The sequence below is a fragment of the Melitaea cinxia genome, chromosome 2 (genome assembly GCF_905220565.1).
Source record: "Melitaea cinxia chromosome 2, ilMelCinx1.1, whole genome shotgun sequence".
Classification (NCBI taxonomy): domain Eukaryota; kingdom Metazoa; phylum Arthropoda; class Insecta; order Lepidoptera; family Nymphalidae; genus Melitaea; species Melitaea cinxia.
In genome coordinates, this window is record NC_059395.1 from 3423366 (window position 1) to 3545261 (window position 121896).

General features: G+C 34.7%; 3 protein-coding genes and 2 long non-coding RNA genes across 5 annotated transcripts; 2 read left to right on the top strand and 3 right to left on the bottom strand.

Annotated features, from left to right (window-relative positions):
• Positions 1-37036: 37036 nt before the first annotated feature.
• Positions 37037-39253, bottom strand: LOC123663012. The gene is made up of 5 exons (XR_006744601.1): positions 39133-39253; positions 38839-39047; positions 37882-38351; positions 37398-37660; positions 37037-37256 (listed from the first exon to the last, which is right to left on the bottom strand). It is a non-coding gene; the product is annotated as an uncharacterized LOC123663012 (long non-coding RNA).
• An 8769-nt stretch (positions 39254-48022) lies between these two features.
• On the bottom strand, positions 48023-49492 carry LOC123662972. The gene is made up of 3 exons (XM_045597739.1): positions 48881-49492; positions 48543-48739; positions 48023-48151 (listed from the first exon to the last, which is right to left on the bottom strand). The coding sequence occupies exons 1-3, from the start codon at positions 49233-49235 to the stop codon at positions 48137-48139; spliced, it is 567 nt and encodes a 188-aa protein (XP_045453695.1). The 5' UTR covers positions 49236-49492; the 3' UTR covers positions 48023-48136.
• A 6504-nt stretch (positions 49493-55996) lies between these two features.
• On the top strand, positions 55997-118611 carry LOC123667084 (glypican-6). Its single transcript, XM_045601076.1, has 11 exons — positions 55997-56037; positions 96189-96312; positions 96965-97075; positions 112185-112341; positions 114550-114712; positions 115066-115650; positions 115722-115750; positions 116218-116390; positions 116869-117035; positions 117444-117569; positions 118186-118611. Exons 2-11 carry the CDS (start codon positions 96236-96238, stop codon positions 118557-118559), a joined length of 1962 nt encoding a protein of 653 aa, XP_045457032.1. The 5' UTR covers positions 55997-56037; positions 96189-96235; the 3' UTR covers positions 118560-118611.
• LOC123662962 lies at positions 80648-85305 on the bottom strand. Its single transcript, XM_045597731.1, has 2 exons — positions 84538-85305; positions 80648-80690 (listed from the first exon to the last, which is right to left on the bottom strand). Exons 1-2 carry the CDS (start codon positions 85212-85214, stop codon positions 80687-80689), a joined length of 681 nt encoding a protein of 226 aa, XP_045453687.1. The 5' UTR covers positions 85215-85305; the 3' UTR covers positions 80648-80686.
• LOC123663020 lies at positions 117540-118328 on the top strand. Its single transcript, XR_006744606.1, has 2 exons — positions 117540-117569; positions 118186-118328. It is a non-coding gene; the product is annotated as an uncharacterized LOC123663020 (long non-coding RNA).
• Positions 118612-121896: the final 3285 nt, after the last annotated feature.

A 121896-nucleotide genomic window follows, 5' to 3' on the forward strand; every position in this document is an offset into this window, starting at 1 on the left:
AGACATGGGAAAGAGCAGTCCTAATTTTTTAAACTTTCTTATTGTATTTTTTATTAGTATTACGGTAATAATAATCATAATATACTTTTTTGAAAACCTTGTCTTGAGCCCTTTTGATACCAAAAACGAACAACACAGTTATTTACCATAATTATCATTGTTATTTGTTAGCGAAACCCTTCGTTAGCCCAGGTTTGCACAGTGTTACAATAAAAACCGCATATACAAATACGGTTTTATTGTAGTTATGAAAAGAGAAATTATTTAATTTTGTTAATACGAATTTTAGAAAATATCGACTAAAAATAACATCACTAGTGTATCGATATAATTGTCGACTATGAGGCATCACTTCGCTGGCGTATATACGTATTGCTTTGACCCTTCCCTCCCCCAGACCTATCCCCCAAAAAGCAAGAAAGGGACAACTGCAGCTCAGACCGTTTTAGGTATATAATTTTTGACCAAAACAGTGTTTCGTAGTCGACTGTTTTCTCCTCAAAACATGGAAATTTTTTAAAAAATTTTTTTTTAGAAAATAAAAGAAGACTTCGGCTATGCCCCTATGTTTTCATTTTTTTGAAAATATGCATATATTTTTTTTAATGAGTGTCTGAAAATGTACAAAAAATTATGCAATATTTCGAGTTTTTGAAGTCTCCTAATTCCTATGATAATAAGAATATGAAAAAAATCAAAACATAGGGGCATGGTCATGGCAGCAAAGAGTTCTATGTCACAAAAATATTTGATCTAGTGTCATTATCCAGGGAGAAAACAGTCGACTACGTTTGTATGGAGAAAGACCCGGTACCCTTTCCTCTTAACACTGTAACGTATATTGCGTGGTAAACGCTAATAATTGTAACTAATTGTATTTTTTTAAATCTTGAATCAACTGATAATCAACTGATAATCAAAATGCGGAAAAGCTACATTCTTGTTTAATATTAAATATATGGTAAACAAGTTATAACTATAAATAGATTTTTTATATAATTATACGACATTATATTTTCTACATTTATTTTAAAGAGCTATTCATATTGCATTTCATTTCTATGTACTTTTGAACTTTTATTAAATAACTTTTTACTCTTTAATAAATTAAAATAATTTTTCCTCAATGAATCAAAAGTAAAGCTGGATCGAGGATCTATGTAAGATTGCTGGTGGTGGCTGGATGAGGATTACGGCAAATCGGGATGTCTGGTGCGAACTTGGGGAGACCTATGTCCAGCATTGGACTGCGATAGGCTGAAGTGATGATGATAATGATGAATCAAATTAAAATGAATGAATCCAAATCACATTCATATAAATGTGGTTTACCTCGTGAAGTAAGGAAATGTTTTTATGACACGTACTCAGCACATCTCCGGGAAGGATGGCTCATCGTTTGTTTTCGTTATTCTTCTCATAAATCGAGCGAGCTTCGACGAATGCATAATGTAAACAAAACTTTACTCGCAGACGTACCGGCCTGTTTTAGTAAACTAAGATTATTCGCGTTAAGAAAATTGTGGGTCATCGCTAATTAATCGTATACTAATTAAATCTTAATAAATTAGAACATTCAAATTGACCAATTGAAGTAAGTCATTTAGTCCAAGAGTCAGATGCGACAGTGATGAGTTCGTATTTTCTTAACGCGAATAGACGAGTGGCGAATTAATTTATTTTAAATTTGAAAGAGATATTTTTTCCCTCAACAAAAGAAAGGCTAAGTAGTGTAGTAAAGTATCAGTTGAATTTATAATGTTATAATGAGTGAGTAGCACTGAAAAATCGCGAACCCAGAATGACCTGAAAAACATGACAAATATCTCGTTTCACATGTAAATCATAGTTCATTTATGACTTAAAATGTCAATATAATAAGACCATCCTTATTGTAGTTGTATAATATAACTAGCTGTGCCCGCGGCTTCGCCCGCGTTGTAATCAGTGTGTCACAAAGTTTTCCCGGCAAACTTCCAGTGAAACTCTCATCAAAATCGGCTTAGCCGTTCCGTAAACCTTCCTCTTAAAGGCCTCTCTCCATTGGTGAAACCGCATGAAAATCCGTTCGGTAGATTTTGAGGGAATCGATCACACACACTTTTGGGGACTTTATTTTATAATACACTAACAGTTGCCCGCGACTACGTCCTGGTAGTTATGAAGATATGCATTACTATTAAACTGTTTAACGCAAATTATTTTTTTATTTCAGTCACTTGAAATGCTTATCACTCTTTTCCAAACGCACAATTTAGTATAATTTAATAGTTATTTTTATAAAACCTCTCTATACACCACATTTTTAGTTTTATTTTCAGGCTGCAGTATAAATAGCCTTTTAGGCGAACTTATAGCTGCTGTATATGTTTCATACAAACTATCAACTCCAATTAAAAATAAGCGGTGGAATATCGCAAAATCTGTTCTTAGCGGACGTCTACTAACTATAATCTACCTCCCTGCCAAATAATGGATGGACCATCCAGCGGTTTTTGAGTTCTCGTGATGAGTAGTGAATGAGTAGTCAGTGAACTTTCTCTTATATATATATATATATATATATATAGATTACAATGCATTATTTGGACACCTTCTCACCATCTATAGAGCATATATTTTAAATTTCAAGTTTCTTACTTCAAAAACATAGGACTTTCATACAAACTTCGAACGCCCGTTTTATCCCCTTAGAGGTCGAGTTTCGTAAAATTCGTTCTTAAGAGATTTCTACACTCTATAAGGAACCTACCTGCTAAATTTCAAGTTTGTAGCTGTTATAGTTTTGGAGATTTCGAGATAAGTGAGTCAACCTACCATACCCCGTTTTAACCCCAAAAGGGGATTAATTTCTAAAGGTACATTATTTGGACATCTTCTCACCATCTATAGAGCATACATTTTAAATTTCAAGTCTCTTACTTCTAAAACATAGGACTTTCATACAAACTTCCAACCCCCGTTTTACCCCCTTAGGGGTTGAATTTCATAAAGTCCATTCTTAATGGTAGTTTACGCCCTATAAGGAGCCTACCTGCTAAATTTCAAGTTTGTTGGTGTTATAGTTTAGCAGATTTCGTGATGAGTGTGTCAACCTACGATCCCCGTTTTAACCCCAAAAAGGAGTTGATTTCTAAAGATACATTATTTGGATACCTTTTTACCATCTATAGAGCTTATATTTTAAATTTCAAGTCTCTTACTTCAAAAACATAGGACTTTTATACAAACTTCCAACCCCCGTTTTACCCTCTTAGGGGTCGAATTTCATAAAGTCCATTCTTAACGGTAGTTTACGCTCTATAAGGAGCCTACCTGCTAAATTTCAAGTTTGTTGGTGTTATAGTTTAGCAGATTTCGTGATCAGTGTGTCAACCTATGATCCCCCGTTTTAACCCCAAAAAGGAGTTGATTTCTAAAGATACATTATTTGGATACCTTTTTACCATCTATAGAGCTTATATTTTAAATTTCAAGTCTCTTACTTCAAAAACATAGGACTTTCATACAAACTTCCAACCCCCGTTTTACCCCCTTAGGGGTCGAGTTTCGTAAAATCCGTTCTTAGCGGATGTCTACGTCCTATAAGGAGCCTACTTGCCAAATTTCAAGTTTGTAGGTGTTATAGTTTCGGAGATTTCGTGATGAGTGAGTGACCTTTCGCTTTTATATATATTATAGATAACACATTATATTTTTATCGTTTCATAATCTTCGTTTAGAATCGATAAGACATCGATTAGTTTCTCGGTAATTTCAACGGTAGGCACTCGAAGAGTTATTATTAGCGAGTGTTTACAAGCAAGTTAATGCCGTGAGCATAAGCGTAAGTAATTCCGCGATAAAAACATAACAGCTGCGCAGCGAAGCGTCGGAATATGACGGTGTCTGTGTGTATAACGCGATTTTGTATTGATGTATCACTTGTAAATAAATAAAACGAGTGTGCTTTAGACCACACGACTGAAGTAAAACTTACGAAACGTAACTCTCTTACTATCTTCGCTAATTTATATCTCCCTCTCAACCTCCGTTCTCCTCGCCCAATCACACTTTTCTTAACGCTCTCGTCACGCATTCACCAGCTTACTGCCCAAGTCAAGCAGTTTACTTCAATAAATATGTTATAGCATACACACAATATAATATAATGTCTGCGACTTCGTCCGCTTTTTGGAAGGAAAGTAAAAATGTTCTTGAAATAAAATTTGTTTTGATGATTTTCATACAGTGTGTAACATTCAATTGCTTGCCATAGACCTCTTCCTCCGTGCAGGAGAAGGGTCGAAGATTGTTTTGCTCCACTGCGGTTTGTGATGTATTCTAATTTTTATAACAATTATTTGTACACTTCCTAACCGCTTTCTATGCGCTATCCTATACCCAAAGTTTGTCTGGAAGAAATCGCTCTTTTAGCGATAAGACCGCCTTTGTACATCTTCCTCTAATTATACTACTTTTGTTTGTATCTTTTAATGGTGTGCAATAATGTTTTTTTTTAACTTACTACATCTATTTTTAATTATACTCATCTGTATTTCAATTTGTAGATATAATATTTTAATAATACTAGTGTTTCATTTTTTTTTTGTGCATGTTGTGACAATTTAAAATGTTGCGCATTTAAGCTTAATTGTAGTACCTATAGTTTTAATGTGAAAATTGTAATGTAGCAACTACTGTTTGTCCAAAGAAATAAATAATTAAACACTATATCTGTAGTTTTTTTTTTTTTTTTTTAATAAAAAAATATTTTTTTAATTAAACGTATAAGTATATTTATTTTTCTTTCAATTTTCTTGTATTAGAACAAAAGCTTATCTTATCAATAACGTATATTGTGATGATTTGGATTCATCATTTTATTACTTCTGATTAATCATTATCATCATCACATCAGCCTATCGCAGTCCACAGCTGGACATAGGCCTCCCCAAGCTCGCGTCAGACATCCCGGCTTTCCGCAATCCTCATTCAGCTGCCACCGACAATCTTACGTACATCGTCGGTTCAGCGGCAGCGGGCTGGATTATGTCCCACACTGCGTTTGCCAGCACGCGGTGTGAAACTTATATCTTTTATAAAATATACGATAAAGTAATTTTACTTATTACATTATAATGTCTGATGCTACGTGAATGTAATTAAAACATAATGACATTGATTTTCTCACAATTATTTGTGATAATCGACGAATAATTGGCGTGTGACTTTAATGACAGTATAATCGTTCTTTGTATAATTCTAGATTGTACACGCGTTAAAGACATAGGGTTATATTAAATTAGTAATTGATTTTTCTTTGATGTGATTATACCTGGTCTCATCTTTGAATCAAAGCCGTGTATAAATGTTCAACTATTGGATAAAGACCTCTTCTCATGGACGAATAAAATTGCAATAATATGAATAAGTGGATAACCTTAAGTATTATCTGTAATGACATGATAGTCTGTTTAAACGTACTAATCACAGTTTGTTTTTAATGATACTTTTAGACTACATAATATAGTAGAGTAGTCGGCTAAAACACCGACGTTTTGCGGATTCTAATTCCGCTCGGGATGTATATTTGTATTTGTATTAATATTGTCTTCTGGTTTGGATGTCTGTCTTGTAGGTCACCCTCCTACAAGGACAGACCTCGCCTCGGAGAGCACGTTTAAGCCATCGATCCCGGTTGTTATCATAAATACCTGATAACGATAAATAATAGTCAGCTACCGGTTCAAGACGAAACATTAAAACAAACGATTTGTTCCTAACACTAAGAAATGAAACGTGACTCAAAGCCACACACTGTCGTAATTCGTTCCAAAGTCGATACGACTCGAATTGCAATTGTAAATAATTTAGAATTGTTTAGCATACTGAAATTGATACTGTTGAGTAAACCGTACGATTGTTTTTAAAAATTTGCCGAAGACAGATAATTACAAGACATACACTAACACATATCACATTATACTGTCGTTGACAATTTTTTTCGATATACAAACTCTACTTAAGTAAACTTTTTCGTGTATTTGTTTTTACTTCTATGTAGAGTATTTCTGCATTAAAATACAAAGAAAATAATTACCATTCTTAATTTAATCAAATAATTTTTTTGTTACCTACTGTCCATATATGGTTTACTTAACGGTTTTATATTTTTCAATTTCAAATGTCAATAAAAAATAAAGAATAAATAAATATAACATAAACACCCGGTCATCTGTTCCTAAAGTAAGCAACTTAACGCTTGCGTCTGTTGTAATTGTTGTTATAATGTTAATGTAATGGTAACAGCCGACTGGTACAGCTACATATTGTTTTTTTCAAAAACAATACATATAAATAATACATATAGATAAATATGTATATTACACCCAGATTTGGGGCGGGAATCAAACCCACAATCCCCGGAGCAGAAAGCAGTGTCACTACAAACTGCGCCAACGAGAATAACTATATAAAGCTGGCTAGACTTCATCGCGCTCAATAATCAGTATAACTAAAAGGTTTAAAATTACCCAATTAAGAACTGCGATCATCGTTAAAATATTAACGTCCTTCATAGAATTGTTTTACCGATGACTTAGCGATGTAACAAAAACGATCCAAAAAGGTGGTATATCTGCTGTTCTCGTGTTAACGGTGTGCGCGCAGGTAGTGATTCATGCATCGATACTTCATCATTTGACACGTTATATGCATCTCTTTCTTATTTTAAATCTATTTTCGACTTTAATCAAACCGGCAAACCGAATATCATGTGTAAGGACTGATTTATTAGTCAAACCAAGGGCAGACTTATTCTGATTTATTGCGAGTCCAGCGGCGCCGCTTCGGGCGTCCGTTGGATATTTATTTGTTTCTAAAATTAATGTTTATTTTATTTTTCAATTTGCAACACCGCGACGCATCGTTTGTCGTAATTAGCTTTGTGTGTCAGGAGTTGTTTATAAAGTATTATCTTCAGGATAAGTTACTGACAGACTTTATTTGTAGAGGGTGAATTAGGCCTCTGGCTATTTTACTTCAACTAAATAACTTACAACTTGTCGATTTAAAAGTTGAAAAAATATTTTATTTTTGTAGATAAATTGTAGTTTGACGATGAAGTGATGATATAGTAGTTAAATACAATTATATGTCAGATAATTTAATCAGCAAACGCTAAAGCAGGCTTTGAATGTGTGATATGTGTAAATAACTGTTTTATATAAATCTTTTCTGAGTGGTGTCCAATAAAGTATATTCCATCTAATATATAAAATTCTCGTGTCGCGGTGTTTGTAGTTAAACGCCTCCAAAACGGCTTGACCAATTCTCGTGAAATTTTGTGTGCATATTGGGTAGGTCTGAGAATCGAACAACATCTATTTTTCATACCCCTAAGCTATAAGGGTGGAGGGGGATTAAGGAGCTTTATAACATATATGGTAAAACAACGTTTGCGGGGTTAGCTAGTTTATCTATATATATCTATCTATCTAAGACTCGCTGATCGAAAGATCGATAGCGAGTTATATCATGACTTCCATTTATCTTTAGTTGTAATGGAATGATTTTTGTTGTATGAGTTGTGAATATTAATTTAATATTCACAAAGAAAAATAATTTTAATAAATTGAAGGGTTTTTAATAGCTGCATGTTAATACTTATCTTTTTATAGATAAATCAAAGTAGATAAAGTTTGTAAGTATACTTGGTAACTGATAACGACTTCCAAGGGTAATAGGATAGGTGTCAGAAGTAGTCGTATGTGTTTCAAGGAAGCCTTTTACCAAAATTGAATTACTGTGCTTATGGAAAAGTCTATATATTGACAATCTCTGGCGTGTGTTGAAAGATCTTGGTATTTGTATGGGATTTTGTAGTAATAAAGGTAGGTTTCTCGTTTATGGCTCGCTCGTTGGCGCAGTTTGTAGTGGCCTTGCTTTCTGCTCCGCGGGTTGTGAGTACGATTCCCGCCTACTTCTGGGTGTAATATTTGTATTTATATATGTAATATTTCCTATATTTATAAAATAAATATTTAGCTATATTCAATATCCTGCTCAAAATATGGAACAGCCCGACTGAGGAAGATCGTCGACGTTACAGATGATCACAGCTAAATAATACTGCTTTCAAGTATTATTAAAGTGTAATCTTCTGTAAGGTGACACATATGCACTTGTGTTCCTGTGGCGAGTAAAGTGACCAGAGCTTCTGGTAGATTGTGGGTAGAGTCGGTACGCGCTTGCGATGCTTCTGGTGTTGCAGGCGTCTATTAGCTTTGTAACCGCTTACAATCAAGGAAGCCCTACGCTTGTTTGCCGACTTAGTTGTTTAAAAAATAATTCAGTGGCCCACTATTCTTTCAAGATCGAGTCGACTGAAGAATTTACTACGTCTATTTGGATTAATTACATTTATTAGTTTTTGTGTGCAGTTTCTTAAAAAACGAAATGATATTTTCGATCATAGAATCTTCCGAGACATTTGATCTATAACAGTTTTATTATTATTACAGAAACATAATCATTAAAGTCTTCTAAAGTCACCACTTACATAAATACCTGTCCTTAGAACATCTATCATATTTTTACTGTTTGTCCAAGTGTCACATAATATTGGTTCAGCCTGCGTCTGTAAGGGATTTAATTTTAAATACGGATTCTGATTACGACTGTTTCAATTAAGGAATGCATTGAAACGAATTGCGTTCGCTTTGATCACTCGGGTCTCGGGTCAGCGGACTTCTAAAACATTTAATAGAATTTTGTAATGTTTTCCATAGGATTATTTTGTATGTTTTAATTGAAGTAATTACGTGGAAGTTTTTAAAAGTTATTTTCGTTTTTATAATTGAATTAGTTATATATATAGTATGGGTTGTCTGGAAGAAATGGCTAATTAGCCATAAGTCCGCCCATTGTACTTCACTGTCTGTAACTATCTTTATGCTTTGTTTGTAATATATTTGTGGTGTACAATAAAGTATAAAATAATAATAATAATTTTTGTTATGTAATCCTTTTGTTTCAAATATTATGTACATTATGTGATTGATAAATAAAATATTTCGTTGTTTTTGAAGTCTTCATATGGAATTAAAAATAATGTTTTTGTGTAATATCTTTTTGAGGTGGGTATCAAATTTATACGTGTACGTTATAAGTTATATTAAAATATATAAAACCTTTTTCGTTGAAAGCACGACGTTCTGTAAATTTCATCACAAGCTGAGTTTCGTCTCGTGAAAGCGATATCCACGTAAAAGCATTTTCGCCGTTTACCTTTACTAATTTCAACGGTGACACGGTGTCGGAATACATTTACCCTTACGAAACAACACTTAGGGGCCTACTTCACCGGTTACTTATAAGGCTAATAACGGTATCTGACAGATGAAAGTTCACCATCAAACTGCACTTTATCTATAAAATACTTCTATTCACTATCTGTGGCCAAAACTTGAAGTCTATTAGTCAATGTGAAACAAGTTCAAAATACCTGTTTCGCGTCCTGCTGATAAATCCTATCTGTAGCTTATGTGCCAAATAAACTGTTAGCAATCGGCTGTCAACATTTTTATGATGTTATTCATGTCTATACGACTTTGTAATAAAATGTGGGTAGTTGACAAAAGCGTATATTTAGACTTCCGTTGAGAATTTAATGTTGTAGAAAATGCATTTTGTTTTAACTCAGAGTAAGATAAGTAATGTGGTTAAAATGTAATTAAGTCAGTTGTCTATGAGATATCAAAAGGGTAAGAAAAATATATTAGTAAAAAAACAAGTGTGCTTTAGACCACACGACTGAAGTTAAACTTACGAAACGTAACTCTATCTCTCTCTTTCTATCTTCATTAACTTATAGGGATCTCAACTACCGCCTACTACTTGCCTTTTTCCGTTTCGCCCGATCACACTTTACGTAACACTCTCGTCACGCATTAACCAGCTTACTTAAGTTAGAAGTTTTACTTCAATCATAATTTATATAATAAAAGTGTAGTATAAACCGTCGAAACAGGCCCTTACCCGAGGTTGACATCACTGTTGACACAATGTGCTTAGTAGATGAAATCTAATATTTCCCGGCTATTGTTCCAATTCCATTTTGATAACAAAGAAAATTCCTAAACATTTCGTAATCGTAAGATTCATAGCTTCGAAGAGTTCTCCAATATAACTCGAAGCGTAAGTCCTTCACTCAGACCGCCATGGTATTATAGTATTGTTTGCTATGATATAACAATGTGCCGACTTCAAGATGAAGATTAGATAGTTTGAAACGTACCGCTAAACAAATCGTTGCACTGGACAAACAGCTGACGGGTTACGAAGGATTAAAGAACGAAACTACAGTTCGTGGTTAGTCTCAAGGGACCGTGGAACTTATTATAAGTTTAAATCCCGAATGACTGGAATACCACTGGAATAGAGTCCTTCCAGGGCTAAGGAACTTTGACTTCTTGTGAAGTTGACACATAACAGTTGAAGTTAATCGTAGTACGTAATAGTACTGCTTATGAAGCGGGATCTTATTTACATTTATTAAATGTAATTATTATGCATATGTTGGTATGTTTGCAAATCAGCACTCGAGTTGCAGTTCTCAAGTCTCAATTGTAGCATGAAGATACGTTGGTTTTAAGTACTCATTACTCTCCTCAGTACATTTTGTTAAGTGGAGTTACATTGATTATGTAAAATATTGCAAATTGAAATGCTTATATATTCACGTTTAGTGAAATTATATAACGAAATGAATATATTTTAAAATCGGTTAAAGGTCGGTGAACTCCTCTTCTTTTATAAAGGAGTTGATAATGAAAAGTAAAAAAAAAGTGTCGTTTACGGGAGATAAGGTAACGGATAATTTTAAAGCTACTATCATAATATTTATTTTATCGCTTATTTGTATATTTGATTGCTAAACGTAATTTAACGAAGCATTTCCTTTACTTAGGGCCTGTGTCACTAGTTGTGGACAATGTTTATCCTGCAAATAAGTTACGATTAGATTTACTATATACATACTACAGTAGTAGGTGGAACAAATTATAACTCTCAGACAAATTTTTGCGAATAAAAATATCTCATAAATAGAATGAAATTCTATAGTGAAAAACATCGGAAAAAAAACCATCAAAAACTATTATCTGTTGGATATCGTCATCCATCATATATCGTTATCCACAACTGATGAAACAGGCCATTAGTGGTAAAGAGTATTTGTTTAAAATTACCTAATATAATTATATTGGTATTAGTTGTAAGTACGGTCTAGTTGTAGGAAACGGAATGGGATACCCATCGAACTGCTGGCTTTGAAATACACAGGCCGAAGACGGACAGCAGCGTTTTCGGTGCGACAAAGCCAGCCCTGCGGTCACCAACCCGCCTGCCCAGCGTGGTGACTATGGGCAAAACACACGAGTTCACGCCATTTTCGGTGTGAACTTATTGGCCTATGTCCAGCAGTGGACTGTGATCGGCTGAAATGATGATGATGATGAGTTGTAAAAAACGAATTTTAATTTTTCACAATATTAAAGTAGTAAGGTGTCAAAGGACATTTGCCGGTACTCAGATCTGAGTCGGAGTGATCCACATTATGCGTCGCTCTATGTACTCTGAAGGGCGGGTACTTGCAGCCCTACGTCGAGTGCTCTGCGTCTCGTACGAGGGAGGAACGTTGCAAGTATGCAACGCAATGTGCATTTGCATTTTAGTAATATGGGTGCGTTAGAACGGGTTATACGAATTGACGGAATTGAAAGAGGATTTAAGACTAAATAATTTGGCTATTCTTAAAAAAAATATTTTCAATGTGGGTTTGCATTTTGAAAAATACAATAAATGTTGATTGGTTTTTAAGTACGTGATGGTAAAAGAATATAAAGAGTACAGGATTTTTATTGTATAGTAAATACATGTAATTATGCATAAAACATACTACTACTAAGTAATCCGTAATTAATTAACTCATTTAAATTATTTATTTTAAAAATGAACAAGATAGAAATATTTTTTGAACTAAATGTACCTATTGCCCTATAAGAAACTGAACACTACATAGATACACATACCTATTTAACATCTGATTTTGGCGATATGCTCTCTGCTTAAATAAAACAAACACTACTTATATAATGTGATGTAAAATAGAATTATAATTGCACAGCAAAAAAAATTACATTAAAAAATTTAATATCTAAACTGGCACACGATGGACTCACATTGTGGTGCTTCTCTCGAGCCAGCACTCAACTCTTTGAGCGGGGCATGACAAACGCTTCTATTTGCGGTGGGATATTGACCGCGCAGCTCTGTCTTTGTTTACTTAACACCTCCGGAACGCGACGCTAAATATAGAAGAGATTGTATTAACCGTCTAACCTGTACTTTCTCAGCCTTTTAACGTTATTTAAATGTCAATAGAATTGTATTTTGTTTCGTTTGACGGCCGTCGATTGCGCAAAAATGGCGCGATGATTTCGTTAATGTCGCGTAGGATGAATAGTGTACGAAGGAAATCGGTCGAGATTGCAACATTCGTCATATTTTGTGGAAACGCTTACTAATAATTAGGTTTCGTCTTGATTTCACGATTTACTGTAAAAAAAAAGGTTTTATTAAAAATTAAAAGATCTAATTGTTTGAATCGTAAATAAAACTGAAGGTCTGAAGGGTAATTTATTTTTACCATAATATGACTAGTTCATTATCCACAGAGTCTACAGAATATCCATAGAGTGTTTCCCCAAAGTATTGTTTTATTCAAAGGCCGGTTATCCTTTATGACTTACCAATAGGTTAATAAACACTGTTTCTATTCACAGGATCGACCGCGGGTCCCTTCCTGTTTGAACGAGTATTTTGTAACTTTCGTTCAATACCAAATGTTTGTTCCTAAAAAAAAAACTCAAGTATCTCGTCTTTGACGCGTAAACTTTTTAATTAAACATTTCGTTATTTTGTTTCACATTATATCAATTTCACTGTATACCTGCTTTAGGATAACTTTATACAAAGTTAGACGTAATACTTAATGAATGATGATTAAAACTTTCTTCTGGCAAATATAAAATCGATTTTTTTATAAGTAAATAAGTTACTTTCTTGTTTTGGAATAATAAGATTAATAAGTCTCTGTTCCCTATAATATCTATATACCAATTCAGTTATTTTATTTGAATATAATATATGTATTTAAATATAATGGAGGAAGACAATAATGGCGTAACTTGAAAAAAATAACACAAATACTTCTTTATATATTGAAAATAGAATACTTGAGATCTCTATTATTATTAGAAAAAAATGTGTCCAACGAAATCGTAACGTAACAATATACAAAAAAGCTTTACATACCTTTGGAAATTCGATCCGGTACAAGTACTGTACATTCATGCTTAAAGGACGCAAGTAGATACCTTACTGAAAAGTAACACAATGTAAAGGTAATAAAAATAGCATTGATCAATTGAGTTTTACAGGGTTTTATGTGGACGTTGGAGTAATCTTAACGTTAATCCCTTCGCCCTTAATACGGTGCTTGTGTACTGTTTGATAATGCTAAGCGATTCTACGTGGATTACACGCTCGGGATCAGCGGAAACAATAACAAAACATACAAACGGATATCAACTTAAAATATGATAAATTTGTTAGTGTTAAGAGCGAATTTCGTGTGTACTTATTTTTAATTTTTTTCTATTACAGGTAAAGCTTCACGGGATTTCGGGAGAAAAGTAAAGTATTTTCGGAATGCGTCTTTGTTGATTTTTTGCTGTCGCTAACGATTATGATCTTTTTGTTGATTTTATGCTGATACAATATATTATATAATGCTACAATTTGTTACTACAAGATGTTTATAAATTGTAGGTAATATGAGGGTACTTGTCACTTTTTACGAATAGAAAAAAAAAGTTAAGATAAGCAAAAAAGTTAAAATAGCTAACGATAAGTTACATGATTTATTGAAATGATTTAAATGAAACAAGGAAATTTATCAATAATTGAAATTTTAAATCTGATAATTTTTTTTAATGAATTTAATTTTTTTAATGAAACGAGATACTCGTATCTACCGCTATGTAGATATAATATTTATTAGCGAAATAAAACCCGTTACGTGGTAAAAATAATATAACAAACAAATGTGTTAATATTAAAAATTATAATTATTGAAATGTATTTAATTATTTTTTTAAACAAATCATAGTTTTTTATCTTATTATTAAAACGCAAATGGGTAAATTAGCAATAATAATTAAAAAAAACGTACCATTAAAAAAAATATATACTTATCAAGGTTAATAATATTATTAAGGGAATCAAAATAATTTAATTAATAATTAATATTTTACGTAAATACGTTACGTACGCTGTAATCATATGCAGAACCAATTATATATTTGATATTAATATAAACATACTTTAGGTACGTAGATTTAATAACTATGTTTGCTCGGAAACGTAAAACAAAACCAACTTCAGTTACATCAAGAAATAGTACAACGTAGGTACAAGAAAAAATAGTCAAGTAAATACGCGCTATCAAAGATTAATCAAAAAGTTATAAAGTTACACACATAGGGTTGGCGGATATATTCCCTACTATGAGTAACAATCGCTATCAGGTGTACATGATAACAATCGCGACCGACAGCTTAGCGTGCTCTCCGAGGTACGGTGGGGAGACCCACAAGGACTAACAACGAGACCGGAAACAAACATTTGTACAAACACAAACATCCACTCCGAGCGGAAACCGAACTCGCGACCGTCGCGTCGTTGTTTAGACGCCGCCGATACGGCATACGCACCATTACACCAGAACGCTGCGGTCGTCACTGCAAAAACTGATCTGTGTCAAAACGATAATTATAATTGGCTTACAGAAAGCAATAATCCTTTGAACCACATACAAAAATTCAGAAACAATTTTAGTATTATAATCACGGAGACCATGCAACTTGAAACGGAACAACAAATTTTGATATCAAAACATATCTTCTATATCATTTATTATCTGTTTAACATTTTTAATCTGTTGGAATAGTTGGCTACTGATTACCTAAATACGCGGCGAACTACTGATATATTTGTAATAATCTAAGGAGATTATACCAAGGAGTAATAAAACTAATGTTAATATGTACGATAAAAAAAAGTTATGATTTTTGTTAGATGTTAGCCAAATTTAAGAAAGGAGGTTTTTAACTCGGTTTTACTTTTTTATGATTCTACTAGCTGACCCGGCAAACGTTGTCTTGCCGCTAAACGCTACCTAAAAATAGGGGTTGATGGTAGAGGGTTGAAAATTTAGGGTTGTATGTATTTTTTAATGTTGTATCATAAAAAAAAATTAAAAATTTTGTCTAAAAAATAAATAAAAAATTAGGGGTGGACTACCCCTAACATTTAGGGGGATGAAAAATAGATGTTGGCTGATTCTCATAGATACCGGATAAGCACAAAAAAATTCATCAAAATCGGTCAAGCCGTTTCGGAGGAGTATGGCAACGAAAACTGTGACACGAGAATTTTATATATTAGAGATTTTTGGCTGAAAACGTTTTTTAAATAATTTTAAAAAGTTGGAGGTTCTTAATTCGTTTATAATTTTTTTTCCCACAGAAGTCTGTTGATTATTAATAAAAAGATTCTGTTGTTTTAACTTTCCACAACACTTTCTATTTAATTGTTCTTAAAATATATAAAAAAGTCATTTGTAAAAATTAATAAGGAATGAAATTTGTATAAGCACGAATATAATTTTAATCAATTTCTTTTCCTCTTGTTTGTAACACTAATCGTCAGTCGATCGGTTTGGTTGGTTAATACTGGTGATATTTATATGGAATCTGACCTCCGCAACCCTAGAAGGCGAGCCGGTAACCCTTTCACCATTAACCTCTGACAATGAGAACCAAAATCAATAAACCGCAATACGAAGTAATTTTTAAAATTTCTTATGTTTAGCTAGTAAGTTTAAACGTAGGTTTAACGATAACTATTACGTAAAATAAACTTTAAAAAAAACTCCTACGCTAATATTGGTAATACTATAGAGATTTCATAAACCGTAATTAATTTTTTATTTTAAATGAGTAACGGATATGAGGTTCTTAGTGAGAGAAAATGTAAGACGAAATAGGCGGTCTTATTGCTAAAGAAATCATCTGAAGGTAGTAACATCTATAGAATACATGTTTAATAATTGTTTTTGCTCGCAACAAAAAAAAAACGACTACAATTTACGACCAGTAATACAAGTGGGTAGTCAATAAAATAATAAATTAAATAGGCATTATTAAGTATTACTCAAAATGTACTCGTGAGATCACGCTCAAATTGTCTCTCCGATTTCCAGTAAAAGTTTATGAAGTGACACATAAACAGTCAAATTGAGAACTTTTTTTTTTTATATAACCCATTTACGGGTGATATCCAGGATGCCCGAGTAAGCATTCCTAGACCGTATGTCGGCTTCAGCACTTGGGGGTGCAATACCGACCAAAACCCCTGCGGGAGCCTTCAGCCGCTTTAATTGGAGGGTCCCGGATCTGCAGGCAGAATTGAGAACTCCGTTTTGAAGTCAGTTAAAAACGAATAAAAACAGGAATTCTAATTCGTAAAGTTTAGTTTGATTATTATCGATATAATCCGCAATGTAAAACTGATTGTACCTAGTAGAACCTAGTAGTAACCTTAAATCTCACCCACAAAGGGTGTACACTTGTACAGCGGCACTTCACCCCAACGCTTCAAGTCAAAGCATCGACCTCATATTTAAAAAGCATGAGCTTGAGAGAGCTTTTATAGGTCAAACGGTTTTCCACAAACTCGGATCTTTAATAAATTTTTTTCTGATAAAAACTACAAAACTAACGAAGGTATAATTTTTCTCACTTTCTTGTTATTTTAATTCTATGAATATTTGATATTGTAGATGCAGATGTTATCAACATTTTAGCGTTATATATTTTTTTCATTTAATTATAATTAAATTGAATTTTACGTGTAAGACTGTTACTCACGTCTGTATGCATATAATATAATATATGTTTTTTTAATGGAAATAACTCCAATTCTGGACGGTGTATAAAGATGAAACGCTACGTTACGCCAGATTTGTTGATTGATTTTTGAGAATTGAAATGTCATTTTCAACGTCATGCTCATAGATTTTTTTTAATGAATCGTGACAATCGTGATGTCCGGAACAGACGAACAAAAATACAGACGGACAGAAATTTTTAAAACTATTTGTTTGGTTTTCTATTGCTTTCGGTGCTATTCGGCGGTAGCTTTACTTCTACAAAAATAATAATTTATTTTTAAAGTTTTAATTTGTAAAATGACGATTCGAAAGTGCTCTTGGAGCCTATTTGAATAAAGCTGTTTTTGATTTTGATTTTGATGTTATCGTAAAGACTTCAAAAATATTTTTTTTTTTTCTAAATATTATGTACAGTCAATTAAATTTTTCTTTCATGTACAAACATCGATTAGTTCCAGTCTTTATATCCATAAATAACAAAAAACTTATTAAAATCATTGACACTATATATAAAAAGTGATCGTTTATTTTAATTACAATATTGAGCAGTTCAAAGTGGGAGGCATGCAGCGTCGTAAATTTAAACCGAAGTTTATAATCTTACTTCACAAACAATTCCAATTTGTATGAAACTTCTTGACGTTGTTTTCACTTAGTTAAACCATTCGAGTTCAACCCTTAATGTCACGTTGACATAATTATGAAATTTTCAAGTCTTAATGAATTTCGGCGTCGCCTTTGATATCTTAAAACGTAATTATTTTGATAGATGAGCCCTGTTTACTAGTGAAATACCTACTAAATACATTTGTTGACTTGATTTAAATGAAAACGAAATATAAAGGGAGAACTGACATGTTTGAATATTATCATTTTAAGTATTATTATAATCACAATTTTACAAATATTTTTTTTTCTAATTCTAATCTCTAATTTTTCTTTTTTTTTGTTTGTTAATTAATTATTTAATTTAATAGGCTCACTTTGATTATTATTGGCATTAATAAATTATTGACATGAATTCTATTTAATCGATTATTAAATATTGTATATTTGTGTGTATTTTGATATAATTATCCTATGTTGTATTATTTTCCTATGTTTTATTTTGGTTTTTTCTCTGTTTCTTAATTATGTTTGTATTCTACTGTTTAATTGTATGGACTTTGTCTGAAATAAAATTATTATTATTATTATTAATGCTATTTATGTTTAAATGTAATTATTTGTGTAATTACTTTATACATCTTTAATAAGTATATCAATACTATTCTTATAAAGCTGAAAAGTTAGTTCCAACGCGCTTGTCTCAGGAACACCTGATCGGAATTGAAAAATGTTTTCCGTGATATTCCATTTACCGAGGAAGGCTAGGGCTAGGATAGGCTATATAATGTTCTAGTACGTTTTTCGTCTAATTAACGCATGTAGAACCGCGGAACACAACTATTTTATTATACGTATAGACACTGCAGACTATAACGCGTCGAAATCCTGTCAAACACACGCCCTAACGATCTTCCGAAGTGACGTTTCCTGCAGAGTGATTAATACGGTCAAGTGCGGGGTAACGCTCTGTACCATTAGGTACACTTTTACTCCTTTGTACATAAATTAAAAGCGACGTTGTCTTAACGCCGAAGTGATGGTTCGATTCTCGTTCAGATTGTTGTATTTACGTAAAAATTCGTTTCTATGTGTATGCCCTTAAAAGTATTCTCAATGTGGAGAGTTAGTATAATGTCATAGTCTTGCGATCGTTACTCGTACTGGTCTGTTATCCGCCAACAGTAGATTAGCGTGGTGAATTAACTTAGATAGTGCACAAGTTGGAAATTTCCTAATCAAAATATGGAGCAGCCCGACTGAGGTAGTACCTCTACCTTACAGAAGACCACAGATAAATAATACTGTTTTCAACTAGTTTCGTGTTCCTGTTGGTGAGTTAGGTGACCAGAGCTCCTGGGTGGGATTGGGGATAGGGTCGGCAACGCGTTTGCGATGCTTCTGGTGTTGCAGGCGTCTATAAGCTACGGTAATCGCTTTCCATCAGGTGAGCCGTATGCTTGTTTGCCGACCTTGTTATATAAATAAAAAAAGCTCTAGCCATTCGCTTATATGAAGAGGGAACTTTTGCCCACCAATGGGACGCTTACAGTTCAGCTAATTAATTTATTATCGATAAGGTTAATATGATTAATTTCTACATTTTAGGTATAATTAATAGTAACCTCCTGTTTTTTAAATAGTTTTATCGAAAATAAGGTTTTAGTTTAATTAATTTAGTTAGTTCACTATTTAAATAATTATTTATTTTATCGATAAAAACAAAACCTCATATAAACACACAAATTTTATACGAAAAATAATATTTTTTATAAAAAAATATAGTGATTAAGTACTTAATAATTAATTTAGACAGTTTAAAAATTTTCTTTGCTCTTAAAATAAAAGTTTTTTAACAAGTTATTGAATGAATAATTTGAGAAGAAAAAAAAATCCTATTTTAACACAGCGGCCTTGTTGTTAATGCTATAATTAAAACATGATCAAAAAAATTACACATATATAATTATCTCCTTAAATATTGAAATATTAATATCTTGGACTGAGCTTACATTTTACTTAATATCTCATGCATGTTAAAAATATGATAAACACATACGTATAAAAGTAAGGGTATATCTAAAAGGCAGGCTTTAATAACCTTAGGAACGATGTATGTTAAGCATATTTATATTTATTTATATTTCCATAGACATTTAGCATCACTTGTAGTTAACGAGTAGTCTAGAACATAAAAACTTTCAAAGCGACCAAAGCTTAAGTCTCAGTCTTCCAGACTTCGAACAATGGTTAATAAAAATGTACATTTCTCTGACGCACGAGTAATAGCTTCGGAGAACGCTTTGAAATCCGCTCCGTAGTTTTACTTGCATAGTCTTTGGACTTTCACGTGTTCAAATAAAACTTTAGTGTCTACTCTGCGTGTCTCTGAGCTGAAACTGGCCGAAGATTTAATGCAGACTAAAATATTATTTTAAAAAACTTAAAAAATATGACAATTAAAGTATGAAAGTAACCGGTAGCTGATAAAGTATTTGATAGATTATAAGTAACTTATCTTAAAGATAAACTCATAACTTATAAATTCACTGGAAGATAAAGTATCTGATAAATAATTTGTAACTTATCTGTGCGATCAACATTTTTGGCCTATTTCACTGGATTTTGAAACAAAAATTAGATGAAACAAGCCCTAAGAGAATGTCTACTGGTTATTAGAATAATTTTAAATTTGACACCTAATTTGGTCGTAATAAAATACATATATGTCATTCTCACTATTGCCCTCAAAAATACAAATTTATGTTACATTACTCTATGACATTAAAAGCCTTCACGCATAAATACAAACTTTGTTGTGTCCGAAAAATAAAACAATAGAGGTTAAAGAACTAATGGCGATTCATAGACTTTTTTTTTATTTCTTTATATTCGTAAAAGCAAAGGAATAAAACCCCAATCTCAACGTAAATCGTACTTAATGTAAAATATAACTAATTTACATTTAGCATGCTTTAGAATATTAAATTTTATTATTTGTTTAAAATATCACAATAACAGTTTTATTTTATCTATGAGTATATCGAACCTTAAACAGCATTCGCGCCTTTTTGTCTGCTCATTGTATTTACATAATATGCTTTGGGTACATTTTTAATTAAGTTTTTTTGATAACTTCTATACAAACCAACTTTAAAATATAAATGTTTGATAATTAACACATCATTATAATATCAAGCGAAAATCAAAAGATTTGCGGTTTTGGGATTGCGAAGGAATTTCATCCATCAAGTCCATCCATCGAGCAAAAGTTTTTATATTATCGTCAATACAGTCAATAGCCTATAGATATGCCGCATGCAATTAAGTATATTTATTATTTTAAAATTGTAAAGGAGTTCTACTAAAACTATACATAGACAAAGAGCATTTTTTTTTCATTATGTATGCTGTCAAGTCTGTAGTACTAAAGAGTCCATAGACAAAAACGTAATCTTCGTTTAATAAAACAAACAATAACGGATAGGCAAGTGCGTTCGAATGAATGCTAAAAGCTTTTACCGTGATTAAAAGGTTGCTCAACTCTGTATCTGGCGTATAGCAGATAGCACGTTTTCTATTTAAAATTTACTATTTACTACCGCAATTGCTGTAACAAGGGTTTAGTTCACGGGCAGGTCTTAAAATATATACTTAGCTAGGAGATTGTAAAATTTTATCGCCAATACTAAGTTGTTCTTGATATACAACTAGCACTTGCTCGCGACTATATTCTGACCCATCTCATAGAATCCGTACATTTCTCAGATATAAAAAGTCAGTCTTCATTCTTTAGCCCTAAATTGATGGTTGAATGATTGAAAAACAAATACAAATCAATTCTATTGAACATTTTTCTGATTTCAAACGTTCCAGATTAGAAATTATTACTCTGTTTTTTAACCCAAATCTATTCAGGTGTTCGGGCATGTTTAAGTAACAAACACCCATTCAAAGCTTTGCAAAAATAATAAATCACTTCAAACGTAAGATACAATTCAACATGAGAATACTAACATACACCCGTATTACCTTATATTTTGTATTTGTGATGAATGGAAGCGAAACAATATAATTAGTCTTAAGAAATACAGTAGTATGTACTGAACATTATAATGATTCATTAATATTTACATATTTATATACGATTGTATGGGTCGTTGTGTTAAAAGTAATTGTTACAAATTTTGGAATCACTTATTTAATACATGTGTAAATAAATAATTTCCAGGCAAGGTGGTGAACGTAATATTTTGACCTTCCGTGACCATCGTTGCTGTGTAATATCCGAAACGTCGGGCATCTAAAAAACTTAACAAACCGCAATAAAATCAGAAAAAGTTGTTTCATTGTAATGAGTGAATTTGCGTAAACATTAAAAAAAACAGTATGTAATATTTTGAGTTCATTTTGTTCGTATTTCAAATAAATAAATCTCGGTACATTTGTAATGTTTGTAACCTTTCTAAAATTATCCTTTGATGACTCAAATCATTGCGAAAGACAAAGCTAGTCTTAATTTTGTATGATGAATTATTAAAGCTGAAAAAATGTACAAATTCAATTCAATAAAAAGACTGAATAATTACGCATTATTTATATTGAAATGAGTATTTGAAATGAATTTATAATTAAAACTTATTGAATGAGGATAACTCCGTGTCAATAATCGAGATATTATATTTTGTTTCATATAATATGACTATCAAACTCTTTAAATATTTAAGACACTTCGTGATATAACCAAAATAAGTGTACATAAAATTTACGCAAAACGTCGCTGCGGACATGAGTTCATTGATCAATAGCCTATGCGGCATTGCAACAAGCACTGACAGGGAGATAGCTGAAATGGCATGTGCATGCCATCATTTAGCGGCAAAATTAACTATCAACAGTTCAAAGTGCTGTCGTAAATCACAACGATACGCCGATAACAACCAATTGCGCCCATTTTGAGGCTATATTAATTTAGAATAATAAAATGTTTAACAAATTACCGTTTAATAAGACGATATATTTGATAATTTTGTTTTTTTTTTTTTTTTTTTTTGTTTAAATCAAAATCATAAGGTATAATTAATTTAATAAAAATGCTAAAGATTTCCTAGAAAAGATAATGTTATATAAAAATAATTGTACAGGAAACTCGAATAGCATGTAAGCAATCCATAATCAAAATTAACTATCACGATTTAATAACAATTTAAAGTCGACGTTAGGACAGACAGAAAGGCATTAAGATTTAAATTATGGTCTTATAACTTAATAAGAAACGGTAGTGAATTCAATATTCCGGAATGTAGCTGACTCTGCATAACAATAACGTCTCCTCCAAACAATAAGAGGGTACGCTGAACCCAATATGACAAAATGGGTCTATTTTATGACCTTTATTGCGATGGATGTAAGAACTACTCTGCCTACTTCAAGTTCACTCCGCCCGCTGTACCTTCTTCGTGGTACGTGAGATGGCTGCCAGATAGGTCTCGATGTGGCTGTAATGTCACATTTCACACCACGTGGAGATATGTTGCCGAGTTCGTGATCTCGGTTAGTTTAGAGATGATCTTTGTAAAATGATAACGGCTGATGCGTTTTGTATTGCGTGTGCGTGTGGAGTACGCATCTTAACTTTAGTTGAGAAAGTTTCACCTTAGGAAACTATAACGCTAGATAAAATTTAAGATGTAGGTAATAAATCTAATATATAAAATTCTCGTGTCGCGGTGTTTGTAGTTAAACTCCTCCGAAACGACTTGACCGATTCTCATGAAATTTTGTGTGCATATTGGGTAGGCCTGAGAATCGAACAACATCTATTTTTCATCCCCCAATATATTAAAGGCAGTCCACCCCAAAAAAATTGATATTTTTTTTTAATTTTTCGATAAATTATTTATTTTTTATTTTATGATTTGGCGTTGAAAAATACATACAACTGTAAATTTTCACCCTTCTACCACCAACCCCTATTTTTAAATAGCGTTTAGCGGCAAGACAACGTTTGCCGAGTCAGCTAATTGTCATATAAAAATGAGTTATAAAACTGAAACTATTGTTATATCTCTACATAAAACTAACCACATATATACGAGTATACTACTAGTAACATGTTAATACCTTAAGCTTAATGTTTCACAACACAATGAAGACGTATTTAAACTTACCACATTAAAATAAAACAAGTTAAGTACTATATTTACAATATTATTATTTGTATTATTCTTAAGTTATCAGTGACCTAACTGTAATCAAAGCTCGAAACCCTTAATTAAACCCTTTCAGAGCACCTAAACGATCAATCTTCGTTTCGCGCGAGAACTTTACCTTTAATCCGGTCCGATGCAGATAATTTCACCAGAACACTTCGACGGTCGGTACTTCTAATTATAAAGGAATCTTCGAATGCGTCATCCCGTATTTATCCGAAGGATCTCGGCCGAACGCTCGCTAAATAAAAAAGGATATCGCTAACGGAGTGCATATCTCTACAGAGCAACATGTTCGTTCGTTCCTGGGTTCCGACTCTTATTATCAATGCTTCAAGAATGTCTGCCATCTAAGTGCGGACTCGTCGAGGGCGTTGAACTCTATATCATTACATTAACGTATTACATATTCAATTACCAATAAGTTTAAATACAATAAAAATAATATTTTAATTATTTTTTCTTAAATTAAAAGGTGCTTTTGAATTGTTATTTTACGAAGTAGTTGTTTACAATTTAACTAAACAATTACAACCGTGTAAACTTACCACCAGATTCGGAAGATTATGCTGAAAGGAAAGAAAGGAAACTCATTGGTTCAAATTATCAATAAATCATTTAATGTTTATATAATTTTGTTTGCTCGCAAACGAAAAAAACCGACTTCAATTACATCGACATGTAATACAACGTAGGTACACGAATAAATAGTCAAATAAATACGCCTTATCAAAGATTACTCAAAAAGTAGTCGTAGATCTCGATCAAATTTAAATGAGACCACAAGACAAGCATCACAATTAAATTAAAATGGAACCATATGAAACGCACCTTTCGATTAATAAAAAATCATCGAAATCGGTCCACCCAGTTAAAAGTTCTGAGATAACATACGTAAAAAAATACAATCGAATGGAGAACCTTCTCCTTTTTTGGAAGTCGGCTAAAGGGTGATATTAGAGCTCTACTAATCCGTTATAAATCCCATACTCATTTGTCATTTATTCATTTTTGTAAAGAGTGCTATGACCAATAAGGAGTTCTTAGACTCTTAAGTCTCACAAGTTGGTAATTACTTTAAAAAAACTCAAACACGTTTTTACTTATCTCTTTTTATCTGAAACGTAATGATCCGTATTCGCTTATCAGATGTAAATCCTTCTTAAGTCAAGTGCAATCTTCCTGATGCTGTATAGTGGCGGATATTAGCCACTTCATAAATCTGCGCTTGTCGGCTCTGCTTTTCGATTAACTGTGTGAAATGCGGGACAATTTATTTGAGATTTCTTACGTTTCGTTGTAGATTTACGACTTTTAAACCTACGTACAATAAATTGTGTATTATACTAGTACTACACTACAATCTTATGTGTTATCAATGTACTTTTTATGTGCAATTACACTCCATATAGAACTTAAAAATTGGATTACAACATAGGCGCATAATTTACGGATTTATTGTTAATATTAATTTAAAGTACTGTGTGGCTACGGTACTAAAGAATATAGCCATCCCCTCTCTTCCCGTGGGTGTCGTAAGAGGCAACTAAGGGATAACACAGTTCCGCTACCGCCTTGGAACTTAAAAAGCCGACCGGTGGCGGGATAGCCATCCAACTGCTGGCTTTGAAATACACAGGCCGAAGACGGGCAGCAGCGTCTTCGGTGCGACAAAGCCAGCCCTGCGGTCACCAACCCGCCTGCCCAGCGTGGTGACTATGGGCAAAACACATGAGTTGACGTTATTTTTGGCGTAAACTTGTGGAGGCCTATGTCCAGCAGTGGACTGTATAGGATGTAATGATAATGATGATGATTAATTTAAAAGATGGTACATAAGAAAAACTCGATAAAATCCACGTCGATAGCCTTTTATACTTTAGATTTATAGCTGCGTAATTATTATTTTTTATAACATCTCTTGTATCCAATTAACGGATTCTCAAGTAATTATTATAAATACCGAGGGGTATATATCAATGCATTACTTCAGCCTTGTGTTGTACTTCCGCAGACGAGTGCATCCGTCTGTGACCAAGCGCGCTTTTGCGTTCCGGACAATTTTAGTTTCCGGAATGCCACGCCTGTGTTGCCATTTCTACTAATTTCACTCGTGTTACATATTCATAGAAATCCATAATATCATATATGTATACGTAAAATATATTTCCCTTTAAGTTTTTTCTTCATCTTTTCTATGCTTATTCGAATGTATTATATGTCGTATAGTGTTCGTGTGTACACTATATAAATATACGTGAATTTATTTTAATTTTGACGACGAACGGTGGCTTGTTGCGTTGGCGGTTGCGGGTTCGATCCCCGCTCACGACAGACATTTGTATCAGCCATGCAGATGTTTTGTCGTAGTCTGGGCGTCTTGGATATTGTGTGTGTCTCAGTACCCCCGACACATGAGTAAAAAAATTGCTGTATAATACAAGGTTTAAGTAACAAAGCCTTATCGTCTTATTAAACTCTTATACATAACATTGAAAGGAGAATGATACGATTCCATACATTCTTGGGCCAAAATGTAATGAAATGAAAATGGTATCAATTAATGCATTTAGGCTTATTGCTTCCTCGCTGAAAATTATCTATATTTTGGCTATCTGAGAGAGGAGTTATTAGACTTTTTGTAAAAGTGAGGTTATGTTACAATGTCTATAAAAAAACCCGATCACTAAGTTCTTGTAGCATTAATATTTGTTATATTTAGTGAAGACTGTTTGAAAACTCACTACGAATATTGATATACACTTGAAACCATAAATAAATATCAGGAATGGACTCAGAATGCATCGGAAAACAGTAAACACGAAACGAGTGACGGACACAGTATTATTGTTAGTCAGCTTTCAAAGCTGTCATTAAAAATATGATTTATTTTAAATCGATATGAAATCGATAATCGTTTTGGTTTATCAGATATTAATTGATATTGTCCATATTAATTTAACTTTATTTAAATGCACTTTATTGTTTACAGCTTTAATTGTGCATCCGAATATCTTGAATTAATTAACTAGTGCAAACCTTTTTTTTTTAAGTCTGTAATCGATTATAGTTGAATCGATACCCAAATAATTTGATGAAAACTATCTTTCTCAATTTTCTCCGCTTCTAGATTCAGAATTGAGCTGATATTTTATATTTTAAAATAAAAAAATATGACCAATTTTTTAAACAATATCTCTACTCATTACATTTTGGCCCAAAAGTCCCATTCTCCTTTCTGATACAACTAAACAAGCGCTTAATTTTAATTAGAATACTGAATAAATAAAGAAGAAAAAAAGGGTGCTTTAGATCACACGGCTGAAGTAAAATTTCTTAAGTTGACTCTACAGTAATATACGAAACGTAACTCTCTCTTTCTATCTTCACTAACTTATATCTCCCTCTCAACTTCCGTTCGCCTCGCCCGATCACGCTTTTCGTAACGCTGTCGTCGCGCATTCACCAGCTTACTCCACAAGTCAAGAAGTTTTACTTTAAAAGCTTAAAACTATCCCAATAAATATACCAAATTTATCGTTGGCCTATTCTTAAATCTACATCTTAGATCAATAGTCACGCTGTCTGGCTAAAAATTCGAGTTCAGTAAACACACTCAAGGTCATATTACACTAGAATCGCTGCAATTGTATTAATGATAAGCACACACTCGCCATCGTTACGTATCATTGCTAATTTAAAAGCAACACCGTTTATTAATACAACAGACAAACAGCAACATGAATTGTACCTTAATATAAATCTTATGATTATAGTTCTAAGATTCAAAATACGAGTAGTTTTCTTTTAAAATCCAATTAAGAACATCAGTATTAAAGTTTTATCCCTTTATTTATAAATATTAACAATGTATTTTTAATCATTCATTGCAGCTTATCCAGTTACGGCCGAACCCAATATTCAATCTATCTCTGGTTATGTCCTACTAGAGACAGAAATATCTATCTATCATTCATTTTACTGACCCAATAAACTTGTCGACGATAGGCAATATTATCCTTCAAAGCTGTCTATCGACGAGATGGAGGATAGCTTACTAGAGATAACAGTTCGTATGACAATGACAGTGTAAGCGTCCCAATAATAATAGTTCTATCTGTCAGTAACGTTGCTTATCTTTAGTAACAACAATATCCGATCTATAGTTTTCGGGGGATAACTAAGATTTATTAATTGAAAAAGTATTTTCTTTGTTTAAAATAAAATTAATTTCGAGTGAAAAATAATGGCAGACTCAAGTTCAAGTAGCAGTTCAAGTGATATTGCTCTTTTGCAACAATTAATTGAATAAAAATAATATGTTTCTTGTGAAATAATACTTACTTTACTCATCTTGTGAATAAAACAAACAATTTGGTGAATGATTGTACCTATAATTTGCAATGATTTGTATAATTTGAATTTTGATTTGTAAAAAAATTATACAAATTCAAACGAAACAACGATTCAATAAAGCGTAATGGCGTCGTAGCGTCTTTTCGTGTCGTGTTAAAACGTTCCGTTACTAGATTTACCATAGATTCCATATTAAAATAATATCATTTATTATAAATTAAAAAGTCTGTGTAAAAATTAACTTGTCCATATTTTTATAAATCAAGATTACTTTAATATGAATAAAATTTGTATGACAAATTTAAATACTACAAAACATCTGTGTAACATAACTGAGGCCGTCTGTGACGCTGCGTATACTGGAATGTAAGGAAGAGCTCAGGTAGCCGGTCTATCTACAGCTAACTGGAGATAGTAGTCCCCTATGCGAATTATTGGGACAACTACAAAGGATAGATAGTTAGTTATTAGCAGTCGATGATAACTACCTATCTCTATCTTTAGATTGAATATTGGGTTCGGCCGTTAGCCATTTGAAAGTTAACGAAGTTATGCTTGACAATTGTTATGCAGTTGTTTAGTTTTGCTGTTCAAATTTAGATAAATTTTAGTTACAAATATGCTTAGATATATTTCGTTTCGTTTGAATTTTTAACCGACCTCAAAAAAGAAGAAGGTTTCTCAATTCGACCGTATATATAATTTTTGACGTATATTCGAGGAAAACTTCGTCGTCTATGACCAATTTTGCTGATTCTTTTTTTTTTTTTTTGTTAGAAAGGAGACATCCGAAGGGTGGTACCATGATGAGGAAACCAGGATCTAATGATGGCATCCCATAGAAATCGAGAAGATTCTTCGAAAATCGTAGTGGCGACTACTGCGTTTGTTAATTTTTTTCATCAACTTACGTTGTATTACTTATCGATGTAATCGAAATCGGTTTTTTTTTTGTTTGCAAGCAAACAATTATTCTTTGGTAACGTTTAATTCTAAATCATGCTATTCACATAATTATGAACGACGTGGGTGCAACTGTCGGTCACGAGTTCAATCCCCGTCATGACAAATATTCCTAAAAGTCATACAGATGTTTATCATTTTCTACGCGTTTTTGTTTGTATTGTATGTGTTTGCAACCTCAGACAAAGGCCTGAATCTTAAGTAAATGCTGTGTAATGTGTGACGCTTATAATGTTTCATTCATTATCAATTTTTCAATCAACTGTTACCACTAATCTCTAGAAATCACCTTACAAACGAACATCACACGTACTGACGCATCGTATTTCACGCTTACGAGTTTCATGACTATTTAGATGGTACGTAATCGAGTTCACGACGCTGCGGGCATTGGCTGCATTACCTTTGATGACTTCATTGTCCACCACCTTAATACCTTATAATGGACCGAGAAATCCCGGGTGGTCTCCGTAATTACCTAACTCTATTCCAATCTTATAGAAACTGTACTTATGTAGCAGTGCTTGCCAAACTTTTTTCTTTCTCGTATCACTGAGTAAAACGTTTCATTTATCAGTACTTCTAATAACTCCGAAACTAAACCTAAAATATTATCTAACGCAACGCTTCATAGTCTAACCTTAGATTGGTTAATATGTTTTAGACATAAAACATTATAATTATTGTACGGAACTGTTTGTACACGTACAATAATATAGGAGGAGTTAAGATGCGAAATGACTTTACTCCACGAGTGCTGTTTTTACACTGGTTTATTCATATTAATACACGTTAATACACAATGTATATGAAACGCTTAGTAGACAAAGAACATAAAAATATATATATTGAAATAAATTGAATGGACAGAGTATATACATACATACTCTGTCCAATAATGTTACTTTTTAAGTCTCAGTATCTTTGACATTCCCAATATAAATTTTCAACTACCCTCAATGGTTAAGTGTACCACAGGTTGAAGAGCGCTGTTACATAGAATTCTGTCACTATTGTATATTTACGACAAGAAGTCGCCTCCAAGTGAATAGTACATCATTTTGACGGTATTTTTACAAATAGCTTTATACTTTATATTCTTATATTGTTATTATATAGTTAATGCATTCTTAAATATAATAAGGAAGTAACAATAATATTGAAACGTTTTCGTTTTCATAGGCAATGAAACTTATGCGATGTTGCGAGTGGGCGCGCTAAGGTCCGTTAGATTGAATGATTTACAATCATTATATTATTATAACTTTATATGTACTGTGTATTTCTTATGCGTTTGCATCAATTATATACGACGTGGATACAAACAAAGACATTAAATATATGTATATAGATCTCGTGGCACGATGTTTGTCCAGGCTAAACTCCGAACTACTGGGCCGATACAATTTTGCACAGATATGTAACTTTGTCCAACTTAAAATATAGGCTTTATTTTATTTCGATATATCTAATTATAATATTCATTAAAAAAAAAAAAAAACTGAGGTAGTACGAAATTCACCAGCTCAGCTAATACATATATTTATATTTTTATTAGCTACATAAAAAAATGTCAAATATAAGCAGTAGTGTAGGCATACTTATAGTTTAGTTTAATTGAATACCTCTTGCTTGTTATTCATTCTATATAGATTTTTTTTAATTCAAATTTCTCCTTGATTCTTAAAAATACCTACATAGTTTCATGATGATAAAAATACTAAGAATTTAAGCCTTTTTTTATTTTGCAGGTAGTCTTTTACATCTATTAAGGAAATGAGCCATTCAATTATTTCCGTTGGTTGTTTTCTAAAAAAAAACTTAAAAAAATTAATTGGTACTTAAGTAGTACTATTTCCTTAGAAATATTTTTTTCGTTTTAATCATAGATCTATAACCCGAGTAGAAATTTTTTCGTCTTCCTTATCAGGACCGGACCGTGCATGCCTGATCAGGACTAGATAAGGCATGTAACGCAGATGATGTATCTGGACCTGATCAGGAAAACCTGATCTGGACCTGATCAGGTTTTCCTGATCTCAGGTCATACCTGATCTGGACCTGATCAGGTTTCCCTGGTCAGGTCCAGATACATCATCTGCGTTACATGCCTTATCTAGTCCTGATCAGGCATGCACGGTCCGGTCCTTGGTTGCTTGATCCAAATCGAGTATGCCCAGTGCGGTCCTTTTACCGCGATGCTCGGCGACGACGAGTCCTGGAAGGCGATGGTCTCCTTCTGCGAGACAGTAATGTCCCAGAAGGAGAACGACGAGCGGATGAGAGAGGGGGCCGCCGACGAGGCCTCCGTCCGCAGGCGACGAACGGGGGTGCGTAGGAGGCGCTACTTAAGAGGAAAGGGTACCAGGTCTTTCTCCATACAAACGTAGTCGACTGTTTTCTTCCTGGATAATGACACTAGATCAAATATTTTTGTGACATAGAACTCTTTGCTGCCATGACCATGCCTCTATGTTTTGATTTTTTTCATATTCTTATTATCATAGGAATTAGGAGACTTCAAAAACTCGAAATATTGCATAATTTTTTGTACATTTTCAGACACTCATTAAAAAAAATATATGCATATTTTCAAAAAAATGAAAACATAGGGGCATAGCCGAAGTCTTCTTTTATTTTCTAAAAAAAAAATTTTTAAAAAATTGCCATGTTTTGAGGAGAAAACAGTCGACTACGAAACACTGTTTTGGTCAAAAATTATATACCTAAAACGGTCTGAGCTGCAGTTGTCCCTTTCTTGCTTTTTGGGGGATAGGTCTGGGGGAGGGAAGGGTCAAAGCAATACGTATATACGCCAGCGAAGTGATGCCTCATAGTCGACAATTATATCGATACACTAGTGATGTTATTTTTAGTCGATATTTTCTAAAATTCGTATTAACAAAATTAAATAATTTCTCTTTTCATAACTACAATAAAACCGTATTTGTATATGCGGTTTTTATTGTAACACTGTGCAAACCTGGGCTAACGAAGGGTTTCACTAACAAATAACAATGATAATTATGGTAAATAACTGTGTTGTTTGTTTTTGGTATCAAAAGGGCTCAATACAAGGATTTTAAAAAAGTATATTATGATTATTATTACCGTAATACTAATAAAAAATACAATAAGAAAGTTTAAAAAATTAGGACTGCTCTTTCCCATGCCTATGCCAAGCAAGCTGCGAGCCGCCCTTCTTCCTCGCCTCCTAGGCGAAAAACAACTTCGGGGTTTACTCTTTCCAATATATTTTTTTATCAATTTCGGAATACTTTGTAAAAAGTTATGCATGGTCAAACATAAATAAATATAGGTATGTAGCGACTTTAGAACCTCCTCTGTTTTTTTCATCGGTAAAAAATTGCTTAGTTGTTTTCTTGACATTACTGAGGAGCAGATTATTAAATTTGGTCGAATCTATGTACCTATGCGATTCGTATTTGGACTTCGCAAATAGAATCATATTTCTGAATTGCATAAAAAACTCAAGTGGCCCCACTAGCGTAGCATTCCTTGGAACCCCGGGAACCTTGGGACCCTGTATCAAAATTAGTGGGGGGGCAGGCAAATGATGGGTAAAGATTTCTCACAAAAAATGTTTGCATTGAATTAAAATAAATGTTTATTGATTATAAGTTATAACTTCCTCCTAGAATAGACAATAGTGAGTGTAGTCTGCTGTAGCTGTTCCTGTTCCATCGAAATCCTTAGGTAATTTTTTATCAGTTTTAGTTTTGAAAAACATCAAGTTAATACCTCGGGAAAATTGGATGCAAGGCTATTGAATTTTATCAGTAATAATTCCATGAGTTCTTTAATGGAATGAATGTTTTGAATTTCGGATTTTAAGCTTATTTAAAGAGCTTGTAGTTCCAAGCTGGAGAGTTATTAGCCTTGACCTGCAGCAATAGATGCGGGGGATCGTTCGCTTCAGCCTGTGAGGCCAATACTATTAGTGAATTCCTATGAATCTTCCGCATCTATATGGGGGATTCACAGGCGCATAACCTGAAGAAGAGATTCAACGCTGCCTCCAGGTCTTACAGGTAGTAAATCGCTAGGGCAAAGTTCAAACACAGCAGAATTGGCGAGAGACTATTGGGCTTTCCAAATGGAACCCATGCCTTTTGTTTCTTACAAAAGCTGTCGAAGGTAACTTTTTTTAGTCTACACTTCCATCATTGCGCGAACCTGAAGGCTCTCTGGCATATTATGCGAAAAAGTAAGCGAAATTCTTTGCACTCTTTTTGCGTCGAATTCAACTCTTGACGATGAGGGAAAAGCACCACCGAGCATTCCACGGTACGAACACGCGATGCGTAATGTGCACTATGAGCAGTGTCGTTTGTCGTGTTCTGCATTATTTCAATGTCAAGAATTCTAGTGGTGCTAATTGTATCCACCAGTGGTTTGCAACCAATGTGCGAGCTTCGTGCGCAATGTTTCCGCGTACATTCAAAGTGTGGAATGACCTTGCTAAAATTTGGGGGTTTTAAAGCGTCTAGTGTCTACATCTTTTCTCTAAAGGCCATGGGCGACGGTAGCCGTTATAAATCAGATGGCTTCGTCTGCTTGTGTGCCCCATTCTTATATAAAAAAGATTAATTCATTGTTCATAATGATTAACTGAATCCCGAAATAAACGATACAGAATGTTATCAACAATTGGGCGCACGCTTGACTCGGATAAAAGGGGACTGCTTTCAGACTTCAGTCATTTCTGAAGTTAAAACTCTATAGGTATGTATGACAGTTTTTTTATTCTTTTTTCCAGGAAGCACAAGATTAAGTGACATTGTGGATAGCATTTTACTAATTTTTGCTTACACACCTTAGGGGCCCTGTAAATAGGGGGCCCCGTATCATTGATACGGCTGATACGGCAGTAGTTACGCCCTGAGTGGCACCCAATTCCCTACTTCGGGAATACGTATATTCTCAACTTACTTTACTCTATTCTTTTTAACCCTGTTGTACCTGCTTATCTAAAACGACGATTTAAGTTTCTTAGTGATTCCAATGAACGCAGTTTTCGTTCTGAGGAAAGCTTACTTCTTGAATTTCCCTCTCACTCCTATTTCGTTTATACTAAATCTTTCACTGTTCAAGCTTGTCGACTTAGGAATTCTATAGACGTGTAAAATCGGTTTCTATTTTTAACCCACTTCCAAAAAAGGAGGAAGCTCTCAATTTAACTGTATTTTTTATGTATGTTACTTCAGAACTTTTGACTGAGTGGACCGATTTCTACAAATTTTTTTTTAATCGAAAGGTGGTGTGTGTCATTTGGTCTCACTTGAGTTTATTTGAGATCTAACAACAACTTTTTGAGTAATATAAATAATACGTTTTTACTTGACTATTTTCGTCGACCTACGTTGTATTATACCGCATAACTTTTTACTAGGTGTACCGATTTTGATGATTTTTAATTTAATCGAAAGCTGATGTTTATCGTGTAGTCATATTTAAATTTCATCGAGATCTGATAACAAATTTTTGAGTAATCTTTAATAACACGTATTTACTTGACTATATTTTCGTCTACCTTTGTTGTATTACATGTCGATGTAATTGAAGTCGGCTTTTTTTCCTTTGCGTACAAGTCGAACTCGGTCCACCCAGTCAAAAGTTCTGAAGTAACATATATACAAAAAAAAAAAGAAAAATACAGTCGAATTAAGAACCTCCTCCTTTTTTGGAAGTCGGTTAAAAATCAATCTGATACGTATTATTATTTTCTGTTGGTGTTCAATAAAGTGTATTGTTATGTTATGTCATGTTAATCAACCACTCTTTAAAAAAATTCAATCGATTACGTAATTTGCCTAACTAAAAAAACATAAATAAAATAATAATTGAAAAAGTCGCCTTCATGATTTTTGTAAGTGTACAGTACATAATGTTTGAAATTGGTGTAATTTATTTAGCTATCTTTGTGTAATTATTGAATTTTTATCTTGTTCCAGCTTTTTCAATTGACTTTCTAATAGTTGTTCTTCACGCAGGTGGCTTTTCTTGTTTTTTTTTATTTATAATATTATTTTTAACCATTGTTATATCGCCGCAATTATATGTTAATTAATATATATAACCTATACCCATGTATTAATAACTGCGACAAACATGAGACATTACAAATTATATAGGTACTAAGGCAAACATTTTATACTGTGTATGTACTACATTACATATATATACTATACTTACACTTATACTATGTACTACATGTATACACTATAATTATGTATGTATTTCATTACCCATTCTTACACACACCTCAACCATGTAATTACATACCTAATTCATAAATAAAGTACCTAAGTATTTCGATAATTACCCACAAAAATATAGACATGTATAAGTCACAAAGAGTATCCAAGTCAAAATAATAAAACATAATAATAAGTAGTTTACGAAATTCAATAATAGTAAGCCGAGTCACAGCAATACGATGCAGAACAAATTCAATAAAACAAGCCAAATTCAGAAAAATAGCACTATGCGCTATATGTACTCGTAGTCAATCACAAACGAAAGATGCGAATACTAAAATATCGTCAACAATTAATAGCTGGATAGCCGGCGCACGCACACTAACAACTCGACAGTCACACATAGAAAAAACGGGGCGGAGATGGCGCGGGGCGCGGTAGCGGCATGCAGCGCGACAGAAACATTTTATTCAAATACCTATTTTTGAAAAGTCTCTTCGGTAACCTTTCCTCTTAATGCGTTTCCAGTAACGCCCCTGTGCCCGTGTCGGGCCGGGATGGGAACCCGGTCCTGCTAGACATGGCGTCGTCAGGATTGTTCAGAGGTGAGCCGGACAGTCCCATGGAGGAGAAGTCTGGTCTTTTCGCCGAGACCAGCCTGTCACTGGAGGGATCCTGTTGCCTGCAGATCCGGGACCCTCCAATTAAAGCGGCTGAAGGCTCCCGCAGGGGTTTTGGTCTGTAGTGCACCCCCAAGTACTAAGCCGACATACGGTCTAGGAATGCCTACCCTGGCATCCTGGATATCACCCGTAAATGGGTTACCCTGCGATATCAAAAAAAAAAAAGTGCGGTCCTTTTAAATAAAACAAGAATGTAAAGTCTTGACAAATTTGTTTATTAAAAAACTTGGTTGTCTGCAAAGTTGGTTTACAGACGATAGTTAAACGTGACAACCGTCATAACAAAACATCTCCTCGGATGCATAGGCCGATCAGATAGATGCGGCACAAGCATACATATGAGCGTAACGAAGCCGGCGTTAATCGATTTATTAGACGTCACGTCAAAAAAAAAAGAAATGATATTATGTTACTTAACATACTATGTATATTTAAAATAACATATTATATATATTTAACTTAACATAACATAACAATACACTTTATTGTGCACTTAAACAGAAATAAAACTTATCCGATTGAAAAAAAAAAACATATTTATTTCCATTTATTTTTCAAATGTATTATTTATTTTTGTTTTTACTTTAAATATCAATTATTTTTATGTTATAGTTAATAATAATAATGATTGTTATTAAATATTATGAATTAATTTTTCTTTTTGTTTGCTTGGCAAAATATTTTACACAGCAAAAAAATAGTTGTTTTTATTTATCTTCATTAGATGGTAGTTTTTGATCCTGGATACCCTGTACCCATCCCAATCTTTATTATTATATTAGCATTATTCAATACTGCAGACAATGCTTGATGGAATTTATTATCGAAAATACTTTCTTGATTCTTTTAGAATCAAAATTTAAATTAATCATGTACATAATTAAATTAGTAATAGTAAAAAATTATTATTATTAGGTATAAAATAATAACATATAATTAAGAAATAATTAATTAGGTATCAATGATAGTAATTCTGCACTATATAATGATTAACATACTTTTTATAGAAGTGAAAAAGTCGTATCTTTGAAAACTTTTTTTTGAAGTTGCATTAACTGCTACATATGACATCTCTTGATATATAAACACGAGTAATATTTCCCATATTACGGGTAAAAGTATTTTTTCCATCAAGAGAAAAGTATATACGTTTATTCTGGAAAAGAAAATTTATTATAATTATTTTTATGATTAGCATTTTATCAAATATGACAATTTCAATATTGTCAGATAGAGCAACTATATTTTAGATCTTTCATATATTTGTATATAAGAATATAGTTTATTAAAAACTTACCATTTTATTTTTATATTTTTGGCCTTTTAATTTTTCATTGAATTTATCAAAATAATATCTTCCATTGTTGATAGCGGAAATTCTAATTTTTGGACCACTGGATTTCCTTCAGGATCTGTTAATAAACTAAAATCTAACAGCTGAGTACTGTTATTTTTTTATTTCAGATAGGATTTGGGAACGTCAGCAGATATGGCCTTTTAAATTTGCTAATTGTTTTGATAGACTGTTATAATTATGTTTGATACATTCCAGCAAAGAATCTGTTGAAATAAATTATATATATATTTTTTTTTTTAACTAACACAATGATTTAAATTTCAAAATTGTGACACTGATGTAAATATAAATATTGATAGATAAATATTATCACGATTACAACACTCAACAATTTCAGAATGGAATCTATATTATGATTTTGTAAATAATTATAATAAGTATAGATATCCTAATAAATTAAAAACAATATTTTTTTTTTTCTTACCACTGGATACAGTATTTTTTGTTGATGATGATCTAGCTGCTAATATATTCATTTCAGCTTCTGTTTCAGATTTATGATGATGATGATGAAAAGGGATTATCAGCAATTGTTGCTAATGTATTGTCTTCATGTGCTATTTCCATACGCATATTTATGTCCTTCAAATTCGAGTTGATTTTTCTTATTTTTCTACGTTTAGTTGATGGTGATGATGAAGATGATCAAGGTAGTATGGTGTAGATTATGAACTAATTTTTTTCCTTTTTTTGAGCCAACTATGTAGTTAGTACTGTCATTAATTCGTTTTTTTTTAGTTTCATTATTTATTTTCATAGGTTTACATAACAATGACGGTGGTGATGAAGATATCGAAGACACTATTGATGTAGATGACCATTCGAGACTATGTTTTTAGGCTTGTTTCTTCACAATTTTTTGGTTACATTTTTATGGCTTTTATTTCTTAGGTTCTAGTGGAATGAAAAAATTTGAAATAAATTTTCAGTATTATAACTTAATTGATAGTATAAAAATTAACGATTAAAAATAAATTTATATCAATTAATATATATCTCTTGTAAAAAAAAAAAACATTAGTAAAAAAATTATTAGAAATTAATCAACAATATTTACATTTTAAATAATAAATATTACCTGCAATTTCAGTGGGTTCATCAGTTAACTCTAAAGCTATTTGGCTAAATATATTATCTATTTTTAATCAATCCTTTGCTAATGCTATAATAGTCGAAAGTTTTTTCAACAGCAGCCGCTTTTGCTTTAGCAGACTACTTATTGTTGGTACAGAAGAATAGGGGTTCTTATTAATCTTATTAATTTTTCCTCTGCCTCTTCCATTGTTTCTGATAATATTAATTGTAATTATGAATTACTTTCTTATTATTATGACAATGAAATAGCAATTCTTAAAAATCTATAATTTAAATAATAATTTACCTGCTGTGCCACTTATTTGAACATAAAACGTTGGCCATGTCGGTCAGACCCTTCACAATGTTTAACTATCGTTTGTAATAATTAGAAATACTTAGAACTTTTTAACAATGATTCAGGCTATTTACATCCGGTACCACGATATTCAATATATCAATTTCTTTATTGGACGAATCATTTAAAAATAAAACTAATGCATACATAAAAGCCATCTGAAAAAAACAGATTATTGAAATATAAAATTATTTTAAAAATAGTAAGGAATTGTAATGTATTTTTTCAATGATTTTTACTAACCTTAAATGTTTTACGTAATTAAACATAAAAACGAAGCTTTACACACAACACAAATTTTTATCTAGCTAAATTAGTCCACAAGTTCGTATTTTGTACACAATACACACCGAGTATACGTCTAGAGAGAAGTTTATAGTACACTTTTTTTTGTATAACAATATTAATATAGTTCAGTTTTTGTATTGAACTTATTTAATCTTGATATTATTTACATTAATATACTAATCGACAAATAACTTTTAAGTTATATAAAAATATAATTATACACTGATATACACTATATTAGATATATTACACTATATTAGACACAAAGATTAATACACTGAAACACTGATGTCATGATGTGAGTGATGTGCGTCTTAACGAAGAACACTGTGAACAAGATTCGACATGTTACTTCGTGACGTCACGCGTTGTCGCTTATTATTTCGTTCCTTAATATGTTGTATTTATATTAATATTTTCGTTAATTTTTATTTATTGTATATAATTCAATACAAGATTATATTATGTTATATTCGTTATTATATTAATGTTATTTAATAGAAATTAAAGGCAGTTTTTTTATATATAATATACTCAATTGACTGGAAGTGAAGTGACCTATGAATAACAAATTAACAAACAACTAAAGACTATCAAATTGTGCTTGTAATACAATAAATGAATAAATCGATCATAATTATGATAAAAATAACTTTACGTCATGTAATTATTGTTTCTATAAATTTAATGAAAAACGGAAATAAAAATAGTATCTAATTAAGTCGAAATCTTGGAATTGAATTTCAAAGTTAAGAAAAATAACACAGAACAAACACACAGTTTTTTCTGTATTCTGAGTTAACAAATTAGGTACGAAATTGGGTATGCAAATGAAACAAGTAAAATTATTGGTTAAAGTAACAAAACAAGTAATAAACGAATAAATAATTAATATTTTTAATCTAAAAATATTTCATTAAATCGATGGAAATTTCTTCTGATTATTATTTAAAATCGAATTTGGTATTATCTAATCTCTGAAACGGCTGGACAGATTTTGACGGGACTTTCACTGGCAGATAGTTGATGTAACAAGGAGTACCTTAGGCTACTTTTATATGACTTCGAACTTAGTGTACATCGATGACGTTTGGTGTTATAAACTCGTGATAATAGGCACATTAAAATGTTATAATCATCAAACTCACAGAACTTGTTATTACAATAGACTAAACGTTAACATGTAAGAATATAGGTTATGATTTAAAAAACTAGGCGCTTTCAAACAGTGAACAGTTTCGAATTATTATAGACTACAGTAAACTGATATAGTTAATAATAGGCATTTAAACAAGGTAAAGGCCACCTACTCATCGGTCGTATCCCTTTTATTGCAAAGGTAAAGGAAACAAAATAAAAAAAAAGAGTAAAAATTAATATTTAGGTCATACTTTACTTAAACGGCCTCAAATTTATGGGGTGAAATGGAGGTGAGGGGGTAAAGGGTGGTGGGGAGGGTGGATTTTTTACCCCCCCGTAGTGTGCTTTTCGCGTAAACCGGGTTAGGGTTATTTTTTTTTTATTTGTAACGAAATTATGTCGATAAACGGTGTCATTTTAAAGTTAGATAGGTTAGGGTTATTTTTAAGTAGACCTGGTCCTGATGCAGTATGCCTTACCATACTTGGTTATATTTTACATCAGGCTACTCTTGTCTGGACCGGACCTGGTCCTGATGAAGTATGCCTTACCATACTTGGTTATATTTTACATCAGTCTATCCTTGTCTGGACCGGACCTGGTCCTGACCCAGTATGCCTTACCATACTTGATTATATTTTACATCAGGCTATCCTTGCCTGGACCGGACCTGGTCCTGATCCAGTATGCCTTACCATACTTGATTATATTTTACATCAGGCTATCTTTGTCTGGACCGGACCCGGTCCTGATAGAGCTTGCCGGATCAGGCGTACCTTATCCTATCCTGATCCGGTCCAGATACATGATCTGGTTGAGCCTGACCTTTTTTCTACTCGGGAATTCGATATTAAATTGTAGAAGAAAGGTTTCTGAACGAAAACTTCCTGGTCACGAGAGCGTTACGAAAAGTGTGATTGGGCGAAACGGAAAAAGGCGAACGGGAGTTGAGAGGGAGATATAAGTTAGTGAAGATAGAAAGAGAGAAAGTTACGTTTCGTAAGTTTTACTTCAGTCGTGTGGTTTAATGCACACGTTTGTTTTTTTATATTTATCTATCGCTGTCTTATTTCTATAAACCATTTATACGATTAAAACCGTATATATTGCATTGTTTATAGAATAAGTCGCATCAGCGATATTCCGGCGATTCCAGCCTTTTAGCTTAGGCATTAATTTTACATACATTTTATTCATATTTTTTATATCAGTGTTAAAACACTTCTATTACGTTTAATCAGCCTATAAGCGGGCCAATGCAGAACAAAGCGAATGTATGTTATAAGAATAAAATAGGTATATGTACGAGAAAGATTGTAACTCAATCCACAGAGGAGCTTCACAGCGGGTTGGTACTATAAGGTGTATGTGATAACGGGGACAGACGGCTTAACATGTTCTACACGGGCATACACCCCACAGCAGGAACAAATATTTGTGCAAGTATAGATATCTACCCTGAGCGAGAATCAAACCGAGAATCACTGATACTAAGACAACTGTTCACACCACCACATAATAACAGATGCAATATATTTAACGTCATTGTAACTATTCGCTTCACTCTGTAATATCCCACTACTGGACATAGGCCTCTTTCCCCATGTACGAGAAGGATCAGAGCTTAATCTACCACGCAGCTCCAATGCGGGTTGGCGGATATATTCCCTACTACGAGTAAAGATCGCTATCAGGTGTACATGATAACAACCGGGACCGACGGCTTAACGTGCTCTCCGAGGCACGGTCGGGAGACCCACAAGGACAGCACAAACACCCAGACCACGGCAAACACCTGTATGACCAATACAAGTGTTTGTCATGTGCGGGGATCGAACCCGCAACCGCCAACGCAACAGGTACAATCCATGAATGTAACCGTTGCGCCAACGCGGCGTCATTGTAACAATATAATCCGTGAATAGACGAAATGACCTGATCATTCCGAACCACTTTGGTGGTCTTTCGGTCTCTATAATCATTACTTTCCCAAATAAATAACTATCAACATCCCTTTGTTATTAGATCACACGATCAACGACTTAATACCACGCTACGGACTGTCCTATTGTTTGCATTTTTATTGTTCCATAGTCAATTTTTTATTATCTTTTGGGACGATAGGTAATTATTTCTTATACCGGTCGTGATAAATGACGTCATAACAGATTAAACCGTTTCGAATGTCCAATTTTCAGTAATAACCTCTTTGGAGAGGTCAGAAGTAAAAAATGGTTTATAACGATTATAATGACAGGGTCTCAAAAGTTACTGTCCAAGTTTACTTAATGGATTCTGCAGATGTGGTCTGGAAAAACTGGATCCTTGTCAAATCTAGGCTACATTAGAAAGTTCAGTTGAAGAAAATATGGGATACAGCTATATGACGGCGCTTTGGTACAATCTCAAGAATTGATTATTGCCTAGCCATCGCCTAGTGGTTTTATGTTCTTCATAACAAAAATTTTGAAGGTCATACATTTATTGTGGTCTGTGTACATATGCCAATTATTTCAATGTAGAGTTATTGGCTACTTGTTTTTTATTTTTTTTCATTTTTTGTTTGGGACTTTTTACAGCTAGGCTAAAAATGTCATTTCCATAATGCCCTATATCACAATCGACAATTCAATTACTTTGTACAGTTGTATTGTGCTTTGTAGTTGGGAAACAGAGAGGACGTTGTAAATAAATCTAAATGATAACACAATTATTGTACAAGATGTAGTAGCAGTTTAGGCGTTTATGTATGAGTTTTTTTTTTGTTTCTGTACTCCAGACGCATATGTACCTCATTGGGAACTGAATTATTGGTCTTCATTTATTTACAACCTTATATAATAATCTGTCCGTTTTACACAATTAAAATGTAATCATAATACTTAATAAATTGAAATGTCGTCCCAAATTACTGATAAAGCTTTACAAAGCGTTAATTTCTTACAAACGAGTGTCACGCCGTGATAAAGGCGGTTATTATTCGACACCTTCAAACATCCCTCATCGGGGTGCTCGTATTAAAATCACAATTCGAACGAGAGAGGGCTCTTAAGGCAACGAATTTATTAAAGTGGGGTTTGAAATATGCAATGAAATTATTGCCCCACTCGCTCCACCCCACCCAGAAACTTGAAAGAAACGTTCGCTTTGTTTATTTATTTTTTTCGTACGCTTTATTAACCACGGAGGCGAGTGTTCACGGTGAATAAGTAGCTACTAAGAAATATTTTTTTTTATATGTTAAATAAAATATTTGCATATGAACCATATTTGTGCGAGCTTCGTACAGCTTATTACGTTTAAATATTTCACATTTATGTGTTATAAGCGTTTTAAATTGCATCTGTTCAGAAGTAATTATAACACGGCAATGATTGTGTTTGACCGATAATGTAAGGCGTGTTATAGAGAGACGTCCTTATGAAATATAGATTAAAAAATCTATTTGTATCAGATCATCTGTTACAAGAAATTGGATTCGATTTTTACAGATGTGGTTCTGATGTGACTAAAATCTAGTGTAGATTTCATATTTTGACACCTTCTAGGATTTACTTAGATAGAGAACAGTAGAAAATTGCCTGACCTTACACAAGTTCACAGCTAAATAATACTGTTTTCAAGCAGTGTTGTGTTCCTGTTGGTGAGCAAGGTGACCAGAGTTTATGGGGGGAATTGAGAATAGAATTTGACAACGCGCTTGCGATGCTTCTGGCGTTGGAGACGTCTATGAGCTACGGTAATCGCCTATCATCAGGTGAGCCGTACGCTTGTTTAGCTACCTAGGTATATAAAAAAAAGTGTAGCGATTACCTACTCTATAAACGATTATAATGAAATCGTAGCTTTAAAATAGCTTTTAAATATTTTACATTCTCGTTCGAATATTTTATAATACATTCTCTGAACAAATATAAGAATGTACTGACTGCAGAATACCATACCGCCCGAGGCAGTCTGTTCTCCCTTCGAAAGAAACATAATCAAAACTGATGGAGGAAGGGGCGTCTGAGACTCGACTACAATTACATGATATGTCTAGCCGGGGAAGAACATTTAACTATCAAACTATACATCTAAGTATAAAGGACAAGGTGCTATGTGGTAATAGGTCCTTATTAAGTTACTTAGAAGATCTGTCAGATGCAAAAGCCTGTAAAATTGTCGTTTTACAGTACAAAGCTTTGAAGTTGTTAATAAGAAAATAATTAACTGAAAAAAAGACAAAGTCGATAGCCTAGGTATATTTTGTTCTTAATACCTGTCGAATAGGTAGTAGCAGTCGGATCTTCTACTACCATTATAAATGAGAAAGTTAAGATGGATATATATTACTTTGAATTGAAGAGTATCGAATTGATTTCAATTAACAAAGTTAAGATGGATGTTACTATTTTGAATTAAAAAGTATTTAATTGATTTCAAGATAACTTGGTACATAGACGACTGTCCCAATATTTACCAAAGTTTATCGGATGAAGCTGCGAGGAACAGCTAGTATAAAAACAATACAACTACAGTACATTTACAACTACTAGCGGTCGTCCGGTGGTCGAAATTCGACCATAATTAATTTAAATTATAAATTTAAATATCAAGGTTCTGTTGTCAATGACTAGATTTCTGTAATAATAAACAAAAGTGTGTCAAATACATAGTAGTGTGCGTAATGTTTTTTTTTTTTTTTTTATTATTGATTTAATGTATATTTATGCTTAATTAAAAAAAATATTAGCATTTTGCACTTTTTCTTTATATAAACTATAAGTGTGCGAATTTTCATACTCCTCTGTCCGCGCAATTTTCGTAAAAAAGTGGTACAAACTTTTTGCTTACGTATTAATATATAGATATTGACAAATTTATGAAATGATACAAATATAATACCCAAAAACCGATACAGTATCATTTTATAAAGTAATCAATACCATGTAAATTATGTATTAAACATTCGATTCAGTTCTTCGATCTAAAATAAAAGATTTGGCCGTCTTTATGAATATTCGAAAAAATCATACGTATTTCATTTTCTACGCCAGTGTTTAACGTCACTATTATTTGGTGTTATTCGGTAGAATATAATAAATATAGTCAATACTTCCGTTTCTTTTGTATAATCAAAGTTAACCCCAAATTGAAACTAACCTCCTTCGTGTGTATTATTTATTTATCCTTTTGTGGAAATTTCGTGGCCAACATTCTTTGAATTTGTTCGTAGCACGTAAAGCAGTCCCGCCATATTTTTATTTGGCTGTTTATTTTTTTTTTCTGTGTCGCATTACAAGTGCCGCTTTTGAAAAAATAATAAAAAGTATCGTTAAGATCGAGATTTTTATCTCACAACTGCATCAGTATCTCCAATATTAACGAGGCATGGAAAAAATTCGTATAATTAATGTGGGATTGAGGATGTCAGAGTACCAGCAATGAAACGAAATATCACCTTAACACGTTTATTTAATAAAGTTATACTTAATTCACCGTGCACCCGCTCGCTCGTTAACCGTCTCTCTTCCAATTCAAATCTATTATGGCCGAACACACTATATCCCTTTTCACTCATTCTTCCTTTCATTCACACTTCACAGATTAACTATATATTTGTATAAATCATTCACATTCAATAATCATTCCACATTCGGCCCTTCCTGACAACATGGCTGTCCTCAGTCATCCAATGTAATAAAAAAAAAAATCTTACAGTTCAAGTAAACAATAATAATAAAAAATATTACAGACACTCTTAAGACACATCTTTAAACATTATATACTAAACCTTTTAAACATTATATACTAAACATTTTAAACATTATATACTAAACTTTTTAAACAATAAATAAAAGGAATACAGAACTACAACTTGCAAGAAAAACTTAATCAATACTTTATTACCTGACAACTTAAATAGCATCTTATATTGAGAAAAACAAAAAAAACATTATAAAGTAAGTAACATCTTACATTACATACTTAATTATTATAAAGTAGGAAACACTTTTATAACAACTTAATTTATACACTCTTTTATAACATCTTAATTTATACACTCATCATACATCCTATAAAATCTTTGAAAATATAATAAATCAAACAACTTATAAAGAAAAAAGTAATTGCTTAATCATAAATCAGGCCATGGCTTCATGAAGTCACATGAAGTAGAGGTTCTACTAGGACCTTCAACATTAGAGTCTACTTTTTCAACATCATACCTATCATTGTTTTTTACATTAGTTACAATATATGGACCTAAAAATTTTGGTTTCAATTTCATACAACTTCCATACTGAGTGCGTTTGATAGCAACCTTATCACCAACATTGTATTTAAAACTTTCTTTCCTATTTTTGTTAAAATTTTTAATATTTTCTTCTTGTGTTTTTAATATTTGTTCCTTTGCTCGTATTCTCAATTCTTCTCTTTGCTGTGTAAAATTATCTGTATCTGCTTGCTTAATTAAATCGTAAATTTCTAAATCTTGTTTATTTTTCATTTTTACTCCTATTAAAAGCTCAAATGGTGTAGAACTTACACTTCTTTGGTATGTACTATTAAGTGCTCTTTGTACCGAGCTAACATGTCGATACCACAGGCCAGGTGATTCTATGCAAATCTTGGTAAGTACTGCTATAATAATGTGATGTATCCTTTCAACTCGACCATTTGCTCGGGGAACTCCTGTTGTAATTTTCACGTGCTCAATACCTTGTTCTGTACAATAATCCTGCTTTATTAACCGCTAGTAGGCAAGGAATACATGCAGCTATGAACTCTTGAACCTTTTTATTTATTTTTTTAATGAAATAATTCTTATTTATCAATTCAGTAGTTTTCTTTATAGAAAAATGGCCATTGGAATGAGCATTCCCAATAACAGCTAATTCCATACTTTTTGGAACAACTAATAATTTTTCATTTCCTTTATAAAGTAATCCATTATCCAAATAATAGTCATCATAGGGTTTATTATCCTTTAATATGGTCGCAATGGCCCTCAGACCTTCATCATCCTTCTGTGCTTGCCGTAAGTTTTCATGCAATGTTGATACCACACCTACATAGGGGTTGCGACTTAATGCATCAACATGTCTCATTAAACTTCCAGACCGATGTTCCACTGTAAAATCAAATTCCTGTAAAAACATTGCCCACCGTGCTACTTTAGGTGTTAAATCTCTTTTCTTAATTGTCATTGTAAATGCTTTGCAATCTGTTACTATTTTAAATTTAACTCCAAATAAATAACATCTAAATTTTTTTACCCCTTCAACAACTGCCATAGCTTCTAATTCATAACTTGAATATTTTTCTTCCTGTGGACTATTTTTACGGCTCATGTAATAAACAGGATGTAGTTCATTATTTTCATCACGTTGCATGAGTATCGCTGCAATAGCAAAACATGATGCATCTGTATGTAATTCAGTTTGTAATTTTGGATTAAAAATCTTTAAAACAGGGCTACTAGTTAATTTTTCCTTTAATGTATAAAATGCTTGCCTTTCTTTTTGATCAAAACTAAACTTTACATCTTTTTTCAAAAGGTTTGTTAAAGGACTTGCTATCTCTGCAAAATTTTGAATATATTTTCTAAAGTATGAGGCTAAGCCAACAAAACTTTGTACTTGTTTAGTTGAGCTCGGTTCTGGGAATTTTGTTATGGCTTCTATTTTATCAACAGAGGGACTCACCTTACCATTACAAATCTCATGTCCTAAGAATGTAATACTTTTTGTTATCAAATTGGCTTTCTTCCAGTTTATTATTAATCCATATTGTGATGCTACTTTTAAAACTTCTTTTAATCTTATTAAAGCTTCTATTTCATCTTTTGCTGGAATTAAAATGTCATCTAAGTATATTAACACCCAACCCCTTAACATCAGGTCACGAAAAATAATAGTTATAAATCTCATAAAGTAATTCGGACATATGCTCATACCAAATGGAGCTCTAAGAAATTCAAATTGTCCAAGGTGACAAACAAAACTTGTGTATTTAACCGACTCTTCTGATATTTTTAAATGAAAGAATCCGTCTTTAAGATCCAAGGTACTGAATATCTGTGCATCATATAATTTATCTATGTAGCCTTCGATTAAGGGAATAGGAAATTCATCTTTAATTATTTTCTGATTTAATCTGCGGTAATCAATGCATATTCTAAGTGATAAGTCTTTCTTTCTTACAAGAACTAAGGGACTCGAATAATCAGAATAACTTACTTGAATAACTCCTCTGTCTAACCATTCTTTTATCTGCTTTTCTACCTCACCTTGCTCTGTTTGTGATATGCGACGTGGACTTGACCTTATGGGGATGTCATCTTTTAATATAATTTTCATTTGAATAGGCGCTTCTTTGATTTGTTGAGGTTGGTAATTGGTTACTAAATTTTGCACTTCATTTTTTACACGTTCATCTATAATATGATTAATGTCAGGGAAATCAAACAACTCATCATAACTACTCATCATACAACTCATAAAATTATCATCTGTTGGGGTAAACCACACTTCACAATCTTTCATACATGTTAATACATTACGCAAAAAAGTGTTACCTAGAATAACTTTCCAAGGAATTGAATCTTTAGGAACAATGTAAAAATTAACATTTTTATATTTATGATTATCTATTACTATATCCAAGGTAGTCGCACCACGGGAATAAACTTTAGCATAACCTATACCAGTTAAAGCAATGTTCATATTTTGATTTATGGGAGCACTCAGTTCGTTGAAAAAATCATTAGATATTAAGCACACGTCACAACCGGAATCTATCAATGCACTTGTCGTTTTATCGCACAAACTTACAGTTTTTAAAGGTTTTTCACGATATGATTTATTACTTAAAATTTCGCTTACGTTTTCGTCATTTACAATGCCAATGTTGCATTCCTGTTCATCTTCCATCTCTTTCGTTAAATTATAACAAGCGTTATTCGTCGTGTGAGTGGCCAATGCTTGTACTTGCCTAAGCGCGGGATCTCCGACGATATCCGAGCGCTTCCGAAACGATGACGCTATGTCTTTCTTCGTTGTATGAGTGGTTGGTCTTTGTACTTGCCTAAGCGCGGGATCTCCGACGATATCCGAGCGCTTCCGAAACGATGACGCCGCACAATTTGATGAAATATGGCCGTACTCATTACAATTGAAACATTTTTTACCTTGAGTTCTATTTGGACATTCTTCTGAAATATGATTTTTCTCCCCACAGCTATAACAATGTACACTACGACGATTTTTATGTGCCTTATGCGAATCAATTATTAAGTTATTTTGAAATGTTGCTTTTTTCTTATAAGTTTCATATACTTTAATTTTTTCTTTAAGTTCAGCGTACGTCGTTGCACCATAAAGCATAATTTTATTAATCTCTAAGTCTTGAATACCTTCAATAATATATTTAATTGCAACATAATCAGCCATTTTACCTCTTTTACCCATTTCTTTCATTGTGAATAAATAATCTAAACAGCTTTCATTTCTTTTTTGTTTGCGGGTAGACATCATTTCATGTATCTTTTTTTGATCGATTATATCGGGAAATTCTTTGATAATAGCTGCTTGAAATTCAGACCATGACTTATGTGTTTTTTCAGCTCGTAACCACAGTGCCGCAGTACCAGCTAATGCACGTTTAGCCACAAGTAATTTTTGAATTTCTGTCCAAGAAAATATTTCACCGTTATCTTCAATTTCTTGAAGCCACTTTGTTATCGGGTAGCAATCGTCTTGACCGGTAAATTTAGGTATAAGCTCCTCCGCCATGTGCAACATAGAATTGTGTTCTCGAGGCATCCTACTTTGCGTTGCCAAGTCCTGTCCATCGTATGGTTTCGACATCTTTAGAAACACTACAGGGCTTCACAATTTCCACGTTTGCAAATAGTTCCTCGCCAACTACAACCAAATACTCGCCGCCGACCACGTTGCCGCTTAACGTCTTTAGATTATAAATTTTGTTTCTTCGTTTGCTGGTAATATCCTCCTTATCCCCCTTATCCTCCTTATCCCGGACGAGCCCCCAAAATGTGGGATTGAGGATGTCAGAGTACCAGCAATGAAACGAAATATCACCTTAACACGTTTATTTAATAAAGTTATACTTAATTCACCGTGCACCCGCTCGCTCGTTAACCGTCTCTCTTCCAATTCAAATCTATTATGGCCGAACACACTATATCCCTTTTCACTCATTCTTCCTTTCATTCACACTTCACAGATTAACTATATATTTGTATAAATCATTCACATTCAATAATCATTCCACATTAATATGTTAATTGATTTGTCGTGTATTATTACGTGTATAGTATTACTATTAAATACTTTATGAAGTAAAACTTCTTTACTTACGCTTGACTTGGGGAGTAAGCTGGTGATACGTGACAAGAGCGTTACGAAAAGTGTACTCAGGTAAGGCGAACGGAGTAAGATAGAGAGGTGCAAACAAACATTTTCTTTTTCTCTTTCTAGCCAGTTACGTTCCGTATATCTAAGACATAGTGTAGGCTTATTGCTAAAGTTTTACTTCAGTCATGTGGTCTAAAACATACGCATTTTTTGTTTTATTTATTCTTGTCAACAGTTTATTATACAGTTTTGTACTTGTTAATAATTACAAAAACAAATAAATTACTTATTAAAATGAACGTTGTTCCAATTGATATTTTTCGTTAACAAAGACATTATTTTTAAATATAGTAACTTAGTAAGTATTTACTTTCCTCTAAAAAAAATATATCCAAATAAACTCCATACAGATTTAGTTAACATTCCATCTTCAAATTTAAAATTCTTAGATTGCTATAATTATAAATTATAAGGACATTGAATCTTACCATGAGTCGATAACCGACTAAACTATAAAACTAAAACTACGACTGTAGTTGACGTGGGAATCGATCGCCAAAATAGTTAATGGATAAGTTGACGAATGGTTGACCGACAGTTGACCGAGAAAGCAAACCAAAATAAATAAAACGATAACTTATCACTACAATAAACATTAAAAACGCTTTAATTAAACAAAATTAAATAATTTCTCGAGAATTATCAGAATAATTTAGTTATCTCCATGTTCAAAATACACGCAAAGTTGCAAGAACAAAGAGAATTAAACTAATTTACTTTTTTAATCTATAAGGTATTTAGATTGTAAAACTTACGCGTTGTTTACAGTAATCCAAATGTTTATTTTGTCGACAAGACGGCGAGGTTAAAGAAATGTAAGAAAGTGGGTGGTATATTGTACGGCGAAAGAAATTTACCTACTAAATCATACAGACACTTTGGATCGGACGTTTGTTTATAACAGATGCGCGATTAAAACTTTTTTCCGGTGCGAGTTCAAACTAGCGCAACTAGATTGGGTCAAACACAATCAAAAGAAATTTGACTAGACACACACACAAACACGTATACACGCACAATAATTATGTATCATAGTCATATAGCTATTGATTTAGAGGAAAAAGTAAGCTAGTAATAAATGTTATTTGAGTGCATAGGTACGTCATTTGCTAAATAAACTATCTTAAAAAGTATCAAAACTGTAGCACAGCCTTATCTATATATAAATATATATTAAAATGAATAGATATTTTTAGATTTGATAATTAACCAAAGTTCTAAATCAACTTAGTAAATGAAAATAACATCACAGATAAAACAATAAAATCGGATATTTTTTTATAAGCCGTTAAATTTAGCCCTTAAAACTGTAATAGCTGTGAACATTTAAAAAGCAATCCGGACGATCGTAAACGTGTGATCGAGCCCTTCGGATTCGTCACGGCCCTTCAAATCCGGCAAATATTAAAATATCAAAAGGCTGTGGCTACGCGTTATAGTATGCAGTCGTTTCAGATCCATCCCCAATTTCTGTGTTTGGTTTAAGATCTAAGATGAAGCGTACACATACAAAAGAAAAGCAGTTTATTCAAATTTTGTCCATTCACTCACAAATTCATTAGATTGAATGATTTTAATAGTGCATTAATGTCCCAATTGTAGGATAGGTTCTTTGATATCACGTACTAGTGGACATTTGCATATATTTTTTTACCAGCGTTGACGTTGATGGTTACTGCTCTGATTACATGTGTCATAAGACGACGTGCGAATAAATAGAAAACTTTATACATCAATTATGGTTTTGTGTGATAATAATACTCGCTAGCTCGCTTCAACCTACCGCAGTACACTGCTGGACACAGGCGTTCCCGAATTTTGCGCCAAAGTTCCCGGTTCTCCGCAGTCCTCATCCAGCCCACACCGGAGATCTTGCGTAGATCATTGGCTCAATGGGCTGGAGGGCATCCCACACTGCGGGCGTCGACACGAATAATAATACTATAATAATATGAAACACTTCCTACAAATATGTTGACGTATAAACGGTTAGAAACTAATGTCATTTTAATAGGGATTATAAAATCAGAAAATATTACTGTAAAATAATATAGCAGTTATATTTCAATCCACACATGATCATTCATTTCGTTTCATCATTCGTCAATCAAAACCATACGCAATCAACATCAATTCAATTATTTAACAAAAACGCTCAGTAATCATAACTTGAACCACCATTTTAATTGAGACTGACCCCATCAACTAATTAAACAACGCATATTCGACCTTATAACTCAGACGTAGCTATTAAAATCGTTTAAAACATCGTAAATTGGATTCAGTTTATCCCGCGTCGTTGACAGTGAGCACGACTCACACAATAACGCTTCCGAAATTCAAATCGATTTACTTTAATCAAGATTGTATTGTTCAAAACAGTATTGTATTGTAAAACTTTTAACACTTATTGACGGATACCGTATTGTGACCGCTGTATCTATAGAATACACAAATATTTTATATAATGTGTAATTATATTTAACGAAATTCATAATTTGTGTTAGTTGAATGAGTTATAGCACAATTTGAATTTTTGAAGTCAAACTTTTTTACTCACGCTTGACTTGGGGATTAATCTGGTAAATGCGTGACGAGAGCGTTACGAAAAGTGTGATCGGGCGAGGCGAACGGAAGTTGAGAGGGAGATATAAGTTAATGAAGATAGAAAGAGAGTTACGTTAAGTTTTACTTCAGTCGTGTAGTCTAAAGCATGCTCGTTTTTTTTTTTTTTTTGACGGTACGTTATTAGTGAATCGTTAAGGAATTGTTTCTATAAAATTAAATCTGTGTTGATATTGTTACATAGCCTTGTTATCAAAAAGTCCAACTACTACTATAAATAAGAAAGTTTGGTTCAATGTTTGTTACACTCTCACGTACAAATTACCAAACCGATTACAATTAAGCTCGGTAGGTAGACAGCAGAAGATTTAAAATAAGTCATAGGCTACATTTTATCTTGACAGTTGATCGGGAAAGTTACGCAGGTAAAACCGTAAGGTTTCGATAGATATTTTAAAGGACTATATGTAACTGACTTTATAATACTTTTTTTGCTTAAGATTTCACTCACGTAAGTACACTGTAATTTTAACCCAATGTACATAAAGAAATAGTCAATCATGGGGTCTACGAGAATCTAACCAAACATAATCTCCAGGGCGTAGAGTAAGGAGTATATTTATAGATGTGTTCGTAGATCGATGGGGCTGATCGTGAGGGTGCGACCTTCAAAGCACAAATAAGTTTAAACATCCGCCCGAGGGGGGTTTATTGCATTACGGTACCGGGGATGAGTAGGAAACGCCAATGTAGTGAATATGGTAGAATTCTAAGAGCCGAATGATTTATTTTGCGATTTTATTTACGCAGCTATTAATAAAATGCTGAAATTACCTTTCAATCGCGAATAAAAACTAGTCTATGTTTAATCATGTGTGTCTGTCTCTCTAATTTTTTTTATGTCACTAGGTCGGCAAACAAGCGTACGGCTCACCTGATGGTAAGCGATTACCGTAGCTTATAGACACCTGCAAAACCAGAAGCATCGCAAGCCCGTTGCCGACCCAATCCCCAATCCCCCCAGGATCCTAAATCTGGATTAAAAAGAAAAACGAAAATAAAATACAAATGGACAAGGAAGACAGTCACATAAAAAAAATATCGAAGTCAATTCGTTATTTTATAGCATTTTAAAACAGTTATGTTTTAAAATAACAAGATAAAACCCAACTTATTTGGTTACTAGAACAATGAGATGAGATTTTCTAAATAATTTTCATAAACAAAACGTTGCAAGAAAATAATTGAAAAAAGCTCATAAACCGATTTGAAGATTACGCATAAAATGTCAAGTTGCCAACTCCATGTAGCCGAATGTATTAAATTACGTGTTTGTTCAACGCAGCACCGAACTTTTGCCAAACAACCGGTCATTATCGGGTCGTTACTACCTATTATTCGAAAATTTACTATCTTTTCGTTTTAACTTAAACTTTGAGATCAACAAAATCACAGCGACAATGGTTGATAGAAATCTAAAGTGTCATGTGTCATGTCATAAGTCGAAAACATGTATTCAAGTCAAGTTGAAAATTCTATTCTTTATTTAATTTGACTTCGAAAGCACATTGGAATGGTCAGTTTTTATTTTATATATTACTAGAATTTTATATATAAAATTAGGTCGGTAAACAAGCGTACGGCTCACCTAAGCGATTGCCGTAGCTTATAGACGCCTGCAACACCAAAAGCATCGCTAACGCGTTGCCTTTAATTATTTAGCTGTGATCTTCTGTAAGGTCGGGATACTACCCCAGTCGGGCTGCTCCATATTTGAGCAAGAAATTTCCTGCTGTGCCCTATCTCATTGACAATACTCCGTTTAAAAATGTGTATTAGTTATTGATAATGTGATTATCCGGTTCGAAATGTATCTTCTGCTATAAAGAACAGGCAAGAAACTACAGTTACTCCTTTAAAAGTCTTCAATTCATTGCTGAGTCATTATAAATATAATCGTATGTCCTGTATGAAACCGAGCCTTCCTAAGACCGCACATCTATAGCTAACCCTTGCGCTTCTTTAAAAAACTTAATAGTAATAAATTTAATTGCATTTATGTCAAATAGCCTGGGTTTTAGGCCATAAAATGTCATTGCACGTTTCACAGAATTATAGCACAAAGCTATAAATGTCAAGTTATCAGACGAGTGTGGTAAAACCGTTAGGATCATTTGGTCCCTAGTTTCAAATGATACAAGTGTGTCAAATAAACAACATGTTTTTATCAATATCCAGCAGTTGAAATATTATATATCTCCAGACATTAATCGCTTCCATACTCGGCGAAGTTGCCATTACAAGATTCTTAAATAGGCCGTGAAAGTACTAGGAAGTTACAGATAAATAAATAAATAAATATTTATAACATATACACACGGTCGTCTGTTCCTACGGTAAGCAACTTAATGCTTGTGTAATAGGTAACAGTCGACTGATATAGCTATTTTTTTAAAGGTACATAGATGATTATTCCATACCCAGTTTTATCCGCGTTGAATTCTAGTACCAATTATATTAATAAATATTTATAAATTTATATATAATTTTTAACACTTAATTTTTTTTTTTGTTCCAGATGTCGATGGACTATGTGTAAACAAGGGTTGCTGCGGCAAGGGGGCGCGCTTGAAACTAATGGAACAAGCGCGCACACAGCTCGAAGGCGCCCTGCGCAGTGAACTTACAAAATTAGCAGACATACTGTCTAATAGGGCGAAGCGTTTTGACGGTAAGTTGAAAAATTCACATTTAAAGTTATGGCAGTTAATTCTGATTCTGTTGTTACAATTGTCACAGCAGATTGGCTGATGCGAAATATGAGTCATGGGCTCAATCACCGCACATGACAAAATATTTGTGTAGGTAATACAAATGTTTATCGTGGTCTGTTATCGATCAGTTCCTTCTTGAATTTTAATATGACTTTTCATTCTCTTACTACCGGATATAGTTACTTAATATAGCTTAGGGCTACTTTTATCGAAAAATAAAATCAGTAAATAAATAAAAGGTTAAAACAGGTTAACTTTTCGTTTATGAACATTTTTAATTATATACAAATTTATTTTCATTAAATTGTTAAGTAAAGTAAAACCGAAATTAGATAGATTAAACAAGATATAGATACGAGATTTAATCTATATTTATTAAATAAATTGTAGTCAGAACATTTTGAAATGCCGTCAAACTACTTCAACTTGTTAGGAAATGTTCTCATTATATTTATTCCGCCTACAGGATACTTTGAATTATCTCAACGAGATCTACTTCTGAAATATTTGTTTGGTTATAATGCTGTGATGTAGACAGTAGTTTGTTTTATTTAACACCGGATTTACTGAACTACTTTACCTACCTATTAATAAATTTATTTATTTATATTTATTTGCAAAAATAAATATAAATAAATAAATTTATAATATATAATAAATATTTATATATTATAATTTGCTTTTTATAAATGAATAAATGTTCATACATCACTTATTACACCGCCAATATATCATCTCCTTTGCCCTAAGGTTGCCTGGGAGAGATTGCTTTTAAGCAATAAGGCCGCCTTTTGTATATTTTATTACTAATAATTGTTAATGTTGCTCGTTTATTTTATTTCTTGTTTGGTGTACAATAAAGTGTAAATAAATAAATAAATAATGCATCATTTAATAAATGCAATTTTTTGTAAATTCAATGAGAAAAAAATGACAATGTCTAAAACTGTCAATATCATTACTGCGTTAATTCGTTAGCTGGTGTCAAATTTAGACTCATTCGCAATACATTACTTCGCCTTATTGCAGACTTAGGACGCAAGTAAAATAGAGTAAGAAACATTGTATACGCTTCAGCCTGTAATATCCCATGACTGGACATAGGCCTCTTTCTCCACGTAGGAGAAGGATCAGAGCTTAATCCACCACGCTGCTCCAATGCATTGTATATTTGCTAATAATTTCTCATATTAATAACAGGTACTTACCTTTTGATTTGTAGTCATTGAATACATACATCGTTTTCTATATTGATTCATATTTCACAAAACACATGTACATTGATTGATTGAAGGAGTAAGCGGTCGCTTATAAATAGACGGGTGACTGCGCTCGGGTTATCGCGAGAAAAGTGTACTTATGCGGACTTTACCACTTCTGGGTTACTATGTGTATAAAAATAAAAGAAAAATCTTTGTACGTGACTTATGGTTCTGCAAATAGTTGTTGTATAATATCGATTGTTTGACTTTTTTATATTTATTTTAAGTGACTAAGAAAATTGTTCACCTATTGTACAATATAAATGCATATCGCTAAAATGCATGAATAATGGAATAAACCTATGAAATAATATATCGAAATTTGTATAATCTATAATATAAAAATGAGTCGCTGAATGTGTTGCTAAGCGCAAAACTCGAGAACGGTTGGACCGATTTCGCTAATTCTTTTTTTAAAATATTCCTTGAAGTACGAGGATGGTTCTTACGGAGAGAAAAATTCTAAAAAAAAAAAAAATTAATAAAATTAAAGAATCGACTGTTAGGCGATACGAAGTTCGCCGGGTCAGCTAGTGGTTTATAAATAATGTCTTTATTGACTTTTGCTTAAGGGTTTTTAACCCAAACTATCTGCTTCGTCGAGAATTGCGCCGTACGACGGTATCTAGCAGATAAAAGCATAGTAGCAACGCGCGCAGGGTACAGCTAGTTTTTTATACGATTGAGATTTTGCAATTGATTTTGTTTCTTAATTACCTTACAGGTTAAACCTAAGTGTTAGCATATACTTTGACCAGAAGTAGGTACATATATGCTACCAATTACTTCACTGTATTTAAATCAAAAATAAACTTTTATTTCTTTTAGATATACATAATTTAAAGCATAAAATTGAGACATTTATGAATCGGGATTCCTTCAAAATGAAAAACCTTACTTTAGTTGGATTCTATCTTAATGTTGGAATAATCTTAGTAGCACTTTAAGTGGGAATCAAAATCAATCGCATTAACGGAACCTTTGTCACTAGTACACCAGAAACATCAATGCATTAGAATTAGTAACATTCCGCACTGACTGATGACGCGACTGTTTCCCATCAGTCAGTGTGAAGTGCTACGTGTACGACGAGAGTAAACAAGCAACAAGTTGCGCGTGAGTTCTTAATCGACGTGAGAGTTCGGAAATGAGTGAGACCCAATGTTTCGAAAGTGGACGAATCAATATTGAATGTTAGAACGGTTCGCTTTTATTTTGTTTCGTTGTCTTGTTATGAAAGCTGTCAACATAATTATATCAAAGTGTTATAATTTGTAGGGCCCATATCTTTTTTAGTATCTCCGGAGGCAATATGGACAAACTTTTTGAGTATTCTTAGTCTAATAACTATAGTTGAGTATTCTTAGTCTAATAAGTATAGTCTAATAACTATAATTAACTATAATTCTACATATAATGTGACAAGAGGTAAGCAAACCCATAATTTTTTTAAATCTTACTATAATCGTGATCATACTTTGTAAAAATGTTATGTATACGAAATTTTGGGAATATGAATGTTTTTAATTCTCTTACGCAAAAACTACTAAAGTGAAGAAACGCCTCCTCAAGGAAAGAGAATGGGAAGTTAGACAAGTAAACCCGCAATGAAGTTATTCTCCATAAAAAAAAGTATGGTTTAAGCCAACGTTCTGCTCATTAAGTCTAAGAAGCATATATATACAAGAATACTTACAAGAAATGATTAGAACAGCCTAAATTTTCTTACAGTCTAATTCAAGCCAATTTAATTACTAAATTCTAGATGGTTAAATTATTTTCAATTATATTTGTATTTGCCAAAAATGGCGGTTACTTTAGCACGACTTTTACAAATACTCTTTATAAAGATGTGGAAATATTTATCTTTGATAAGGCAGGTCGCCTGTAGCGCTTCCTCGATACCGCTCTACCGCTGTATACGGCATGTAAAGGTGCCATTACTTATAACTAGGAACGTTGTTGCATGACTTTATGCCATTTGTTGTTAAGGAATACGTAACGAAGTTAGCCATTTGGTCAAAGAACGAGGTATTCTTGGAATATTATTGTAGTTATTAACCTACCCTCGTCCTTTGACTAGTGTATACTGCCATTCTTCAAAGTGGAGTGTGATGGTAAAACAAAAAATTCATATATTGGTCTTAGCAACTCAGAAACCTATATACGATAAAGGACATACAGACAAACATTCATTTATATATATATATATATATTTATATATATATATAGAAGAGTATCCAGTATCCTAGCCCGTAGTATATATAATCTCATATTTATCCCAGATTCATTAGAATGTAATGCGAAGCTAAATAAATTAAACAGACATCAGACGGACAAAAATAAAGACGATAGTAATAATTTGTATTCAGCATCGACTAGTCTACCCTTGAACGCCTACTATACCCTTAAACTTTTTTTTTATGTTCAATGTATAGAACGAGATCTTATACAGCTTTAATATAAATATAGTTAACAAGCATTTGATAAGATTACTCTAATAAAATTTTAATTGAATGCAATCTTTGCGTATTGTTCAACGTCCCGTGAGTCACATTTTATTCTTAACACGTTGGTTTTTTATTGTAAAACCCGATGAGCTAATCCCTATAAATAGCTACATGACTTGTTCATTAAAAAAAAACATTCATTATTATTATAAATATATCAATGAAATTAACCACATTTATTATTATATATGCAAATGCAATAAAAAATGCTTAGCGTATTTAACAAATTTGATAACAATTTAGAATTTTTTTTGAGTTATTTGTTACTCGTTTTACACGTCTATACAACTTGGTAACAATATATAATTAAAATTTAAAACAATCAGCTCGCATTACCCTCAAGATGCAGTTGTCGGCCTAATCGCTAAACAGCGTTTGCATCCAGGATTTTTTTAATGCGGTATCTAACCATGACAGATGTTACTTTTAAGTCAGAAGCAAAAATTATTTAAATTTTTAGTAGATTGAATTTCTAACTTTCCAGAATATAAAAAGTAACTTTCTGTTGAGAAAGAAACTTCATGAAATTTTAACTATATTAAAACGCCTTTCAGCAATTCGATAACAAACAAATCATTCCAAGTATTACTCGCGAAAAGATTTTTATTTCCATCGTCGTTGTGTACACAGTACAGACTTTGTCTAGACACGAGATTCATACCATCCTTTTTAACCGCTTCAATGAGAAATCCAGACATACATTATTATGATCGTGTCCGGTCAATTAATATAATGGCAAAGTTTTCTCACTGCCGCATAACTTTCGTTCTGCTTGTAAGCAATCAAGCCATATTCGGAGGGTAGTCCCGTACGCCACAATTAGCTCCGTTTAGCGAGACGATACGATGTCGATTGACGACTCGAGATGTGGGGGAAATTTATTTAAAAATTTATTTTAATGATTCATCGGTTATATTAATTTTATTTTTAACAAAAGTGTATAAAAATCATTTTTTAGAATTTTCATTTTGAGGTATATATCATCAATACAGCCTATACAGTCCACTGCTGGACATAGGCCTCCACAAGTTCACGCCAAAAACAACGTGAACTCATGTGTTTTGCCCATAGTCACCACGCTGGGCAGGCGGGTTGGTGACCGTGAAGTGAGGTATATATATATATATTGCCATACATCATACAAAACAGCCCCAGAAGGATTTACTCTTGTATTTGGGATTCTGGAATACACAAAACAAACATCTGTAGACAAACATTAGTTATGGCCAAGGCTTCGAAGCAATCTAAATAAGATTTTAAGTTTTACAACACCATTGAACAAATAACGCTACTTAGGCATTGTTAGTGATGAGCAAAGCAAGACTAAGACCAATTTTGCTCATCACCAGACATTGTTGATACCTTATCCATATTAAATATATTTAATTCTTTTGTAACCATTCAAAATCAAAATAATCAGTAACAATATCCTATCAACAATAGCAGGTAAACGTTCACGATTAAAATCCAACAAAATACCTCGACGTAAGATATAAATGTCAACAAATACAATCGTGTCGTGTCCAGTAAACAGCCGTCCCTTGTTTGGCGAGGCGCCCGGGGCCCGTTCTGTAGCAATTACCAGCGTCGGCCAGCGGGAAGCTGAACTTATGTATTATGTACGAAGTCTGCTACTAGGTGATGTCCTTCTTTTAATACAAGAAATTGTCACCAAAATTAACAATACACATTACTGCAAATAACTAAAGTTGAATAATTTATTGGACAAGTACAGAACATGGTCCTCCCGTGCCCATGTGAGAGTGAGTTGCTGTAAAATATCCGAAACGTTGGACATTTAAAAGACTTAATAAACAAGTTAGTACAGAAAGATGTCCAAAGGCTCTATTATCTCTAGAAGAGCTATCCATACCATATAATTAAGTTCAATAAAAAAGGAGAACAGCCAGACCTCGACAAACGATAATATGGCTTTTACCAACACAAACATTTGTCAGGAGTCCCGCGAGGTTAGTTTAACACAATTCTTGTAACCACTGAGCGAGCCGACGTCGACTAAAAGTGTATAAATTTTTGATATCATAGAAGTTATAATTAAACTACCTTGTAATCTATTTCCTTTTGTCAAAAATGTTATATAAAAACCTACGTAGATGTTAGTTGAGCTTTGCTTTCATGACGAGCTATAACCCGCAGTAAAGCAGCCTGTTATATAAAGCTCTGATCCTTCTCCTACATCGAGAATAAGGCCTATGCTCAGCAGTGGGATGTTACACGCTGAATCGTCTAAAATATCATAACACTTGTATATGATGTTATGTGAAATATGTCGTTCCTTTATAAGAAGGCTTTCTAACTAAAACATAATGAACAGAATGAATCCTCGCAATATATGTAAGCACATAATTTCCGGACCGAAATTACCAAAATATTTACAAAAAATATATATATATAAAGCAGTACGGAGCTTTCTACCTAGCCCTATTACTAGTCTTATATATAAAATTCTCGTGTCACAATGTTAGTTATTATACTCCTAGGTCTGGCAATCGGCCAACATCTATTTATCATACCCCAAATTTATAAAGGGTAGGTTTTTTTTTTTTAAATAAATGTCACTAGGTCGGCAAACAAGCGTACGGCTCACCTGATGGTAAGCGATTACCGTAGCTTATAGACGCCTGCAACACCAGAAGCATCGCAAGCGCGTTGCCGACCCAATCCCCAATCCCCCCAGGAGCTCTGGTCACCTTACTCACCAACAGGAACACAATACTACTTAAAAACAGTATTATTTTGCTGTGATCTTCTGTAAGGTCGAGGTACTACCCCAGTCGGGCTGCTCCATATTTTGAGCAGGAAATTCCTGCTGTGCCCTACCTCAGTTAAAATGGGTGATTAAGGAGGTTAATAACATATATGGCAAAACAACTTTTGTGGGGTCACCTAGTTTTATATAAAAATTAGAAAAACATTGATAAAACTACATCACTAAATGTTATCGAATCCACACACCTTTAGGTTTGATACCACAGTGGTAAACATCGCAAAATATCAAAAAACGCCATCGTAAAGATGCCATTAAGATTTTTAAACGAACTTAAAGCGAAGCAAGCATCTGCTTTTTATCTTTCCATCTCTCATCGGGAATGAAGATGCACGTGTTAATGTATATTTGGAACGCATTACGTTTTAAAATCACCAGACATTGTTTAACCTACTTTAAAATTTTACATTGTACAGAAATATTAATTATCTAGAAATTTTACAACATGTAATTTCTTTGTTGTTAGGTGTTATTTTATTTTTAATGGATATCGAAAGCCGACTAAGACTGTTGCAGCGTTCTGCGGTCATTTTCACCAGTTTCTGAAAAAAAAAATTGAAACAATTTATCTGGTATCTTATGATATCGTACAGGTAAAAAAAAATTATACTTCATTTTGTCTTTAACTTTATTCATCAAAAATTTCTATTTGAAATTTGTGAAACCAAGTTATAGTTGGGTAGTTGAGTTTAAATCGGGTCCAATTTTTTTTCGTTTCAATAAAATTCCGTTCATCAGGTGCATCAACTTTATTATTTATTTTTATTTATTTAAATTATTTATTCAATAAATACACCAATACAAGAGTGTACAAAGGACGGGCTTAACGCTAATGCATTTTCTACCAGCCAACCTTGGTATGTGCAAGAAAGTAAAGCGTGTAGATGTACAATAAAAAAAACACATAATATAATATAATCATTACATATCATAACATAATACTAATAATATAATATACTTTATAAGGTATTCATCACAGCAGCCTTTCGCAGTCCTCTACTGGACATAGGCCTCCACAAGTTCAGCCCAAAAATGACGTGAACTCATGTGTTTTGCCCATAGTCACGACGTATTAAAATACTGTAATTATTGAGTCTTATGTTTAATTCATATTAAGGTGCAATATAACTTGCGTCCATTTGAACTATAGTATAGAACGGTCATCCCGTTAGCAAAGCATCTATGCAGTCGGTATTTGTGTTAAATATTTGCACGGTTTCGATTGACTTCGAGAAGCGTTCAATAAATACCTTTCGAAATATATCTCATTTGTGTTATTTCCTTTTAATATAGTGTATTTTTTTTTTGTTATATAGGTTTTTAGATGACACCTCTGCTGGAACGTTGGTTATATGATATTTTGAGGAAGTAGGCTGATTTTTGTTTTTAGTACCAACAACTATATAATTAATCGGTCACCAACCCGCCTGCCCAGCGTGGTGACTATGGGCAAAACACATGAGTTCACGCTATTTTTGGCGTAAACTTATGGGGGCCAATGTCCAGCAGTGGACTGTGATAGGCTGTAATGAATGAATGAATGAATGAACTATATAATTAAAATGCATCGCTGATTCTGTTGCTGATGCAAAACTCAAGAATCAATTTTAGCCGATTTTTTTAACTGGACGCCAAGTTGTTTGAAAATTCGTTATAAGACGTTTTACATAAATTGGGTGAATTGTTTATAATAAATAAATATCTACACAATACACACGCGGTCGTCTGTTCCTAAAGTAAGCAACTTAATGTTTGTGTTATAGGTAATAGCCGACTGGTATGTGCTGTGTGGCTACGGCACTAAAGAATTTAGCCACCCCCTCTCTTCCCGTGGGTGTCGTAAGAGGCGACTAAGGGAAAACAAGGTTCCACAACCACCTTGGAACTTAAGAAGCCGACCAATGGCGGGATAACCATCCAACCGCTGGCTTTGAAATACACAGGCCAAAGACGGGCAGCAGCGTCTTCGGTGCGACAAAGCCAGTACTGCGGTCACCAACCCGCCTGCCCAGCATGGTGACTATGGGCAAAACACATGAGTTCACGTTAATTTTGGCGTAAACTTGTGAAGGCCTATGTCCAGCAGTGGACTGTATAGGCTGTAATGATGATAGCTACATATTTTTTTTTTCGATAAACATACTTATAAATAATACATATATAAATATATAAATAACAACCCAGACTCGGGGTGGGAATCGAACCCACAACCCTCGAATCAGAAAGCAGTGTCACTACAAACTGCGCCAACGGGCTAGTCAAATGGTAGAGAATGCAGTTATCGTTTTAGATATTGCATCGTTTCATTCTCGAAAACTTGACAAAGCACCTGCAAATTATCTCGCAAACAAGACATTGAATGACGACAGTCGAAAAGCTTGTGAAGTATTTATGTTAAAGTTGCAACTTTTTAATTTCGTTAAACAAAACAAAGATCCATCTCACTCTGTCAATGTCAGAAATGTGCGAGAGACATACTCATTACTCGTTTGTTAAAAAAAAAACAGACTATAGGCGATTAAACATTTTGACCATGTCGTATAAACTGTGTCAGACCGTATTTCATTCTCCCGTATTTCGGATATATTATTATAACATTTAGTAATCAATAGCAAATTCCATGCGCACTGCAGAACGTAATTATAAATAATAATAGTTCGTAGGTAGATTGCAATTTTTTCTCTTTCCCAGTAAGTAACAATGCAACGGCGCTGGGGAGAGTAATTACAGGCGAGGGACATAACACCCTCTTCCCTACGCTCGTGTACTTTCTGTGTTGCTGTCTATACATTTTTTTTCTCTATTTCTCTGATATAATTTTTATCTGTGTTGTAACAAAAAAAGGCTTCAATTTACATTAAACTAATTAATCGATAAGTTTAGTACAATACACATTATTATAACTCAAAAAGTCACACGAGAAGTATCAGTTTCGATTAAAAAAAGAAATAATGAAAATCGGTACCTTTTTTTTTTTTTTTTTTAACGTGGGGAAAATCCATCATGGATACCCTCCAGCGCGGGGGCGCCAGAGGGTTATGTCAGACTCCTACTGACTAAAAATCACCACGTGTTAGCAGTCATCCGCCTGGGTGGGGCGAGAGGGGTCGCGCTAGCATTCGCCACCTCGCCTCAGCGGTGGGCCCGGACAAAGCTTCCGGGCCCCGGCATGATGGTGGGGTGACCTCGCTCACAACAAGGCCACCCCTCAGACGTATGGGGTCGTGTCGTCCGGCCGGCCGAAGTCCCCCGACTATCGGCCGCCGACCCCACTATTACGAGGGGGGGAGGAGGTGGGCAAACCGCCTTCTCCTTGCCCCCGTACGTCTGCGCCGGAGTGGGCCAGCAGAGGCGTCTTCCTCTCTGCCCGCTCCGCGGTCTCCTTCTGCGTCATTACCTCTTCGCAGAAGGAGACCACCGCCTGCCACAATCTCTCGCTGTCAAGCATGGCCTTTACGACACTCGGCAGCGAGAGATCCCGTCCGAGAACCACTGAAAGCGTGCGCCGCTGCGATTCCCAAGTGGCGCACGCCTCCAGTGTGTGGAGCGCCGTATCTTCTGGCGCTCCACACTCGTGGCAGGCTGGAGTCGCCTCCCGTCTCGCGATTTGGTGCAGGTACTTACCGAAGCACCCATGTCCGGAAAGCACCTGCACCAGACGGAAGGTCAGCGGCCCGAACCGCCGCCTCACCCACTTCCGGAGGACCGGCTTCACTGCGTCCACCGTCCACTGCCCGGGGACTGGCGAAGCCAAGTCCTCCGTCCACCGCCGCAACAGGGTGTCCTGTGCCAGCCTCTGCATGCGTGTGAGCTCCTCCCACGTAGGAGACTCCCCCCGGGATCTCCTCGCCGCCACAAAATGATATGTTTCGGCGAGGATCTCCGCCTGCAGTTCCCAGGGGGGATCGCCGGCCAGCACGCACGCCGCCGTCCAGGACACCGGTAACCGCGTATCGCCCTCGTCGCGATGACCCGCTGCGGCCGTCGCAGCTGGATTTTGTTTGCGCGACCGAGGGCGTCCGCCCAGATGGGAGCCCCGTACATGGCCATACTCCGGATGACCCCGGAGTACAGCCGACGGCAATGGGCACTTGGACCACCCACATTCGGCAGCAGCCTTCCCAGTGAGGCGGCGGCTTTCACGACTCTTGGGGCTAGCTCTGCAAAATGAGCCCCAAAAGCCCACCTCCCGTCCAGGGTGAGACCCAGGTACCTCATCTGGGTCCCCACCCGGACCGAAACCCCATCCACAGTCACCCGCGTACCTGGACGGGGTCCCCCTCGAGGCCCATGGAACAGTAGGGCCTCGGTCTTCGTCAGGGCACCTTCCAGCCCCAGGGCTCGTATACGGCCGACCACAAGTGTTGCGCCAGCCGTGGCCAACCGCATTACTTCCGCGAGGTCCCTTCCTTTAGCCACGACTAGGGTGTTGTCGGCGTAGCACGAGACCCGCACACTTGCGGGCAACGTGCCCCGAAGCACCCAGTCGTAGCCGATGTTCCACAGGAGCGGTCCCAGCACTGACCCCTGTGGAACTCCGCACGAGACACGACGTCGCCGCAGACCGTCGCGCCCTGGCAATAGGACCTCGCGACCCTGGAGGTTGTCGCCCAGCAGCGTCCGCAGATACAGAGGCACCCGGTGGTAGCGGAGTGCCTCCAGTATCGTCGCGTGTGGTAGGCTGTTAAAGGCGTTGGCGATGTCAAGCGAGACAGCCAACGCCTTCTCCCCGTCGCGGACCGCCGCCTTCGTCCATCTTTTAAGCCAGAGCAGGGCGTCTAATGTGGACCGCCCCGCTCTGAACCCGTACTGGGCCTCGGATAACCCGGGCTCAGTTCCCTCCAGGTGCCGGACGACACGGGAAGCCACAACTCTTTCCAGGAGTTTGCCCGCGTCATCCAGCAGGACGATGGGCCTGTATGCGGAGGGCGAGTCGACGGGTCGCCCCTCCTTCCGCAACAGGCACAGCCGTCCCTTCTTCCACGGCTTCGGGAATCGCCCAGAGGCGAGGCAAGCGCTAAACAACTCTCGAAGCCAGTCACCCATCTCCTGGAGGGCGATTCCCAGCACCTGGTCCGGGATGCCGTCCGGGCCGGGCGCAGTCCTCTTTCCATGCAGGCGGCGGACTGCGCCTCCGACACAGGCGGAATGGAGCCCTCGTCTAGCTCCTCGACGAGAGGGGAAACGTCCATGAGCGGGGGGGTGTGGTTGGGGTCTCTTGCGGGGAAAAGCCCGCCCAATACCCTGTTCATGACCACGGGGTCCAACGACTCTGCGACCGGGGGCGTCTGGTGCCGGAAGTTTTTCCGGGCAGCCTTGTACGGACGCCCCCATGGATCCCTGTCGAGGCTCGCCAGGGCTTCGTTGAAGGCTTGTGACTTGGCCTTGACGATGGCCAGCTGTAGTTTGCGCTTGGCGTCGCGGTACGCCTCGTATAGCTGGCGCTCGACCTCCAACTCCACGGCTGGCATCTGCTCGTCTGTCCGGCCGTGGCGTCGCCTCCTACAGTGTCCGTAGGGTCGCCTTGCCGCTGTGCAGGCGGCTCGGAGTTCCGCGATCTCCGAGCTCCACCAATAGACCCCACGGCGTTCGGGACGGTGCCGGCACCTCGGCATGGCCGCGTCGCACACGGCCGTCACCGCATCGCGGAAGTGGTCCGCCGCAATGTCTACCTCTGGGTGCATAGGAGTAGCGGACCACAATTGGACGATCGCCGCTTCCTTCGCCAACTCCACGTCGAGGTGGGTGACGGCCCAGCGCGGAAATTGCAACGCCGCGTGCCGAGGCGCACCTCGGCTGTGGGAGCTGGAAACCTCGAACCTCACGTACTTGTGATCCGAGAGAGTCTCCACCTCCGACAGCACTCTCCAAGTTTGCACACGTGCGGCGATGGACGGGGAAGCGAACGATACGTCCACCACGGACCCCCCGTTGTGTCGCACGCACGTGTGGGCCGACCCCGTGTTTAACAGGGTCAAGCCCGCAGTGACTGCCCACTCCCTGACCACTTCCCCGCGAGAGTCAGTGAAGGGTTTGCCCCAGTCCCGGGCCTTGGCGTTCAGGTCGCCGAGGAGGACGACCTGACGTGGTGCCTGTCTTCCAACCGCAGCGACTAGGAGGTCTAAGAAGGCCTCCAGCTCCGCTACGGTTTTGTTGGGGGAGAAGTATGCGCCCACCACAGCATACTCTCCCCACTTGGCCACCACGTACCCGGGTCCCCTCTCTTCGACTGAGAAGGGGAGGCTGCCGTCATTGGATCGACTCAATGGCAACGGTGCCGTTCAGGTCCGCAGCCCAACAAGGGTGTGAGCTAGGAACGAAGTACGGTTCCGCCGCCACTGCCACGTCTATGCGCCACTGCGCTAAGGCCTGCATGAGCAGATCTTGGGCCTGGGCGCAGTGGTTCAGGTTCGCCTGGAGGAAGTTTATTTATTTATTTATTTATTTATTTATTTATTCCATCATACATCTAACATTACAGGATATTATCCTAATGCGTTAGTGTCGTTGTCGGTTTAAACACATGTCATATGAAGATACAAATATAAAAATTGACATCACATTCAATTCCATTATTTCATTTAACAAAATAAAACTAAGTTATTATTAAAAATTCACAATACATAGTCAAATTACATAATCTATATTAATAAAAACTATAATAATTTCGTCAATTTAATAATTTTCATTAAAAATAAAATAAATTAATACCAATAAATAAATTTAAGCCTAGTCAGTAAAAATAAAATCCAATTAAATACATGATAAAAATGCAATTAATACAATAAAATAAAATATCAAAATATACAAATTTGAAAAATAGTCAATAAAACATAATTAAAATTACATAACTCATAAAAAATGAAATTCGTCGAACTATAAAAGGAAAGTATAATATAAATGTCAAAACAAATAAAACCGATTTCAATTTAATTTGTATGAGACGACTCCAGTTACGACCCTCGTGAACTCGTTCAGTGTGCAACTGAATAAGTCAATTCTGTCGGCCACTATGTTAAGCGTGCGTATAGCTCGTGTTAGCGGGGCGTCACGCAACAAGTTGGTGCGTGCCCGGGGTAGTGCCAGGAGGCTGGGGCGTCGTCTCCGCTGCACCGCGTTGTCCACCGCGCACAGCCTGAGTTCTTTGAGAATAGCTGGATTGTCCGTTTCACCGCGTAGAACCTTCCACATGTACGTAGCAAGGGAGACTTCGCGCCTGGTTTCCAACGTGCTGTACCCCACCATGCCTAAAACGAACAAGGTAGGGTACAGCAACGGATAACCAGGGTATACCCCATATAACTTCCGGTACAGAACTCGAGCAAATTTGTTCTGTATCCGCTCTACCATTGCTTTATATTTGATCTCACTCGGGGCCCACACAACCGAGCTACACTCCAAATGACTCTTCACCAAGGCATCATATAAGGCCCGGAGAGCTTTAAAGTTGTCAAAGCCAACCGATTGCCGTAATATGAAGCCAAGGTTCCGGTACGCTTTTTTGCATACCCCGACTATATGTTCCCGAAAGTTGAGATCAGCGGTGAACCGGACACCCAGATCTTTAACCTCGGAGACGCGCTGCAGTGGCTCGCCTTCGATGTGGTACGGGTGATGTCGTGGACAGCGCGCGCGGCTGAAAGACAACACGGAGCACTTAGCCACGTTAAAGTATAATTTGTTATCGTGGCTCCACCTTACAACCCTGTCTATATCCCGCTGCAGTTTGATGTGATCCGAGGTGTCGCCCACTTCGCGTACTAATTTCAGATCGTCAGCAAATAAAAGGCACGTCGACTCATGGATCACCTCCGGTAGATCGTTTACCATAATGATAAATTGGAGGGGACCTAAATTACTGCCCTGGCTGACTCCTGATCTTGTCCAGTACTGTTCCGAATAGTGCCCGCCACAGTCGACGTACTGACGCCTGTCCCGCAGATAACTGGCATAGAAGGCCAGCGTATGAGGCGTGCACCCCACAGCCGCCAGCTTTGAGAGCAGGACGTCATTATCAACTGTATCGAACGCCTTCCGGAAATCGAAGTAGGCGACGTCCACCTGCCCCCCGGCATCGACCACTGGCCACACCTGTGCCATCAAATGCAGCAGGTTCCCGGATGTCCCTCGTCCAGGACGAAACCCGTGCTGTGCATCAGACAACCGGGCTCTCACCTGCGCATACAATGAGGTATGAATTGCCGACTCAAATATCTTGGCCGGTGCGCTCAGAAGTGCCACTGGTCGATAGTCGCTTGGTTCTGGACCACCTCGTCCCTTTGGGACCGGCACCACTCGTGTTAGCTTCCACCTGTCGGGAAACGTAGCAGTTGCGAGACAGGCATTAAAAACATGCAACAGCGGCTCCTCCAACACGAAACGACAGTCCTTGAGGATGAAGGGTGGAATGCCATCCGGTCCAACGGAGCGCTTCGGTGGCAGCCGCGCCAGCGCCCGACACACATCTGCCTGAGTCAGGCGCGTCAACTGCACGTACCCGCTGCCACTCACCGTAGCGCTGACTGCTGAAACATCCAGTCGTGGTGGCTCTGGATTATAAACGGAATGGAAAAACTGTGCAAACATCGTTGCACATTCCTGATCCGAGAGTGCAAGTCCATTCTGTACTAATTCATACCGCCTAGAAGTACCCCTTTTCGCCCTTATGTAATCCCAAAATGCTTTTGGATCCGAAGCGAGGGTGTCCTGTACTCTGTATCGGTATCGGTCGTGAGCAAGCGCGGTGTCCGCCTTTACTCTCGCCCTGTACCGAGAGAACGCTTCGTAATCTTTCGGTGATTTACTAATTTTATATGTTTTATGTAAATTGTATTTTATCTGTATATTTTTAATTAATTTCGACGTATACCATACCGGGTAAATATACCTAGTATCTTCACGTTTTTTATTTTTTTTAACGGGTACACAATCGTCAAGAACGTACGTGATTTTTTCATAAAAACAATTTAAAACCGAATTGGGATCATTTAGTAAATATAATTCGGTCCAGTCTATGTTCATGATTGAACCGTACAACTTGACAAAGTCAGCTTTGTTAAAATTCCACTGCTTATACTGTTCCCGAGGCAGTACCTGGTAACTGTTGCCGCGATTCGCAACCGCGGCGGCAGCGGCGACAGTGACAGTGACAGCAAGCGGCGGGTGGTACGCGTCCACCGGCCGCAAGGCCTCGTCAGCCGCCGCTACCGCCACGCCGACGACGCGGCCGCTCAGCACCAGGTCTAGCTGCCTGCCACTACAGTTAGGAACTGCATTATACTGAACGAGTTCACAAAAGGCTAAGAAATATTCATAGTAATTACGTACATAATCATTAGCAGAAAATAAATTAAAATCACCTAAAATTAATACATTATTTTTATATTTTACACAAATTTTTTCTAATAACGTAAATATTAACATAAACTCATTTTCTTCAGTGTGCGGTGGGATGTACAATACACAACAGGCGAACAGAAACCTATTTTGTACATAGACAGTTGCGCAAACTAATTCAAAGTTGTACCTGTTTATATTAATGCCGTCGGGTGTTGGTACTTGCCGCAAAACGAAACGTGGTGTGGCCGCCAGCAGCACCCCGCCCTGCTTGCGGCCGTCGGCTCGGTCGCAGCGCAGCACAGAGTAACCCGGTAACATTATCTCCGCGTTTTGAATAGACTCACTGCAGCCGGTCTCGGTGATAGCGAACAAGTCCGAACCCGAAGACTCGAGTAAGGACAGAAAATCTGATGTCTTTGTTCGGAGACCTCTTACATTCTGATACAAAATGTTCACCGATCTAATTTTTGTTTGTTTGTTTGTTTCCTGTTGTTGTTGGTCTCCGAAAAAACACCCACTCACTAAATTCAGCATCTTTCGGCCAAATACTAGGATCACACAATTTTTCGAAGTTATTTTCCGATACGCAGATTCTAAACGACGAGTATCCTCTTACGGTCTTATGATTTATCTTATCTACTTTAATATAGCTGTCCGCGCCGAGTATTTCACGCACATAATCTGTTAAATTTTCTACGGATGTGTCTGTGAGGAGTCTCCATATATGAAAATATTTCTTCCGCTCCACAGCTTTTATTCGAAGAACAGACGTATTACATCCCCTGCTAATCGGATTAATTCTTGTAGTCTTCATTTTAGTCGGGTTACCGGTTACTTCCATGCTAGATATTTCCTGTGTCATCTGACCCCCCACTGCATTTAAACTTCCATTCGCAGCCCTCGCTCGTCGCGACCATCTGGGCTTCACGTTAACCCATTCGCCTGTCTGAGCGTACGCGACTGATGTAGAATTGTTAAGAGCCATTTCACAATTTTACGCTCTGCAAGTTTAGGTAAATTTGGTCGCATCGCGCGAGTCGTACGAGCCGCGCGATCTTTGTGCTAGTACGTAAGGTGTGACAACCAAAAGACCATCGTGATCATTTTCTGATGTATAATAAAAATTATAACTATGGTATAAAATGTTTTTTACATAATTAATTTGTTAAAAATTTCAAGTATGTTATATAACAACAGTCAATAAATTTAAAATAAAATTAAAAAAATCAATTTTATGAAACAATTTTTTTAAATTGATTTAGTTTTTTCAGTTTACGAATGAATCTAATATTTACGATATGAATAAAAAAGCATTTAATGACATCGACACCGACAAACATATTAATTAACAAATAACAAGACAAACAGATTGAAATGCCTATTTGTATTGATAGTGTGAGAAAAGAAAATTAAATTATACATTTGTTTACAGAAATTATCATTATATTATTTTACAGTCATTTTCGTAATATGTTTATTTTATTTATATTTTATTATGAAAGTATCAAATGCGTTTTATCCGCTATAACAACAGGCGCTTGGCGCGTGTGAGCGAAAGAGACGGCTGCGCAGAATTTGGCGTGGACCTTACCTCTAAGAGCGCTAGCGCTCGACTGATTTACCGGGCTTGATGCGTGGCAATATATACTATCTTTTTATTATTTCATATAAAATGTATTAAAAATAATTACATCTTTTAATTATTTTTTTTGTATTCCTTAATGATGTAAGTTTACTTTGATGAAGATAGTTCGTTAAAATTTCTTAGTTTTCTAAGAGAAATATCGCTTTTAAAATTGTACTTATTTGGAAAATATTCGTAACTTTAAATTTTTTTTTATCGTTTAATAGAGATACAAATGGAATAAAAATCTATGATAGTGGACAACAAAATTGTATTCCACATATTATGATATTTTTTTAAAATGGTTTCAACGTAGATGTTATTGAAAAGTAGGACTTCAAAGTATACATTGCGACCGTTTACCCAGGGAGGAGGCTGATGAAAAGGTTAATAATTTTATACACTTAATATAAATCAAAATTCTGATCTGACTATGGACTACAACAAAGGTTGCTCTATTATATTTCAAGAATATAAATTACATTATTGCATCCAACACTGAGATTAACGACGTCAAAATATTACAATTTCGCGGATTGTTACCGATTTTTGTGAAATGGCTCTTAATTTCATCCTTATGCGCTTTAGTCGTCTGTTCAATATTCAATAAACAGTCTCGCTGATCGGTCACGCTCGGAGAAGTCGGCGCATTCGTAATAGATGTGTGGTTCGGCGACGTTCGGGTGGGCTCGGCTGTTTCTACGATTTGAGATTGAGCGGGTGATTGAACAGGGCCTTTGCTCTTCCGATCGGACACGGAGATCGCCGACATCGCCCGATCGCGTGCATGACATATAGATTGCTGAGACGGTTTTAAGGCACGTCTACCCTCTTTAGCTTCAATATTTATCTCAACTCCCGCTACACTGTATTTTTCGTACACACTGACTAGTTTCATAATTATATCGTTCTGTGATAATATGGTCTTCTCAAGTGATAAAACTTTGTTTTGAAGGCTGAACACAGTCTTAGTGAGGTTGTTTATAGCACTATCAACAGTTACAGCTTCTATTTCCATTATTCTCGATTTTTAAATGCGGAGTCTTTTGTAAACGACCTCCTGTCACTTTGACAACACAGTTGTAATGTCTGATCTGGTCCATACTATTCAGACATCACAACCTCCTCACCGTCCGCCACCGAAGGGACGACCCCCTCCTTGCCGATCTGGCTCGCCAGCCTTTAGAAGACTTTTCGTCGCAGGTGCAGGGGCAGGGGTGGAGGACTTTCCCTTCCCCTTGCCCTTTCCTTTCCTAACTACTGTTGCCCAGGTTTCCTCCTGGGCGGCAGTGGACGGGGCCACCGAGGGAGTGGCTGTTGTCTCGGGACCACGAGGTGCAGGTGACGTCTTAGGTGGTGCGGATGCCACTACCTTTGCCCTTGGTGTAGGGCACGATGTCTGGGCCGGCAGCAGACAGGCCTCGATCCCCGCTACCGGGTATTAAGCCTGTCACCGAGTGAGCAGGTCAAGGATCTTATTTCCTCGACCAGCTCTAAACCCAGCGAGGGCGTAGACGGCGTTCGCGCTCCGGCATCAGTAGCGGTGGCAGCGGCGGTAGTAGCCGCAACCGCATCAGTCTTGGCCTCGGTGACGCCGCGCCGCCACGCTTTGACCTCCACCTTTAAGGCCTCCACTTCCAGTTTGAGGCGGCGATTTTCGGTTCTCAACCGCCTCGTCTCCTCGGCTTCGCTTCGGCTCGAGAGCGCGTCAACCACCTCGGTAAGAGTCTTGGCGGACCTCTTCAGTCGGGCCACAAACTCCCCTTTGAGGTTGCCGGACTTTTTGGCAACCTCCATAATGCAGGCAAGGCCCTCACCTGCGCGCGCCCGCAGCTCCTGCGCATTTAATGCGGTGGTATCCAACGCCGCTAGGTAATCGGACTCGTTTCCAGAGGAAATCGGAGTCGTCCCTTCCGTAGCGCTACCTGGCCTGTACTGCCTGCCACGCAGCACAGCCTCCAGATCATCGAAAACAGTCGCCGGAGCAGATTTCAAAAATTTTGCCCTCGAACTCGAGCCCGCTTTCGAGCCCAACGGCCTCCCACGCCTGGCAGTGATAGTTTTCGAGACTTCCGTCTCCTCCGTCTCCGTGTCCGAACCCACGAAGAAAACGGAGGAGGACGATCGCTTCTTCGCCTCGGTACGACCCTGAGAAGAGCCCTTAATAGATACGTCCATCTCGAGGTCAGACTCGACGTTCGACTCGTCCAAACGACGGTCGGCCTCAGCAAGCTGACCCCAAGGCCCTGAGAAGGGCCTTGGGTTTGCAAGGTTCAGTCACCCGCCTGCCACCTGCGTTACCGGGGTCAGGACCGGGTCCAGGGGAGACGACGAGGACGTAATTATCAAACACTTGGGGACTCCCCCATGAAAATCGGTACCTGCACCAACTAATAAATTATGAGGTAACACACATAAAATACAGTGGAATTGAGAAACTCCTTTTTTTGAAGTCGGTTAAAAAACTTTGATATTGCCAAGTTTAATACGAGTTACAGAGTTGATGGTTACATTGTGGTGATTTGTTTAATTTTTTTTATAGTTGTGGCAACGTTAAAAGCAGGTGTTAATGGATGAATTGGAGAATGTCGCTGTCGTTATCGTTTTTATCTAGGAGTTCTGTCTAAGGTTACTAAACTTAATTTGTACAAGGATTTTGAATCATATAATATAATCTGTATGTTTAAAATTGCTTTTTTATTGTATTGGTACATGTTCAAAAATGTGTTTTACTTAATAAAATATAATTATCCTTTCATTTGACCTTACTCGGGATTTGCTACTCGTAATACGATATAAGAGTTTTGTAGCATTTTTGAAATTTGAAATATTGAGAACATTAAAAAAAACCAGTGCTTTAGACCACACGAATGAAGTAAAACTTCTTTAACTCCATCTAACTTATATCTCCCTCTCAACTTCCGTTCGTCTTGCCCGATCACACTTTTCGTATCGCTCTCGTCACGCATTTACCAGCTTACTCCCCAAGTCAAACGTACATAAAGAAGTTTTACTTCAATTATTGTTATTTTAATACGGTAACTCGAATGACAACCTAAGTGCTGTTGCTATTCGATTATTCAGATAAAAATATCTCAAGGTGCATCACGAATGATTCACTGCCGGCATCATACTTATTGTCAGGTAGGAAACCTCTAACATTTTTTGATTTACATCCCTTTATATGACGAACCCTTTTAGTATTAAAGGAACGGAAGTGTGAGTCAGACGAAAATCTTTTTATACTAATCATCATCTGAAAAGCCCAAAGGATTATTTTTAGGATTTCTCGTTCAAATGCTGCCTCCGAAACCTTATTCCTAATACTGTTTGTTACAGGACTATCTTTCTCACCGTTATATTATTTTGTTACATACATACATAGCCAACACATATGCATATACGTTTTTACTATAATGCTAAACAATAAACATGACTTTTTGTCTAAATTACTCTCAAATAATGTTAGAAATCTTACGACGATACGAAATCAACAACTTGTTACATATGTGTGTAAGCCACAGACATATATATTTTGTCTGTGATGTAACCTTTCCCAAAACGAGAAGACCCTGGTTTAAATCCACATGTCTCCAGATCGATTATTTTGTTCCCTTTTTTTCTAATTACACACTTATTTTTTTTATTTTACTATTTAAACTTCATTTTTTTTTGTTATTATGTCGGTAAGATCGTTATCAGTATGTAATTCGTATTTAAATAAAATTTCCAAAAAACACGATTTACCATGTAATCATGATTTACGTTGTATTTAAAAGTGACATATAAAGACAAAATTAATTCGTACACATGTTCGTGAGTTAGCTTTAGTGTTTGAATCTAAATTCATTGAATGTTCAAATGTGTAATGGTTTTAGGTTTCGTCAAATTCATATTTTTCCATGACCAAAACACTACACAAATAAATAAAGTATTTATTTATAAGCTAATAGCCAGTCTATTATAAGTACTATTAACTATATTTTGCTAGTCGGCGCTATCTCTAATCAATACTTTTATGTTAAGTAGTAAGTCATTCTATTATACTAATTTTATTCTATTCTATTTGATTTTTTTGACGGCTTTCAATAGTGCTAAAGTGATTTCGACTGACGACGATAATCAATGTGATAGATACTCTGTTAAAATTACGCTTTAGTAATTAGTCACTCCTGCAATTACTTTCAATTTTAAACTTGATTTACTTTCGACTTGTCCTGACTTAATTTTTTAAAAGCCTTATCAAAGTAACACCGGTCTCATAGCTCCATTAACCTACTTTTTTATTCAAATTAATATTTCTCTATTATATTTTAATTGGTTTTTTTTCTGTATTAAAAAATTTGAAATCGTTTTTGCGGCATCGACGATAATTTAAATATATTCCGCATGTAAATACAAACATGTAAGAACATGCACGCGTAAATTTGTTTAATGTTTATTAAAACTAACAAATTGTTTACATTTCCGTAATGTTTTACATAATAAAAATTATGCAAGTGCCTTTCTTATTACGATTGTGTTTTGTTATATATCTGTTATTCCTGTTGAACTGTTTAAAATACAAAAATATACGACAAGATTTATTTTTTATCTCAGAGAGCACGTTAATCCGTCGGTCCCGGTTGTTATCGTGTACACCTGATAGCGATCGTTACTTAAAGTAGGGAATATACCTATCCGCCAACCCGCATTGGAGCAGCGTGATGGATTAATCTCTGATCCTTCTCCTACATGGGGAAAGAGGCCTATGCCCAGTAGTGGGATATTACAGGCTGAAGCGTATTTATTTTTTATTATATAAATAAAAACTTATCAATTATAATAATAATTTTTAATTTTGTTCTCCGTTTTTATTTTTTTGAGTCATTGAGTCTGCAGTTTGTGATATTGCGTTTTTTTATTTATATTTTAATTTGTATATATTATAAGCAAACGATTAAATAAGTGTTACTATTTCGATTACTATAATTTCGTATGTGCAAGCGCACGTGCTGTAACGGAAACGCAGCGACATGTGTACTCGTAAGTTCAGTCACACCTGTAATTTTTTGTCGGAATCTATAACATGCATAACTTTATTTTTGTATAACATACGATAAAAACAGTTTTTTTAATCTGTATTTTGTTGTTCTTTAGTGAAACATGATTTTTATACATACTTGCACTAGATGATTTGTTTGATTTTTGGTTATTTATTTTTAACCAACTTCAAAAAAAGGGGAGGTTCTTAATTCGACTGCTTTTTTTAATTTATGTTACCTCAAAACTTTTTTCTGGCTTGACCAATTTCGATGTTTCTTTTTTAATCGAAAGGTGGTGCTTTCATCTTGTCCTATTTAAATTTAATTGAGATGTAACAAGAACTTTTTGAGTAAACTTTGATAATACGTATTTAATTGACTATTTTTTCGTCTACCTACGTTGTATTCCTTGTCGATACAATTGAAGTCGGTTTTTTTTTTCGTTTCCGAGCAATCGAAATTATTATTTATTTTTCTCTATACCCATTCTGCTATTCAGATTCTCCGTCTGACTTATAAAGAAGAATGCTAGTGGTTTTTTTAGTCCAAGTGTTAAATCATAATCATAATATTATGTACATAAAAGCTTTATGGTTTTTTATATTAAAAATAATAATTTACAAATCTAAATACATTTTTTATTAATCTCGGTTCGTTTGATATTTTTTTTTTAATTTTACTTTTTTACTATTCATAATTTAAATTGACAAATATCAATGTCGTATTCTCGGTATTGTAAATAAGCTTTTAATAAAACGGTTACTCAACTTTATTTTTTTAAAATAAATTATACTTAACTTAAAATATTTGAGATTAGATAAAATTGTAAAAATCGATTGTAATTTGGCGCCTAATTTATGAGTCACTGCATATAAATAGAGCCAGGCTTATCTAAAAGCTACTCATTCTTGGGAGCGGCACTTCTAAAAAATTCGATGTTTTTTTTTAAAGTTCTTGTTTTTTAATTTTTTTTTTTTTTCTCTATCTATAACTATTTTGTTTATCTATCTAAAATTATTGCAAATTAAACGTGTTCAATGAACTTTTAAATTTGTATTTAGAAACCATTTATATTGCGTTTAAAAAAAAATATCTCTCAAACTCAATTTTAATAGTTTTGCAAAAAAAAAAAAAACTATTTTTATATAACTAAGTCGGCAAACAAGCGTACGTCTCATGTGATAGTAAAGATTACCGTAACTTATAGACGTCTGCAACACCAGAAGCATAAGCTCAAGTGCATTGCCGACTCTATCCCAGATTTTCCCAAGAGCTTTGGTCACCTTACTCACCAAAAGGAACACAACTATGCTATGGTCTTCTGTAAGGTCGAGGTACTAAACCAGTCTGGCTGCTCCATATTTTGAGCAGGAAGTTTCCTGCTGTGCCCTACCTCGTTTGAATTGAATAACTTACTGTACAGATAAACCCGTGAGGGGTTTCGTGGTACTTATATTTTAAAACTAATATGTATTCTTTACTATATTATTTACTTGTTGTACAACAATACTTTTAATGATGACAGAATAATTCTTTTATTCATTTACTATCTGTGCCCGCGACTTCGTCCGCGTGGATTTAAAAAAATATTGTTTACTTCGCAGTTACAAAGAAAAAAAACAAAAAAAAAGTCTTCAGCTATATCTGCCAGTAAAAGTCCCGTTAAAACTAGTCCAGCTTTTTCAGAGATTAGCCGGAACAGACAGATAGACAGACAGACAAAAATGGTAAAAAAATCTTATTTTGCTATTTGTTTCGTGTATATATCCATATGCATTTATAGTAAAAAGCGGTTATTTTAATATTACAAACAGACACTCCAGTTTTATTTATTTGTATAGATGTAAGATTAGTTGTAGATATATATATATATATATATATATATATATATATATATATATATATATATATATGTAATATGTTATTTTATATGTTGATTCTTGAAGCAAAAAAACTAATAATTGTTGCTCTGTAAAGAGAATTTTATTTTTTATAGAACATAACAAATTATTTTTTTAAACAACTTAATTCTACATTCTTATTTATAAATTATAATAAATTACCTGTAAAGAGAAACAACATTAAAAGCTATTGCTTCGGATACTGTTTCTTTCACAATTTCTTTTATTTAATTTTAACAAAATTTAACTTTAAACGTTTTAAGCCAGAGAATTTTTATTGTAGGTTCTAGAATTAATTTAGTGCAATGTGTTGCCATTATAGATAAATTTTGAAAAATTCCAAAGATAATGCGCGGGTAATTTAAATTAAATGAAGAGTGCAACAGCTTCATTTACATCTCCCCCCCTTCAGGTTAAATTAATTCTTCGGGTACTGGTATGAGTTTTGTAATGTGAAACAAGTTTGATTCTAACTTTTTGTATCCTGTATTAATTTTATAAATTGAGTTTGATAATTTTTCTAAAATTTTATAAGGTCCAATTTTTAGTTCGTCTAGTTTTTTTCTGTTTAGTCGGTTACCATTTTCCACATATACAAAGTCTCCTACTTTTAGTTGGTAATTTTTCCTGTTTTTATCAAATTGTTGCTTATTATAATTGTGTGAATTTATGGTTCTTTCTAAAGCTATTTTCCTATCTTGTAAAAAGTCCTTTTGTGTTTTATATTCTTTAAACTCATCTGGTAAGATATTAATAACTTTTCCTTCCATTAAATATTTTGGGGAAAATCCCGTCACAGTGTGTTCAGTTTCATTATATCTGGGTACATTTATGAGCGATAGTTGTCCAGGCTATTTTACCATTTTTTTCATTAATTGTACATCTTATCTTGTTTACTAGAGTCTGGTTTAACCGTTCATTTAAACCGTTTGAAAAAGGTGCATTTACTGCAGTGAAAATGATAGGTATGTTCTCTTTTTTCAAAAAACTTCTAAATTCTTTCGAGTTAATACCTGGGTATTGGTCAGATAGAATCATTCCAATTTTATTTTCTGGAATGACTTTTTTTATGAGCTTTATAAAATCATCTGCGTTTTGGGTTTTTGAAGTCAATATGTAGGCATATCTGGTGAAATGGTCTACCAAAAGGTGTAAATATGTTTTTGTAGAGCGGGAGCCACCAAATCCACCAATGGTATCTATAGAGACAATTTCAAAAGGATAAGTAGCAGGACCCAGATGAGACATCAATCCATAATTAAATTTAGTTCTAGATTTATTTTTAATGCATATTTCACAATTATCACAAATTTTTTTAATGTTATTTATTAAATTCTTTGCTGTATAGAATGGTTTGATTTTATTTTCTGTTTGTTTCACTCCTATATGGCAGTATGTATTATGTATTTTTTTTATTATTTCTTTACTAAATTGCTCAGTAAGTAAAATTTTTTCTTTTTTTCCTATCCTTTTGAAGTATATTTTATCTTTTAATATTAGTTTATTTTTATACAGTTTTATGTCTTCATTTTTCTCTTGATCGTTTTGAATGTCTTCTAGTTTAATAAAGTTTACAATTTTTAAAGCTTCATCCTGGTTTACATGTGATTCTAATACTGGGTTCCTACTCAAACTGTCTGCTTCTAAATTGTCCTTTCCGGGTGAATATATCACTTCAAAATTAAATTGTGATAAGTAATATGTGAGGTCTCCTAATTCTTCATCTGTTCTTGCCTTAATATTTAGTTTTTCTAGAGGTTTATGGTCTGAAAACACTTTAAATTTTTTTCCTATGAGCCAATGCTGCCAATATTTTACTGCTTCCTTTATTGCTAGACATTCTAAATAAATAGCTTTTTTCCGTTTTTGGCTGTCATTTAATTTCCTCGAAAAATACGCACATGGTTTTTCTTCTCCGTTTTTTTGTGGTTGTTTCAAAATAGCTCCTATACCCTGTATACTGGCATCTGTATAAATATGTATAGGTAGATCAGGATCAAAGATTTCTAAGATAGGTTTTAAACAAAGCAGTCTCTTTATTGTATCAAAGGATAATTGGCATTTTTCTGTCCAGGTAAATTTTTGGTCTTTTCTTAACAAATTGTGTAGAGGATCTAATATGATTGATATATTTGGTATATATTTTCCATAGAAATTTATTTTACCTAAAAACTGTCTTATATTTTTCTTCGTTTGAGGAACAGGAAAATCTTTTATGGCTATTAAATTATCTTTTAGTGGAGTTACTGTGTTATTTTTTATTATGTGGCCCAAGTATTTCACAGAGTCCTGTGCAAAATTACATTTAGAGAATTTCAATCTAAAGCCCTCCTTTGAAATTGCTTCCAACAGCAATGATAAGTGTTTAATGTGTTCAGTGAATGTCTGGGAAAATACTAGAATGTCATCTATGAAATTTACAGTAAAATTTGATAATTTGTGTTTTCTAATAATGCTAGTTAAGATTCTTTGAAAAATCGCCGGTGAAGTTTTTAAACCAAATGGTAGACAAGTCCACTGAAAATGATTTTCTTGAGTAACAAATGCTGTTTTCTTCCTATCTTCCAATTTTAAAGGTATAGACCAGAAAGCGGAATTAATGTCCAATGTTGAGAAAAATCTGCAATTTCTTGTTTTTACCATTAAATCCTCTATAAGTGGAAATGGTTGCGACTGCGGAACCACTATTTTATTCAAATCCCGAAAATCTATGCATAGTCGAGATTTTCTTCCTTCTTCTTTTTTAAAGGCTAATGTTACAGGAGCTGCAAAAGGACTATAAGACTCCTCAATCAATTTATTTTGTAATAATTTTGAAACTTGATGTTCTATTTCCTTTCTGTCCTCAAAAGTGCATCTATATGGTCTTTTGCTACAATACGTATCTACTAATAAATCTATATGTGCCTCATAGCCTTTCACTGAGCCTACATCATATTTATCTTATGCAAATATTGACTTATATTTGCTAATTAATTCATCTATTTTAGATTGTTGTTGAGCGTCTAAATGATTTACTGAAATTTTGAAATTTTTTACTTCTATGTGCTCATTAAAGTTAACCTTACACCTATTATTCATATAGAAATTATCTTTCACTGTTACTTCCTTAACGTTATTTTCATCAATGAAATATTTTTTGTTTTCAACTTTGTCACCTGTAAAGCCAGGAATATTTTCAATATTTTGTTTCATTTCTTTGTTTACTTTTTGTGTGATTTCTAAGTTTTCATTTTGAATCAGATGAAAAGATTTTATGCAATCCAATCCAATTAAAAAATCATATTCAAAATTCTGTTCATCTATGACAAAAACATTCATATTTTTTTCTATTTGAAAAATCTTAATCTTTAACGTTACTATTCCTATAGACTTTTTTACACCATTAATTGTTTTTAAATTTGCTCGATTATTGTTTTTATTGTTTGGGTTGTTTTTTAAGGATAATAATCTTGAATTAATTAAACTTACATTTGATCCTGAATCATAAACTCCGAACGTTTCTATAGAATCATTTATTTATTATTTTAGTTTTAATTAATGGTGGAATTAAAAGTTTTTTGGATCTATTTCATTTAAACTCATTTCTAATTCAGAATTATTAACACTTCTAATTGGCTCTTTTTTGGAGTGATCTATATTTTTATTTTTGAACCAACATACAGACTCTGAATGATACCGAGTTCCTTTCTTTTCTTTTTCACAGATTCTGCATGGTCGGTCTTTTAAATTTTTTTCTTTTATTTTACTTTCCGAAACTATTACTTGTTTATCCACAATCCTTTTATTAATTAAATGTTCTAAGCCCCGAATACTACTAAATAAATCCTCAGCATCTTTCAATTTATTTCTATCAATTTCATCTGCTATAAAGTTAGGTAGCCCGGTTACAATTAAATCAATCAAAGTAGGTATATCAATTAATTTGTTTATCTCTAATAAAAGCCTCTCTTTCTTTAGAGCATATTCTAATAATGAACCCTGTCTATATTTAAATAAAATAGCATACCTTATTGGTGACCAGCCTTTGTTCACATACGTTTCACAAAATTTTTTTTTCCAAATACCCCATTCTGAGTTTATTGTGTATTTTATAAGCATAGAGTTATACCAATCTTGACAAGAATCCTCCAAAAATAACCGAAACACTTGTATCTTTTGAATATCTTCATTTATACCTATACGAATACATTCAGCTTCAAAAATATTCATCCACTGCGTTACACTTGATGTTTTTTTTGTGAATTTTTCTATTACGAACTTCTCAGATAAGTTTTTCAAACTAGACTGTTTAGATTCCTTTTTCAATTCAGCGAAATTTTCCAGGATTTTTGTAAGAGTTTCTGTTGACGTGTCATTCGTAAAAACCGGTTGTGTTTTTGTTGTAATCTCCTCTAGTAAATATCCCTTGAACTGCATATTTCCGTCTTCATCCATATAAGTATCCCGTAATTCTGGTGTTAATGAAATCCATACTTGTCTTTTTTCATGTCTTTTTTGTAGCGTAGCTTTAACTTTTTGAAAGGTTTGAGTTTTCATTAACTCGTTATGTTGTTTTACAGGCTGTAATTGTTCCGGAAATAAGAATATATTTTTATCTGCGTCCATAATAGAGGTTAAGCAGATTACATTTGTTTTCGGGTCTTCATTCGATTTTACAACGAATTCAAATTTCAACCTTTCCATTGTTGACAACAGCTACAATTAATGTTGTTTTGTAATATGTTATTTTATATGTTGATTCTTGAAGCAAAAAAAACTAATAATTGTTGCTCTGTAAAGAGAATTTTATTTTTTATAGAACATAACAAATTATTTTTTTAAACAACTTAATTCTACATTCTTATTTATAAATTATAATAAATTACCTGTAAAGAGAAACAACATTAAAAGCTATTGCTTCGGATACTGTTTCTTTCACAATTTCTTTTATTTAATTTTAACAAAATTTAACTTTAAACGTTTTAAGCCAGAGAATTTTTATTGTAGGTTCTAGAATTAATTTAGTGCAATGTGTTGCCATTATAGATAAATTTTGAAAAATTCCAAAGATAATGCGCGGGTAATTTAAATTAAATGAAGAGTGCAACAGCTTCATTTACATATAGTTGTAGATAGTTGTATAGATTTGTATGAAAGGCTTTTAAAAGTTCGAAATAACATCAAAATAATGAGAACAAATAGCAAAAATTATAAAAGCACAAAGCGTCCTTATCGCATAGAATAATTTCTTCCAGTCAATGTCATTCATTCATTCATTCATTACAGCCTATACAGTCCACTGCTGGACATAGGCCTCCACAAGTTTACACCAAAAATAACGTGAACTCATGTGTTTTGCCCATAGTCACCACGCTGGGCAGGCGGGTTGGTGACCGCAGTACTGGCTTTGTCACACCGAAGACGCTGCTGCCCGTCTTCGGCCTGTGTATTTCAAAGCCAGCAGTTGGATGGTTATCCCGCCATCGGTCGGCTTCTTAAGTTCCAAGGTGGTTGTGGAACCTTGTTATCCCTTAGTCGCCTCTTACGACACCCACGGGAAGAGAGGGGGTGGCTAAATTCTTTAGTGCCGTAGCCACACAGCAATCAATGTAATTTCAATAATAATAAGCCAGTCAATGTAATTTGAAGGAATAAAAAGAGCTAGAATAATTTATGATTTCTTTACTAACTTACATATTCAAACAGACACGTCTACGTAAAATGACTTTAATTTCTATTATGTATTATTTTATCAAACAACATATTTAACCTAATTGACCGTTGTCTTAGTAATTGACAATCAAAGAACCGCTGTGGACGTGACAAAGGAACTGTCATATTTGACATTAATGAGATTGTAATGTTGCACGTAAACTAACATATACACTTACTCGTATGACTCATAGTATACAGATGACCTGATAGTTAGGACAGTTGACATGCTTATTATTTTTGATTTACTTATGAAATTTGTGAATCACGGGTTTTGGAGTAAAACTTCATTACGCGCGCTTGACTTGGGCAGTACGCTGGTGAATGCGTGACGAGAGCGTTACGAAAAGTGTGATCGGGTGAGGCGAAGACAGTTGACATACTTAATATTTTTAATTTACTTGTGAAATTTGTGAATCACGGGTTTTTGAAGCGATGCGGTGACGCGAACGAAACTAAAGAGGTGGATATAAGTTAGATGAAGCTAAATAAGTTTTACTTTAGTCGTGTTGTCTAAAGCACACTCGTTTTTTTACGTTAATTCGTTCTCAATCACGTCGCTATGTTATCTGCTACAAAAAAGTTAAAGATTTTGAAGTAAAAGTAAAAAAAAATTTTATTTTACTCTGTGTAACCGTACCGTGTGTAATATATAGCGCTTGCAACATTGTCTTAATAACGAGAAGTTTTAATAATCAACGACTAACATGATATATCCCGTTTCACTTCTTAATATCGGTGTGTGTAATGATGTGCCGTTAAATTTTAAAAAGCTGTAAAAAATATTTCATGAAATTTGATAAATATTTATCCTAGTTTCACATAGAAGAAGTCTCTATTTATTCGATTCGTATGTATACATTACTTGCACTTTAAAACTTCCTACATGTGGAAAATAATTAAACATCACTTTTCGAAATATAACCGAGTAGTGCTAATGACAAGTTGAATGGATGTCTCTTTGTACTGGTGACTGTTTGATGTCAACATTAACATTACTAATATACGGATCTACATATTCGGAACACCATAAAAACTGTGTAAATAATAAATTGAAAATTATTCGAAACTCTCATACTTCCCATATTTTCCTTACCTTTCTTCTTCTCTCCTGTACCTTCGCCTGAGGGAAGAAAAGGAAAACGCATAACGTTGAGTCGACGTCGCTTGTGTGGACGTCACGAACTTTGTTTATCAGTGTGTATTGAGAAACATATGAAAAATGACTCCGTGCGCGAATGATGGCATGCCGCCCGCTTAGTTGTGTAATAAACCGTTATAAAAATGAAAAATCTCGAGTGAAAACCCCTGGCGAGAACATTTTTTCCGCCAGGCTTGAAAAGCGCCACAAGACGACCTTGTTAAGGTCCTTTGCCTTACCAAACAAATAAAACAACAAATCACACATCCACACATACTGCTATATTGGTGTGTCTATATGTCAAACGTCTATTATTGTTATCAAATTGTAGTATCAACAAACATACAAAATAATAGATACTTCTTATTTTTTTTAATGTATTAAAAACCAATCAGAAATCTTAAACGAAGTTTTTAGTGTAGACTATAATGACATGCAATGCAAGGCTGCAGAAAATATTTAAAAAAAAAGTTACAAGTCCGATTCCGCATAACCATAAAAGGAGCATCTATGACCATACCGGTCACTATCACGAAAATACAAACCGATAACTTAAAAGATAGAAAAAGTTCACTTCCCCAACAATAGTGTAACCGATTAGCATTCGCTCTTTCCTCATGCCTGTCGAGAAACTAAACCCACGTAGAGTTAGTAGCGTGTGAACATTAAACATGGAAAAAAATCGTTTTAGGCGATGCGTGAAAATGCTTCGATTCAAAACATGAATTAATTCTTTATTTCCTTGTTTCTACATTTTTTTTTCTTTATAAAAGATTTATTGTTAAAAGTTATGTAACATCTTTAAAGTAGGGAAAGAAATTGGGTTAACTGGTGATATAATATGGAGTCCTGTCCCTTGGACCAACGCTTCAGCCTGTAATATCCCACTACTGGGCATAAGCCCCTTTCCCCATGTAGAAGAAGGATCAGAGCTTAATCCACTACGCTGCTTTCAATGCGGGTTGGCGGATATATTCCCTGCTATGAGTAACGATCGCTATCAAGTGTACATGATAACAACCAGGACCGACGGCTTAACGTGCTCTCCGAGGTACGGTGGGAAGACCCACAAGGACTGCACAATCACCCAGACCACGACAAAGACCTGTATGGCCAATACAAATGTTTGTTATGTGCGGGGATCAAACCCGCAACCGCCAGCGCAACAGGTACAATCCATGGCTGTGACCGTTGTGCCAACGCGGCGACCAGCAAATTGCTCGAAATCGACTGCGAAAGAAACCAGGATGTTTTGCGAAAACAAAAACAAAGTTAGCTAGAATTCCTGAGGATGTGCTATACTGACGACAGGGTACGGTAATGTCGGTGCTATAGGCGTCCATAGGCTACGGTAACCACTTACAGGTGCTTGCTACTCTAGTGGTATCAACTGAGGTAGGACCCAAATCTGGAGCAGCCCGGCTGGAGAAGTACTTCGACCGTGCTGAAGATTACTGCTAAAATAACACTGCTTTCAAGCAGTGTTTTGTTCCTTTGACGAGTAAGGACCAGAGCTCTTTGGTAGGGTTGGCAACGCGCTTGCGATGCTTTTGGTGTTGAAGGCGTCGATAGGCTACGGTAATCGCTTACGACCTTATTTTATAAAAAATGTATAATTAAAAGCACGCGCTATCGATATGTCAATCGCTTAACGTATTTGTAAATATTTGCAAACAGTCGTGATATATGATAATGGGGTCTTAAATGTACCTATGATGTGATTTCGTCAAATACGTGACACCCGTCGCGACTAGCCCGTTGGCGCAGTTTGTAGATGCTACCCTGCTTTCTGCTCCGAGGGTTGTGGGTTTGATTCCCACCCCGAGTCTGGGTGTAATATAAACATTTATGTATATATTTATATATGTATTATTTATAAGTATGTTTATCGAAAAAAAAATATGTAGCTATATACCAGTCGGCTGTTATAACACAAGCATTAAGTTGCTTACGTTAGGAACAGACGACCGTGTGTGTATTGTGTGAATATTTATTTATTTATTTACCTGGCCCCTGTATGTGAGGTTCTTGTTATGATTTGTTATTTATAAGGCCAGTTTAGCCGGTTTTTAAGATAGCTTGTATCTTTACTTATAATTATAAAAACTTTATTATTGATATAGAAGCCAAAATTGTCTTATTTTTTAATCGGTGTCGGTACGTCTTGACGGCTTATGCCAACACTGACCTATCACATTAAAAGTATGAAATGGATTTGAATCTAGTTAAATGATTTGAGATCATACTCTTTGTCCTACAATATTGGAATGTGTTATCACTACATAGTATAAAAAAGACGCTTCCCGCTGTCTGTATGCTTCGATCTTTAAAACTACGCAACGGGTTTTGATGCAATTTTCTTAAGTAAATAGAGTGATTCCAGAGAAAGGTTTATATGTATAATATAGTAGAGGAACACTGATAGTTTTAAAGGTTTCAAATTTGATGTCGTAAATAAACACATTTTTTTGCGCTTATACATTGCAAATATTTATTTTATATTTTATATTTAGTATCAGCATTTCAGCCGTGCGAAACCTTTACGGGTCACTAGTATCAAATATATCAAAAGTTACGATTACAGTTCCATATTAATACATCCAAATCAAAGAAGAATCATTGAATCTACGAATGTGTAGTTCTACATACATTCCATACGAACGTAATCGTGCTTAATTAATAAGATTTATGACTAATTTGAGATGTTTCTTTCGAAATGTATTCGTTTCTAATGTTACTTTAAAAATTCTTTGCGAGTCATTAAATCTCAACTGGTTTCGTTTCGTTAAAATACTTTTACTTAACACGTGTAATGTACTTTTTTGTTAACGAAATCGCAATTTTTCGTAGTATAAGTTTCTATTTATGATCTTACAATTAAGTTGCTGCTTAACACGCTTCAGTCTGTAATATCTAGGCCTCTCGTATAAAAGATCAGTGCTTAATTCACTACGCTGCTTCAATGCAGGTTGGCGGATATATTTCCTACTATGAGTAACAATCGCTATCGGGTGTACATGATAACAACCGGGATCGACGGCTTAACGTGCTCTCCGAGGCACGGTGGGGAGATCCACAAGGACGGCACAAATACCCAGACAACGGCAAACATCTGCATGACTAATACAAATGTTTGTCATGTGTGGGGATCGAACCCGCAACTGCCAGTGCAACAGCCACAAACCAGTGCTGTGACAGTTGCGCCAACGCGTCAGACATTATTAAACCATTTATATACATGGAACATACTTTTTAACCCACTTCCAAAAAAGGAGGAGGTTTTCAATTCGATTGCAATTTTTTGTGTATAATTACCTCATAATTTTTAACTGGGTGGAGCGATTTCGATAATCTAATATTGCGTAATAATTGACTATTTTTTCATCGACCTACGTTTTATTACACCGCATAACTTTTCACTGTGTGTACCGATTTTGATGATACTTGTTTTAATCGAAAGCCGATGCTTGTCAAGTGGCCCTATTTTAATTGATCAAGATCTGATGACTTCTTTTTGAGTTACCTTTGATAACGCGTGTTTACTTGGCTATTTTTTCGTGTACCCACATGAAACACAAACATAATTATGAAGTGCATATTCTTGCCCTACTAAAATAATAAAAAATATTTTACGACAGAATTTAACAATTACGTATGATTATTTCGTAATTGTTAAATTCTGTCGTAAAATATTTTTATCATATTTAACATGCACACATAATTGACAGCTCTGAGATAACCCTAATGCCTGAGCTTAAGGTAAATCCATGCAGACCTAGGACAGGATTAAATAACCATGGAGCGCATAACAGGTTACTACCATTTGCGCTATTGGTTTTTCAACTCTTTTCAGCCCTTAAAACTATTCATTGTTTTACTGAACCTGTGCCAAACTTTTCGTGTAAAAATTCACATTTCATATCTAGACATATTTTTATAAATTAAAATTATGAGAATGCCGTACACATGATCTGCTTAAACACATAATTTGCAACAGACGACTGACTCATTGACTATGTATGTGTTGTTAACCGATTTAATGTAATTATAGTCAGCTAATTCTTGTTACTTTTTTTATATGGGCGTTTTTATATGAGCGACAATCGTATTTCCTTTTTTTTTCTTTTTAGACTACCCTCATACTAATCTCAATAAATCAATGGTTGGATCTACTACTAAAAAATTAATACGATTATATGCGATGCAAGTATTTCAAACTTTTTCTATATTATGTCATTGTGCTAATGGTCTAAGATCTTTGATTTCTTATTATTATTGTTATTATCAGTTAAACTGGTCAGTCCGAATCGAACCTAACCGATTTTCCACGCTTGACGTCTCGCACGTAGACGACAACATCTCAGAACGCAACGACGAGACGGTCGATGGACCGATTACGTGTCGTGATATTCAATTCACTATTGAAATCAACTTACTTTTTCATATGTTTCATAAATCGAAGTCTTAAATCTAATGCTAACGTGTAAATAAAAACAAAACAAAGTCAATAGCTTACTGTATCACACCAAAGTATGTCCACTGAAATATAGACTCCGTTACCCATTGCTGTCTATCTATTCAGGACTGTATCCTACGAATAAACTTAAAAAATTACAGTTTTTTATATATTTATTACAAGCGTTTATTTTATTACACACTACAAAACGTTACATACGCGCTATGTATCTATTAGTTATATTCTATATTCGCTTTAGCCTGTAATAATCCACTTCTGGGCAGATGCCTCTTTCCCCATGTAGGAGAAAGATCAGAGCTTAATCCACCACGCTGCGCTACTGTGGGTTGGCGGATATAATATCTATTATGACTAGCAATTGTTATCAGGTGTAACTAAACGTGCTCTCCGAGGCACGGTGGGGAGATCCACAATAACTAACAACCAGACCGGAGGAAATAAATATTTGTATAAACACAAATACCCACTTCATCATTGTCATATTCTAGATTCTAGAATATATATTCTATAAATAAAAATATTACCTACTATAAAGTCAGGTCCATATCCTTAAACATGATATGTTCGAAATGGAGACGATTCGTAACTTAAACGAATCGTTCTAATTTATCACTAAATCTTGAAATCTACTTGATCTACGAGATTGTACTTTAGTACGGAGGTAGATTATAGTATTAAAGGAAAATAACTTCATAAAAAATTAAGTTGATAGAGCTTGTATGGAACATGGTTATTGCTTTGTGTTGTTAAATTACATTTACATTTTAGCAATATAATCAGTTAAATCAACAATAATCAGCTTCTGTTCACGCAAAATAGGCGCACTAAGTCGTCGAGTTGCGGAGAATAGCCCGTTGAAAATCAATCAAATCAATCAGCTTCTGTTTAGTTAATAAACATAGAAACATTACTATTATTCGTCCACCGCAACCGTAAAACGATACTGTTTTACAATAACTATTTCTGGGTCAAAACGGCTATTAAACATTGCCAGTCAAACGTTACACCACATTATCATCTCTATATAATGAAACAGTGGCCGGCTGTCTGTACATAAGATATATTTAGGTAAACGAATCGCAGAAGTCTTTATGGGAGCAATAGGAATAATTGTCTTCATTTTGGGTTTTTGTCTTTCTGTTTCTTCTGACATCACGCTGATAATCTTCTGCGTAAAATTAAATTAATTCTTCATATTTTTAATACAAGTAATCTGATTGAAAGTTATAATTAATAATTGCAGTAAAATTGTAAAGAATTAGATTTTCAAGTGATTTCGAATGTGCATATTAATATATAAAAATAAAACTAGGCTTATAACCGCTTAAAATTCACTTACAATCATCGTAAATTTACAGAAATAAATGTTTAAATGATAATTTATACTAAATATTCCCTAAATATTTAGTACGAAATTGCTTCAACATCAAATATAATTCTAAATTATACCCGTATAGGGTCGCATGTAAAAGCTAGTCAATATATAAAAATATGAACGGTACTAGTTAACTACCGACGCAGCTACGAGCGAGCTATTTCAGACACCTGATAAACAAGCGCCCGATGCTGAGATTACATTTTCTGTGATAATATTCTGGATTTAAATACGCGTCTGCGACTTTAAGTTCAAAGTTTTCGACAGCTTGGCACTGTCATCAAGCGAGTCGTGACAAATGTTTGTATTGGTCATACAGATGTTTGTCGTGGTCTGGACGTTTGTTTATTGTTATATGTTTTATTTATTTATTCTTAATGTACACTGAAATACAGACACATAAAAAAGATACAATACAAGATGTACGAAGGCGATCTTATCGCTAAAGAGCGATTTCTTCCAGATAATTTGGGCACAGGGCATGATACTTTAGCAGCGGTTAGAAGTGTTCACATATTAAGGAGGAAAAAAATCAATAATAACGTTAAACAAATTTGGTACATATTTAATAATCAAAATACGTTATAGACACAAGTTTTTTGTCCTACTATGAGTTTTTGAATATGAAATGTTTATTTTGTTTCCGTACATAATAAGAAATGAAAATATATAATTACTTTTACAGTGACGCACGAAGTTCAGAGGTTATTTACAGCTATAATCAAGCTATTGTATAGACAGTTTCCTGGTTTAATAATATATTAGTAAAAAGAGACAATTTCCTTACAAGTACGAGTAGAAAACGAATAAATCGATACAGTATCGATTGCTCAACAAGTAATACAATGCCGCAAGTGAATCCGCACATGTGGCGCCGTTCTGCGGTACGACGCCACTCGCCACTCAGTGTAATGGTACAATTACAGAGGTTCCTTTGTACATACTTAGTTCATTATACAATGGGCGTAAGAACAAACGAAATATATACATGTTATATAATTTTATAGTATGTAAAATATTTTTAACAGTGAAACCGTAATACAGGTAGTTAAAGAGGTAGTCATTAAAACAGCAACTTGAAAAATAAATTAACGTATTCGATTCCAATCTATTTAAAATTATTATACTCGAATTAGCTTCAGAAGCACTTTAAAATCGTCATTTTACAAACTAAAATGGTTTTAGTTTTAGTTAATTAATAACTAAAAGTAAAGCTATCATCGTTTATAGACCACTGCGATCGGAACGTAGAGTCTGTAGAGAATAATTTACAAGAAATAAATATAAATAAAATATAAATTAAAAATAAATAAATATAAAATAAATATAAATTAAAAATGACAATCAGGAGGAACTGGGACCGCTCACCTTCTTTGAAGTTCGTAGGGCGATAATGAGGCTTAAAATAACAAGGCCCCAGGTGTGGATGGAATACCAGCTGAATTATGGAAATATGGTGGAAGCGCTGTACAGTCCAAAATGTTCGAACTCCTGGAAAAAGTGTGGGACCTTGGAGTACAGCCCCAGGAATGGAATTTGGGTATTATTTGCCCAATTCATAAAACGGGCTCCAAAAAGAAGTGCGCGAACTACCGAGGTATTGCTATGCTCCCGACTGCTTATAAGGTCTGGTCATACATACTGCTGGAAAGGCTAGAACCATATGCGGAAAAAGTCTTAGGGGACTATCAGTGTGGGTTCAGACGCAATCGTAGTACGGTTGACCAGATTTTTCTTCTTAAACAACTCATGGAAAAGAAATGGGAATACGCTCAGAGCATTCACTCATTGTTCGTGGACTTCAGGAAAGCATATGACAGCGTGGATCGAATTTCCTTGTATGCCATTTTAAGGAATTTTAATATTCCAAGAAAGCTAGTGGACCTAGTGGTGGCGGCTACCGGAGTGAGCAGGATGTGTGTAAAGGTTGGCGGCGAGCTGAGCGACGAATTTCCTGTTATTACCGGTCTAAAACAGGGCGACGCCCTGTCACCAGTGCTCTTCAATATTGTCTTAGAGCATGTAATTAGAGGATTGATGACACTCGATCTGGGGCTTGACCTGAATGGAAGGCATATGGTGATAGGCTACGCTGACGATTTGGCCCTGTTGGGGGAGCACATTAACGACGTTGCTTTAGCCGCTATGACACTCGAAGAGCAGGCAAAAAAGGTTGGTCTCTTGATCAACCATGACAAGACCGAGTACTTCCACATGTTGGAAGTACCACATACAAGGGAGTGTCGAAATTTAAGTATATTGGCTTCACTGTAACCGATACGAATACACGTGACGAAGAAATACAGATCCGTATACAAAACACCTTGAGGTGCAGTGCAGCCCTGCACAAGGTCTTGGTGTCCAAGCTTCTTAGTAGGAAGACAAAGATCACAATTTACAAAACCATCATTCGTCCAATCCTAATGTACGGTTGTGAGGCTTGGACACTTACGCTCAGAGAGGAGAACAGGCTTCTGGTTACGGAAAGGAAAATTTACCGTAAGATCCTGGGACCGTCTAAAGGGCAAGATGGCAGCTGGCGAATAAAAACCAATGCTGAAATTGCAAACCTGGTGTCAGAGCCAAACATCATTGGAGTTACCAAACCCCATCGGTTGCGGTGGCTCGGTCATGTCGAACGCATGGGGGAGGATCGAGCAGTTAAGAGAGCGTATCTGGGTCGACCAACTGGACGTAGACCGGTGGGTCGCCCCAGGTACCGCTGGAGGGACATGGTTGAAGCAGACTTGAGTGAGATCCAAGCCAATAATTGGCGGGAAATCGCGCAAGATCGTGCAAAGTGGAGAAATCTTGTTTCGGAGGCCAAGACTCACTTCGGGTCACTGAGCCAGTTGAGTTAGAGTTAGTTAGTTTTAAATTAAAAATAACCATTGCACTAACTTTTTCATCAATTTTAATATTTACTTTAACAAAGTTTGAATTTTATTAATATTTTCTTATCCCTTGTTTCAGAGTTCTTCAGAAAACTCCTGCAGCTCTCGCGAGATGAGTTCCACGCCATGTTCAAACGCACGTACGGCATGATCTACGAACAGCACACTTACGTCTTCGAGCAGTTCTTCGAACAGTTAGAAAGGTATGCTTCAATCATTTTTTTTTTAATTTTAATTAGTACCAATACTTTTAGGCCTGCGAAAGTTTAAGGTTAAGTTATGTAATATATTACAGTTATTTAGCTATTTTTTGAACGCTGTTATTCCTTGCACTGTCTACCCCGCTACATGACAGTCTCTCTCAACCTGACCAACGGTTGACTGGAAGAGATCTCTTCAAGGGATAAGTCCACTAGTAATTTTCTGTTCATTTTTAGTGAAATACAGTACTTATATAAAAATCGGTACTCATTAAAAAAAATGAGTTTACAATAAAGTTCTTTAATAGTGCAGGGGTAGATTTTCATAAACTAAAGTTTTTTTTAATTAAATAAATTTACGTAACACGACAAATACTAAAATAGAACACAATAATGTATTGTTATCATAACGCGAGTGTCAAGCGAATCTAAAATCATTTTTTAATTGATTCAAATGAAAAAGAAAAATGAATTTCTACTCTGTTTAAAACTTTTTAAAATAATTTATATAAAAAAAATTAACATTCACGATACGAAAAGGAATTAAAAGAAAAAAAGAACTTTTTTTAATTTTTAATGTCAATAAAAAATTTAAATTTTCGAATATCAATTCTATAACGGAGTTTGTTTACAAAAAAAAAAAATCGTTTCACAGATACTACACCCGCGGTGATAACAACTTCGACGAAATGATGGACGGCTTCTTCGGTATCCTCTACCAGAAAATGTTCACCGTGCTCAACTCGCAGTACAGCTTCGACGAGAAGTGAGTCGTTCTGCTATTTTTAACCGACTTCCAAAAAAGGAGGAGGTTCTCAATTCGACTGTATTTTTTTTTTTTTTATGTGTGTTACATCAGAACTTTTGACCGGGTAGACCGATTTCGACAAATTTTGTTTTAATCGAAAGGTGGTGTGTGCCAATTGGTCCCATTTAAATTTATTTGAGATCTAACAACTACTTTTCGAGTTATATCTAATAATGCGTTTTTACTTGACGCTTTTTTCGTCGACCTACGTTGTATTATACCGCAAAACTTTCTACTGGATGTACCGATTTTGATAATTCTTTTTTTGTTGGAAAGGGGATATCCCTAGTTTGGTACCGTGATAAGGAAACCAGGATCTGATGATGGGATCCCAGAGAAATCGAGGGAAACTCTTGAAAATCCGTAATAACTTTTTACTGGGTGTACCGATTTTGATAATTTTTAATTTAATCGAAAGCTGATGTTTATCATGTGGTCACATATAAATTTTTTCGAGATCTGATAACTACTTTTTGAGTAATCTTTGATAACGCGTAGTTGCTTGACTATGTTTTCGTCGATCTACGTTGTATTACTTGTCGATGTAATTGAAGTCGGTTTTTTTTTCGTTTGCGAGCAAACACAATTATTTTTTTTTTTTTTTTTGAATAGATTTATTCACATCCTCGTGGGCATAGACTTCTCTGTCCATGTGGGAGAATTTTCTACTATACGTTATCTATTATAGTTTGTTATTCATGCTTAATTAAATTATGACCTACAGTTAAAGTAACACTAAGGGCCTATTACACCAGTTTGTGGATAAACGCTATTGGACGGATGACGATACAAATAAACAGCGGGAGGTTGAATAGGTTATAAGGCCATTAGGACCTGTTAATACATGCGAAGAGAAATATCTCACAAACATAGTAGAATTCGATGGTAAAATATAATATGAACCAAATAATGAACCAAAAACTTTTTACCGTCGGATACTGTCATCCGTATCCGGTGCCGAGACGTAGACACTGACGAAGAGATACGTCCACAGGTTCAATATCGCTTAACGTGCAGTGCAACGGGCTATGCTTGGAGTTTCTCTCAAAGATAGGATCAGAAATAAGACTAGCTATGCGCAAGAGAGCAAAAGTAACCGACATAGCCTGCAAAATGGGCGAATTGAAGTGGCAGTGGAGTGGTCACCCGCCTCTGTGTCGCAGGACTGATGGCTGTTGGAACCGCTGTGTTCTAGCGTGTTAGCAAACGCAGTGTGAGACGCGTTTCCGGCCCGCTGGACCGATGATCAAATTTTTATATTCCACTTGAATTGGCTTCGAAAATTCCATTGAATCGTTTAAACTAATCTTTAATAATTACAGTCCTTGTGGGTCTCCCCACCGTGCCTCGGAGAGCACGCTAAGCCGTCGGTCCCGGTTGTTATCATGTACACCTGATAGCGATCGTTACTCATAGTAGGGAATATATCCGCCAACCTGCATTGGAGCAGCGTGGTGGATTAAGCTCTGATCCTTCTCCTACATGGGGAAAGACGCCTATGCCTATGGGATATTACAGGCTGAAGCGTAATAATTTCATTGTGTTTAATGTTAAGACACACCGATTCGGATTGTTCTTTAAAAAATAACTGTAAATCATTATAAATGTAGTAATGGATTGCATGAAATAAAACGCTACTAAATCCACACACCATGAGGGAAAAAAAGGCCTTCCTCCGTAATAGGGTTATCCTCAATTCAAACTGTAGTAGTGCCTGAAAGCGCGCTTAAACAAACATTTCAACTTTATAACATTAGTATAGATAGTGTTTCTGTTAGCAGTTAATATATAATAAAATATAATACACTTCATTATTATTCAATAAAATTATAATTATTACAAGTGTTACCTCCCCGCGTCTGTCAGTAGCTAAACACTTAATAATGCTATCATAACAATTTTTAACAGCACAGCTATTATCATAATAGCCATTTTATTTACGTTCTCAAATGAACTGTCAGCTCTGAGTGCTTTATAAGATATGTTAGCACTTCCGTGAACCTATCAACGGATATCCGTCCTTAATCCCTTAACTTAAAAGCTATAATGCCATTTTATTCGTGTGTCATAAACCAATAAATGTAACCACTGACTCTTACTAGATCAATGGCGCTATTCGTCACCCGTGTAGACGATTATATATTTAATTGTTCCGTTTGATATTCTTTACGCGCGCTTTTACACAATAAATCCTCGGTTGACGATGTTCTCTTTGTTTAAATCATTAATATAAAACTAGAACGCAAAAAAATACTATATGTATCTATATTAAAACTAAATAATAAATTTCTGTATATTGAAGATAGTTTTAATTTTTTTTTTATTTTATTTTTTTTTATTTTTTTTTGATAACGTTTTGCAACGATTTTGTCTAGATTTGATACTAAAGCCAAAGCTATTTTATTTTTCACTAGCTGTGGCGACTTTGTCCGCGTGGAATTTAACAAAAAGTTATTGTTCAGTTCACAGAGTTAAAAAATAAATAAATTTCTAAAATAAAAGTAGCCTAAGTTACTCCTCATTACATCAGCTATCTGCTGTTTCAGAGATTAGCCGGAACAAACAGACATACAGACAAAAATTGTAAAAAATGTTACTTTCGTTTATGTGCCGTGTATACATCCATATGCATTTATTAAAAAGCGGTTATTTAATATTACAAACTGACATTCCAATTTTATTTATTTGTATAGATATAGATATTTGTCTGACTTATAGTATCTTTTGACGTCATCACGTCGTAACTACGGAATGGATTTCAATAAATCTTGGCTTGATTTGAATCATTGAAAAAACATTTAACAATATTATTACGTTACGATAATACCACACTTATCTTATGATATATAATATATTAATGTCACGGGAGATCAAAGGTCTTAAAATATATACATTCCCCTTAATTCTGATCTAAATAAAATCGTTCTTACAATGTATTTAAAGATTTCGTTCTTCGTATATGTTATTTTTTCATTAAAAAAACTCAAACGATAATTTGTAACGTAACCGAGATATAGTCTTACGTTGCACAGCACAGAATTCATTATTCTTATAAAGTGTTAAAAGCTATTGCTAAATTGTGTACCTACATAACACTGAGATCCATTTCTGTACATTAAGGACATATTTGAACTTGTTTTAGTGAGCAGCATTGATATTGAAAATATACATTTCTGAAGTGAATACGTCCTTAGCCGCGTTGTACAATTTTTGGTAGAGGAAAATCTTATGGGTTCGCGTCACCGACATGCGCACTGCATGTCGACATGCGACATGCGACTGCATGCGCAGCGGCGTGTGCTGTGCGGATGGGTGAAATCTCGTGCGTTGGATGACATGCTTATAGCAGTATATCTGTAGCTATACACCTGATGTATTATGCAACATTAGTGCAAATTTTACTACTATAATTGTGTTTGCAGGCAAACGAAAAAAAAAACCGACTTCAATTATATCGACAAGTAATACAACGTAGGTAGACGATATAAATAGTCAAATAAATACACATTATCAAAGATTACTCCAAAAGTTGTAATCAGATCTCGATGAAATTTAAATATGACCACATGATAAACATCGGCTTTCGATTAAATTAAAAAATCATCAAAACAATAAATAAAAAAAAATTGTTAAAATCAGTACACCCAGTAAAAAGGTTATGCGGATTTTCGAGAGTTGCCTTCGATTTCTCTGGGATCCCATCATCAGATCCTGTTTTCCTTATCATGGTACCCCACCAGGGATATCTCCTTTCCAACAAAAAAGAATTATCAAAATCGGTTCATAAACGACAAAGTTATCCTCGAACATACATAATATAGATACGGTCGGATTGATTAACCTCCTCCTTTTTTCAAGTCGGTTAAAAAGGTTCTAAGTTTTCACTTACATAAATCTGAATGAAACTCGGTATAATTGGAGCCAGGCGAATTAGGACACTGGTTGATTATCATCCCGAAATTTCCATTCCCACATTCCCTTAGGAGAGCGAATAAATTAGAACTGTGTTATCGCGAACAAACTGACGTAAAAATAAAAATAAAAACTTGATAACATCATTCTCCTTAAACGCAACAATCTTACGTTTTAATTTATTTATTTATTTTATTTTGTAATCAAAAAGCTTTTTTAGTAATTACTGTAAATCATAACATCGTAGCTTCTAGAAAGCACAATCATCTATGATAATTGTTACCCGATCAAACCAGTACGAAATCAAGAGTGACACAGCGCGAGGCATCTCTAACTCGTCGCTAGCTCCGCGCCGTTAATTCTGAACATCGTAACGTTACATTTGTCTTACCGTCTATTTTGGGACAATTGTATTAACAGCATTCTCTAGATAATTTCTCATTCATGTTCTGAGAATTTATTAATCAATTGCTTTTTCGTGACTGGAAAATTAATGTAACAGGAAAATGTTGAGAAAATTACTGACTATATACCAGGAACCTGTATTTTTTTCGCTTCTGTGTAAATTAATAAAATCAATAAAAATACGCTATATATTCAACGACGATATGAATCATGAGTCGGAGCCTGGAAACAACAAAATCACAAACGAGCTCCTGGGGGGGATTGGGGATTGAGTCGGCAACGCGCTTTCGATGCTTCTAGTATTGTAGGCGTCTATATAAGATACGGTAATCTCTTACCATCAGGTGAGCCGTACGCTTGTTTGCCTACCTAGTGATATATAAAAAAAAAAAAAAAAAAACGTCCAGTCCACCTCAGACATCTGTGTGGACTTGGCCTTTACAAAAATTTGTCATGTACTGAGATCGAATCCGTGACCGCTAACGCTTCAGCAAGTTCTCGTTTCCACTTCACGATCGCGTCGTAAAGCTTCTTCTTATAAAATTAATTTTGTCACGCTGCTTCACCGTGGACGAGCAAATATAAAGAACAAAAACGTTTTATTTTTGTAATTCGTCAGTAGTACTTACTTCAGTACTATGATGAATAAATTTATCTTATCTATGAATAACTTTGTTTTACGATTTTTTCTTTCAAGAACTTGTTGTAGTAACTATTTTTATAATAGTCATTTGAATGCGAATTGAATTGTGGTAGGACAGTTGAACATATCCTGCTCAAAATTTAGAGCAGCCAGATTGGGGAAGTACCTCGACCTTACAGAAGATCACAGATAAATAATACAATTCTCAAGTATTATTGTGTTTCTGTGGTAAGTAAGGTGACCAGAGCTCATTAGGACGGTCAGGGTTAGGATCGACGGCGCACTTGAGATGCTTAGTGAGACTACGGTAACCACTTACCATAAGGTGAGCCGTACGCTTGTTTGCCGTCCTAGCTGTTTAAAAAATACTAATATTATATTCTTCCTCCATCTAACTACCTATATTATCCGTTACCAATTAGTGAACGCATACCTGCGTTAATATATATATCTATATATTAATACGTGAAGCATAAACTTTGTACCCCTTTTACAAAAATTGCGCGGATGGAGGAGTATGAAATTTCGCACACTTATAGTTTTTTTTTTATAGTTTTATATAAAGAAGGAGTGCAGGATACTAATATTTTTTTTTTAATTATGCATAAAAATATATTAGATCAATAACAAAAAACATTACACACACTACCATGTATCATATCTCTTTTGTTGGTTGTCAAAGTCTGTAGTCAAATTGAATTTTTTTAAAAAGGGTTCGTTATTTTCATTATTTTTTGGTTTTCTTTAATTTAAATTTTTTATTCTGGTCGAATTTCGACCTCTGTAGACCACTAGTATATATACGCTAAGGTTAAGATGTTTGCCTCCCTTTTTAGAAAAAACCTCACAATTGCTCCACATAAATTATATATCATTTTATAGTTAATTGCTTGCTCTACAGGCATCAACAACAAAAAAAAATTATTATCGCTTTTGTTTTTGTAAGTTAATTAATTATTAAAATTATATATGGCGGCTTTAATTTTGAAACAACGTCAACGTGTTTGACGGTTGGAATTTTTTTTTTTTTACTTATGTAGTGCGAATCATTCGCACGGGTATTGCTAGTTATAGTTTGGACGAATCGGCAATCGAAATGCTTGTTTAGATAACACACATACCAATAATTCATCACTTACTATCGATGTAGCGACGAAATGCAAGACTAAACACATGTCTGTCTGAAATGTACAGATGTACATGCCTATATTAAATTTTATGATATTATTAGTAACATCATTAATAAATAATGCTTACGGAAGGACTAATAGATGCTGTAAGCTACCTGATACTCGTAATTTTGTCTGCGTTGCTTATTAAGTTTAAGTACCTACAAGGTATTTAATATGAAAGAAAAAAAGAGTATGCTTTAGAGCACATGGCTGAAGTAATACTTACGTAACACAACTGTTTCTATCTTCACTAACTTATTATATTCTTTATTGCACTTTAAAAAAAAACATAATTACAAGTCATTTTTACAAAGAATGTTTGCAAGGGCGATATATACTCCCTCTCAACTTCATATCACATCACACGTTTCGTAACGCTCTTGTCACGCATTCACCAGCCTACTCCTCAAGTCAAGCGTGCGTAAAGAAGCTGTACTGCAAAAAGTTCATAGACATACACAGTATGAAAAAAAAATGTTTATCAATAAAAACATAGTAATTATAGAAATCGTTGGTTTTTTAAACTTTAACACTTATATAGTAGGGGAGCAATTTTTGCTTTAAATTAGACCCACGTCTCTAATAATAAGAAATAAAAAAATTCGATGCCTTTATTGCAATTAACTTGCATTTTCGAGATAGACGTAAAACGGTAGATCTCACTCATTTTATTTATATATGTAGATGTTATTTTTAATAACGAGACTGCAAGATTTTCAGCCCAGAAGACATTTATAGTTTATATGGTAAGTCGTTATAAGGATGCGTACAGACGACATCGAATCCAGTCTCGTCTGATTCTGTCACAGTATGTATATAAGTGCTGTGTGGCTACGGCACTAAAGAATTTAGCCACCCCCTCTCTTCCCGTGGGTGTCGTAAGAGGCGACTAAGGGATAACAAGGTTCCACAACCACCTTGGAACTTAAGAAGCCGACCGATGGCGGGATAACCATCCAACTGCTGGCTTTGAAATACACAGGCCGAAGACGGGCAGCAGCGTCTTCGGTGCGACAAAGCCAGTACTGCGGTCACCAACCCGCCTGCCCAGCGTGGTGACTATGGGCAAAACACATGAGTTCACGTTATTTTTGGCGTGAACTTGTGGAGGCTTATGTCCAGCAGTGGACTGTATAGGCTGTAATGATGATAATGATGATGTATATAAGTAAAATCAGCATTAAAACCGCACTGTAACGTAACATCGTAGCCGCATGGAAAAGGCAACCGCATTGCGTTGTGATTTTTTTTTTTCATAATTGTGATTGATTTTCAAAATTGTCAAGATATAAACTGATTTGCCTCATACCTATTTTACATTTGTTTTATTTTTCTATTCTATTTTCCTTTTTTAACCGACTTCCAAAAAAGGAGGGGGTTCTCAATTCGACTGTATTTTTTTTTTTTTTTTTTTTTTATGAATGTTACATCAGAACTTTTGACTGGGTGGACCGATTTCGACAAATTTTCTTTTAATCGAAAGGTGGTGTGTGCCAATTGGTCCCATTTAAATTTATTTGAGATCTAACAACTACTTTTCGAGCTATATCTAATAATGCGTTTTTACTTGACGCTTTTTTCGTCGACCTACGTTGTATTATACCGCATAACTTTCTACTGGATGTACCGATTTAGATAATTCTTTTTTTTGTTGGAAAGGGGATATCCCTAGTTTGGTACCATGATAAGGAAACCAGGATCTGATGATGGGATCCTAGAGAAATCGAGGGAAACTCTTGAAAATCCGCAATAACTTTTTACTAGGTGTACCGATTTTGATAATTCTTTTTTTGTTGGAAAGAAGATATCCCTAGTTTAGTACCGTGATAAGGAAACCAGGATCTGATGATGGGATCCCAGAGAAATCGAGGGAACTTCTTGAAAATCCCCAATAACTTTTTATTAGGTGTACCGATTTTAATAATTTTTAATTTAAACGAAAGCCAATGATTATCATGTAGTCACATTTAAATTTCATCGAGATCTGATAACTACTTTTTGAGTAATCTTTGATAATGCGTTGTTACTTGACTGTTTTTTCGTCGATCTGCGTGTATTACTCGTCGATGTAATTGAAGTCGGTTTTTTTTTCGTTTGCGAGCAAACACAATTATATCACAACGATTTTGTCTAGATAAAATTTATTTTTGTTATTTATTTGATAACAATCACCAACAGAGTTATTGTTAAAGAATATGTGCAAAATTTTGTTTTGCATTGATCTTAAATAATTAATGCCATTTCCATAATAATTAATTCCATTTATACGTGTAAGCGAAACGATTATAATACAAAAACAAACATTAATTTAAAATAGAGAAAATAGTATGTACAAAAATAAACGAGAAAAAAGTAATAATATTATTTATATAAGTTACTAGAAACACTTAACAATAAAAAAATCAAAAGTCGAAAATATAATGTTGCGATGATGTCTGCACGCACCCTAAGTTATAGCATGTCTCATTACCTATTACCTGTAAGCCTGGCCGGTAGATTATGAGATAAGCTCGTTCAAACAAACTATACATCTTTATTACATTAGCGAAGATAAGAATCAATGTTTCAAACACTTAATAATTACACTACAACATAGCGTCCGAGTACTTAAGAGACGTGTAGACGTGTGATATTTATGCTCGAGGTAATTATGCTTTTAACTGACTTCCAAAAAAGGAGGTTCTCAATTCGATTTCTTGATCGATGTTTTTTTTTTTTAAATCGAAATGTGATGCGTGTTGTGTGGTTCCATTTAAATTTAATCTGACAAGTACTTTTCGAGTTGTATTGTTAGACTCACGTTGTATTTATATCGTATAACTTTTCATTATTTCCTTAGGTCATGACATAACTTACAAACGACTGTACTGATTTTATATATATATAGTCATCTAATATGTTGTCAAAGCTTCTTAATAATTAAAAATTAAAAAACAATACACAAAAAATTAGATATAGAAATAGAGACTTCAATTACATCGACAAATAATACAACGTAGGTAGACGAAAAAATATTTTTTTATTTATTTATTTAAATTCTTCATTGTACAATAATTACACTAATACAAGTGTTTACAAAAGGTGGGCTTAAGAGGAAAGGGTACCGGGTCTTTCTCCATACAAACGTAGTCGACTGTTTTCTCCCTGGATAATGACACTAGATCAAATATTTTTGTGACATAGAACTCTTTGCTGCCATGACCATGCCCCTATGTTTTGATTTTTTTCATATTCTTATTATCATAGGAATTAGGAGACTTCAAAAACTCGAAATATTGCATAATTTTTTGTACATTTTCAGACACTCATTAAAAAAAATATATGCATATTTTCAAAAAAATGAAAACATAGGGGCATAGCCGAAGTCTTCTTTTATTTTCTAAAAAAAAATTTTTTAAAAAATTGCCATGTTCTGAGGAGAAAACAGTCGACTACGAAACACTGTTTTGGTCAAAAATTATCTACCTAAAACGGTCTGAGCTGCAGTTGTCCCTTTCTTGCTTTTTGGGGGATAGGTCTGGGGGAGGGAAGGGTCAAAGCAATACGTATATACACCAGCGAAGTGATGCCTCATAGTCGACAATTATATCGATACACTAGTGATGTTATTTTTAGTCGATATTTTCTAAAATTCGTATTAACAAAATTAAATAATTTCTCTTTTCATAACTACAATAAAACCGTATTTGTATATGCGGTTTTTATTGTAATACTGTGCAAACCTGAGCTAACGAAGGGTTTCGCTTACAAATAACAATGATAATTATGGTAAATAACTGTGTTGTTTGTTTTTGGTATCAAAAGGGCTCAATACAAGGATTTCAAAAAAGTATATTATGATTATTATTACCGTAATACTAATAAAAAATACAATAAGAAAGTTTGAAAAATTAGGACTGCTCTTTCCCATGCCTATGCCAAGCAAGCTGCGAGCCGCGCTTCTTCCTCGCCTCCTAGGCGAAAAACAACTTCGGGGTTTACTCTTTCCAATATATTTTTTTATCAATTTCGGAATACTTTGTAAAAAGCTATGCATGGTCAAACATAAATAAATATAGGTACGTAGCGACTTTAGAACCTCCTCTGTTTTTTTTCATCGGTAAAAAATTGCTTAGTTGTTTTCTTGACATTACTGAGGAGCAGATTATTAAATTTGGTCGAATCTATGTACCTATGCGATTCGTATTTGGAGTTCGCAAATAGAATCATATTTCTGAATTGCGTAAAAAACTCAAGTGGCCCCACTAGCGTAGCATTCCTTGGAACCCCGGGAACCTTGGGACCCTGTATCAAAATTAGTGGGGGGGCAGGCAAATGATGGGTAAAGATTTCTCACAAAAAATGCTTGCATTGAATTAAAATAAATGTTTATTGATTATAAGTTATAACTTCCTCCTAGAATAGACAATAGTGAGTGTAGTCTGCTGTAGCTGTTCCTGTTCCATCGAAATCCTTAGGTAATTTTTTATCAGTTTTAGTTTTGAAAAACATCAAGTTAATACCTCCGGAAAATTGGATGCAAGGCTATTGAATTTTTATCAGTAATAATTCCATGAGTTCTTTAATGGAATGAATGTTTTGAATTTCGGATTTTAAGCTAATTTAAAGAGCTTGTAGTTCCAAGCTGGAGAGTTATTAGCCTTGACCTGCAGCAATAGATGCGGGGGATCGTTCGCTTCAGCCTGTGAGGCCAATACTATTAGTGAATTCCTATGAATCTTCCGCATCTATATGGGGGATTCACAGGCGCATAACCTGAAGAAGAGATTCAACGCTGCCTCCAGGTCTTACAGGTAGTAAATCGCTAGGGCAAAGTTCAAACACAGCAGAATTGGCGAGAGACTATTGGGCTTTCCAAATGGAACCCATGCCTTTTGTTTCTTACAAAAGCTGTCGAAGGTAACTTTCTTTAGTCTACACTTCCATCATTGCGCGAACCTGAAGGCTCTCTGGCATATTATGCGAAAAAGTAAGCGAAATTCTTTGCACTCTTTTTGCGTCGAATTCAACTCTTGACGATGAGGGAAAAGCACCACCGAACATTCCACGGTGCGAACACGCGATGCGTAATGTGCACTATGAGCAGTGTCGTTTGTCGTGTTCTGCATTATTTCGATGTCAAGAAGTCTAGTGGTGCTAATTGTATCCGCCAGTGGTTTGCAACCAATGTGCGAGCTTCGTGCGCAATGTTTCCGCGTACATTCAAAGTGTGGAATGACCTTGCTAAAATTTGGGGGTTTTGAAGCGTCTAGTGTCTACATCTTTTCTCTAAAGGCCATGGGCGACGGTAGCCGTTATAAATCAGATGGCTTCGTCTGCTTGTGTGCCCCATTCTTATATAAAAAAGATTAATTCATTGTTCATAATGATTAACTGAATCCCGAAATAAACGATACAGAATGTTATCAACAATTGGGTGCACGCTTGACTCGGATAAAAGGGGACTGCTTTTCAGACTTCAGTCATTTCTGAAGTTAAAACTCTATAGGTATGTATGACAGTTTTTTTATTCTTTTTTCCAGGAAGCACAAGATTAAGTGACATTGTGGATAGCATTTTACTAATTTTTGCTTACACACCTTAGGGGCCCTGTAAATAGGGGGCCCCGTATCATTGATACGGCTGATACGGCAGTAGTTACGCCCTGAGTGGCACCCAATTCCCTACTTCGGGAATACGTATATTCTCAACTTACTTTACTCTATTCTTTCTAATCTTGTTGTACCTGCTTATCTAAAACGACGATTTAAGTTTCTTAGTGATTCCAATGAACGCAGTTTTCGTTCTGAGGAAAGCTTACTTCTTGAATTTCCCTCTCACTCCTCTTTCATTTATACTAAATCTTTCACTGTTCAAGCTTGTCGACTTAGGAATTCTATAGACGTGTAAAATCGGTTTCTATTTTTAACCCACTTCCAAAAAAGGAGGAAGCTCTCAATTTAACTGTATTTTTTATGTATGTTACTTCAGAACTTTTGACTGAGTGGACCGATTTCTACAAAATTTTTTTTAATCGAAAGGTGGTGTGTATCATTTGGTCTCACTTGAGTTTATTTGAGATCTAACAACAACTTTTCGAGTAATATAAATAATACGTTTTTACTTGACTATTTTCGTCGACCTACGTTGTATTATACCGCATAACTTTTTACTAGGTGTACCGATTTTGATGATTTTTAATTTAATCGAAAGCTGATGTTTATCGTGTAGTCATATTTAAATTTCATCGAGATCTGATAACAAATTTTTGAGTAATCTTTAATAACGCGTATTTACTTGACTATATTTTTGTCTACCTTTGTTGTATTACATGTCGATGTAGTTGAAGTCGGCTTTTTTTCCTTTGCGTACAAGTCGAACTCGGTCCACCCAGTCAAAAGTTCTGAAGTAACATATATACAAAAAAAAAAAAGAAAAATACAGTCGAATTAAGAACCTCCTCCTTTTTTGGAAGTCGGTTAAAAATCAATCTGATACGTATTATTATTTTCTGTTGGTGTTCAATAAAGTGTATTGTTATGTTATGTCATGTTAATCAACCACTCTTAAAAAAAATTCAATCGATTACGTAATTTGCCTAACTAAAAAAACATAAATAAAACAATAATTGAAAAAATCGCCTTCATGATTTTTGTAAGTGTACAGTACATAATGTTTGAAATTGGTGTAATTTATTTAGCTATCTTTGTGTAATTATTGAATTTTTATCTTGTTCCAGCTTTTTCAATTGACTTTCTAATAGTTGTTCTTCACGCAGGCGGCTTTTCTTGTTTTTTTTTTTTTATTTATAATATTATTTTTAACCATTGTTATATCGCCGCAATTATATGTTAATTAATATATATAACCTATACCCATGTATTAATAACTGCGACAAACATGAGACATTACAAATTATATAGGTACTAAGGCAAACATTTTATACTGTGTATGTACTATATTACATATATATACTATACTTACACTTATACTATGTACTACATGTATACACTATAATTATGTATGTATTTCATTACCCATTCTTACATACACCTCAACCATGTAATTACATACCTAATTCATAAATAAAGTACCTAAGTATTTCGATAATTACCCACAAAAATATAGACATGTATCAAGTCACAAAGAGTATCCAATTCAAAATAATAAAACATAAATAATAAGTAGTTTACGAAATTCAATAATAGTAAGCCGAGTCACAGCAATACGATGCAGAACAAATTCAATAAAACAAGCCAAATTCAGAAAAATAGCACTATGCGCTATATGTACTCGTAGTCAATCACAAACGAAAGATGCGAATACTAAAATATCGTCAACAATTAATAGCTGAATAGCCGGCGCACGCACACTAACAAAACGACAGTCACACATAGAAAAAACGGGGCGGAGATGGCGCGGGGCGCGGTAGCGGCATGCAGCGCGACAGAAACATTTTATTCAAATACCTATTTTTGAAAAGTCTCTTCGGTACCCTTTCCTCTTAACGCTGATTCATTTTCTACCAGCCAACCTTGGTATGTGCAAGAAAGTATAATGAGTAGGTGTACAACAAAATAATAGTAATAATAAAAAATAGTCAAGTAAATACGCGTTATCAAGGATTACTGAAAAAGTTTTTATCATATCTCGATGAAATTTAAATGCGACCACACAATAAACATTTGCTTTCGATTAAATTAAAAATCTCAAAATCGGTACACCCAGTAAAAAGTTATGCGGTATAATACAACGTAGGTCGACGAAAAATAATCAAGTAAAAACGCATTGTTAGATATAACTTGAAAAGTAATTGTTAGATCTCAAAAAAAAATAAATGGGACCACATGACACATAGCACCTTTCGGTTAAATTTTTTTTTTCGAAATCAGTCCACCCGGTCAAAAGTTCTGTAATAATTTAAAAAAAATACAGCCGAATTGAGAACCTCTTTCTTTTTTGGAAGTCGGTTAAAAAGTTATCGCCTTTGCCATTTCGCAAGACAGACGAACGTTGGTCGGTTAACTAGTTTCAGAAAAAAATATTTAATATATTAAGTGGTTCCTCTTACAGTAATGAGAGCATGTGTAATGTTTACATTAAAAATGGTTAATTGAATAGTTTTAATTCTATTTTTAATATTAATTTTGATGAATATTGTCGAATTTTAATGGTGTGCCAATTTATTTATTTTTTATAATTAGATAAAAAACTTCATAATGATAATTTTGTTTAATGAAAATAACAGCGATTTTGCCAATTTATTTTTAAATAATTAGATTTAACAATGTAATTAAAATATATTTTTGATTATTAATCATAAAAATTGTAGTTAATGAGAAATTTGCTTGTTACGTTAAATAGTTCAACTGTTAATTTACATTTACTTTGTAAACAGATAAAAACATAATTATTTATTTTAGTTGTGAAAGTAAAAATTAATCGTTAATTTAAAAATGTTCAACAATAATTTTTATTACACGTGTTAGATTATACACTTTCAATATTATTATTCCGACTATAAAGCAACTTTACAATTGTATGTATTAATATTGTTATTGAACACGTCATGCGTGTACTCGCCAGCACGTGGGTAGGAATATTAATGAAAACGTCTCAAGACTGGAAATTGTTACTTCCGCTGATTACGTATTTGCTGGAATCGTCTATTACCCCACATCAGCGATTACCAATTAGTTCCTCCCGCGTACAACTTCAAGGAAGACTTGTTATCCAAAATCTTATTGTTTTTATGATGCTGAACATAAACTGTAAATTAAATGTTGGTATGTCGTTTACGAGTTTGACACCAATTATTTCGCAGATTCCGAATAGAATACCGCTGAAGATTGTTTGTTTGAAATATTTGAAATCCATTAATACAGATTAATCGATTTATAGATATTATTCTATTGTTGTGCTTTATGTTTTAAATACAATTTGTTTTGCGTTACAGGTATTTGAAATGCGTGAACGAGCACATGAGAGACATACAACCGTTCGAGGACGTACCGTCGAAGCTCTCTGTTCAACTCCGACGAGCCTTCGTCGCCACGCGAACCTTCCACAAAGCGCTGCGAGCTGGCGCCGATGTCGTCAGGAATATGATTCAGGTTATAATAATACATATTTTTTAAATAGTAACTGCGAAGTTTCTTGCCAATTCTTTACTGCAGAATCAACATTCCAAATCGATGGTAGCGTCACTTTTGACTATAAATAATAATAATAATAATAAAAATAAAACAATTTTATATAAAAGTTCAGATGTGAACAGAAAGAGCAAAGAACAAGCTAAATTTAAGTTGATCAATTTAATTAATGTTCAAATACTATTTCGCCTTTTATCCTAAAATTAAATAAATAAATGACATTCAATATACGTGTTTTGGTACAGTCACTTGTTTACTGAAACATTGTAAAGGTCGACTTAAAATTATCTTCCATCGACGAAGCCTTCGCTGAAGTGATAATGAGATTAAACGAGGCACGAGCTTTCAATCAGGACTGTAATCTGTGAAGTGGAAATCTATTTTCTACATCCTTCTCGGAAAATAGGGTATTTGTTTTTGTTAACAATATTAAATCTACCAATATTATAGAGCTGAAGGGTTTGATTGTTTGAAAGCTCTACTCTCGGGAATTACTCGTTAGAATTGAAAAGATATATTGTGTTAGATATGCCATTTACCGAGAAAAATTATACAATATTTTAATACGTTTTTTTTTTCCTTAAACTAATGCAAGTGAAACCGCAAGACACAGCTAGTGCATAAAAATATTAGAACACAATTAAACGGCAACTGTAAGTGAAAATCAGCACGACATCATTTGCCTACTGACCTCGAGACATCATCATAAAAAGATCGTCTCGAATTTCGGTATGGACATCCGAAACTCATGAGCATGCCATATATAACTCAATTCTCTATTGTCTTGCGCGTTAAAGTTTGGAACATGCAAATCGAGTTCGCGAATCCCGGCGTTGAATATAAAAATTGGTATCATTATTCGAAGCAAGTAGCTCGGACTTTGCGCGGTACATCTTAGGAGCTGATTCATTCGTCCGTTGATCCCATTTGGCGCCAGATGACACATTGGTGCCGCAATTAATACTCTAATTATATCTATACTAATATGATAAAACTGAATAGTTTTGTTGAAAGCAATAATATGTCCGATCAATCTAGTGTATTGGTTTGAATTGAATAATTCATTTAGTGTTGCATAGCCCATTCATCGTGAGTGGCCGTAGGCTGTAATACATCATGCTTCTAAAAAAAAAAAAGTATTCCTTCTTATAGCAAAACATGAGGCAATATGAAAATTTTTATGCGAACGAAAACGCGGAAAACATCTAATATTTGCAAACTTCTGGCTATCACACATTATTTCTCCAATACATTTGCTGCGATGATGTCATCTCAATGGCTGAGAATTAATATTATTCATGTTCATCATCCCATTACTATTTAATTACAACAATCGTGTAAGGATATCTTTTGCATACACGTCTTTAATGTCATGTATTTCTCGAAATAAAAAAGAAAATTGCTACCTTAATTATCATTTAGTACTTATCACGTACAATCCGTAAAAGTTTTAATTAACAATATTAAATTAATGTACCATAACAAAGGAATAACGACTTCAGATAACCATATGCGCGTATCTGTCAGTCAACAGTCCACTTTCCGTTTAAGTCTCGGAATGTTGACCGACTGTGTTTTGACCTAAAGATTTGCATCAAGGCGAGTGTGTATGTGTCAATACAGCAATTCTAAACGATTCAATTTTACAATTCTACCAACATTCAAATGTAAGCTCGACTCTGATCTTTCGACTGATTAATTAGCCATTTTTATTTGACATAATTAATTCTTCGGCATTACAATTGGTTTAAAAGGAATTAAGTTAATGGTACTGATGCCAGTAAAAGAATCTGAAAATTTTAAATTTCGAAATGAACACTTTTAAAAATCAAATTCTGAAGTATAAAGCTAACTACCCTTATACATCGATACCTATATAAACCCTGGCTGAATTTTAGATATTTTACGATTTAGACGCCACTCATAAATGTCTTATTCTTATATTGTTATTTCTTCTAAGAGCTTATTAAACTTGTACATACAGTTTATTAAATTCACTGTAGTAATGTAGCCATTGTCGATTTTTTTCCTCTTTAGAATTTCTTTCCTACGATACCTACGATACACTAATACCTACGATAAACTAATGATTAAGATGATTGAAAGCAGGATAAAGTATCATTGCTTAATGAAGCAACAAAATAATTTGATTAATAATCATAACTCTAGGTGGGAGTAACCCAAGAATGCGTGAAAGCGTGGGCGAGACTCAGGTACTGCGGCACTTGCTCCGGGCAGCAACAGCCCGCGTGCAGTCGGTACTGCCACAACGTTATAAAGGGCTGCCTACCGATCCACGCTGACTTGGGCGAGCAGTGGGACGCTTATGTTGGTAAGTACTTCACTTACAAGTTGACTGAGATAATTTTTATTGTTCATTCTAGCTGTTTTCATCTGCTTTGAAATATTTGCTGACTTTTTTTTATAGGGAATGGATTAAAGAAACCATCAAAAAGTATAGAAGCAGAAACATTATTTACTTAAAAGATATTTCTGTAAATCACAGTGTTCTTTCAAAAGTTCTTTGTTAAAATTTTAATAACATCATATTAAATGATGTTATCGTAATATTTTTTGTAGAGAAGGGCTATGTGGCTAGGAAATAAAAATTACAAGACCTAAGCGAAATATAAAGACCGTTTTATTTATGTAGATTTTTTCTAATATAGCGTAATGATTTTACAGATGCCGTAGAAAAAGTGGCTGACCGTCTTCTCGGTCCATTCAACATAGCGATGGTAGTAGAACCGATCGATATAAAAATATCCGAAGCCATCATGAGCTTCCAGGAACGTAACCAGGAGATCTCGCAGAAAATCTTCTCTGGTTGCGGGAAACCGGAATTGGGTGGGGGCACAAGCACGGGCCCGTTCTTCGCACCCGACAGAAGTCGACGTTTCGCCAGATCTGTCATACCAGACTTCGACTGGAACCATAAATCGAATGACGTCGATGATTTTGAAATCGAGGCATCGTTCGAGAGTCTCGTAAAAGACGACCCATCTCTTATAAGCCTTCGGAGTCCCGAGGGTATACGAAAAGCGACGGAGGAAATGGTCGAGCAGTCCAAATCGAGAGAACGTTTCCTCCAGTATATGAAAGGACAGATCCAGCTAGAGGAGTACGAGGAAAATGAGAGAAAAAAAAGGGACGCTGATCCGGACCCAGCGCCCGGCAGTTCTGAGATCGACTTCAAGTCGTACGAATTCGACGGTAAGCGAGGATCGAAGAAGAAAAAGCCAACGTCCACTAAGGGTGAAGATGGTCACGGTAAATTTTTGATGATTAGTTAGATTAGATTAGTTTTTGATTCCCATCAGCTTACTCGTTCTCATTTACAGTCCTTGCTACGTTTGTCCCATATCCTTGTGTAAGTCATATAAATCTTTCTTTATAACTAAATGAAAGAAATAATATACGGACTGGTACATATATGGTCTACCTGTGCAGGTGGATAGGAGCATGTGTGGGAAAAGACCCGTGCAATTTTTTTTAAACACACATAGATGACCTGCACAAAAACGAAAATCAATTTTCTTGTCGTCAACCTTGATATCCACACACGCTACGATTAACCTTCACAGACATACCTGACAAGTTGACCTGTTGGTAGACCATAGCATGTGTCATCAGTTGTTGTTTTAAAATTTATCCCCAATATGAAAAGGCAAAGGACTATAATCCATACAGCCTAGTCTGAATTTGTAAGTTTCGTTCTGATATATCAAAAGGCCGGAGCCAAGTCTGAAGTAACTTTATTGTTCTTCTGATTCGATGACTGGTAAAGTAAGGCCGAAGCCAAGTCTGTAATTTCAGCATGTGTCATCATGTACTTAGTTGGGTGTTCTGCACTCAGGTGCGGAGTCAGGTCCAGCACTGGAGAGGCTGGTCCGCGAGACCAGGGCCCGAGTCCGCGCCTCTCGCCGCTACTGGCTGCACCTGCCCGCCGTGCTGTGCGCCAGCGGCAGCGTCACCAGCACGCCCTGCTACAACGGCTCGCACGTCGCCAGGTGAGCGACCGGAACCAACCGAAATTAACTCGTGCAAACCGGCTTGAACCGGACTAGAGGCTGGATGCCGGGTTTTCGACTAACCGGGACAAACTGGATTATACTGTTGCATTTTCGAGGATTTGTACTTGATTTTTGAAATTTGTGTCGTGTTTTGAAGTAAAGGAAAATTTAAAAAAAAAGAACTCAATATATCGGAAGAGATTTCTGGAAATGTATTTCTGGTATGGCACGTATACAACTTTATTCCATTCAACAGCCAGTAGCTGTTTATTAATGAAGACCTAACTTGTAACACACACCTACATATTTATTTATGTATACTTTATTGTACACCACAACTACACTTTAAACATTATAAATATTTAAAGACAGTTACAGACTATGAAATACAATTGGTGGACTTATTGCTATTTAGCCATTTCTTCCCGACAACCCTAGTATATCCCATCTTCACAATATGATCTGTATTCCACAGCTATACGTCGATAGCGGCAGGCGATGGTAGTGCAGCGCTGGCCTCCAACCCTGAAGTACGAGGAGCCTCCCCACCAGGACCCCCTCCCCCCGCTGAGTCCCTGAAAGCGTTTACCGCCAGACTAAAGGATGCTTACAACGGAGTCGAAGTGCAGTGGAAGGATTCTGGTAATTATCGTTAAATGGCTTTCAGTTTATCAGATTTCCGATTTGGTACACAGAATGTCTATAGATGATGTATGAATAGTTTTAAAAAACTTAGATAAATGTAATTAGATTTCTTCTAGACAATTTTTACTACTAAGGCGGTAAATAATCATACTATTTACTTGATGGTAAATGATTATCGACCAAAAAGCATCGCAAACGCGTTGCCGACACTTTCTTTGACCCCAGCCATGAACTTTGGCTACCTTGTAAACAGTGCTGTTTAGCTGTGATGAAGATTTTAGCAGGATATTTCCTGCTATGACCTACCTCAATATTAGGTCCTTTACCCAAAGCTTTAACATGACACAGTTCAATTATTATTTTCATTTATAAGTATTATAACTGGATTTCGTTTACCATGTTCAGCTGAGGACCTCCAGTCTGCAGCGGCCTCAGCCTCTGAGTTTGTGGACGGCGGCTCGGGCTCTGGCTCCGGAGACGACACCGATGACACTGAAGACGATGACATCGTTGGCACTGACTACCCCGAAGGTACTATATTTATTTGAGTTAACTCCTTAATAAATACTGTATATAAAACCCTTGGTATGAAAAAAAAATACAGAGAGTGAAATCGTGAGAAACTCCAACGCTGAGCAGAGACGTTGAAACCTTACCTTAGACGATGCCCCCCCCCCCATAGATTATGAGTATAATAATAATAAAAACTCTTTATTGTACACCAAAAATGGTTTTTAAAAATTTACAAAAATAAAAACAGGAGATAAGTACAAAAGGCGGCCTCATCTTTAATGCGCGATATCTTCTAGCCAATCTTTGGGCAGAGGAAATGGTATATTTGTAGATTATCTAAATACATACAATATATTTAGACGAATAAATAATGTAAAATAAATTAAAAAAACAAAATAAAGTACGTGAAGGGTTTAGAAACGTACTCATCACAATATATGTATGGCCTTCATAGACTTGTCAAGTACTGTTATTATTGCGCCAACGCGTTGCCAACTTAGGTCTCTTTACCATATTGTCTTTGATTATGTTTTGTCTATCTACTTTTTATTTGGAAAACTAATGATGGTAGCTACAAACCTGACATTTAAGTTTCAGTTTATCTGTGCTCTTAACATTCATAATTTATTCGCAGGTTCCGGAGACAGCAGACCAGAACCGGACCTACCGGAACCGGATGTGGGCAACCGACAACCCGACATAGTACCGAGCATAGTCGACGTCCCCGGCACGAAAAACGTTCAATTACCGGCTCAGAAGGAAGAAGTACCCGCCACTCGTATCGACGTCCCCGACCGAGACTTCGCCCCGCCAAGAAACTTGCCGGTTCCGGAAGAACCGTCCGGTCCCGCGGAGTCTCCGGTCGATGTGCCGTCCGGATCGGATCAGGCCAGAGAGCAGCCGGTTGCCGGATCCGCGGACCGGCCGTCTCTAAGTACGGCGCTCTTCACGTACGCGCTGCCTGTTGTATGCGCGTGGTTTGGAACTATCGTCACCGATATCTTCTAAATGAGCGGCTGACGTCACGCGTCTACTTAAAACCGGTTCCTATATACACAAAACGATTCGTTTTATTTATTTTATTCAAGTTAAGGTTGCCAATACGTGATAAAAAAATATCCAATAATGTAACACACCTATTTTTTTATTATATAAGTACTATACATCTACGGGCTTTTGAACCCATGTTCTTTTTTATTCCTTAAACATGCATTTTTTTTCAAATCAAGGTAGGTTAGGTTAGAACATTAAGTTATTCTATTATTTATTCTAGATGTATAAATTTATCTATGATTTTTATTATTATTATTATATATTATTTTTTCTTTTTTCTTTTCTTAATTTTCTTTTTTGTTAAAGTTATTTTATATAATGATATCTTCCATTATTCCTAACAATAATATACTTATATCTAACTTAATCTTACATTATTTACATGCGTAAACGTTTTATTAAAAATATATATTTTAATATTAAGTATATCACCACCAACATACTTGTTTTAACTATAATCACGAACAACAATGCGTTCATAGTTGTGTTCGAAAATGAATTAGTAAGTAAAACGAATCGTTATATGGATATAGGAACAGGGCTGTATCGGTATAAGTGATGCACATGGTCAAGTTATTTATTAGTTCGTGGCGTGTGACGTCACAGGCGCGACCGCTAGTCAGTGCGTGAGGACGCTCAGTGATACAAGTGACGTCATCAAAAGTGACTCTCAACAAATTGAATGAAATAATTACACAGTGAATGTGTAGTGTTAATTTATTTTCTTAATCGTATTCCGTTGTCGAAGGAATAAGTGGTCGACAATAATCGAGGTTTTTTTTATATATATACCTATATATATATATATTATCATCAAGTTCGATAGCAATCGTCGAAAAAAAAAATTAGAAAAAAAAACGAAATGAATACAACCAAATGTATTTATTAAAAGATCTTGTAAATATAAACTTGTAAATTATGTTTTAATTAGATAGCGAATGTTTTTATCCTATCGTGTATGTACGTACGTTTGTATGGTACTCTGGTCCGTCGTGGCGTCGTCGACATCCTTTTGAGAAATTATTTCATCATATTTAAATCTAAATAAAATCTTTTTTATGTAAATAGTGACGTGAAACGATGTACCATACACAGGAAATATTTTAAATGTAAATATTACTTAGATGTAACTAAGTTAAGCTAAGACTGATATGCTTTCGATATTTCTTTCAATACAATACAATTGTTTATCTTAAAAAATATTTGAAAATTATTTAAAAATGAAGTCATCAAAATAAAACGAAATATATACAGATTATAAAATGAATTGAGACTACATGTGTTATTTATATATATATATTTTTTTTTCAATGGAATTTAAAATTAATAATGATTTGTGATTTTTAAATTGTTTTCTTACTTTTTTTTTATCGATTATAACCTTTTTGTGAACTAACACTAACAGGCTGACATTTAATTTCGCTTTTATTAATACAATTTTTTTAATTTTATTTTTTAATGACCCATTTTTTTATCATTTTAATTGTTTTTGAGTGTGGCTTCAGCTTTACTTTGCTACAAATGTACTTCGTTTTAATTGTCAAACGTTAAGTTCATTAGCATTTTGTGGATTGTATTTTTAGATATTTCTTTTATTTTAAGACGTACCAGTGTATATTTGAACGTATGGCATGGCGTATCTGTAAAGAAAAGAGATAGCGAATGTGTATAAAACTAGCTTTGTATAGAGGAACGCTTTGTCTCTTTCTGGTAAATATTTAAAAGGAAGCGTCACCCATGCTACGTTTTTTTTTAATTATTATTACGTAAGTAAACTTCCTTACATGCCATATATAGTCTTGTTTTATTAAAATTAAAACGCACAATATTTATATAATAAATAGTAATTGTTTATCGAAATAAATTTGCAACAGATTTTTTATTATTTTTTTTATTTAGTAATAATTCATCTGTCATTGTTTAAAATTAAACGTTGTCAATATTAAAAGTTATTTATTTTTATTTTTTTAATCCGACTTATTTTTAACTATATTTGGATGTGCAAGTATTGGGACCAAAATTTTTCTCTAATTCTCTAACTTAAATTTAACTTGCACTGTTACTAACACCTTATAATACAATAAAAAATTAATAATAATGCTTTCCAAGTTTAAAATATTATTTTAAAACATAAGAAAATAATATGAATGATTAAATTTTATAACGCATGGATTGCTAAATTTCTTTATAAGACACAAAGTACCCTTTTTTCGTAATTGCATCAAATGTTTTTTCTAAAAAAAAAATTACATTTAAAGGCCCCGCAATTTAATTTTGAAATAACGATTCGAAAACAAATTTGAAACATGATGATTTTATAAATGAAATACTTTATTTTATCCACGTTTTAAAATTCTTATAAATGTTACAAAAGATAGCATAAAATATTTAGAATAATTGCGAATAAGTTGTGTTTCTATATTTATAAATATGTAGTAAAAATTATAAACGTTTGGATCAACTGAATTTACTATGAAGGCTTTTTGCCAACCAACTTAAACATTAAAATTATGTAATTATTAACAACTATATAACACCCGTGAATGATTAATACTTAAAATATAAATAATAAGCTCATATCAACAATCGTTTTAGATATTTTTATACTTAAAAGTATTTTTAATGTGTAAAGTAAAATAATATAATTTTTTTTGTGTCAATGTTAAATGTTTAAAATGTAAGCGTTAGTAGTTTGTAGTAGCTTTGTTACAGGGTAACAATTACAATATAATACCATGATTTTTTATTGTATGACAATTTTGAAGGTCGGCTCTAGCCCATGCAGCGGCCGGGAACAATTAAATCTGTGGCGCCGAAAAACAATAATGTCAAACGACAAAAACACGCATCGATATTTCGATAAATGTATCGATTACTTTTTAACCATTTGTATATCGATACTTTGTGCCATTGGAAGCGTTTCTTGGCGCCCTGGCACACCGATCTCCCTGTACTCTAGGTAACGCCACCCTTGTTGGAACGTATACGGTTCTGAAGGCAGGCATAGCGAAAACTGAAAGCAAATGACGGTATGAAATGTCCTAAAACTACTTTTAAAATACTCTATAATCTGAGTGTGAGTTAACATATGACAAGGCGAAAACTTTTCTGTAAATTAGCGCAAAATCTATAATGCGTTTTTGAGCAACTTCTATATTTAGGTACGTAAAACAGCATTCAGGCTACATAAAGTGGACTTCAATAAGCGTGATATATGTACTTTTAAAGCTTTCCAGTCAACAATTAAGAATTTGGTAGAGATGCTAAAAACAAACTTCATTCTACGGATACA

Coding starts and splice junctions, on each gene's coding strand:
- LOC123662972 (XM_045597739.1), bottom strand. CDS start 49,235: ATGGAAGATGAACAGGAATGCAACATTGGCATTGTAAATGACGAAAAC. Junction 48,740..48,880: donor TCCTTGGAAAGTTATTCTAG/GTAACACTTTTT, acceptor ATCATATTATAG/ATGAACGTGTAAAAAATGAA.
- LOC123662962 (XM_045597731.1), bottom strand. CDS start 85,214: ATGGAAAGGTTGAAATTTGAATTCGTTGTAAAATCGAATGAAGACCCG.
- LOC123667084 (XM_045601076.1), top strand. CDS start 96,236: ATGTTCAAACGCACGTACGGCATGATCTACGAACAGCACACTTACGTC. Junction 115,751..116,217: donor CGTTTGTCCCATATCCTTGT/GTAAGTCATATA, acceptor TCATGTACTTAG/TTGGGTGTTCTGCACTCAGG. Junction 117,036..117,443: donor AGTGCAGTGGAAGGATTCTG/GTAATTATCGTT, acceptor TACCATGTTCAG/CTGAGGACCTCCAGTCTGCA.